This window comes from Myripristis murdjan, chromosome 20 (assembly GCF_902150065.1).
Source record: "Myripristis murdjan chromosome 20, fMyrMur1.1, whole genome shotgun sequence".
Taxonomy (NCBI): domain Eukaryota; kingdom Metazoa; phylum Chordata; class Actinopteri; order Holocentriformes; family Holocentridae; genus Myripristis; species Myripristis murdjan.
In genome coordinates, this window is record NC_043999.1 from 28,079,616 (window position 1) to 28,223,794 (window position 144,179).

At 41.1% G+C, this 144,179-nt stretch overlaps 1 protein-coding gene across 1 annotated transcript; it reads right to left on the minus strand.

Annotated features, from left to right (window-relative positions):
- Nucleotides 1-1,752: 1,752 nt before the first annotated feature.
- plppr5b (phospholipid phosphatase related 5b) lies at nt 1,753-104,211 on the minus strand. Its single transcript, XM_030078761.1, has 6 exons — nt 103,826-104,211; nt 66,030-66,162; nt 47,983-48,233; nt 32,970-33,146; nt 20,827-20,961; nt 1,753-2,753 (listed from the first exon to the last, which is right to left on the minus strand). Exons 1-6 carry the CDS (start codon nt 104,027-104,029, stop codon nt 2,724-2,726), a joined length of 930 nt encoding a protein of 309 aa, XP_029934621.1. The 5' UTR covers nt 104,030-104,211; the 3' UTR covers nt 1,753-2,723.
- Nucleotides 104,212-144,179: the final 39,968 nt, after the last annotated feature.

Below are 144,179 nucleotides of genomic sequence, written 5' to 3' on the forward strand. Positions count from 1 at the left end.
CTGGGACATGACAACTCTCAACAGAAAACTAAAGAGTAAAAACTAAAGTCAAAATGAGGTTAAGGGCTGATTGACTCTACTATAAACTTAGTTTTTTTGTTGTTTCTTTTAAGTGCCGCATCATGATAGAGGTACGACGCCCAGTTTTAAAGAGATGGTAAACTCAGTTATTATTGATGAGTCCTACCTTCATTACCCATCAAGATTTGAGAGTTCCTTGAAGTCAGACACTGTAATTGGTGCTGCATTGTCTACAGTAATTGATTCCAACAGGACTGGGTGGCATCGTGACTCTGGTGACACCAAGCAAATGGAGTGAAAATATCTTGCTATTGCAATGAGCACTACAACAACGTGATAGTATCTTTCGGAAGCATTTTAGAAGAGATGACGATGTCCACGACTGACACCATCACTCCCTAAAGCCTCCTATTTTGGTGGAAACATTGGTAACACTTTACAATAAGAGTACAACAATTAACGTTAGTTAACATTAGTTAATGCCGTAATGGTTAATTAACTGTTAGTTAATGATTATTATGGCATTTACTAATGTTAATAATATCTACAATAACTCTTAAATAACATATAAATGAATACCTTAGCATGAACAGCATTAGTACATGATTCTTAGACACATTAGTTAACTGTTAGTTACCTGTTACTTAATGTTTATTACGGCATTAACTAACGTTAATTGTTGTACTCTTATTGTAAAGTGTTACCGAAACCTTTACTAGCCCTCGTCTCTTCTTGCATTCTGATATAATTGTCTGCATGTGACAGTAACTAGCTGACACTTAGGTTATAGTTTTCTGAAATTAGTGCATACTAGCACAGGAGAGCAGGTACAGTTGAGGAGTCGATCAAATGAGGGTGGGAAGAATAAATACTGAAGTCATGTTCTGATTGGATTGCTCCAGTCTTACATGTGATATTAACTTTTTAATCTCCAACGAAAGCACTCATATGAGTCAGGGGAAAACAACCAACACATAGAAAGGCCTTCAGATTCTCTGTTTCTTGATGGTTTCTACTCCCAATGATGGCGATAAAAAACATTTTAATGAAAAACTGAACATTTCATAGTTTTCCATCCCTTTAAATGAAAATCCAAAACTGAATCTGTGACCCTTGTGGGAATAGTCAGCCTGTGCCACCAACCAGATTCTAGCTGTGTCATGTCATCCTGTGAGTATTTCGCAAACAGCTATGCATGTGAAACTTTCTGCAACAACAGAACTTGTAATCTTCCTGATGATCAAAAGCTTTCGTGTCCTGATTGGCCGAGGGATCGGGAGTACAGAAGCAGACTCCCCCAAGTGCCTCTGCAGCACAGCATGTCTTTGATTCTTCTGAACATGTCTTTGATACTGAAGACATAGATCATAAATGAATACTGTTTTCTCTGAGCAAGGAGGACATTTGGAGAAAAAAAAAAACCCCAAACCAAAACAAAAGACTTTCTATGCTCAATCCACTGCATTGATTTTCCTTAGAGAAACAGCACTGGAGCACAGTTTAACCTGATTTGACAAAGTGGAGGCAAACATCAGACGTGAGACAACAACAGAACTAGCTCTATCTGACCAAAAAATGCCTATGACAAGAATCTCAATTTTGGCCTGTGAGTCAGACTGACAGTTTTGACTATATATATATATATATATATATATATATATATATATATATATATATATATATATATATATATATATATGTAAGGGAAAAGAAAAGAAAGCAAGCAAGATTTTGTTTCTTTGACAATGGATTTCAAAGATTTGATGCCATTTTCTCCATATCCATTCTACATCTACAGTGTTAGAGTATAATGCTTGCTACTGCATCCCCTTTCATTTTAGCTCCAAGACCGAAAGAAAGAGAGAGAGAGAGAGAGAGAGAGAGAGAGAGAGAGAGAGAGAGAGAGAGAGAGAGAGAGAGAGAATGGTAGTGATTGTCTGGTGCAGCTTACAAAGCCTTTATGGTTTCATTAAACAGTAGGAGTGAATGGAGCTTGACTGAATCTACCCACACACACACCCACACTCACACATGCTCACCCTAAACCATCATAGTGATGTAGATGGGCACATAATCACACATGAATGGAAACGCATTAAATTATGTTAACAGGCATACCTAACATTTCAAACACAGAAATCAACCTCATCGACTTGATGAGTGTTTTCCCACTTTCTCTCTGTCCAATCTCATTGACCTCACTGAATCTGACTATTTTCCCATAGCCATCTTGCTGAAGACCTGAAGCCCAAAAAAAGCCAAAAAAGATGTTTCTCACACAAAATATTCAAACAACTCGAGAGAAAAAAAATCACCTAGTTAAAATGGCAACGTCTGGTTCTTCCCTTCTAGTCAAAATTGTCTCTCGACTGTGTGCAACAAGTCTGCTTCAGGCTTTGTCTTGAATTGAGCTTCATTTCGGAGGCGAAAGTCCAAAATCAATTCTGAATAAGTGCATAGATGGAGAAAGCAGAAGCAACCTGTCCCACCAAGTTATCGATTCTTCTCTTTTGTTTTGTATTTTTTTCTTTCGTGAACACAATAAGCTGCAAATGACACAGGGGCCTGAAAAGACAACATAGAACAACATACGGCAGACCAGACAGATACAGATGATGGGTTTAGCGCTGCACTCCAGCTAATTGGATTGGACAGTGAAGAGTGTGGACGTCCAGTGGGTCTGCCACACAGCCGACTCCACGTCATGTGACCTCAGCGAAGGCGATGTGATTCTGCAAGAAGACAGAAACAAGAGCAGTGTTACAACAGCAGCAGGAGACATTATGCCTGGACCAATCATAACATTTTTATTTGGATGAGCCCCTTTAAAGTAGCTTTAAACTACACTAGACATGATTGTATGTAATGATACACCTACTTTAATCAGCTTAAATCTGACAAAGTATATGGGCAGGCTTTTGTTTTGAAAAAATGTTATTTCACCCTCTGAACTTGACTGCATTTATGTATTCATTCATTTTGGGCAGGATTTTTTTTTTTTTTTTTTTTTTGTGATTTTCTTGTATTTTTTTGCTGCTCAGTGTTTTCCTCATGTTTGTTAAAGAAATTAAGTGAATTTCCTCAAATTTCATTAACACAGCTAGATCAACATTTTATTTATTTATTTATTTTGTTTGAATGTATAATCAAGGTAAAATCAAATTACAAGAAAGCTATTTCATTAGAATTATATATTTAAAATCAAATTATGAAAAAATTACCATAAAATTACCAATTACATAAAAAAAGATCAATTCACAAGAAACTTACTAAGTAAATAAATAAATGAAGTAAGTTTTGTCCAGAGGATGAAATAAACTTTGTGATGGATGCTCTCCATACAGGAAATGATGAATCACATGTTAAGGCTACGTCAACAGGGAGATGACTTTCTTGAAAATGCAACTTTTCTTTTCATTTCAACAGTGGGGAGAGGAGTACTACAATCTGCTTCTCAGTTACAAGTATGTGAACATTTTTTTTTTTTTTTTTTCACTGTATTTGCACTTGAATTTGTAGCTAGCTCTGGGATGCCAACAAACTGCTGCAGTCCCTCCTCAGCTTCTTTGTGGATGCTTATATTGCAAGATCCTATGTTTTTGCATTTTCCTGTGGTCAGATTGTGTTGTGTTTTCAAAAACTCCATCTCTGTGTGGACATGGCCTAAGAGTGAAATACACAACTTTTTCCTGGTCAGGGGTGGGCTCGCCTCACCCCTGAGAGAAAGTTCTATGGAAGAACATCTTCACTACTTCTGTGCAGTTTGGGAAGTGCTTCATTCAGCTGAGATAGTTTCAAGTATGGCCAACCCCTCAAATACAATTACGGACTATTGTTATGATCATGTGACCCTGACATATTGATTTCAGTCCAGCTATCTCCAGGGAGTCTCCAAATAAAAAGAACCAGTTGTTAAGGTTTTAGCAGCAGAGAAAAGCAGGAAATTGTAAGAAAGAGAGGTAGAGCCTGGGTTTGCATTTGCCTTATCCCTGTGTAAAACTGAAAAAGAGCATGTTTACCCATCATGCCTGTAAATGCATGATGCATAAACATGTCAGCTTAAGGCCGGCAAATACTCCATGGAATGCCAGTGCACTGCAGTACAGGCCTGGGTTGGCACATTTCTGAGGAATGAAAACATGCCAGTCAACAATGGATTTCCATAACTTCAAATACATCTATCACTCAATCCACACTGAGCAAACCCACAACATATTTCAAAGGATTTCAAATAGAATTAGACCCAGGCCTGACTAGCAACCTATGCAGCTTTTATAATATTACATAGTAAGAAGCAGGCAGCAGAACGTTGTTCATGGATCCTAGAAGCTGTGATTTTCTAATTTAATCTCAGCCATTCTTTAGCAGTGGAGCAAGAGAAAGACTTATGGTGATGGAGGAGTGTCTCAAATGGCTGTCCTATAGCAGAAAAAACTATCTCTTGATAACAAAACATTACCTTGTAAGCACTACATGATCCTGTTCATACTTTACATAAGAAATGCACTTGAAGTGCATAACAAACCAGATGTTAAAGGGAAAGTTCACCCATTTTGAAAAATTGTTATTATTTCATTTCCCACCAACTGTTATGGGAGACAGGTGGGGGAGTCCACCGCAATGGCAGGAGCCTAACAGTTAGCATTTGGAGCATCCAGCCAGTATCCAGCACTCAGTAACAATGAGAGGAAGATAGCACCACTGCTGTCCTACAGAACAGCTGGGGGGGGAAGTGAAATGATAGCAATAGATCTACTGCACCAAGCCCTTTAATGAGGTGTGGTGCTGGAAACTTCCAAGGCTGGCAGTATACTTAGTGCACTAACTAAATTTCAGTAAATAAAAAGACATGCATGTGGAGAAAACAAAGCACCACACTAATTTTGGCTGTGCAGTTATGGCAAGGCTTGCAAGTCAAATGTCACAGGCAGCCACTACTGTGTGACTGTCTACAACTGATCTAAAATATGAAGACTGGTTGTAATGCCTTGTGGGGATGTGTCTCTGTTTCCGTTTCTGGTTGATTGCTTTGGTTGACATTTCTGTGCTAACATTGCTTCAGCCCTTATACGGTCCCACTGGCATAAAGTGTCAGTAAATGACAAAAACAAAGCCTCAGTGAGTGTAACCATATCTGTATGCAGGGACATGATGGACTGTGTTTCCTTTTCAGGCAAATTTGCCTTTGTGGTAAGCAGACATACCTTAAGTGTGGACTCTATAACATCCCTCCAGTCTGCATAGTGATAACTAGCCTATTAGCTCTCAACGTCCTTGATCATAAACTAAATGGACAAAAGCATTGGGCCATCTCCACATTCTACCTATAAGAGCTTTACTGACATCCCACTCTAAATCCATAGGCATTGATATTGAGTTGGTCCCCCCTTTGCAGTTAGAACAGCTTCCACTCTTCTGGGAAGACTTTCTGCAAGATTTCAGAGTGTGATTGTGGGAATTTTTGCCCGTTCATCCAGAAGAGCTTTTTTGAGGTTAGACACTGATGTTGGAAGAGAGTGCCTGGCATCCAATCTCTGTAGTGGTTCATCCCAAAGGTGTTGGACGGGGTTGAGGTCAGGGTTCTGTGCAGGCCAGCCAAGTTCTTCCTCCAAACTCACCCAACCATGCCTTTAAGGAGCTGCTTTGTGCACTGGGGCTAGGTCATGGTGGGACAGAGAAGGGTCTTCCCCAAACTCGTCCTACAAAGTTGGAAGCAGAGAATTGTCCAAAATGTCTTGGTAAGCTGAAGCATCAAGATTTCCCTTCACTGGAACTAAGGCGCCGAGGCCAACCGCAGGAAACAAGCCCATAACGTTATCTCTCCTCCACCAAACTTTACAGTCGGCACAATGCAGTCAGGCAGGGAACGTTCTCCGAGCATTCACTAAACCCAGACTCATCCATCAGACCACCAGGTAGAGAAGCGTCACTCCAAAGACTGCAAATATCTAAGTGCAAAATTCAAGCTTATAAAAATCAGTAAAAAGCCATAAATAAATAAATAAATAGTAAAAATGGGACAGAACAAACACTGAAAAAAAACATACGCAGGGCATTCCACCTGTTTCACAGATCTCTTATATTGTACTTCAGACATATTGTAAAAGTCAAGCTATAGTGCCTGTTTTAGTGTACAGTGTAGTTATTGCTTTTGGATAAAAGTTTTTCACTGGTAGCTGGGAGACACTTTTCGTTCTTCCATGTTTTTTAACATGTTTGAATGCATTTTTTAATGTCATGACATTAAAAAAATATCTGAATTCTGAAAGTTTTTCAAACTGTTTGTTCGTGTTTTGATTGTCCTGTACCTGTGCAATTCAAAAAAATAGTGTCCTGGATGGGGTGGGTCCCTGAGAATGTTGCGGGCTTTTATGAGGCAGCAGGAAATGTATAGCTTTTCCAGGGAGGCGAGAGGGCAGCTGATAATTTTCTGGGCATTGTTGATGATCCCTGGAGCACTGTTCTGTCTGCTGCTGTGCAGCTGGCGTACCACACACATATACAGTATGTCAGCACACTCTCTATGGAGCAGTGGGAGAAGGACACAAGCAGTTTCTGGGTGATCTGGTTCCTCCTGAAGAGTCTCAGGAGGTAGAGTCTCTGCTGTGCCTTCTTAATTAACACTGTGGTGTTGGCGGCCCAGGTCAGATCCTCCTCAACCGTAAATCGGAGCCCCTCTCCACATAGTCCCTGCTGATGATCAGTGTCTGGATGTCCTTTTATTCCTCCTGTAGTAAATGATCAGCTCATTGGTCTTGGTGGTGTTAAGGACCAGGTTATTGTCTGCATCACCCAGTCAGCTGCTCCATCTCGTCCGTGTATAACAACTCATCACCTACAGAGATGAGACCCACCACTGTTGAGTCATTGGCAGACTTTATGATGGTGTTGCTGGATTGGGCGGTGGTGCAGTCTTGGCAGGCCTCCTGGCAGCCCTATGAGACCGGAGATTGGCTGCGTGAAGCAGTCTGCAAATCTGTAGAAGACAGCCTACGATACGTAAGTGATGACAGAGTGAGGAAATGGTCTTCTTGGGGTGTCGTCTTCTTGAGACACCCACTTCACGGCCTGTCTCTGACATCCCCCGCTATATGGAACTTGGCCTTCACTTTGAAGATGGCACTAGGGCTCACTCCAAATAATGCTGCAACTTGGTTTTTGCGGAAAACCAATTTGAAGTTGCCCTATGGCATGGACCCTATCAGATCAATCAAATATGGCATGCCAATTCTTGGATCAGACACCTACTGACCACTGTAGCAGGGCCCATGTTCACAGGTTAGGGTTAGGATTAGGTGCCTGATTGGCACCTGATTGGCAGCACCTGGGGGAACCAGAAGCTCAAAACAAGAGTCAATAGCAACAGCAAAATAACCTGTTGGGCATTGGCAGAGAAGATTTGGCAAATTTTTCATGGGCGCAACCCACATACTCAGCTCTGCTGCTCATCCCACAAATGCATATTCCTTACAAATGTGGCACCATTTAAAAGGGAAATAAACAGGCTTTCCAACGGTATAAGGTTTATTGCCAAGAAGCATTGTTACAACAAAGAAATAATCTACCAAACACAAATTTCCTTACTTTTTGTGCACTGTTTATTACAGTACCACACTCACAAATTTTTGTAAAGGAAGACTGCATGACTAGCTGCTTTTAAACACCTGTGTCAGTGGGACTGAATGAAACACCTGAATTCAGTGAATAAGGGGTGTGCCCCAATACCTTTGTCCATATAGTGTAGCTTCCTTGCAATGCAAGCTGTTATTCTTAGCACTTTGAAAACTGCGCAAATTTAACTGATTTTCTCTCAAAAACATGGGGAAAAGGCCAAATTAGAAAAAATTACCAAAGCATTGAAAAAATGAAATGAAATGAAAAATGAAAAGAAGCAAAAATATTTTATAAAAGTTAAGATAACTATATTTCTGATATTTAAAATGATAGATTTATACATCAGATCATCAATCATGCTGGATCGATGTCAGACTTCTTGTGTTTAAATGCTTGTGGAAGGCATCTAGCGCTTTTTTGTCTCCATCTCTTTAATCTTAGTATATCTCAAAGCCTGATTCAACTGAATAAGTCTATTCAACAAAAAAATCAGGAATTAATTATTTAAAATAATTAAAACAAATCCCTCAATACAGTCAAAGAAATTCAAGTCATTATATCAGTTGGGTGAAATCAAAATAAAATGTACACACCTCATAAGATGTAGGCACTTCTAAGGTTAGAGCATTTTTTTGTAAGCCAACATGGTGGACACTTGCTAGGTGCTTAATAAAATATGTAATTGTTTTAACAAAAAAATTAAATGATGGTATTAACAATTAAATTGTAGTATATGTTATGTGCCTTGAGTGCACACAGAAGCATTGTATGCCTTCAGTGTGGTACCAAACCCTGTCTCAAAATTACAAATCACAAATTACATTCCCATACAACGAAACTGCATTCTTAATCATAGGGGAAACATATTTTGTCGTGGATTATGTTTATTTCTGATAATGTACAAATACATTTCTAATTACCATATCAAGTGGCAGTTTAACCAGTTTTGTTACTTTTAGCTACTAAAACTACCTGCTTATGGTAAAGAAAAGGTTAGGTTTAGGCATAAAAAAAAAACACTTGTAACGTAACATATATATTGTATGCAACAGAAGAACACTACTGTTGCTTTGTGCTGGACTCAAACTTGGGTCATTGAGGTGAAAGTCAATTGTTTGACCCATTCACCACCCTGTCTTCATCCGAGTTTGGGCTTCAGACTAAGTGATTACAAACATTCAGTGATATGTTACCAGCAAACATAATCCAATCATAAAATACATTCCCTTCAAAATGTGATTGAGAATGCAGTTTAGTTGTACGAGAACATAGTTTTTAAAAGACAAGGCTCTGGTACATCTGTATGTTGAATTTCTGTCTTGCTGTGGTCACTCCTGGGTTCTGCACTAAGCATGGCACCTGAAGATGAATGACAGAGCAGTCCATTTCAGCATGGTCTTGTGCTGGTGGAGTGATCTGCTACCACTATGTGCTTCCCGGGAGCTGGAAGCAGCCATGCAGAGTTATTAGGTGAGGTGAGGAGCAGCTGGTAAGGGAGGCAGGGGAGTTCAACTGTAACTAGGTGACCTATGGTACCTTGGTAATCAGCCTCCACCTCCATATAGCCTTTGTTAGCTCCCCAAATCTGAAACCAAACCAGACAGCATCTAAACAGTTTAGATCAGGGAGGGGTTGGAAGGGGGTATCTATTGCTGTTTTTCCAGTGGCATTTGGCCGCACCAAGCACCTTGCTGCGCTTATTTGCATTTCCATCACCAGTTTAAGCATGCCAAGTTGTGCTGACCCATGCCTGAGATGGACCATCTCCAGAGTGGGTCAAAGCACGCCAGACCTGCCCTCAAACGCGCTGCCATGACATCAGAGGGCTTCTTGATCATTCATTGGTCAGAGAGAAATTGAACAGTTCTGAAACAGAGCTGTTTACAACCAGGAAATCACTATAGCAACATTTGTGAACACTGTACTGTAGTTGATAATCTAAAAAAAAAAACAAAAAAAAAAACAAAACATTTTTTTTAGCGAATCTCTAATATTGTTCACATAAAGCAGCCATTTTGAGTTGGTCTTGTTGATTTTCTGAAAACAAAACACATATGGAATGCAAGTAGAGAAGGGAGGAAAAACTAGTCAACGTGCCCACAGGCAACCAGCAGGGCTTCATCATTAGTTAAAGACACACCTTCAAGCAGTTAGCCCTGTTGTAATGGAAACACACATCCCAGCCGTGCTGGACTGACAGACCAAGTCAAACTAATGAGAGCCAAGCCTGCACACAAATATAAAAAACAGCATATGTTCCCTGGGTCCTCTATTCCCCAGTTCAATATTCTGTTAGCATACATTAACCCTAAACCCTAACCCTAAACCCTGGAATACAGAGCTGCCGATTATCTTTTTCAGGCTCCCATTGTGTGTTGTAAAGAGCTGGGGAACGTAGGACCCTGAGAACATTGGACATGCCATTATGTTCCCATTATGTGCTATATAAACCTGGGGAACATAGGATCCAGGGAACATATTAATGACTCCAATCAGGAGTTGCCAACCATTTTCATGCTAGGACCCACATATAGAGGTATTATTTGCCTCAAGGTCAACCAAATATTTTGTGAGGTAAAATGCTGCCAGAAGGTTTTGATGTGCTATGGTGAATTCTATATTTGCTCTGTATTTTGTTGTAAAATATTATCTTATATTCAATATGAGCAAATCCATAAAATTTGTTATTTGTTGGCCACAACATATCATTTAAATGGTCCTTGAAAGGCTAAAAAATCATCATCAGTGTATGATGCATACTGTACTTCTTTTTTGTGCTACAGTTTTGTTTTTGGAGTGTATTATTTTTAGGCAGCCCATTGGCTGTTCTTGGGCTTAATCAGTGTCACTTCTCCTTTGACAAGAGAAGTGACACTGGGCAACACATGCACACAGGTGTGTTCCTTAATTACCACTGTCAGTTAATTTTCCCACTCACATGACTGACAGACATTACAGTGCCAGTGCGGGGCAGCTCAAATAAATGACCTCCCTTACTAACATTAATGCTGTCTGGAGAGCACTTTCAAGTCACATTCAGCCGCTGCTGCTGTGCTGAGGTCGCCTTCAGCTCCCCCTGGAGCATCAACTGACTATTTCTGACAAGGTCTAGACCTGGACAGAATTCTAATTTGATAGCAAAATTAAACCACTCACATTTTAAATTATTTAATTCAAACTGAATTAGCACCACAGGCATCAGAAGAGAGATCATCCCATACAGACTAAAATACATAAGGGTAACCAAAAGGGGGCTACATTATTATGCCATGACCAAAATGTTATATGCCAGGAATGTTTAAAATGTTTTCCAGGTGTTCTTAACACAAAGAAAAATTTTAGAAAGAAAAGACATGGAGTAGCATGTGAGCAACTTGTGCTCACATGCTACTCCATGTCATATTGTACCTTAATTGTTGACAATGACCCCATCTGGTTTGTTCCTGACTAATGTAAGACAATGATGTACAACTAAATATAGAAAAAATATAGAATTCACCCTTATGATGAATATGCATGTATTGAGAGGTCTGACAACTTGGTGGGTCTAAGGACAAACAGCACTTCTACATGTGGGTCTTAACATGAGGAAGTGTGTGCTAGATCACCTGACAATCTTACGTCATTGTTTTCAAGTTCCATTTTCTCCATCCATTCCATCCATGTAGAAATGTCAAGCCAGTGTTTTGAGATTTATACACTTTGGAGAAAAGTGAAAAGCTCCATTTTCGTGGGTGGAAATTACTACAACGAAGAAAAAAAAATGATGCATTTTCAAGTTTCCCTGGCTTAAGTGTGAACATGGCATCATTTGTGAGCAGGATAGAATTCATATGGCTGTGTGAAATGACAAATCACAAGGTACCGTCCCCTAAAAACAGGGGGAGACCTCACTGAGCAGAAGGCAGCACTGATGGGTTTGTTCTGAGTTTACAGATGGATTCTCATAGAAGCCTCCCAAGACAGCACATCCGGTTATTTTTTTCTGCCTGGATAGAACAAGTGTTTTTTTCTGCAAAGAACCAACCAACGCATGGCTCTGTGTTGTTCATTATCAACAAGGACATCTTAATTGGTATTTAGTCCTTATGGTGCTCATGTATGTTAAGTCTCCATTTCTCTTGTGAACTGAAGTGACATATTACTCACAATCAAAGCCATTCCTACATACTAATGAGCACATGCTTCTGTTCTCAAGACTTGTGGGAAGTAGGAAAAAGAATATGGCACATATGGATCTCTTCATCCTTTTACGTTTTCATGCAATGAAGCTATTAGCATTTATATTGGAGGAAAGTTTTCTCACATATGACAATTTCCTCCCCTCTGGAAGCATGGTTTCCTCCTGGGTGCTTTATTTATTGAAGCCAGTAAGTCACCTTTTAAGTCTGCCATGAAGCAGATTTTGCACAACAATCTAAGGTTAAACCGTTTACTCATTTCATTCATTTATCTTTCAGTGGAATCATACTTAGCCAGTAATAGGTTTCTGACTACAGCTTCCTCCAGCTGAGTACAGCACGTGGTGGTGACACATGAGAATTAAATTAATATTGCTCTGCCAAAAAAAAAAAAAAGGCATAGGATTCATTTTTTCACAGCTAAAATGTTTCTTCCTGCCCTGGCATTTTGTGCACTGTGGCTTGTTCATCTTCCAGGCATCTTTAGGCTGCACTATTTTTAGAGCAGGCAATTTTCCACCACGCGCCTGTCGTAGCTGAGGTGAGATTTTCTGCTCTTTGCCAGACAATTGAACGCAGGAGCTCAATAGGAAGTTGTGGATTCAATCATCACAAAGAATCGCTGCACTGCTAAATGTGTGACTTGTTGAAGGAGGGGAAAATACACACAACAAATATTAACACACCAGGCACCGAGTTCTGAAGACAGGAGGAGCTGAAACTGAAGAGATGTTAAATGAAGAGTTCATTGAGGGGGAAAGAGAAAGGGAAGAAAATCACTTCAACCACGCATGCCATGTACTCTGGATGGCTGTAAGACTGGCTGAATTAACCTCATCCTCTCTGAGGGTTCATTTGGATACAAACAGTTTGGTAAGTGGGGGCTGACATGGCTACAAGCCCAACAGATGGTTGGTCAGCAGGCCACGTAGAAAGAGAGAGAGAAATGTAGAGTTCGACCAATATGGGATTTTCAAGGCAGATATTTTTAGATCAAAACTGCCAATGACATTTTGTGCCAATATTGGATCTTTAAATTTGAAAAGTATTCATTGTGGTGGTGAAATATCGAAGTTAATTACTCTGTGCTCCCCTGGGCTGCTACTCCACAATACTGTAGCTCTATCTCTCCATTCACTTCCATAGTGTGGCAAAACAGCTCCAAAAATAAGACTTAAATAAGCAGATTATGCCAAAATGCACAAAAATACACCAATAAATAACACACACACACACACACACACAAATGTTTACTGATGTTACTTTAGGGAACATCACATAGACTTACATTCATTTTCTGGAGACTTAGGGCCCTATCTTATGCCACCCGCTACCCGCTGCCACGACCTGCTACCCGCAAATTGTGGATTTAGGAACTTCCACTATCCCTAAACGGTATCTTGTGCCACCCGCTACCCGCTATCCGTTATGCCGACTGCATCATTTGCGCCTGGAGGTGCGTCCGTGGGCGTGTTTCATGCGCTTTCCCTAAAGTTGCTATCTTGCGCACACACTTTAGGGAAAGCGGATAGCGGGTGGTCAGGACCACCCGCTATCCGCTTTCCCTAAAGTTTGGGCTGTTAGGAGAGCGCGTCCAGGCGGCTTCAATGCGCGCCCCGACGGAGCCTCGCCACGCACACGGTCGGACTGATACCGGGACGCCGCCGGAATGGACTGACTATATTACTCATATAGACTGTTTAGAGGAAAGACTGTTTTAATTGGACACTGACGCCAGCACGTTTTATTGTTTTATCATAAGCCAGCAGCTGTGCTATATTTTTATTTTTAATATTTTATTTGCCCAGTCTACCTTGTCAATAAATTAATTTACACATAGTTCCACCTCTGCCTCTTGTGTGTGTGTGGTGTGGCCCAGGGATTTTACTCAATCAGTACAACCTTGTGACACGTCCACTTGGACACATGTGGCTCCACCTCCCGAATTAACTTGCCTATAATATAATATATAATATGTATATATATAAAGCCAACTTGCTTTAGCCTCAGTAGAAGCCCTGAGAAAATCTACCTCCCTCTCTCCATCGCGGGTTTAGGATTTAGGATTTAGGATAGCGCATCCTGCCCTTAAAGGCAATGGCACCTGGCACACTGATTGGTTTAACTGGCGTAACGCCCAAAACACACCTATGCATAATATAGCGGGTAGCGCAGGTGTTTTGCGGATAGCGGGAGGTGCACAAGATAGCAACTTTTACAGTGGAACGCCTCTTCCTAAATCCTAAATCCGCAAATAGCGGGTTTAGGGAGTCTGGCGCAAGATAGGGCCTTTAGCCTAACCTCAGCCATAGCGACTAGATTAGATTAGATTAGATTCAACTTTATTGTCATTGCACATGTCACAAGTACAGAGCAACGAAATGCAGTTAGCATCCAACCAGAAGTGCTTAGCAGTGTGTTAAATACAAATGTACAGTATATACACATTATATGATAAACATATTATATATATATATATATATATATATATATATATATATATATACATAGTGCAAATTAATAAATAACTGTTGCTGTAAAGTGCAGGTGTGAAATGAATAATATATAATGCTACAGGTATGTACAGAATAAACAGGTTGAAAAATATACAGTTGAGATTTATATTATTATCTTATTAGATTATGATTTACACAGATCTTGATGATTGCAGTATGTACATGAGTGCAGAGAGATATTGACAGTAGTGCAAGGAAGTAGTGGATAATAAGTCCGGGATAGTTACAGTATGTACAGTAGTGCAAGTAGTGGGTACTAGACCAGTTCAGCCAGGGCCGGACTGGGAGATTATTTCAGGCCAGGAGGTAGTCATCCACCCAGGCCAACCGGGGGGGGGGGGGGGGGGGGGGGGGGGGGGGGGGCGTTGGAGTGGACCCGGGGGGGGGGGGGGGGGGGGGGGGGTTGGAAGCCTACACATACAGGCACTAGCCACTCCAACACTCACTCTGATGTCACATAGCCACTCCATATTTATGTCAACTGCCTGGTTTTCATATGTCTGCAACTTGTTACAGGTTGGTGATTAATAATAAAGAATAACTACCATTTTTGTAATGTACCACCTATCACATGCCCTACTGTAGACATTGTTGTGTACCTTCTGCCAATGGTCGTGCACTGGCCTCTCTTTCTGCAGCACCAACAGGACTGCTATCAATACCACCACCACCTTTGAATAGCAAACATAGAATTATTGTGTTTTGCATTCACTATAAGAATAATGGAATGATTATATCCCATTTGTTGCACAAAAAAATTAATCTCAAAGGCAGTAAAAAAAATATGGCTTGTAAATCAGTGATTTTAAAACCTCAATCCTTATTTAATTTCAAAACTTTTGAATTTCAAGTCCAGGTCCTACATTTCTACACTGTACGTGTAAAATCTAATCCTCAGTGTTAATTCAACTCTAACTGAGAGTGTACATGGCCTAAAGAACCTCCTACTGAGAAGAACCAGTGTGTTTTAGAAAACTCACTTGCTGAAGCATCACTTTTTTTTGACGGTGCGACAGCGGGGGAGGGGCTGAATAACAAGGGCAACTTGAGGCACTTGGCAGCGTCTTCCTCGAGTGCCTTTCTTTTTTTCTCTCTCTCCCTTTCTGCCCCACCTTTCCTCTTTTTTTCCCCGGATTTGGATTGGGGTCCATGGAAAAAATTATTTATCAACTGCAATGTAATCACTAAACCTTTCCTTCCGCCTCCTCCGCTCTCCTCCACAGTCCAACACACTCGCGCGAGTCGCCACACCCCCTCCTATGTTTACAGCGTGCTCGGACTGTTGGGGCGGGTGTTAATCAAAACAAACCAATCACGTCTTGATCTTGTCACAGGCTGCTGGCCTCTGATTGGCCTGGCCTGGCCTGTCCCTCTGTAAGGGACAGGCCAACCGGAGAGCGGACCGGCATGACAGCTGATTGGCCTGGCCGGCGACCTGTCCAAAAAAAAAAAAAAAAAAAAAAAAAAAAAAAAGACAGGCAGGCCAGCAGGCCAGTGACAGGCCGGCGCTTCGGGAATTCTCCCGGTTCTCCCGATGTACAGTCCGGGCCTGAGTTCAGCTCACCTCCTGGAGGGGTGGAGGGATGGGGGAGTTGGTTTGTGGGAGCGAGAGGGGGCGGGGGGCCTGGGGGGACAGAGTTCAGCAAGGAGACAGCTGTGGGGAAGAAGCTGTTCCTGAACCTGGTGGTTCTTGTCCGGAGACTCCTGTAGCGCCTCCCAGAGGGCAGGAGGGCAAACAGACTGTGTGCTGGGTGGTAGGAGTCCTTAGTGATGTTAGCTGCTCTCCTGAGACAACGCTTCCTGTAGATGCTGTCAATGGCAGGAAGTGAAGCTCCGGCGATGCGCTGGGCGGTTTTCACCACCCTCTGCAACGCCTTCCGGTCAGAGACAGAGCAGTTCCCATACCAGACTGTGATACAGTTGGTAAGGATGCTCTCGATGGTACAACGGTAGAAGTTCACCAGGATGTCTGAAGAGAGGTGGTTTTTCTTCAGAGTCCTCAAGAAGAAGAGGCGCTGGTGAGCCTTCTTGACCAGGCTGGAGCAGTTAGTCGTCCAAGAGAGATCCTGTGAGATGTGGATCCCCAGGAATTTGAAGCTGGTCACAGGCTCCACTGTCACACCGTTGATGTGGATGGGTGGATGAGTGACAGCATTCTTCCTGAAATCCACTATGAGCTCCTTGGTTTTTGAGGTGTTGAGTGTCAGGTTGTTGTCCTCGCACCATGCAGCCAGGCGATCCACCTCCTCCCTGTAGGCCGACTCATCGTTGTCCTTGATGAGGCCAATCACGGTGGTGTCATCCGCAAACTTGAAGATGGCGTTGGAGCCATGTACAGGTTTGCAGTCGTGGGTGAAGAGGGAGTAGAGGAACGGACTCAACACGCAGCCTTGTGGTACGCCAGTGTTCATGATGAGAGTGGAGGAACAGTGGTGGTCTAACCTGACGTGTTGCGGCCTGTTGGTCAAAAAGTCCAGTAACCAGTTGCAGATGGGTGCTTTGATGCCCAGATCTGCCAGTTTGGTTATCAACTTTGACGGGATGACAGTGTTGAATGCTGAACTGAAGTCTATGAACAGCATTCTGGCATATGTGTTATTATTGTCCAGGTGTGAGAGGACAGAGTGCAGCGCTGTGGAGACTGCTTCCTCTGTACTCCTGTTCTTGCGGTAGACAAACTGGTGGGGATCCAGGGTGGGTGGCAGGCAGGATTTGAGATGTGCCAGAACCAGCTGCTCCAGGCACTTAGAGATGGTGGGGGTGAGTTCCACTGGGCGGTAGTCATTGAGACATGCTGGGGTGGAGTGTTTTGGTACCGGCACGATGGTGGTGGATTTGAAGCAGGTTGGAACAACAGCACGGGCTAGGGACAGGTTTAATAAGTCCGTCAGGACCCCCGCCAGCTCCCCAGCACATGCTCTGAGCACACGTCCAGGGATGCCATCAGGGCCTGCAGCTTTGTGTGCGTTGATCCGGCTCAGCACTGCTTCAATATCAGTGGGGGAGAATGACAGTGGTTGGTGGTCAGCAGTCAGCTCTGCTTTTATTGGAGGTGCATGGTTATCCTTCTCAAACCGAGCATAAAAGTTGTTAAGCTCGTTGAGGAAGGATGTGTCAGAGGAAGGGGGGGAGGGGTTGGTGGGCTTGTAGTCACTGATGACACGGATGCCCTGCCACATGCGTCAGGGGTTGGGGTCGGAGAAGTGCTCCTCAACCTTCAGCTTGTAGCAGTGCTTGGCCTTCTTGATGCCCCTTTTCAGGTCAGCCCTGGCTGTACTGTAGGCTTGTGCGTCTCCTGATCTGAAGGCGGTGTTGCGGGCCTTCAGCAGTAGACGAACATCCCTGTTCATCCAGGGCTTCTGATAGGGGTACATGGTGATCTTTTTCTGGGTGGTGACACTGTCTATGGTGGTGGAGATATAATCCATTACTGAGGAAGCGTAGCTTTCGATGTCAGTATGGGGGTGAGTGGATGCCTGAGTGGCAAACATACTCCTACATACATCCTACAGACTACATACCTAACCCTAACCCTAACACCTATGCTAACCCTAACCTTAATGTAATGCTAACCATAACCACTGACTTCAACAAGCAGCTTTTTCCAATAGGGATACTGCTTTGGTCCCGAGTTGAACAAGCTTAGTTACCAGGTTACCAAGTCCAGTGTGTGCCACACACAATGTTTAGTTAGATCATTTTCAGGGACATGACACGACTGATGAAATGGTCCTTGCTCAAAAGGTAATATATAAAATAGGAACAACTTAAAACCAAACAACCAAAACTAGCTTTTGCGGACTAAAAGATAAAAATATATATGCAGAGGTGATTTAAAAACCACCGTTGTTTGATTTTCACTGTCATATTTGTCAGTTAAGTTTTGCACAAGCTGCCATTTTGTCCTGAACCAGACCTAAACCAACCCAAACTCTAATCTTTATCTTCTCAGATTTAGACTCTGACCCAAACCTTAACCAAAGTCACACCTTTAATCTATCTTAAAATAGACTGAGACCAATTTAACCCCTTAGCCATTTTGGAATAAGATTAAAATAACACATTCTTAACATCACCTGACCCTAACCTTAACCTGATGCGGTTAGTATGAGGGAGAACAGCTCCTCTTTATTCATTTGCCTAAAAATAAATTAGTATGGATGTATGTCATGTGAAGACAGGAGGCAGGAGTTTGCTACAAGATTAGGACAACACGTTTTAACCGCTCCTTTATCCCAGCTGCTATTGGAATGTACAACAGGTTATTTTTGTGTCTTGTGTCTCTTAGACATTTTCTTTATCTGTTTTATCTATTCATATACCAACTGTTATCTAATATTATTTTTACTAAATGTTATTTTAATTTGTCTTATTGTATCTGATTTTATCTTAAGGTTTATTTTAGTTGTTAGTCTTTTATAAGCTCTGCACTCGTTTGGAAGCTACTACTCAACAAATTCCCCCTTTACCTTGACCTCACTATCATATTGTGTCTTCCTGCTGCAAGGCTACTATGTCAAAGTTACCTGCAGTCGCTACCTGCTGGATCTGATTTCCAATTCAATCAGGAAAATAGCAAGAAAAGAGCTGTTTAATTTCCTCAAAAATGGAAATGGCACTTGTTTTTTTTTTTATATTGTCATAATCCGCTTTGCAATTGCATTCATTTTTTTTTTTTTTTTTTTTTTTTTTTTGGCTCAAAGTGTTATTTTGGGACCTCGTTTGCTATACTATGGAAGTGAGTGGAGCAATAGAAATACAGTATTGTGAATAAGCAGCCCTAGAGAGCACAGAGCAACTAATGAGGATATTTCACCACCATGTGCAGTCACATCACACCCAGGTAATTACACAACCCATCACTACCAAAGTTCAGTTTTGCTTCAAGGGCTGCAAATAAACAACCAGTAAAATACTAATAAATGCGTAATCAATCAAACTTCATTATATCCAGCATGTCAGAGTTGGACCATACTGATATCTGATGTGAGAGAAAAGGTCAGATCAGATGGAGGGTTAAGACAGACATGGTTCCAGAGATTTGGCAGGACTGAGGCTTCACATCAGTTCATGTGTCTGTTGCCTTTTTCTCCTCAGGCCCTGGAACCAGCTGAGCCCCCGCCGCAGCCACTGCAAGAAGGCCAGGAGCCGCTCTTTAATGTAGCAAGACTCTTCATCCTCATCATCCGTCTCCTTCAGCAGCAGCATGTGTAAGTGTGCATGCGTGTGTTTGATGAACAGACGAGAACATTTACCAAAAGTGGAGGGCAGCAGCAGTGAAGTCCAACAGTGGATTCAAAACAACAATTTGCATCATATTCATATGAATGTCAGTTTTGCTACCTTATCACTGCCTGTTATAACACAACAGTGATTCAACCTACATGCAGTCCAAACCTTTCCATTTGCTCTTCTAACTGCAAGCTGACATAAAAAAAAAAAACAACAAAAGAAACAAAAAGTAATTGCATATTGAAGAATATATCAATTCATATCTTCTTTTCAATGAAAAACCTTAAACTCACATATCCTCATGTAACTACATCAGTTTGACATTAGTGCTCACAGCAGAGGGCATGGCCTATCACAACAAAATGCATAATGTCCCAGTGGATTCACACCTCAAGACTTTGTGGAAAGGTTGGTGATGAGCAACAGAAAGAGAGATTCACTTTTCCCACAGGCTTGACAGTGGGTGCAGCCTATCACGCTTATCTTACATATACCAGGGTTAGACCAATATATCGGTGTGTTGATATACAGGCCTCCGACGTCATGTTGTCATTTGTTTGTGATGTTTTTGCTAGCATTTCTCTGACTATGGAGTCAAAAAAAATTGATCATCTACAGGAGAAATGAAGTGGGGATTTCCTATTTCCTAATAATTCCTAAATCATTTCACATATAGACGTTTATACAAAAAAAATAAAACATTTTGCATATATTTTTTATTGCCTGAACACGACTGGCATCAAAAATAAATTGCTTATGGCTAAGTGTGATTAGCCACCCATGCTAAAACGTCAAACATGAGCAGAGTTATAGTGATTCTCCTCCTCTTAACACTTGTGTTGTTTGTGCTTTAACAAAGATAACAGATCAGCCAAAGAAATGGACATAGCAGCTGGCAAACCAGGTATTTCTTAAGGCTCAGAGGCCAGCTAAAATGATTCAAGTAAAGTTAGTGGGCAAACCACTTTTAGAGAGATGTAGAGAACTAGATAAAAGATGTCAAATGACTATGGAGTTCTAAAATACAACTGTTTGGGAAAAGATTTACACAAACTTATACATTTTGACATGATGCTAAACATACAAAATCACTGATATGGTCCTTTAATATTTGCACAAAGTATTGGTGTCTTCATTTCAAAAACATTATATTGATCTAGCCCCAATATATGCAAGGAACTGACCATGTAAAGGCATACCAGCCTAAAGAAAGAAAAGGTGTGTAACCTGAGCTGAGGTGGCTTTGGTTCTGTTGTACTGACCTGTGAGGCGATGTATTTCTCCAGAGGACTCTCCACTCGGCCCATGTTCATCACGGCAGTGTTGGGCAGCTGCTCTGCTGGCAACTCTTCGCTCAGCAGTAACTTGCCTTTGAAGTTATGTACCACACACACCACCTAGAAGACACACACACACACACACACACACACACACAGCAGGAGGCAGAGAGGGAGAAAAAATGATGTACAAATGAATGAAAATGTACCTGCAGCCGAGTGCATGCACACACACGTACACAAACACAAATAGACGAAAAGAGCAGATGGAGATATAGACAGAAACATATACTCACACATGCTAATGCAGACGTTAGTAGCTCAGTGTGAATCCAATACACACACACATACACACACACACACACACACACACACTCTAAAGTCTACTAATAGAACCCAGCAGGGGCTGCTTCTTACAGGCAGAGGTGTCTTTGTGTGTGTGTGTGTGTGTGTGTGTGTGTGTGTGTGTGTGTGTGTGTGTGTGTGTGTGTGTGTGTGTGTGTGTGTGTGTGCTGAAGAGAGAGTTCACTGAATTTCGAGGCCTGATGCATTAATGCATGGCTTGGGAAAGTTGCTGTAACGCAAGTATATAGGTCACATGTCTGCTTTTGTGTCTGTATGTATGTGTGTGTGACTGTGTGGGTGTATGAGCACAGGCCTGCATGTAGTATAAATGTGTATGAGAGAGAGAGAGAGAGACAGAGAGAGGGGGAGAGAGAGAGAGAGAGAGAGAGGGAGAGAGTGTATGTGTGTGTGTGTGTGTGTGTGTGTGTGTGTGTGTGTACTCATGTTGATTTTTTCCTGAGGGGATGAGCTATGATGGATGCTGGTGTTGCATGAGCTACTCTAATAAGGAGCAAAACTTGGCTTTGAGGTTCAGACTAGAATAATCAATTTCAGCTTACACTTAACAGAGCAGAGAGCAAGACAAACTGAGAGCCAGACAAATTGTGTCTCTTCCAAAGTGTGTGTGTGTGTGTGTGGACATATGTAATCATGCGTCCAGACTGCAAGCAACACAATCAACAAGTCACTGGAAGACTGGAAGTACTAAACTGTTAATAGAAATAAACTGCATGCCACAAAACCGATAGCATTATAGTCCAGTCATTTTAGGCCAATATTGGGGTCAACCTAAGAAAAATTATAAGAGAAGCAAACTCAGCTGATTTTGTATCCTCAGTTTGTCCTGAGTGAGGGGGGAAAAAGTCCCAAGGAATCCCATTGGTGGAAAGTTTTGAAAATCACCATTTATTCATTATTTATTTATTCATTTATGACCATATAATACCAAAAAACACTGTTTTTAACACACAGGGGAAAGGGGTTCCACATTTTACTTTCAGATATCACTATAAAAATTCACAAGTTGATTACACACACAAAGACAAGAAAAAAAGTCAACTACAAGTTCTTTGAATTATTCTGTTTACACATGCATATCACACATTATCTGATTTGATATGCGCTAATTGGAATAAATGCCAGAACAGATATTTAAATAGTGAATTAAAAGGTTACTATATATATAGTAACCTTGAATTAAACGGTTACTATATAACACTGAATTAAAAGGTTACTATATATATAGTAACTTTGAATTAAAAGGTTACTATATAACAGTGAATTAAAAGGCTACTATATAACAGTGAATTAAAAGGCTACTATATAACAGTGAATTAAAAGGTTACTATATATATAGTAACCTTGAATTAAAAGGTTACTATATAACAGTGAATTAAAAGGTTACTATATATATAGTAACCTTTAATTCCACTATTCTCTCCTATTGGACGCACTGAGGTGTTGTCACAGGGTGCTGCGCCCAAGTTAAAAATTTTCAACTCGGGTGCCGCTGCGCTCTGCTCGGCGCAGACCAGTGCGCCCTTGCGCCCCGCAATCACATAGACAATGAATGGCTGCGCCGGCCAAGGTCTGCACCGTGCGTGTGCTATGTGAAAGCCCCATGACTCCTCTGACTCCGAGATGTGCCCCCCCGCCCCCAACACGCCATGTGACTCGGCACCGCAAGTGACAAACATGTCTTTGCTTATTTCTTTCTTTATTTGGTTATTTTATTTGTTATTTTCAAGACAGAACACAAAGGGAAGGCATCAATGGGCATCGGAAATTATTATTATTATTATTTTATTATTTTTTTTTATTTTATTATTTTTTTTCCTGAGGATGACTGGTGCATGGCGCCCCTCCAGCCTATACTGCCTATGCCAAGAGCTGGCCCTGCTTCTAGCTAACAACAATGAAATTCTTAGGGCAAATGCTGATTGTTTCTAATAAATGATGGAATTTAAATAGTATCAGCGCAAGATATTGACTAATCAGGTTTACAAATTGCAGTATTTGTACTGGCATTGCAAAGCTCATTAATCTAATAGGGCTGGGCATAATTTTATAGTTGTATTGTGATATGAGACTAGATATCTTATTAGATAGATAGATATTTATTTTATAAATATAATAAAGTCTAAACCATCCTGTTATGCACTGCAATCTATCTTAAGATCACAGAGAGGCGAAGTTCCTCCCTTTCCACTGGAACATCAGAGGTGGAGTTCATAGCACAATTCAGCTGGAATCAAACATTATTTGTCTCTTGCAGTTGACTACCATACATGTTTTCTTTTTTTTTCTTTTCTTTTCTTTTTTTTTTTTTTTTTTCCAAAATAAGGTCCCATGAGGAACAATGGAAGGGGAGAGACTTCACCTCTGTATTTAAAAAGCTCTAATACTGCACTTTATTGCTTCAGATATATTTGCCGGCAGTTCTGGAATAATTGGTACACAGAAAAAAAGATCTGTACAAAGCCTGGAGTGGGCCAGTCTGTTCTTTCATACTATTTGCTCAGCGATAATGAGGGCTTTTTGTTGTGAGGCATCAGGGTTATGCTATGAGGTAGGGTGAGGTGGTGGCACACAGCAATAATTTAAAAATAACAGGAGAAAGGCATATCCTTCCGCTAGAGGCAAGAAAATAAAATACTGTTCAGTCAGTGTTATTTACTTCTGATATGATGAGTGACATTTTGAATCGAATCAATTAATATGGCACTGGTTGCCAACGGGGAGCAGTTTACCTGAATTAATTCTAATGGGACATTTTGATCAAACTCAAATTAGTTTCTTCAGAGACTTTCTCGTGAGTTTTTTCCTGAATTGAGCATTTTAAATTTTAAAATATAGAATTTCAACATGTTTTTGTGTGCCTAATACATCTACTACTGTCATGGTTTTGTGTTTCTTGTGTTTTGTTTGGTCTCATATCTGTTTCATGTGTGTTTATTTTGCCTAGTTCCTTTCAGTGATTTCACCTGTGTCTTGTTTGCTCCTCCCAGTGCCACACCTGTCCTGAGTCTGTCTATTATCCCTGGTTGTTCTGATCCCTCCCAGTGTTTCCCTCAGCCTATCCTGTGTTCTCCTGTCTTGTGCCCCAGCCCCTTCCCCAGGTGGGTCTTGTTTGCTCATTAGTTCTTGTGCTTTGAGTACTGTTCCTTGTGTTGTGTTTTGTTTTGTCATTCCTGCCTTGTGTTCCCTGTGTTTCCAGTGAGTTAATTAAATATATTTTTGTTGCTGAGCTCCGTGCCTCCTGGCTCCTGCATTTGGGTCCAAACCTACCACCAGCCATGACAGAATGAACCGACCACTATAGGACCCAGCGGAGCAATATTTTCTCCCTTTTGACAAACGAACTGGCCAGCCTGAACCCAGCCGACATAGAACTGCTGAAAGAATGAACAGACGAGAAATGGAACTGGCTGAAGTAATTGTTTTTTGGTCTGCGTTTGTGGTCTTGAGTTTGTGGTCTGCTGTTCTGTCCCAGAATCCATTTCTTGGAACCCGACTGGCCCTGCGAGGTCCTCGTAGCCACCGACTGGCTAGGCGCCAGCTTGCTAGCCAACAACATGCTAGCAACATGCATGCTAGCCACCAACACAGCTTGCCAGAGTTCGACTTGCTGACCCGGTCCCAGTCCCTGTCCCAGTTCCCCGAGCCAGACTGGCTGCCTAGGTCCCAGTCCCTGTCCAAGTTCCCCGAGTGGACGCTGCCGCTGCCCAACTTCCCAGAGTCTGCAGTGCAGGACTTTATAGTGGGCCTGCAGTGTGGTGCTGCCCACACTGCCGCCATCCAGGGAGGTTCCGCCTTGCCGCAAGCACTCTGGCCAGAGCACCGCCCCGTCCTTGGCTCCTGGCACCCCAGCCATGAAAACTACTATATAATTATTTTGTGCAGTTGATGTTAATTATAGGGCCTTTATGCTCCATAATGATTTCAAAACAATTGTTACATTGGCCTATGTAACTCTTGTTTGGTCAACATATCACAAAATAATAATAATAATAATTCTACAATAGCACCTTTTTTTTTTTGGACAAATTTTGCAACAGTGTGATAAATGGTATGTGAGGGATATATCAGTCATGCAGATTGACTTTACTTAAAATCTTGTTCAAAATAGCCTTAAACTTAGTGCAAGGTTAAAGACTTACTGGACTGAAGCATTACACACTTATTTTGGAAGTGATCAGTACTGCACACTGTCCATGGGAAGCACTAAACCTGAATTGATTTTAATGAGACATTCTGATCAGTCTGTGGGAATATGTTAATTTGCATTATTATTTTTGTGTTTCAGTAGCGAGTTATGGAATCCCCTGGTCTAAATGCTTTTTCATGGGCTTTTTTATTTATTACAAGATTTTAATAATTTATTATTTAATATTTAAAAAATACAGTTATAAACGGTAATTTGACTAAAACTATAGTCTGTGTGCACTCAGTAGTCTTTGGTGCATTTTAGTTTCAGAAAATGACACTTCTACATGATGTTAAACTTTCTTTGAGTGGACTAAGCTGGTTATTTTTCAGAATGTTAGCTGGGGAGAAGTCCACCTCAATGGCAGGAGGCTAACAGTTAGCATTTGGAGCATCCAGCCAGTATCCAGCACTCAGTAACAATGAGAGGAAGAGAACACCACTACTGTCCTACTGTCCTGGGGTAAAGTGAAAAAGCAAAATGTTCAAAATAGGTGAACTGTTCCTTTAAAGTTGGTAGGAAAAGCGTTTGGGATGATACAGACTAGGCACACAATTCCTCTAAAATAAGAGGAGTGTTTTCTTTAAGTCTTTCGAATCTTTCTCACTCCATCCCACTAATGGCCATGTAGTGTTTTTAACCAGGACAAACGATAATGGAGCTCTCTGTAAAGAGGCTGAACGAAGCCTTATCGCAGTTCCACTGTCTCCAAGCCCTGCAGCCACTGTGAAGAACATACTGGCCTCTCTGCATCAAAAGACAGGGGAAGAATGGGGGGGAGATTAGAAACGAGAGAGACCCTCTGACAGCTCAATCTTCTCACGCTCTTTTCTTTCAAGTGTTGCTGGAAAACATGTCGCATCTGAAGTCCAGTCATCTTTTTCACCATACAATGACTAGCAAGAGTACATGTGCATGTGTGTGCTTTAAATAATGCCATTCAGCACTGCTGTATGGAGAAATCAAGCCTGTGTATACAGTACACCATGAAAGCTCATGGCCTACATGAAAAGCATGTGCAATCATACAGGGAATACAGAATGACAGCAATTAGGTGTAAATCCAAACTCTGTGGTTCTGCAGTGTATTATTCAACTAAACTATACGAACCTGCTGTATGGTGTGCATCCAATTTTTGTAATTCTTCTTGATCTTTCTGCCTTCTCTATGTAGGAGATGAAAGAGTAATAATAACTGTCTCAAAGCTGATGGAGCTGCCTTTCATCTTGTCTTATTCCTTGTTACAGGCAAAAATACATTTTCAACTAACCATTATTCAAGGACTTAGAGGCCATACAGTAAGGTCCATAAGAATTTGGACAGTGACACAATATTCATAATTTAGCCCTAATGTTGTTGTTGAACAAAAATATTGCAATAACTGTTTAGGAATTATAGCAAGTTTTATACATTGTCACCCCATTTTCAGTGACTCAACCCCTTAAATTAAAGCTGAAAGTCTGCACTTCAATCACGTCTTGATTACTCCATTTAAAATCCACTGTTGCTGGTATGCAAGGGCTAAATTATGAATATTGTGTCACTGTCCAAACACTTATGGACCTAACTGTATACAGATCATGCATGGGATGAGTTGTTGATAAGCCGTGACTTGGCCTTCTTAGGCGTTCTACATGCCAGATGGCCATATTACATGCAGTGTAATTATTGGATATGTATTACTTTACATAATCCCCAAAGATATATTTGTACATCAGAGTCCTCCATGCATATGCATTTCACCAAAAGGGATGAGAGCACAGCTGGAGTATGCTGGCAGTTTTGTATCCAGCTCATGACACTTTGTTCCCAGGGTTTAACTTGTGACATAGCTCCATATTTGTTATAATATATTGGTGGCAAGTATTGCTTGTCACGCCATATGATCAATCTGTCACAACATGATATGAACTGTATTTTCCTACAGACAAGATAATTATTCAACAATTAACAACTAAGAACAAACAATTTATTCTTATATTTTATATCTGATACCTACATTTATGTATGTTTTGTCCATTTTTGTCCTTCCATGTGCTCAGTCAAACCACTGTAGCTCTCCCACTGGAAAGCCCCAAGTCTAGTCAGAGGATGTCACATCTCATGAACGCAATCTCGAGAAAGGTTCAGATGAAAAGGCAAAATTCATCGAGGGACAGTTTGGGGAGGAGGAGGAGCTGCAGGTGAACTGGTGTGGCCCATCATTCACTTCCGAAAGTGGGCCAGGTAAAAGGTTTGGTGTAAATTAGTTCAGCTTCTGAGTAAAATCTGGATTTTGGTCTGGCAGCCACATGTGGGCCACATAAGAGCCATGAGGCTTTACCAGAACTCAGCCATACAGGCATGCTGTATGAGGCCCAGCCATGAGCCATATGATCTTCTGTGCAGTTGGTACAGCTGCAGTAGAGGTCTGGCTGTGTTATGGTTCAAACAGCTTGCATATACTTGGGCCAGATATGGGCCGTCATTCACTTCCGTAAATGGGCCACATCTTTGCTGTTTATTTGGGCCACATCCAAGCCAAAGGAAATTTGCTATTGGGGTGGCAGTCACTTTTTGAATGTATGGCCAAACTGAAGTGGTTAGCATGTGGCCCTCATGTGTTTTGCCGTATCACATTTGCCAGTTACAAATCACATGAGGCCAAGTGCTTCAATTACAGAACTGTCCCAGAGGAGAAATTCCCTCCAATTTTGAAGGTACGGCCAAACCAACGTGGTTATGATGTGGCCCTCATGTGTTTTGCCATATCACATTTGCCAGTTACAAATGACATGTAGCCCAAAAGTAAAATTTATTATCTGCGCCAAGTGCTTCAATTACAGAACTGTCCCAGAGGAGAAATTCCCTCCAATTTTGAAGGTATGGCCAAACCAACGTGGTTATGATGTGGCCCTCATGTGTTTTGCCTTGCCACATCTCAGCCAGAGGTGCCAGCTAGACGCCACATGTGGCCCAAAAGTCAATGCTATCAGGGTAATGACCCAAAGAAGGGAAGAGTGGTCAGTGACAACTGTTAAAAGGCGTCCCTCCAAGTACACTCGCCACTTTTCCACAGTCCAAACCACAACAAGACATTCAAGTTCGGTTGCAGAGTAGTTTCACTTGGTTGGGTTGAGACTGTGGCTGCTGTAAGCTAGGATTTCCTAAGCGCCCAGTTCATTTTGCTGAAATAGCACCAAGGCCTGTCTCACTGGCATCAGTGTAGGCCAGAAACGGGAGATTAAAGATGGGATATCGGAGGATTTATCAGGTGTTCCTTAAGGGTGTCAAAGGCAGCCTGGCATTCAGGCGACCAGCAGAATTTAACTCCCTTTCTTTTCAGAGTGTTTAGGGGCTCCACTGTTTGTGAGAAATTCAGCACAAACCTGATACTAGCCAGCCATGCCAAGAAACCTCTCCAGAGACTTTCTGTTGGTGGGTACAGAGAAGTTCTTAACAGTTTGGGTCTTCTCCGGATCGTCGTCTCCACAAAAATCCATGTCAATTAATGAGTAATTTGTTTCTTGTGAATCAAAACTTTGTTGAGGTTCCCCCACTCCTCAAGTATTTGACAAAGAGCTTTGAGAATCAAGTATTGCCTTGTGTTAAGAGGGAGTATCCAAAAGTTCCACAAACTGTGAAGCCATCATTTGTTTTTGCGTGGAAGTCCTCCTTCCACGCAAAAACTAAAAATAAAAAGCCATTTAACAGGCAGATGACATTTAAATACAATTCAGCCTTTGGGACCTTTAGTAGACATGATGGCATCTGCCAGTGTCAGCCTGTGGAACTGCAATCCATAAAGTGTTTTGTTTATGTTTAAAGAGTTTAAAGTGTTATGTTTGCACAAAAGTATGAGCCTACATGGTAAAAATGCGTGGAATAATCATCTCCATGGGTGAAAATTTCAATAATGCAAGAGTCAACAGTCTACCTGCATCTAAAGGATTAGGAACACTCAATTGAGGACAACAAGGGGGACATGGGTGGCCAACTACGTCAAGGTAGAACAACTACCTCTGAACAGAATAAGGGGTTTGTGACACTACCTATAAGTAACTTACCATTCCATCCTGACAACACTTGCCATTAACATCCCTATTCATGTGGATTTGACAATGAACACTTTTGCTCAGTGTCTTTACAAAGAGCTCCAGAAATGTCATCATCACAAGTAGAAACATCATCACCACAGGTACAAATGTCATTACCACGAGAAGAGACTTCATCAACAAAGCAAAAATGTCATCATCACAGGTAGAAACATAGCTACACATACAAATGTCATTACTAAAGGTACAGATGTCATCACCACAAGATTGAAATATAATCGCCACAGGCACAAACATCTTTACCACAGGTGGAGACGTCACCAACAAAGCAGAAATGTCATCACTACAAGTAGAGACATCATCACCAGAAGCATAAACACAACTATGTATAGAAACAAAACCACCAGCAAACGTCAACATGCCCACAGGAAAGGACACGTAATTCCACACTTTGCCAAAGATTAAATCTAATCACAAAGATTGTTCACTATCCACATGCAGATCACATTTTAAAATCAGGTGCAAATGAGATTGTAGAGACAAGAATCTTGGCCTGTCTCTGTTCAGAAGACAAACAGCAATTAAAAGCAGGGGCACCACCAGGAATTTGGGGCCCCATGGAAAAAAAAAAATAAATAAATAAATAATATATATATATATATATATATATATATATATATATATATATATATATATATATATATATGTATATATATATATATATATACTCGATGATGATTTAATAATTTTATATTAGTTTTTACCTATTTTTGGGGGCCCCTGTCTGGCAAGGGCCCTTGGAATTGTTCTAACTTTTCCCCCATATACATCGGTTCGATTCTCTTTTAATTTAAAAGAGAATGGAATTGACTGAAATTGAAAACTTTGTACAACATGACAGATAGAAAGGATATCCACAACCAGTCTCTTCTCATTTGACACTGAACTAAGGGCGATGTGTCTGTGTATGGGTTTCTCGATGTGTATGCAACTCTATCTCTGCTTTATTTCCAAGTAGTTTAAGCTACTCTCTGATCAGTGACAGTCCTTCTATCTTTATCTGTCCTCTCCCAGTAATGAATGGCATTTGCCCAGCACCACATACTGACAGACAGACAGACTGACACTGATCTTGCCGGGATTCCCCGGGATCAGGCTGCAGTCTCTTCCACTCAGTGGGACGGACAGTCGGAAGGGATGGAGAATATGTGGATATGGAGGAGAAATGTTGGAACACAGCCTGGGGATGAGAATGAGATGAAGAGATGAGGAGCTGAACTGAACTGAGCTTAGGTAAGATGAAGAGTCAGTCACAGAGAATCTGCCTCTGATGAAATAGGATTTTGTATGTGTGTGTGTGTGTGTGTGTGTGTGTGTGTGTGTGTGTGTGTGTGTGTGTGTGTGTGTGTGTGTGTGTGTGTGTGTGTGCGTGGCACTTGGTGTCAAATTACTGGCAGTGTGGAGAAGTTGCTGCTTTCTCTACCCGTGAAGCACTGTCTGCATTTGCTGTTGACTATGTGTGTTATAAATAGAGTGTTCCTACGCATTTTTCCTTTCAAAATGCTACACTCTGGGGACATTTGGATTTCTTGCCTGTATTGTAGACAAGGTTTTTGCAGATTTCAGAAAAACAAATTTTAACTGCCTGAATTGAATTTAAAACCAATTTTAAAATACAAAATAAAGAAACAAAAAGCTTTTAAATTGACTTTATTTTATTCAATGTAGTTAATGAAAGAGTGTGTTTGATACATTATATTAGCCTTGCACTGTGTTAACCAAAGACCGGATTTGCAAAGTAAGACCAGCTGGAACTGAAGGTAATGTAATAAAATAGAAGAAAGGAAGACTTCCAGAGCAGATCCTATTTTACAGCACAAGCTTTTGTCTTTCACATTTTTTTCCCTAATGACAAAATGTAAATCTGTCAGTTCAGTATGTGATTTTATATTTGTACCATAATGAAAATTATCCCAGAGCAAATTCACTTGATTTCTTTCAAAAACATGGGGGGAAAAAGTGATAAACTAATTTACAAGAAAATGCCCCAAAAATAGCAAGAAATTAGTTTTGAAAATTACAAAAACATTTTAAAAATGACCAAAAAATTAGTAGAACATTGCAAGAAAATAAGCAAAAAAGAAAATTATTAAGAATCATAAATATATATTCAATGTAATTCTGCCACTGTAATAGAGCGTATCCAAGCTCTACTGAATACTGGTGTGAAGAAAGTTGGAAGTCTCTGAAAGTTAATTTTCATGTAGTGGAATGAATGAATCTAATGACTGGATAAAAGGGAGGAAAAACAATACAGGAGTTCAAAAAATACCACTACTTGCTTCGGGAAAAGATTAACAGAAAGTTGAAGCACATACACTTTGTAGATATTATGCTAAACCTGCAAATTCACTGGTATAGTCCTTTTAAAATTCCTTAACTTAAACTGTTTTTTTCCCCAACAGATATGGCTGGCAGACGTCCTGGTTTAGACTGTTGCATATGTGTTACATATGTGCACATGCAAGTGAAATATCATCACCCCAACATCTGCCAACTCCCACTGTGCCATGAGCTCTCTGCATGGCTGGTGTGAACAAAACAAGAAAGGTGTAAGAACTACGTGGAGATCAAGCACACCCTCCTCCCTCAGCACTCCATTCAATCAAACACAAGTGCGCTTCTCTCAGAACGTACCTATGTGCGTTGTGTCCATTTGTGCAGCTCAAGTGGAATTGCAGGTAATTATTGGAAGGAGTTGAGGGCATGTGGTTATTATGAGCCTCCTCCTGCTGCTTAATCTCTCCAGAGGTGAATCTGCTCGTTATGTGTTAATGAGGAGAGACTGAGTGAGATCCTATCATACTGTAGAGATATATTACATATGATGCCAACGGCCTCTAGTCCCCCTTTGGGATTAATAACAATTGCATGTAAGTTTCGATCTGAACAATTATCACAAGCTTGTTCATGTTCTGGACCCCCAAGTTGACTTGAAATGATTTTGAGCTCGAGGATCCGAATATCACAGAGAGTTTTTTTTTTTTTCACAAGCACTTAAAAACAACAAATCAGAGGTCGATCCAGCATCACTGATCTGGTATTTAAATGTATCATTTTGATTGTTATAATTACAGATACACACACACACACACACACACATATATATATACACACATATACATATATATGTATATATGTATGTACGTATATATCTATATCTATCAATCTATCTATCTATCTATCTATCTATATCTATATATATATATATATATACACACACACACATACACATATACATATATATATATATATATACACACATTTTTTTTTTTTTTTTTTTTTTTTTTAAGGTCAGATTAGTGATGCTGCATAACATTTCTTGTGTTTAAATGCTTGTGCTGCATTTAGAGATCTTTCTCAAGCATTTTAACTATTCCTCATTTTGCTTAGGATCCCTGGAAGACCCTCTAGTTTATCACATACACCCCACAGGCTCTCTTTGTCACACACTTGTATCCTTTTCTGGCTGTATATCTCACCAGGAAGGTGGCGATGGCAGTGCCGATGATGAAGCCAGCGATGACGTCCGACCAGTGGTTGCGGTATTCAGCCACACGGTTCAGACCGGTGAGGAAGGCCAGGCACATGAGCCCAAGAGACAGCACTGGCTTGGCCAGGCGGGTGCCCTTAGCCTGTACCGTGCATGTCACATACATCTGGAGGGGGGGGAGGAGGAACAGAATTAGCAAACAACCACAGTACAGTTAAAGTTTGTTGTAAGATGCTGTTCTCATCAGAGGTTCAAAGCTAGAGCAAAAGGCAAATATGTGGTTTGAAAATGATTGAGTACACTGGGGAGGTCACAAGTGCCATAATCCACCAGTTTCTGGTAGTATTCTGAGATTATGAAGTCACAAATTTACCAGAAAAAAAATGAAACCAAGGGCTCTCTCTTTCACACTGCGCTACCAGTTGCCACTACCCGCTACCCGTGAATTGCGCATTTAGCAGCTTCTGCTATCCCTAAACGGTATCTTGTGCCCACGCTACCCGCTATACATTATGACGACTCCTTTATTTGCGCCTGGAGGTGTGTCCGTGGGCGTGTTTTATGCGCTTTCCCTATAATCGCTACCTTGACCACACACTTTAGGGAAAGCGTATAGCGGGTCCTCAAAACCACCCGCTATCCCATTTGGGCTTTTACAAGAGCGCGCCCAGGCGGCTTCAATGCGAGTCCACTTGGACACATGTGGACATGCACATGCGGCTCCACCTTCCCAATTAACTCGCCTATAAAAAGTGACCTTGCTTTAGCCTCAGTTGAACCCCTGAGAAAATGGCAGAGATAGTACTAAATCGCGACCTCCCTCTCTCCATCACGGGTTTTGGTTTGCAGATTTAGGATAGCGCAGCCTGCTCTTAAAGGCAGTGGCACCTGGCACACTGATTGGTTTAACTGGCGTAACGCCCAAAACACACCTATGAGTAATATAGCGGGTAGCGCAGGTGTTTTAGGGATAACAGGAGGTGTGCAAGAGAGAAACTTTTGCAGGGGAACGCCTCTTACGCAATGCTAAATCCCCAAATAACGAGTTTAAGGACTCGGAGATAGGGCCCCAAGAACCAAAAACTGGATTCAGCACAGTGACCAAAACAAAAAAAAAAACAAAAAAGAAAGAAAGAAAACATTTTTTTTCCCTCATAAATTTACCACTTTGGAGAGAATATTCTTTTTTCCCCTTGTTACATAATTTTCTGTCACAGGTTTCTGCACTGCACTTTAGACCAAAGTAACAATTACGTTGAGTTGTACTGCAGTTTGGAGCAGCTTTTGTTCTCGTGACAGGGAAGAGAGCAGTTACTGGACCAGACTTGGTGGATGTGTTACACTCCACATTTTGGTATTTTGCCTGCATGAGCTCTGATCCTACATTTGTCCAGCCTGCGTTACTCTGCACAACTGTCCTGTGTTAGCCTTGTCAGTCCTGTTGCTGTATTAATTCCCTAGCTGTCATCTCTGGCCAATCCTCATGTCCCTTGGGGCCTCTGTTCCTGCCCAATTGATAGTCTCCTGTGTATTTCTACCTGTAGCGCCCTTTGTTGGATCATCTGGTCTGTTTCGTTTTTCAGTTTGTGCTCCAGCCTTGAAAACCTGCAGTCCAGTTTTTGTATTTTTGTTTGAATCTTCAATAAATGCAAGTTTTTCTTGATCCAGTCTGCATTTGGGTCCTGTTTTCCTCAAGTATGACAATAGCTTTAATTCAGAGTGGAGAAAGGATTTTCTTTTAACGAAGGAAACTTGAAAGTTGGGGCTCTAGTTTCGCACACCGGGCGAGGCGGGGGCGCAGCGCAGCTGCACTTCGCCAACTGGGTGTGGCCAGAAGGATTTTGCAAGTTTGGCACACTGTGCGCGGTGGCGCAAGTACTCCGCCCCTCCTACCCTCCTACCAGCAGAAGGGAGGAGAGAAGGAGTGGAGTGGGTTTGACACAGCTGATTCACTTTAAACCAATCAAATGAGTCCCTGTTCTCGCCTTTAAAACACGCTGCGTGAAGGCGTAATGAAAGTTTACACAACTGACATGGAGGTCTACTGCCTCAGGCGGAGTGGAGCTGGTGTAGTGGAAGTTTGGCTGACCGGTGCGCAGTGCGCACACGTCACCACAACCTCACAGGCAGGCTTCTGGAATGTGAGGCACATTGTGCACAGGCACAGCTCTGCACGGAGTTCGCCTCACTGCACCACCCTGCACTGCGTTGGGAACTAGAGCCCCTGATGTTTTCTTCATGGTGTCAGGCGACAGGTTATCTGGCAAGAACCAATATATGGAGGAGACTTTACCAAATGAGGGACAGTGAATCAAAGCATCACATTCTTTGGTAGAGATGTCAATTTAACAAGAACGCTGCCCTCCTCTCCATTCCTCAAACATGCAGCCATACATATCTGATGATGGCACGGGAGAGAAAAATGAAAAGGCTAAACTTTCAGAGGAAAGTTGATTGAAAAAATGCATAGTTAAAGTTGCTCAAGCAGTAGTTGAACCACTTTTTTGAAGTAACTGAGCTAATTGCTCATTGCCTGTCTGAATTTCACAAAAGAAACATTAAAATGAACCCTTTCATATCCTGTCTGTGTTTTGTCAAGTTTAAAATGATTGGTTGTACCATTTACAAGGATCAACAGGCTTTTTTTTTTTTTTTTTTTTTTTTTACAGTTATGGGCTTTTTGTTTCAGTGCTACAATATTACAATGTTACTCTTCTACCACTGGTGCTAGAAGCGTTCACAGAGTTAACATGCACCACTGAGTTTGATTGATTACATATTTGTTGTTGTAGTGATGCTTCACATTCAACACAGGTACACATGGATACTGTATGTTTTAGTAGTGTTAAAATATTGTTTTAGGATCTTATGGTCTACAAGTTTCTGGAATTTTGCTGGTGGGATGGAACAGCATTCTCCAAAATGATCATGTACATAGAGAGGGATTTATATAAATCAATAACTCAAACTTTATTTATGTAGCACTTTTTGCATAATCCAATGCAACACAAAGTGCTTCACAAGATAAGACATTGCTTTTTTTTTTTTTAAGATAATAAAAAGCAGACTTGGCAATGTTGATGTGGAGCTCAAAGGTAAGATAATAATGCAGTCCTTCTATATTCGAGTGGCCTGCAGTGCATAAAGCCCTAATTACAAAAACTAACGTACATGTGAGAGCTGAATGGCGCTGCTCTATAGAGATATGGAAAAAAAAGTGATATGGTCAGATGAGTCATCACCACACTGGACAAGTGGGCAAGTCCACCAAGACAAAGACACTGCTGAATGCTGGAGCCCTATGGTGAGGGTGGCCACTGCTCTGTTTCACTGTGGGGGCATTTTTCCACCTGTCCCCGTAACGGGAAGACTGTACTCTCATAGAAATAATGATTATTAAATGGTTCTTCAAAATACTCTCTTCAAAATGAGGTTAGCATGAAATTGGCACTGGAACTACAGATTATTTTCATTTCCCATTAATCTGCAGCCAATCCCAGCGCACATAGGGCGAAGGCAGTGAAACACCCTGGACAGGTCGCCAGTCCATCGCAGGGCAACTTGTTTTTCAACCTCCCCAAAATAATTTGATTTAAAATGCTCAAGGAAAAAAAAAAGAAAAATCTGAAAAAAACAACAATTTAAGAAAAGGTTCTGGTACGTAAGGGAACCATTCTTGCTGGTTCTTTAAGGGTTCTTTAAAGAATCATCTAGAGAAATGTTTCTTTGAAGTACCGCTTGCTAAAAGGTTCTTTGTCGAACCAAAAATGGTTCGTCTATGGCATCACTCCAATGAACCATTTTTGGTTCCGGTTAGGAAAACATCAGTTAGTTATTTTTTTGGAGCAGTTTTAAGGTAAATGTATGGTACTTGTCTTCTAATATTTTGGTAATTCTCTGGTAATTTTCATGTTATCATGTCCTGCTAAATTTCTTGTAATTTTTTTCAGGTATTTTTTTTCCAATGCACAGGTAATTTTTTTTTGCAAAGCACCTTCTCCCATGTTTTGGAAGGTGATCAAGGAAATTTCATGCAGATTTCAAGACGTTATCCTATGATGAAATCTTTCTATCCTGATGGGAGTGATGTACATCACTTGCTATGGCTTCTGCACTCAGATCTCAACCCAGCTGAACACCTAGGGAAGATTTTGGACTGTCCATCACCATCATCAAAACAGCAAAAGGGTAGAATGGAGCTCCATCCCTCCAGGAGAGTTCCAGAGACCTGGATAATCTACACCAAGGAGCACTGAGGCTGTTCTGGTGGCTACTGGAGGCACAACACCTTACTAAGACAATCTATTTTCACTTGGTCATCTCTCCATACCTACCCTCTCTGGACAGGTAGATAGACAGAAAAGCTAGCAGGTTTGGAGAATGGCATCTATGGCCTTTTGTTCCAAACCCATCAATATACTCAGTAACATTTACACCAGCTAACCACCTACCACATCAGTGAGTGAGAAGGAAAAGCTAGCATATGGGGCTGCTGAACAGGTTGTGAGGCTGCAGGACGTCTGTGAGGACACACAACCTCCTACACACAGCGCTCAGCTCTGCAGAGCACACACACACACACAGAATGGATGTACATATGGCATTACTGCAAATTTTCTCTACCCATATTTTTCCCCGTCCTCTATAAATGAATATATGAATAAATTAATTTATTAATTATGCTTGCTTTTCCCTCTGGTCTAAATAGATTAAAGAACATATTTGCTAATTGCTCATTTCCAGGGAATTATTTTGCTCTTAAAATAATTGTAACACAAAGTGTATCAAAGCTTAGAGATGTGTATTTTTGTGGGAGAAATGTTAAAAAAAAACAAAAAAAAAAAAAAAACAGCAAACAAAAAAAATCAATTTGTGAAACAAAATTTTGACATATGGGATAAATGCTGCCAAGTGTTGTCAGAAAACAACATTTTAAAAAGCTCAACATGAAGCTCGACAAAGCACTGAAAAACAGAGCAGTGCTTTGAAGACACGTTTATTTTTGCTTTCTTGACTTTTTTCATCAAGGATAGAAACAAAAAAAAATGAAAGTAAAAGTTAAAAAAATGCCGAAATGCTGCTACTGTATTATATTCTATTTTGAGTTTCAAATTCCTAAATTTCATTCCTGTGCTACTAATGTTTTATTAAAAATGTGGGGGGAAAATACCAGCAGAGCGCTGCGAGTGTGTGTAAATGTAAGGCCCTCTGCAAGGCATCTTTCTCTCCCCTGTATTTACAGAAGTGCTGGTGGATCCACAGGAGGAACAGAATGAATAAGTGCACAGAAAAAAAGCACATAAAGACAATGGAGGGAAAAAGAGGTAGATGGAGAATAATAGATGGGTAGAAGCAGGCAGAGGAGAGACAGTGTTGAGGAGAGGAGGAAGAAAGAAAGAAGGGGAAACACTTGGAAGAAGAGGAAAAGAGACGAAAGGAGGGGAGGACACAACTGGAGAAGCATGTCCACATCTGGCTTTGTCCAGCCACTAATGAAGAGTGAGTGGGAGCAGAGAGACGAGAAGGAGCCCAGAGCATTGTCCTCCCTCGTTCTTCCTCTTTCTCCCCTCTTCTGGCCATCTGGGGCTCAGATGAGCTGCCTTAACACATAACACATCTTGTCAAAAGGCCCAGTAACATTCCTCTTGAAAAAGTCACAATTTAAAATTTGGTTGAAACATTCATCTTATAATGCTCTGCTTCTGTGGCTAACAAAGATGTTGCCATTCATAAACCACAGAACTGACCATTGGCTGTGGAACGCAAATATATAATATGGAACGCAAAGGACTATCTTCCGGCAGAGAGTTAGGAAAGGGGGTTCCATCTAGGTTACAGCTTTCATATTTCATCATTTTCATTTCCCACTAATCTAGCTCTTCTTGGTAGCAAGGCAATTAAAGGGATATTTCACCAATTTTGAAAAATGTGATATTTCACATCCCCCGTAGCTGTTCTGTAGGACAGTAGTGGTGTTCTCTTCCTCTCACTGTTACTGAATGCTGGATACTGGCTGGATGCTCCACATGCTAACTGTTAGCCTCCTGCCATTGAGGTGGACTTCCCTCAACTAATGTTCTCAAAAATAACATAGGTTCAGGGTGGCTAATTGGCACCTAACACCCACCAATTGCGGGGTAAATATTTGCAGAGGCGAGTGGGTTTTTTTTTTTTTTTTTTTAGTCACAAGACACATCAGGGGTGTTAAATTATATATCCTGCACAATTAAGTGATGTGAAAAGGTAATGACCTTGACCTTTGACTTTTGACCTCTGAATTCCAATCAGTTCATCCTTAAGTCCAAGAAAACATTTGTGCCCAATCTGAAGAAATTTCCTCAAGGCATTCCTGAGGTATTGCATTCATGATAATGGGACGGACATGACTTTGACCTTGACCTTTGACCTCCAAAATCTATTCAGTTCCTCCGTGAGTCCAAGTGGATATGAAGAAATACACTCAAGGAGTTTGTGAGATATGGGACATTGGGACATACATATGGACAGAGAACCTGAAAACATGATGCCTCTGACTGTCACCAGCAAGGAGGCCAACTCCCATGTGGGTACATTAGGATCTTTGGTCTGCCTTTCTTCTGTTCTCTTTCATGTTTTCTCTGTTCAACAAGGTTGGGGGGGGGCATTTCTTTGAAAGGGAGAAATAAAAAATGAGTGACAGAATAAAAACAACTTTTATTGAAAGCCTGAAAGCCCATGTGATCTCATCTTTGTGCCATGATATCCACTGATTTCCCCTGGAGAGAGGTGGAGACAGAAAAAGAGAGAGAGAGAGAGACAAGACAGACAGACAGACAGGGGGGAGACTCATTTCTGTTTGGTCCTAATCACAAATCCGTTGCTTTGAGGCAGCAGACAGCCTCTGAGGGGCTAATTGTATTTTTCATTAGAATGAGCAATCTCCTCCAAGGGCAGATCACCATGTTTCCATTTCTCTCTCTAATTCATTTACTCTTTTTTCAGAATCTAAAAATATAACATTTACAAAATACAACGTAAAATGGCTCCTTAGATGAGTGGTTCCAGAGACCATCCCGTTACTGAAACCATACAACAAATGATAAGTATTTGGTGTTTTCTGAAGAGTTCTGTTCCAATCAGAAAGGACAGAAAGAGGAGAGAAAGAGGAACATTTACACCATGGGATGATATCTACATGAATATCTATATCTATCTATGCAATATGGACAAAAGTATCGGGACACCTACACATTCCACCAACAGGAGCTTTTATGACATCCCATTCTAAATTCATTAATATGGAGTTGGTCCCTCCTTTACAGCTGGAACAGCTTCCACTCTTCTAGGAAGGCTTTCTACAAGATTTCAGAGCGTGGCTGTCAGAAATTTTAACTGTTCATCCAGAAGAGCATCTGTGACATCAGACACTACTTGTTGGATGAGAGGGCTCGGCTCGCAATCTCCATCTAGCTCATGATGCATGGGGTTGAGGTCAGGGCTCTGTGCGGGCCAGTCAAGTTCTTCCACACCAAACTCAGCCAGCCATGCCTTTATGGAGCCCATAGCATTAGCCCTCCTCCACCAAACTTTACAGTTGGCACAATGCAGTCAGGCAGGGAACGTTCTCCTGGCATTGGCCACATCCAGACTCATCGATCAGACCACCAGATAGAGAAATGTGATTGGTCTCTCCACAGAACACATTTCCACCGCTCCAGTCCAGTGGTGGCGTGCTTTACACCGCTCCATCCAACGCTTGGCGTTGTGCTTGGTGATGTGAGGCTTGCATGCGGCTGCTCGGCCATGGAAACCCATGTCATGAAGCTCCTGGCGCACAGTTTCTGTGCTGATGTTGATGCCAGAGGAGGTTTGGAGCTCTGCAGTTACTGAGTCAGCAGATTGTCGGCCACTTTTACGCACTATGAGCCTCAGCACTCGGCGACCCCGCTCTGTAACTCTACGTGGTGCTGCCCCCTGGTGGCTGAGCTGCTGTAGTTCCTAAACACTTTGCAATAATCCCACTTCCAGCTGATGGTGGAATATCTAAGAGGGAAGAAACTTCACCAGCTGAGTTGTTGCAGCCATGACGTCCTATCACATTACTATAACAGCAGCACGCTGGAACTCAGTGAGCTCTTTAGAATGAGCCATTCTTTCACTAATATCTGTAAAGACAGACTGCATGGCTAGCTGCTGGTGTTTAGCTATACACCTGTGGCAACGGGACTGAATGAAATGCCTGAATTCAGTAAATAAGAGGTGTGGCCCAATACTTTTGTCCATATAGGGTATATCTATCCATCTATCTATCTATATCTATATCTATCTATCTATTTATCTATCTGTATGTGTTTGTATAACAGTTCGTTGTTAATTTGCTAATTGTCTTTTTCCTCAATGTTTTTGAGAGAAATCAAGAGAAAATGTGCAGGTTTCAAAAGCTTAAAATTTTAAGATGTCATACTAAATTGTTAAAATTTTTCCATGCAAATGATTTTTGCTGAAGACCTCCTGGAAGACTCTCAAGGATCCATTGGAGTCCCTGGATTCCACTATGAAAACCACTGGTCTGCTTGTGCCTGGTGTGTTGTGTGTGTGTGTGTGTGTGTGTTCCTGCCCCCAACCTGTTGGGTTGGTGATTTCTTTCTGTCTATCACTGGTTTATGTGAGCTGTCAAAAAATTAAAAGTTTGACACTCCGATACATGACACATGCTAGCAGCCTGCTACACGTAAAAGAATACACACACGGTTATGTGTCGGTATTTCTCTGCAGGGGCTTCATTCGACTGAAAACTCCTCAGGTCAACTTGATTCACAGTCGTCTCTATAGCCTCTGCAAGCATTTTACAGATGGGTGCATGCTCTAACCTATATTTTCTATTTAATGTCAGACATTAGCAGCCGGCGGCACCCTCACTATATCACAGGCCTGTCAGCTAAATGGGCAGTCCAACATGATAAATTCAAGATGGGGAGATGAGCCCGAGCGATACATCCTCCCCTCAACATGTTTCAACCATCAATCTTTGTGTATTGCAAAGTTCAAATGGTGTCCTCTAGTGTTACTGAAGGAGGATCTGTGCAGGGTACTGGACTGTGGAGGCAGGAGGAACTGTTCTATTAATATATGCAGCTTTTATGTTGACTTAAAGAGAGATTTCAAAGAGGCATTTAACATAGATAGGACATTCTCAGTTTTATAGCTCAAAGTTTTTTTGTTTTTTTGTTTTTAAATTCTAGCAGTTCATATGGGTCTGGTGTTGCCTAATGCAGCTGTGATTTTCAGTGCCGTTGTAAGGCAGCATGAACACTGATGTGATCAAGCTGTGCCAGGGTAAGTGAGACCGTAGCATATTAGCTACCACAGGTTTTAAATAAATGAAAAGTCACAGCACTCAAAGCAGAGCTACATTGTAGGCCGAAGGCATCTCTCGGAGAGGAAAGATGTTTTTGGTGTTCTTTCTGGGATTTTGGGCTCTGACAGGATATGGCGAAAGTTTAATTTATCAACTGACCCCGTTGGGAAGGACCCCTGATCTGTTTGTTAGAATTAGCCCAGTGCTGTTCCAGAGAATTATTGCTAATTTATGTTTTTTTTAGTGCTAATTTCATTTTCCTGCATTTCTTGCATATTTATTTATTTATTTTTACTTTTTGTTACATAAAATGTTTGATAATTTAGAAATCAAGTGAATTTGATGATGTTTGACAAGATTTGTATATATTCATAATAAAAAGGGACACAATCTTGTTAATTGTAATGTTTGAAAAAAAGGTCTTCCACCACAACATTCCACCCCGCTCACTTTTGAAATGTTGGCTACGCCCCTGTCTGTGAATTGCATCTCTTGGAAAACCCCTGAAATGGGAAATAAAATTACCCAGCTGCATAGAACAGATTCAGGCTACAGCATTAAAATAAATAATTTTCTGCCCTGACATTACCATTTGAATGGGGCAATTACAGCATCATTTCGCTAAATCCTCACGTACAGCAGATGCTGGAAGGGTGTGTTTGGTCCTGGCATGGCTGTAATGACCGAGACAATGAGAGGTTGAAAAGGGGTAATCATCATCTCCACAGCGCTTCAGGGCTGTGTGTGCATGTGTTTGGATCCAAGGGTGTTGCGCTTGTGCTTTATCGCTTGATCGGGGTTTGTGTCTGGATCTGCATGTATGTGTGTGCTCTTGCTTGATATGTGTAACTGTGTGTGTGTGTGTGTGTGTGTTCTAAGTGCCGAGCTGTACAGACACAATGGCCTTTGCTAAATGACCTAGATAACAAACCCAATCTGCTTTCCCTGTATGTGGGGGGAGTCATCAGCGGCCTGAAGCCATCCATCCATCCATCCATCCATCGCTAAGGGGCACTAAGGCATTCTGACACAGACATTCCTAAAATGTTTCATTTTTCTGTTATATAACAGTATGTTGGGGGATGTTCACACTATTTTCAAAAAGACGACACCACTGTGTTTTCTTGTATTTCTACACTTATGATGACCTAGCCCTCATACAGGACCCTTTTGTAGTCTTTGGTCATGTCAGCTGTTGACGTCGCCAAAGGCTGCTGTGCTGCTCCAAGCTCAACAAGGCTTGTAGCAATAAGAAAGGGAAAAAAAAGACAGTGAATTTCACTCACCAAACCACGTGTATAATCGTTCACTTATCTATTTTCATCCTGCTACATCCCTCATGACAAATAAAGACCCAGTGTGGGTTTTACTTGCATTTGGTTCCTCACTGGACAAAAGGGCTGTCAGTTTGGCTATACCTTGTTGTAGAAGTATGCTAATTGACTTGAGTCCCTGGTTCAAACATTACTTTCTATAACAGTGAGGTGCAGCGAAAGATTTTTTTTTTAATTAATTAAATTTAATTTTTAATTAATTTTAAATGAATAAGCCCTCTGGATCAAGACAAGACCAAGCTTTACTATGGATCATTGTTTTTCAAGCCATGAGACAGTATGGATCACACTGTAGAGCAAGCATATGAGGTATATTTATGTTAGCTCTTTGCAATGTTAGCTGTTGCTAGCTGGTAGCTACTGCTGTAAAATGGTTGGCATTGCTGGACAGATGGTAGTTGTAACTTTCCAACAATATCAAACATAGATTCTGTCATTCTGATATTGTGTATTTGGCAAATAAACACTATTTATCACATTTTATCACATTATTATGAGGAGGTTTTAATAAGGATGGAAGGCTAATATTTTTAGGCTAATATCAGTATCCAATGTATTCCCTCTCATAATGACCACTACCGAATGAAATTTTGAAAGGATGGTAATGCTAATTTGACAGTTGTACTAAAAAAAAATTTAAAAAAAGTAATCACAAATTTCATAGCCAGCCAAATATCAGCAGTTGGTTTTCAGACGAACACAGATATTTCTTTTTGAAAATTGAAAACGGATACTGATGTTTGCCAAAGTCTGTTGATGTATCAGTCCAACCGAAATAATTTAAGTTCAAATCAAAAAGATATTTTAGCAAGTGCTTTTCAAAACCAAGTTTTCCACATTTTTTAATTTATTTTTTTATGTTGGTGTGTGTGTAGGCATACATGTGTTACCAAGCTGCTGTGCTTTTGAGTCAAATCTGAGAATTGAGAAAGGAGTCAGCAACTCCCTGTAATTAATTCTGGGGAAAGCAGCCTCTGTAATCTGCAACTGTGCTCTGATTCCTTTTTGTTTATTAAGACACAGGAAAACAACAAAACAGCAACCGCACACTAAAACACTGTGCACAGTGTTTTAGTGCTGTTTTGTTGTTTTCCTTAGTCCTTAAGTTCAGCTCCAGCACCTTTTCTAAGTGTATAGCTTATGGATGAGCGGTGGCTTTTTCTCACTGTCTTGTTTATTAAGACATGAAAACAAGAAGAGAGAAGTTAATCTCGGGTAGTAAGTGTGCAAGTGTATCATATACAGATTGATTCATACTTTGATCTATTTTTACATTTCCTGATTCAGACTTGTTACAATGTGTTCATGACCTGTGTATGATGATTTATAATGTGCTTATTACAAGCAAGTACAGCAATGGAAATATGTATCAGAATTATCTTTGAAACAGCAAAATTAATTGATAAAGCCCTTATATTATTGATATGCTATATTTGTCTTTTGAACACCACACTAGCAGGCACACTAGCAAACATCAATACCACAGCTAGCACTACCTTCTATAAGCTTAACATCTAACCATTGGATCATTCAGTAGCCTGGCTTTAAGGGCTGAACTGTTTCACGAATCCCAGGGATAATCTTAAAATAAACTAACAGGCTTATTCAGCTTGGACAGAGAGGCTTATCACTGCAACAACATTAACCTACATAGTCCAATCCAGTCTGAGATTAAAGAGGCGTTAGCAGTATACCATGTGATACTACAGCCAAAGCAGAACTCATGAGCCAAAAGTGATGATTATTACAGAGAGACTGGTCATAAGCAGAAAATTCAATGGAATATACTGATTGTTTATGTGTGCTGGCCGCCCTGAGCCACACAGACCCTACGTATCCCTGCACCACACTGCCTGTTCCACACACCTTTGTTTTGGATCACCTCATTTCTGGTTTTCTAGTTTATGCACATTTTTGCAGTCACCATGCACATACATACAGTTAACAAATAAATGACAGGACACAGGATTTTTGTTCATATGTCACACTCATAGCTTTATTAGGGCCCGAGCGCTGAACAGCGCGAAGCCCTATTGTTATTGTAGTGTTTTGTTTTTTTTTTTCCTATTATTACGTGTCATTAGTCCTTAATTTGACCCCCTAAACATGCTCAAAAACTCACCAAATTTGGCACACAGGCCAGGTCTGGTTAATATTTGATATTGCAGTTTCTATTTTGTTGGCACGCACATTTTAGTCACTGGTTAATGTCAAAATGTTAAAGCATTTGTTCTGTTTAGTAATATTGTTGTGTTTTGAGTTACCTTTTAGTTCTTGGTGTGTGGTCCAGGCAGGGAAAGAGGAGTCTGTGGGTGCAGCTGCAATAAAGCCCCTGATTGCAGTGATTGGGAGGAACCACCGGTGTCTCCCTCCAGGGGAGGGGAATTCCTCATTTCTATTTTGATTTATTTTTTGTTTAGATATTAAGTTGATCTTTATTGTGTAGTATAAATTGTTACTAATTATTTTCTGTATATTCTTAATAACCTGAACATTTGTCTATTGTGTTTTGTTTAGTTAGTATATAAGTTCACCTTGTGTGTCTAGTTGTTAGGTCAGTTCAAATAAGTAAAAATAATCTGATTGTGATTCTGACATGATTAACAATTTCAGTAGGAATGATCAGTTTTCCGTTGTAATTTTCATTTTCACTTAAAACAGCTTGCTTAAAGTGATTATTTGGTCCATACCAAACAAATGTTTTCTTACATCTGCAAAATATAATTTATAGGACAGGGCATCTATGTGGCACTGTAATACTTGATTTAGGTTAAATTTGATCAGATTAGATTAACATTTACAGTCTATCTTGAGAGAAATTCATCTTGGGCATTCAAAAGAGCACAGCTAACATAAAACAGGCCACAAAATATACATGTACACTCAAAATATATGTAAAAATATTGCACATCCCCTTGATTATCAATTTATTACACAATCTCCCTACAAAATTGCATGTCCTCAACAAAACAATGTTTTGTCATACATTTTAACTTTATCAAAAAAAAAATGTAGCTCCTGTGTTTTGGATAGTACACTGGGCCATATTGCAATTTCACTAATACTTTGATTAATTGTACAGCCCTATTTTTCATTCTATATGCTGAAGCCTCATCTTACAGGAAGCACCCAGTTGCGACAATCCGTTTTTGGCCTGAGTGCAGACAGATAACTGGATCCCTCCACAAGACTCCCCCAGCTTTCCTTGTGTGAGTGTTTTGACAGTGACAACAATGCTGCATGAGGACTCCCTGTGGCGCTCCACCCATGATGCTCCCACTTCTCTAATCCTTCCCTCAACAGTTCCTGATATAGCATGTTCATTGCAGGTTCATGGCAGTTCTTGGCTACCGTGTCCGAGTGTTTGGCCGAATAAAACATTATGTGCTGCATGCAAATCCTGCACCTCCACTGTGGCTGCTGCTGATGGAGCTCGGTTTGCCTGCCTGCCTGCATATCTGCTCCTCACAGGCTTCCACCTCAGCGCCTAGCTAGCCAAATGAGGAGCCTGTCCAAAGTATATGCATGGAGTCTTGGACAGCTCTTTGTCCGTGTATTAAGTTTTCTGTCAGAGGCAAACAAAAGACTGATGAGGATGGCTCCATTTTACAGTGAATGATGAAACCAGTGGACATCATGTTGAAATATCTGATGAGTAGTTAAAGGACAGTGCCAGTGATTTTGAATATTTGGCCCATTTACTACAATTAACTCACATCTCACACTGCAACAAACCATTTTGCAAATCATGAGGGGGCAGTAAAGATTTCGCAACACATAATTAAAATCCCTTGATTTTCAAATACGAATTTTTGGTTGAATCAGCCACCTTACAATGGTCTGTCTCTCTTTCCACCTCCTAGACTTGAGGAAATGCTTTATTGCTTTGCTCATTTGATTTTAATTGTGAAGAAAATAACCATGTTGGCTGGGTTTTAGCTGCTTTCTGTGACTAAAGAACTGCCTCCCCATGTAGTGGGGGGGTTATTCTTTAAATGGATAGTTCATCCATTTTGGAAAAGCTGATATTATTTCATTTCTCTACCTACCTGTTATTGAGGACAGTGGTGGTGCTACCGGGTGCTGTATTTAATAGAGGATTTAGATATTGTTTATTAATTCATTCAGTCTTTATTATTAGTTTTTGATGGTAACTGAGGTTGAGGCCTCATTTACAAAGGGATTTAGACATCAAATCCATCCCATAAATACCCTTTGGAAACTACATTTATTTACAATCTAACTATCATGAAGAGCATTATTGTTATTCTGAGCCACTAGACATGTCAAAGCAAAGTCACAAAACCTGAAAGGCAGATAGACAGACTCACCGCCAGGTAGAGCGCGGCGTACACACTGAGTGCTGCCTCCTTGGATGGGAATGTTTTGCGGGCACGCAGGATGTCGTCCTGATTGCCGGTGCAGGCCTCCTGGTGGCTGATGTAGCGCAGGGCCTGTTGGCAGCCCAGTGCTGTGTAGTTTGGCTTACAGACTGTTAGGAAGTAGGGCGCCAGGTTCCCCGTCACCACCTGGCCTGCATTGACAAAGATGTCAACAGTGAAGAGGCCAAAGGTGTAGACTCCTGCAGAGAAAGAGAACATATTTAGCGAGAAGACAGACGGGAGTTGAGAGCTACCATTCGCAATTGATAAAAGTGTCGCAACTAGATAAGCATTTTCTCTTCCTTTTCATCATCAGGGCTAGGCAAGCTGATATACTGGGAACAGCATTGGGGAGTAATGGGCTACAGTGCTGTTAACACCATTATATAATTAAATCACAGTAGGGTTTAATCCTGGGATGCGGGATTCCCAGGAAATCTGATCAAAACCAAGGAAAAAAATGTTTTGCGCGTCTATTCTAATATTTATGGTAACGATGCACTTTTGGCGAGCAGCAGCTACGTCCATACTGTAGTTACGGTAATATAGGCTCACTGATACGATTCAAGCCTAGCACCTAGCCTGCCAGAGGATGTCGGTGCCAGCAGCTAGCTTTGTTTGGGAATATTTTCACAGAGTAGACAATGAAACTGCTGAGCACAGGTTGTGTGAGAGGGTGATGAGGTGTTCAGGGGATCAACCAGTGGTTTGAGGAGACATTTGGAGTCTCAGCGCGGGAAAGTGCCAGCGAAGAAAGGCCTGCGAAGATGTCCAAGCATCCAAGGACACTGGATCTCACAAAAAGTCAATCGCTGGGTGAGATTTTATCTGAGTTGGCAGTCCATTATGGGTTAACGTTCAATGGCATGGCAAAATGCGCCTATCTGAGATCATCCCTTAAGAGAGACGGACACACTCTACCAAAAAATCCATCGTTCATCTCCAAGATGGTGAGAGCATTCGCTAATGAAGAGAAAACTAAGTTGGCGAGTGTGTTTCAAGACTTAGTTAAACGAGGGGTGGGCTTCTCTTTAACTATTGATGAATACACCTCCTCTCAGCACAAACGATATATGAGCATTAACGTGCATGGTGCACAAAGTTACTGGAGCTTAGCTGTAGTCAAGAGCAACGGAAAAATGCTGGCTGAAAAAGTGAAAATGCTGATGAACAACCACCTTCAGAGATTTTTAGAAGTTAAGGTTGTACGGCAAATGATTAAATAATTAAATGATTAAATAAACTATTTATTTGATTTTGGCAGGGACCTTCTGGACCCTGGTGTTCTTCTAGCACAAACACCTAAGCCCACTGAAATCTTTGGCGTGCCATCAAAACAGCTGTTGATAAAGACTAGGGATGAGCGAGTACACCACTATCTGTATCTGTATCTGTTCAACCATCTGCATTATCCGTATCCGTATCTGTACTTAGAGTGGGCGGGGCCTAAACTGGAAGTGGGTGGGGTTTGACCGGAAATGGGTGGGGGCTTAAACCGGTATGTTATTTTAAGCCTGAAATTGATACAGGTTGATCAGAAGTTGCTATATTTGTTTATTAGCTTCAGATCAACGTTTTTGATCACAATAGTAAACAAACTATTTACAGAACAAGTTTTTTATAAACACAGAACATGAATATTCTTAAGTGCATCAATGAATACAACACATGCTGTAGGCAATTATGAAGTACTAAGTAAAATGCAATGAACAAGAGTTTTCATACTCAACATAACTTTCTTTTTTAATTTTCATTTTTTATATCAAAAACCAGCTGGTAAGAGCAAGCAGATGGTTAAAAACAACAAAAAAAAACCCCGAGCAGTGTGTCGGCAGTGAGAGACTTGATGCGAGTCGCATTCAGTCCTAACCCCTAACCCCTGACCCTAACTCTGCTCAAAAGCAGTGCGTCTGTTACCAGTCAAGTTTAGCAGAAACTCTACTGACTATCAGTGATTACAGACCGAGGGAAGAGCGAGCTGGAAAAACCTGAAGCTACTGAAGAGAGACGTGACGTGAGCTGTCACACCTGAGAGAGTGACAGAGAGGTTGGCACTGTGTGTGTGTGTGTGTGTGTGTGTGTGTGTGTGAGCGGCACCGCTGCAGTTAACCGTGTGTGTGCATAGGGGAGGGTTGCTGTGTGTGACTGGCCTATCACACAATGTGGACACACCTAATGACCTAATGAAAATTTTCATTCATCACGAGCACGGATATTGACTCATGTTACTCAGATCATACTCGCACTCCTCAAAAGTGCTTTATCCGTACCGATACTTGTTTCAGCCGAGTATCCGGCTCAATCCTAATAAATACGGCCAAGGGACTTTCAGAGTGTGTCTTGGCCAGCCGCTGCAGTGATGAGATTGAGGAGGGGAGCCGTGCGTCTTCAGAGGGGGCATCGTCGAGTGCGCACGGGGAAATTCCAAATCCGTCCGAGGAGGAGAACAGGAGTCTAAGTGAAGGTGACCTAGCATAAGATCTGCAGCAGGCCATCACGATGACCACCAAGCCGGCCACAGAGGCGATCAAAGACGACCTCATGAAAATTCTCAGCAAAGAGTTTTCTGTCTTCGAGGCCACCAACCACAGACCACCTCATCTCCAACAGCTGTTTGACGCTCTGAGTACCATTCAGGCCACATCTGTGGAAGCAGAGCGAGCCTTTTCTATCGGTCAGAGTTAAGTTAGGATTGTTCCATCAGTCAGTGTAATATAGGCTATATATTTTTTTCTTTTTCATGCAAGCCGATATTGCGGCAGTGTTTAATTCTAAGGGTTTGAATTTATTTATTTATTTATTTATTTATTTTTAAATTTAGCCTATGGCCCAGTCTAGGTTTTGCGCAGTTTTATGTTGAAGACCACTTTCAAAAGAAAATGACAAACGAGCAAAATGAGAAAGGAATTGTAAATGAAAGAAATGACGAGGCAAAAGTTCTGTGACTTTTTACGAGTTCAGTACACTATATCTATTTTTTTTTTCATGCAATTGAATGGTCTCTAGAAATGGTCTAATAACGAATTTCGCTAGTTTATTATATAATCAAGCTATATAAAATATTGGTTCTGTAAAAGTTGCTAATAGCTTCCATAGAAAAGTCACATAGCCTCAATAATTCACGTGCCACTTGTCTAGTGGTTCTGATAGCCTTCACAGCACGCAGATGCATGTAATGGCCAGTTTTAATGTCTGGAATGGATGTCATAATTATTTTATTCTAACGATCATAAAAACAATATAGCTTACTATATTTAGCCTATAAAAAGGTTAGGCTGGCAAATGAAAACAGATATTTGCCTAGATTAATGTCTGACAATGACCTGGGCTTAGCTTCATGGTCGGCTACAGGCATTATCAATAAAAGATATGGCAATTCAAAAACAAACAAAAAAAAAAAAACAAAACACTTATTTCCACTTATTTTTTTCTTCTTTTCCTGGGATTTAAAATAAGTCATTTTTGGGAAAAATGTTAAACCCTAAATCACAGAATAAATGACTGTAATCTGTTACGGTTATTGAGAAAAGTACTGATAGATAGATAGATAGATAGTTAGATAGATAGATAGATATCAAATCAAATCAAATCAAATCAAACTTTATTTATATAGCACCTTTCATACATAAAACAAATGCAACACAAAGTGCTTTACATTAAAATACATACAACCCTAATCCCCCATAGATAGATAGATAGATAGGTATACTTTATTGATCCCAAACTGGGAAATTCCCAGTATGTAATCCCAGTAATTGAGGCATAGTATCATTTCAAAAGTGAGTTATACTGTGCAGTTTTATTGTGTGTGTATTCAAACTCATTCAAACGCAAATTCACTTGATTTTGTTCAAATATGTTACATACATGACATGAAATTACAAGAAAAAAATCACCACAAAATCATATTTTTTTGAGAAGAAATATCAAGAAAACTACCAATGAAACAAAAAAAATGTAATTACACCCATATTTTTAGTCTTACAATATGAATTACAGGTTGAGTGGAACCCGTTCATACGTTTGACCTGTAACTGGTTGAAAAAGTAGACATTTCAACTTATCTGCAGGAACATTAAATGTCAACATTTTACTCTGGCGACTGGGTTGCAACAGAACCTGCTCATCCCACAGAGGAGATCCGCTGCTGCCTGCAATGTGTGACTCTGCATAAAACAAGCCGACTCTAACACAACGCGCTCTGCAGGGAGATTTCAGTACGAGGAACATATTCCCCTGTGGAGCCCACCGATACCGAACACACCCCACTCAGAGTCCCAGAAGCACCGCTGTCCATTCCTGTTGCTCTTAATCAACACAGTCAGGTTCTCTGTCTTGGTTAGTGAGGGGCTTTAACAGAAATGATTGTTTTCCTCCTACAAGAGTCCTGCCGTCTGTCACATTAAATCACCAAGCAAGCACTTAGACAACTCTCTACCACACACACACACACACACACACACTGGCAGAGGTGCTCAGACAGAAGCAAAGACATAGGCTACACACTCACAGACACAGTTACACACATCCCCTTCCAGGATACATTATTTGCTTTAGCAACAAATGCAGCTTTTACAATCACTGTCAAGCCTTTGTGTCGGTGCACACTAATCAACGCAGCCTTTAAAGTGCATTTAGCTGGAAGACATCAATGAAAACGGGCAGTAAGTCATCATGGCTGTTGAGCATCTTTCTTTCTTTCTTTCTTTCTTTCTTTCTTGAACTTCTTGTTGTTTTAAATGTCACAATCAAAGTCACTGCCTTTCTTGTTTACCGTCATCTGCATAGGGAGCGCTGCACAGCATGAGATGCTGATGGGCCTGTTTTGAACAGTCATCAAATAGATTTTGTCAAGTGTCAGTGTGACTCACTAGTTGAGTGTCCACCACGAGGACAGGAACTCATCATACCGACGCCTGTCCCACTTTCCACCACGGCGCAAATGTGGAAATGTGGACATGCTGCGTTTTACGGCCGAGTTACGGTTGCTAGCAAAACCCACATCCTGTGGCTGGCTGTGTGAACAAGGAGAGGGATGACGAAAATTGCTTATTAGGGCATGAATCAAATTCAGTTTGCCTGGTTCAAAAAATGCCATGATCTTTTGCAGCATCGCTGTGTGCCCATGCATGTGTATATCTGCTTGTTTAGAGGGAAAAATACAAAAGCATGCTTGCTGGGAACATGAGCGATCCCACTCTGTTTTGTCTGGTCTTTGTGTATCTATATGTGGGTGCATATGCGTGTGTGTCTGCGTGTTTGTGTGTGTGTGAGGCAATGCACCTATTCCTTGATCCAGTGCCAGAGTCCAACCAATGCTGCAGTCTGATGCACAACCCAGTCACTCTCAAAGTTATCACAGTTTCTCAGACTACCTCACACACACACACACACACATCAATACACACATTACACACAGACACATGTACATACACACATTCACAGTCACACAAATATGAAGTCTGAACAAGTGGGCAGGGAGCTTGGTGTTGAACATGAGGATATGAATAAGAAGAGCTACACTGCTGTTGTGCTGTTTGATCAAATGAGAGTATAATCCAGCTGCCTGCAGGGAAACAGGCCCATAATACAGAAGGTACAAGGACAGGGATGTTGACATGTGAGATTCAGCAGTTCATTATACTTGGAAAGCCTTGCATAACGAGGCTGGACCGATGCTCACACTCAGCTGTTTCTTCATGCATTCTTAACTGGTTTGAGTTGCAAACTAATTTGAGAATATCTGACCAGGCAGGATGGGCAGGGAGTGCATTTAAGGATTTAGTTAAAGGGATAGCTCAGACAAAAAAAGATATTACCTCAACCCCCCCAGCTGTTCTGTAGGACAGTAGTGCTGCTATCTTCTTCTCATTGTGATTGTTACTGAGTGCTGGACAGGGTTGCCAGGTCTGTGAGACAAAAGCAGCCAAACAGCAACTCAAAACCAGCCCAAAACCCGCCCAACCGGGTATAAAAAGGGCCCAAAAATCAGCCCAATACCAGAACTCAAAATATGCCCATAAAAATCCATATATGTTGCTTTTAAAATCCAACAGCATTGCTATAATTGCAAAATGCACTATAATATCTATAAAATAACACCATAAACATTAAAGGCAATTTCCCGAAACAGTTCTTTCACCTATTTAATCTACAGTATATCAGAACTTAAAATATAATATGGGATACCTCACTTCAGCTGAGTGGTGCTGATGATGTGATTGGTCGTGTGCTGAGTGGCCTCACACAGCATTGGCATGTTATGTGTCTGTGGAGCAGGTGACATATGTGGATAGTTTATATGCTGATCTGGCCCAGAGTCAGTTTGACAGGATTTGGGTATAAACATTGGTCATTCAAAATATGAATCTTTATTCATGTCTGCCCAAGCCCAACCCGCGGACAAAATTTGTTACCCGCGGCAACACTTAAAAAGTAGCCCAATTTGGCGGAAAAAACGCGGACTTGGCAACCCTGGTGCTGGATGCTCCACATGCTAACTGTTAGCCTCCTGCCACTGAGGCGGACGTCCTCCAAGCTAACATTCTCAAAATAACCGCCTTAATCCATTCAAATTGTTAAACAAAGTTTGAGTTTGACAACGTGAAGTCGAATTTTTAGAGCGAACCACTGTTATGACTGTGGCTGGCAGGAGCCGGACAGGTACACGACGTGTGTGTGACAGAGCGCAGCCAGGGAAAAAACAAGCTAGCCACAACATTACTTAGCAGCTATATCTCCAGAGAAACTTGTTATTTTCATCCTCCAACACGCGTGCATGTGTTCAACGAGCAAAACAAAAGACAGGCAACTGAAACAAGCTGCTGCTGTTTCTGTGGTGCTACTGCTCATACTCACTCACACACACACACACACACACACACACACACACACACACACACTGCTACTGGCAGTTTAGAGTCTTCGGGCCCTATCTTGCGCCAGACTCCCTAAACCCGCTATTTGCGGATTTAGGATTTAGGAAGAGGCGTTCCCCCGTAAAAGTTGCTATCTTGTGCACCTCCCGCTATCCGCAAAACACCTGCGCTACCCGCTACATTATGCATAGGCGTGTTTTGGGCGTTACGCCAGTTAAACCAATCAGTGTGCCAGGTGCCATTGCCTTTAAGGGCAGGATGCGCTATCCTAAATCCTAAATCCTAAACCCGCGATGGAGAGAGGGAGGTAGATTTTCTCAGGGTTCAACTGAGGCTAAAGCAAGTTGGCTTTATATATATAAATATTATATATTATATTATAGGCGAGTTAATTCGGGAGGTGGAGCCACATGTGTCCAAGTGGACGTGTCACAAGGTTGTACTGATTGAGTAAAATCCCCGGGTCACACCACACACACACAAGAGGCAGAGGTGGAACTATGTGTAAACTAATTTATTGACAAGGTAGATTGGGCAAATAAAATATTAAAAATAAAAATATAGCACAGCTGCTGGCTTATGATAAAACAATAAAACGTGCTGGCGTAAGTGTCCAATTAAAACAGTCTTTCCTCTAAACAGTCTATATGAGTAATATACTCAGTCCATTCCGGCGGCGTCCCGGTATCAGTCCGACCGTGTGCGTGGCGAGGCTCCGTCGGGGCGTGCACTGAAGCCGCCTGGACGCGCTCTCCTAACAGCCCAAACTTTAGGGAAAGCGGATAGCGGGTGGTCCTGACCACCCGCTATCCGCTATCCCTAAAGTGTGTGCGCAAGATAGCAACTTTAGGGATAGCGCATAAAACACGCCCACGGACACACCTCCAGGTGCAAATGATGCAGTCGGCATAACGGATAGCGGGTAGCGGGTGGCACAAGATACTGTTTAGGGATAGTGGAAGCTCCTAAATCCGCAATTTGCGGGTAGCGGGTAGTGGCAGCGGGTAGCGGGTGGCACAAGATAGGGCCCTTCATGTCAACCGACCTGCATTTGTCTGGACTCACTCAGCAGGCATTTTGAATGTTTGGAGAGCGTTCAAATCTGAGAGGACGCAGTGACTTACTATCCACCCCATGTTTTCGCTGATGATGCGAACACAGTGCCTTCATTCTCCTTTACAGAACGAGATTTGTTGATTTAGTGAAGGAGGCTGATTCCAAACAGAGTGCCTGAGCCACCAAGGCCGTGGCTGCCATTGAACTAAAGAGCTCATTATCCCCACAGCACAGCAGAGCCTTGTGGAGCACAGCAGGCACACCCAAGCATCCAGTCCAGTTTTGTCTTCAGTCCAGTTCAGAGGAACATGCATGACTTGAGCTGGCAAGTAAAGAGTGTGTTTTTTTTTTTGTTTCTTTTACAAATGAATCTGCACACAAGACTACACAATTCACAAAGTGGGTTATCTATGCATAACTTCCAAGTCTGTGTGAGTGGGCGGCAGCAGTTTTTCTGGGCATGAATTTAAAGGTGAGCAGCTGAGTGGCTCTGTTTTGAATCAGCCTCCTTCACTGACTCAGTCCTGTTTGTGGGGATGAGACAAACACAGGGCTCTCTCTCTTCACTGTCACGTGGTGAGGTGCAGCCAATCAAACACTTGGTTTACCTTACTTGGTTTAGGTATAAAAAGGACACCAACACCGAAACTGGACAGTCTGCAAAAGCAAGACATCACTGGAAAGAATCAAAATCACGTCCCTGCTTCAGGGTCCTGAGGCTTACATGCCCACCCTCCACCCGGCCGCCCCCCTTCCTGAGATCTTTCTAAGGGTAAGCTTATTTCATTTCCATTGCTGCTCCTTTCTGCAGCGTGACAATTTGTGTTTTTACAGTTTGTAAGAACACCCTCCTCCCCCCTCTTAATTCAAACTGCTGATGAACGTCGCCAGTGGGCATCATTATGGCAATTAGTCTTCCAGTATTGATATGAATTAATCACGCTGGAATTCTTTTCCATTTGTAAGTGTGCACAAGCCAGCAGAGAGAAACAGCAGCCCCTGCACATAAAGACAGGCGTCTGACTCATCATTCAGCTGCACAGTGAAACAAACTGAGAGAGCAGCTCAGCATCTAGCAAACTCAAGAAGAGATGTCTATGTCCTCAGCACTCTACAGCAAATCACCTCTGTTAATGTATCTCTGCCAACACTTCTATGAGTCCACACCTATTCTCTGACCACAGGCCCAGATTGTGCATTGTCTGGTCATTTGTAGAAAGCAGTTTTACACTGCAAAAACTCAAAATCTTACCAAGATTATTTGTCTTATTTCAAGTCAAAAATGTGTTATTACTAGTCAAAATATCTCATTACACTTAAAATAAGACATGATCACCTCAGAAGTAAATTGTTTTTAGACAATTTTCACTTGTTTCAAGTGAAAATTTGCTTGAAACAAGTGAAAATTAGCTAGAAACAAGAAATAAATTTTGCCAATGAAACAAGCACATTTTCACTTGTTTCAAGCAAATTTTCACTTGAAACAAGAGACAATTGTCTAAAAACAATTTACTTCTGAGCTGATCATGTCTTATTTTAAGTGTAATGAGATATTTTGACTAGAAATAAGCCATTTTTGACTTGAAATAAGACAAATAATCTTGGTAAGATTTTGCGTTTTTGCAGTGTAAAGGGATATTTCACGCATTTTGAAAGCTCTGATATGATTTCACTTCCCCCTTAGCTGTTATGTAGGTGCTCTCTTCCTCTCATTGGCTGGATGCTCCAATTGCTACCTGTTAGCCTCCTGACACTGAGGTGCACTTGTTCTCAGCTGTGCAGACACAGACGTCCCTTTTTAGCACTTTTAACATTTTCAGTGACTTTGAAATGTTTATGTGTTTAAAGGTCCGTTGTGTGTATACTTGTTTTTCTATGGCATAAATTACTGGAGCAGCAAGACAAATTTCCGTCTGGTTCAGTTCATGTGGTGAAGGGGTCCCACATGCAGTTTGTGCACGGCCCCATGGCCCTGTCTATCAGAGTTAATTAAACTCTTTTGGAGATGGAGTCCACATGAAAGATGGTGTTTTACAGCATCCTGACACAGCGCAGCACAGCCCTGACTAAAACCTGAAAAGGGTGAAATATGGTTTGCCATCTATCCAAACTTACTTCAGTAGGGAAAAAAAATTAAACAGGTAAAAAAAAAAAAAAGTCATGTATTACCAATAGGTAATTAGGTAAATGGAAAGCAGCAATTCATGATTATTCCCTATTATAGATATATTTCTTCTGTATATCTTTACCATAAAAAGTTTTAGTTATCAATTCAAAATGGAATACTTTTTTATCAGTTGTTCAATAAGGGGGGTGGGGGTCGGGTTCAGTCCAGTTTTATCTCCAGAGAGAGATAAAAAGTTATGTGGAAATATATTTCATAATTAATAGGCAAATATTAAAGACCCCATGACTGTGACTCTTACTTTCTTGGTTTTACATGTTTTGTGTTGAAACAGGATGCCTGGGCGGGTCATGGTGCAGGAAAGACCACTCACCAGTGCAAACCAACAGGATATCAGTTTGGGAGAGAGAGTTTGATCTGAAGGGACAGGTGGATGAGAGGATGGTTAAAGGTTTATGAAGGTTTTATTGGCTAAAACTTTTATTTACAGCCACTAGCACAGGATGATGTCACTATTTAAGATACTCTGTTTCACAGGAAGTAGAAGTCATGTGAGGTCATTTCATGGAGACTTTAAATCAATTTAATGCTTTGAATGCACAACAGTTGCATGGCCAGTGGATATCAGGAAAGAAAACATAACACTTGCCATGTCCACTTCCAGTATTCTGTCCGAACACACATACAGATAATTCTGTTCATTGAACAGATACACATACAGATAATGACATCTCTGCACACGTTGACTAATGACTCCACTACCACACTGGGTTGAGCATCACTTTACAACATCCCTTCCCACATTGGCACATTTGTTATTAATAATCTAATTCTCTGGCTCTCTGAAAACCTCAGAGTGACTGTTTTTCTTTGTGAGGATGTGTTTTTCCTCTGGAGAGCATGTCCTGGAGAAAGGTTTCTGGCGAGTGATGGCATGCTTTAAACTTAAAATGACTGTTTTTCTCATAGGGGTATGGGCCTTTGATCCTTGTAAGCATTTACATTACATGGACTTGTCTGTCGCTGATAGAGGGGGCTGCCAAATCACTTGGCAGCTTCCCAAATCAAATTTTAACAATGGAGTGGATGAGAGAGTGAGAGAGGCAAAGTCTTAAAACGCAGGAATGCAGGAGGGTTACCAAAAAAAAAAAAAAAAAAAAAAAAAAAGAGTGCGCGCGAGTGCAGCAACCCTCGGCGGTGTTCTAAATTTAATCTCTCCCAAACAGTGCGGCCCTGTGAGTCATGCAAAGCAATGCTAAGCCGAAGTGAAAGGGCTGGGCTGTGCTGCGAGACGCCTGGGCTCACGTGACATCACGCTGCTCTCCAGCAGATGCAGACGTTGTCAACACACATACATACTGATGCACATGAGTACACACACTCAGACGCACACACACACACACACATATCCACGCACATGTGAACACATACCTTGGCATACTTTGACATTATCAAAGCGAGCCACAGAAGCCTGAAAAACACAAAGGAGGATTTGGGCGCAACTTTGCTTGCAGAAACCTAAAGGCAAAGTATTATGAGTGAGAAACAAACATCAGAGCTAAACTGTTTTCATCTGAAACCACAAACTTGTCTGCTTATGATATACATGACAAGCTCGCTACTGTAAGAATGGGAATTAACAGGAAGTTGCTGTAGCCTGCAGCGATGCACGGTGTCTCTGCAATGTGATTGGTCAGTGAGGACATGCAGCTCAGGGCACAGGTCAAAGGGCCATTACATGATGTATGGCTAAATGTCAGGATATCAGTGCTCGAGTGGAGAGAGTACTTCCCTCACAACCTGAATGGAGCAGAACACTCTTCCCCATTCAAATCAACAGGATGCTCAGAGCAGCAGCCATTTCAATGTGGACCACTGCCATGGAGTATGAGCCATTTAAAGTGAACAAACGCTGCTCTTCTCTGCTAAACGTGGGCTGAACTACGGCAGTTTGTAGCATTTCAGAGCTCATAAATAAAGGTGTGCCTGATGATGCTGACCAGTCTTCTTCTTTTTCTTCTGTCGCTAGTTCTATGTTTTCTCCCATCGATATCCTCCATGATATTTAAGTCTTTCATTAGCTGAAGGCAGACTGCAGTCTCCTGGCTCTTGCTGCTGTTCACCATGCCGTTTTCCCCGCTTGCAGGTAACCATAGCAACAAAGACGCCACAGAATTCCTTGCAGGTCGAGCATGCGCACTGCGCAGTCATGACTGAATATTCCGGTTCAGGGCATTTTCCGACTAAGGTGTTTACATGCCCCAATATTCCGGTTGGAACAGGCATATGCCAGGGGTCTGATTCGGAATTCTCTCCAACCGGAATATGACCTTAATCGGGTTCGGTGCGTGTTTACATGACACGTGCACAACCGGAATATTGAGAATATTCCGGTTAATACAGGAATAAGGTGTGCATGTAAACGTGCTCATTGCTGTTTTCAGCTCAGGTAACTGACTCTTTGCTGCTTCGCTCATTTGGTTCAGTTTGGCTTCAGAAGATTAAAACCAACCAAAATGGAACAACAAAGCCTCGTGGGCTCAGTTACCTGTTCAGGAGACAGAGACAGGAAATGATTTCTTCTGGGATTTGTTTTCCTCTCTCCCTTCATTATACAAACCCATCTGGCCAGTAAAGTATCCGACATGGTCATGGAGCGCGTTGGCAAGCCATTTCATTGTTACGCTTCTTGTTTGAGCCAAGAAGAGAGAGTTGAGATACCAAGACAATGGATTTCCTTATTGCTCCATGTCAAACCTGCATTCATTTTGTTCCTGTGTTGCTAACTGTTAGCTGCTAACACTGCCAACATGCTTCTTCCACATCTTTATTTACAGCCCATAATCCTCAGCAGATCTGCAGGAGCTGCTTCAGCCCAAAACACACAATGCTTCCTGGAGCTGTGTGGATCTCGGTTGGTTCAAACAAAACGCAAGTGCAGTTGCTGTTTTTCACCGCTGAAAAAAAGGAACCAAGGGTGGAAACACACCAGGGCTCAGTTGAGCCGGCCTGAACAAGGCAGGTGTGACATTTCTGCTTTCACAAACTTCCCAAACCCCCCAAAACCAATGTACACCAGGCAATTAAAAAAAAAAAAAAAAAAAAATCAGCATGGGAATCTGTCTGCAGTGTTTCAGTAACCAAGGTCTTCATCAGGCCTGGATGATGACTTTTTGGTGGAAGACAGGTGGGAAGTTTGTGTGAATTTCCCAGTTTGGGATCAATAAAGTATACTTATCTATCTATCTATCTATCTATCTATCTATCTATCTAAGTTTTCTTTATAGTCCAGAAAATGAATTTTGAGAGCCACACATGAATCTCTGAATCATCCAGTCATTGAACTGCCAGTAAAGTGATGCATTTATATTATTTATGTTTTGGGCATTCCAATGAAAACTTCATGGAATACCTTCATTTTATTTTCATTTTTTGTGAACTTCTGCCTGTCACACAAAAATGTATTAACATAAAATGACAAATTAGTTTTTAAGTCCACAAAGAATGTGTGGCAAGATAATGTTTGGCAGCAGGAGCAGGGGGAGCAGGCTGGACAGAGCAGCTCCAGTATCCTGTACCATCCTCCAGCTCTAAAACCTTTAGACTAATGCCCTCTGATCCCAGCACACAAATCCCTCCACATAGAACTCAAATGAAGCCAGGAGCCGTGTGGCCTGAGGGCTCACAGAGCAGCAGGCCGGCTGCACAGCTCAGCAGCAGGCCACCTGATCGCCCGGCCACACACAGCAGCGCCTCCATTCCGTGTAGCTGTGCCCGCTGTGCCCGCCACACTGGCATCACGGACGGGCACTGTAATGCACACAGGCAAATAGACTGCTATGTGTTTCCACGTTGCATGTGATGATATTAGTTTTACGATAACTGCTGCTTGTTAAACTGCTGTAAAGAGACACAGACAGACCCCGCAGAGCCATTCACGCTAACGCTGAGAAAGAGGTGCAAAAGCTGCACCTCTGCACAAAGAAAGAAAGAAAAAACTACAAGAAAATGACCAGAAAATTAGCAAAACAAATTACCCGAAAAAATATTTTTAAAAAAGATATGCAGATTTGGAAAACTCTATTTATAATTATTCAAATGATATATTTACATGTTGGATTGGTGGTGCTGGATCAGTGTTGAAATTCTTGTGTAACCCTTTGAAACCTGAGGCAGTTCACTTGTTTTCGTTCAAAGACATGGGGAACAAAAAGGAGCAAAGGAGCAAATTGGCAAAAATTTACTGGAACATTAGTAAAACAAACAAACAAACAAACAAATAAATAAAAGAAAATTACCAGAAAAATTGAAGCAACAACAAAACAACAAGAAAACTATATTTGTAATCATTAAAAACTTATAGGCATTTAAATCTTTTTAACAATTGTACTGTCCCATCTATCTATCTATCTGTCTGTCTGTCTGTCTGTCTGTCTGTCTGAGTGTCAAAATGTTAAATAAAGTGAACATGTGGGATTGAAGTGAATGAGTGAGGTCTAATGAGATTATGCAGGCTATGTTAGAACATGTCTGGCTTTCTGCCAAGAAACAGCTGAGGCAAAATGAAGAGAACAAGACCATTTTATGAGAAAAGATGATAATGCTCCCTGAAAACTGTAAGATAGAGCACTAAAATACACCAGCAACATGTTGCAATCCATAAAAATCCTGGCCTCATTTTTGCGGAGCAGCACAGAGATGTGAGTCACTCTGCTCAGAGGAAGTCGTAACATGACTGAGCAGACATGCTGCCAGTTAGCTCTGTTGCAGGCTCCTGGCTTCTGTCAGCTCATCAGGCGCCTCAAACCAGAGGACAGCATGCCAGCAAGAAGGACTGCAACTGCCCCAACTGGAGAGCACTGCAAGGCCCGCTCACAGGCACTGAGAAAAGAGCTTGCAGGTTACCATCGGCAACATCACCTGTTGTGTAGAATCAGAGATGTCAGATGGGCAGAGTGCACTTGTTACAGAGGCTCTGTCCCAATTCAAAGGCTGTACTCTACCTAGGTCGTATTTGTAGGCTGCTTACGTCACGGCGGCGCGACAAGTGCTGTCCCAATTCAATTTTACCGCGTGGGGTCCTGCAAATGCAGCCCACAGATGCAGCCTATTTTTGACTAATTTGCAGGATACACCTCCACGATGCTTCGCAGCCGACATTACAGCCTACTTCCCATGGTACCTTTCGGTCCAGTTGAATTTCTGGATCAGCCACCATTGCTGAAATTATGAGGCATGTTTTAAACCGTCTTAATGTTTATATTGTGACGGCCCCTCCCTCTATATTGGGTGTGGTGGTTGCTGACTGGCTGTTGGTTGCCGGCTGCGCTTTCCGTTTTCTCTTTTGTTTTACACATTCACTCACACACCTGCATCCATACACGCCTACATCACTGATTACTGACACTGATCTTTTGTCTTTACTTTTGAATGTAGCAATAAATATGTTTGTTCGTGCGAACCTTGTCTTCCCTCCTGTTCTTGGTTGCAGTCCCCGAGCCGGGCTGTAACAATATCATGACGTTTTGATAAGTTTTCATGCCTATAATTACCACCATAGATTTGGTTTAGCTGTTAATTGTATCCGAACAACGCCTGTAAATGCAAGTTTAGTTAGATGAGTTAGATAGGCATGATGTATCCATAGCAACCATCAGCGCATCAGGTACGTTACAATGTAGCCATGTGTACAATTACTTTAATTGGGATAGTCTGTTGCAATTTGTGAGGTGTAACAATTATCTTAATTTTCTGCATCTTCACGAAGACAAAATAAAATAAAATACATACAGAATCAATGTTGTCCATCTTGAGAGCGTTGAAGCTGCTTATCATTTTGTTTCATGCACAGGTGTTCACTGATACACCTCCCAAACCTACTTCAGCATTTTACACTGCATCACTCGAATGCGCTTCGGGAAGCCTCGATAATAATGATGTAGGAATCCTCTGCAGGCTACACCGTCCCAATTCACTAAACTTTTAGTTCCGGTAAACTTGATATCAGCACCTACGTCGGACGCCTCCTACGTGGGCACCGTGGGCTGAGACCTAGTAGTCATCTAGCCCTTTGATTGAGACAGACCCAGAAACTCAAAGCAAAAGCACTGGACGGGATGTCTGCACTTCAAATGAAGTTTTTTTTTTTTTTTTTTTTTTTTTTTCACCACTTTTCTGACATTGTGAACCCACACACCACTGACAACTGACAGTCACCCTGCGGTCCAGACCACTGCACTAAAATATCCACCAGGTCATTTATTCAGGAAAAAATAATTGTGCATGATGAACCCACACCTTTTTGTGTCTCAGGGTGGAACTGGACGCAACATGCATCTAAAGTTATTGAATTGCTTCCTCGAGCAGTGATGGTGATATTTCTTGCTGTGGTGATCAGTGGCTCCTCAGCGTCACACAGCAGCTGAAGCCCTGTGTGTGTGTCCATCCAGCTCTTTGGACAGAAAACACAGGTTATCATGAGACATCTTTGCACAGTGCACTAATATCATCAATTAACAGCGAGAGCTCCACAATCCAGATGCCCCACTGTACTACAGGATAATAACCAATTCAAATGAGGTTTTTTAGGGATGACAGGAGCTTTGGCTTGGAGTGAGAGGCCTGTTAACATTAAGGAGCAGTGTGAATGGCATGCTGCAGTGTAAATGCAAGGGGAAAGCTGGGCCACTGAGTGGATTCCCCCTCAGGGATCAAGGTAATAATCCTCTTCTGCAGTCTTATCTCCTCCTCTCACTTAAGCATGAGAGAGGAGGAGAGAGGAGAGGTGGAAATTTTACTGCATTGTGTGTGTGTGTGTGTGTGAGTGTGTGTCTGTGTATGAGGTTGTGAGTGTGTGTTTTATTCAGTGTGTGAGAGTTAATAGGCATCTATTGGCATTTATGTGTGTCTATGTTGTTGTCTACACACACACATTCCTATACATTTGCAGCAATGTGTGTGTGGGAGTGTGTGCATATGTGTACAGGGGCATAGCATCATTTCCAATAATGGTCAGGAGTACGACTACCAGTGAAAGTGTCAAAAACAAAACAAAACAAAAAACAACAACCGAAAATGTGTGAAAACAGAAAACTATAGTTATGATTATTACAATTATATATTTAACATTAAAGGCCCCATGGTGTACACTTTTCCAGGGTTTTATTTTAACTGCTGATATCCCTAGCATGATGTATCTGTGGTTTTGAGTACCTGTGGTCTGCTAAATATAGTTTTTCAGCTCCTCTCTCTGGCCTTTCTCCCGGAGCTCTGGCAGCACGGCTCGTTTAGCCAATCAGAAGAGAGAATCAGCTCCTCTCCACTGATTGGCTGACTGTTTTCTGAGTGACAAATGGTTGGGCCAGTCAACTGACATCACTGTGTGATGCATTCTGGGATGTAAACAGTAGCGCACTGCCATATTGAGCGAGAGAAAAACAGAGCCAACGAGATACAGTAACTATTTGAAAACTTGTTGAAAGCGAGTTATCATCTTATGTAAGATTGTCATGGCTACCGCCGAGTGTGACGTTACACAACCGTACGACCCCGAACCACCTCAGATCCATTTATTACAAGATGTTTCAGAATGGTAAGTTATTTTTGTTACATATGTTGTAAATGTGTTGTGAACTTGTTGCCCTGGGAGCGGAGGGGTACTGGCTAAGTTCACTAGCTTGGTAGCTTGTTGCCTGGAGACGCAGGCACTGTGGGCGAACCCTAACAAAACAAAAAAAAAACTCAAGAATATACAGGTATGAAATTTGGAGACAAATAAAAAGTTATAAAATGAGGTCTTGCAAGGCGAGTAAAAACACAGTATCTGTGTTTTGGGTTGCTGATAACTGGGGGTGACAGTTGATCCATCTCCGGAAAGGGAGAGGGACATTTGCTCCTGGCTCCCCATCAATCCAGCCCTCCCGCCCGCTGGGACTTACCTAAGAAGCGAAAGGTCCTGCGAACCAGAGGGTTGAGGTAACAGCAGTCCCCGGTTGCCACTGTCTTCTCTGAGCGGTCAAACTCTTTGGAGGTGTACTGGACCAGGAACAGCACCGTCTCCGTCACCGTGATCTGGACAAGAGAGGCGGGGACACGGGGACACAGGAGAGAGAGTGTGATGAGCACAGCGGCTGGTGATGTGTGAGTGTGAGATAGCTGCACGGGCCAAGTCTCTCTCTGTACTGTCAGTCTGTCACCAGCCCACAGCTTGTCTAATTGTTTTCTCTGTGGCTGCCATCTGCACCGCCACAGCTGTGGAACACACAGGAACAGATTGGAGACAGGAAGTCACTTCAAATACTGGGAGACAAGAAACCATGTGTGTGCAGCTCTGTGTGTGTTGGCGAGTGTGTGTGAGTGTGTGTGTGTGACAGAGATAATCAGCCCCTCCTCTGATACAATACATGTGAATTGATTATGTAATTACTTCAAAATTGATCAGTGCTACACTGGTTGTGTATGGGAAGCTGTTGGCTTGAACTGATGATGATGATGATGATGATGATGATGACGATGACGTTAACTATAGTAATAATAATAATAATGATAGCTTTATTTCTACAGCATTAAAAGAAACTCACAGTTCCAAAGTTGCAATAAACTAAAAAGAACATGCCATGCTAATCTGCTCATCAACTTTCACCATGTTTTCAAAACCAGATTTTCTGAAGTTTCAGACGGTTTCAAAGGCTGGTCCACGTTCTTTCTGTGTGCAGTCTGCATGTTCTCGCAGTGTCAGTGGTTACCCCTGACACTGTCCGTACATGAAGTGACTAACAGTTTCTCGATGGGATGACATGTGGAGGACAGAGGGGCCAGCCTCGTGTCCGCTGTGTCCTTGTTCACGCCAAAGAAACCCAGAGGAGCAAGAGGACAGAGATCCAGCAGAGGTGAGTCCAGCTCTCTGTGGACATAATGCTCACTCCCAGTTGGAACTCTAGTTTGCATCTGTCTGAATTTGTGTGTGTGTGTGTGTGTGTGTGTGTGTGTGTGTGTGTGTGTGTGTGTGTGTTTTACCAATATTGGTACACTGTTGCTAAGTGACAGATGCCATACTTCCCTGCCAGCAGCCCCACAGCTTGCCAAACACACGACACCAGTTTGTGTTCTCCATCAGACTGCAGCCACTAGCAACCCCACATCCATTCATATCAGTACAGATACAGCGTGTGCCACAATGCCAGTGGCTCACAGATCAAAACTACCAGGTCTTATCAGTGCCAAGGGCCTGGGGGCGGTCCAGCCATGGTCCGGCAACTGTCTGGACCCTGAGGGCTGCCAGTTTGTGCCTTGATGCCAACTACTGGCACCTCATGCCCACTGCCAGCACCCCGCATTCCCGCCTTCATCAAGATCATTACTGTTTACAATATTTAGATATACACTTCTCACAAAAAGTTAGGGATATTTGGCTTTTGGGTGAAATTTATGGAAAATATAAAAAGTTCACGCTACAGTGATATTATATCATGAAAGTAGGGCATTTAAGTAGAAGCATACACTGGTGATTTCCTCATCTCAAACAATTTCTTGAAACAAAAGCCAACAACAGTGGTGGGTATAACACAACAAAAAATGTCAGTGTCAATAACTTGTCATGTGCCCTTGAGCATCAATTACAGCTTGACAACGACGTCTCATGCTGTTCACAAGTCGACTTATTGTCTGCTGAGGCATGGCATCCCACTCTTCTTGAAGGGCGGCCCTCAGGACATTGAGGTTCTGGGGTACAGAGCTCCAGTCTCTACACGGTGACTCAGCTGATCCCATAGGTTTTCTATGGGATTCAGGTCTGAGAAAGTGCAGGCCACTCCATCTGAGGTACCCCAGTCTCCAGCAGCCGTTCCCTAATGATACGACCTCGATGAGCTGGAGCATCAAACACTTGATGTGAATTTTGCCGTTAAACTCCTTGTTAGAGAACAGCAACTTGTGCAAAAAGTACTGAAACATGGAACAGTTGGACATGTGCATTCAAAAGTTTACAGAAGGTCACATTAAGTTCACCTGTAAAGGTTATAATGCATTTTAGGTTCATCCTGAAATTTCACCCGAAAGCCGAATATCCCTAACTTTTTGTGAGTAGTGTAAGTGATGATCCATCTGTCATTACATGAATGAAAAGGTGTCTACAAATTGATAAAGTGGGACTAACTAACCCTAACTCTTACCAAATGAGAAAGTATGACTTTGGGACTTCAAATGAACTCTTAAGGACCAAAAGAGAACTTGAAGTGTTGGTTTTCAAGTGGCAACAGATCTTTTACAGATGTATAAGGCTGCAATATAGAGCTTCAGTTGACATTCATTTTTTGGAAATTAATTCCTGTTAGAAATAAACTCTTCAAATACACATGAAGTTAAGATGAATATATGCAAGAAAAAAATAGATTGAGGAGTTTGCCATGTATCTACTCAGTATGTATTGAATAATTGATCAAGGTACTGAATACATTATTTATATTTCATTTATTTTGCCTGTTCAGTTATTTATTCCCTTATTTATTTCTGTATTATTTTTCCATGCTTTTCTTAATGTAAGATAATACAGAAAGTTCAGTGGTGTGGAAAATGCAGCTGCAATTAAACTGGCCCTCTTCCGCCCATGAAAAACGAGAAGGATTAGTCAGTGGCTTTGGTTGGGTCCACCTTACAATCTGCTTTGAAACACAAGGAAATATTTAAGCATGCAAACAAATGGCTTCAGTCAGTCACTGTAGAGTAACTGACAGTGGACAAATGGCCTGGAGACACTAAAGTCATGGTAGACAGACCAGGTAGCTTGTCAGGAGACATTACAGCCAACACAAAGATAAAGTACCCAGTGTAGCTTTGCTTATAAATGGAAAGAGTTAAAAAGATTCACAAAACAGTCACATTTTCTTTTCCTTATAGATGTTAAACAGAACTGATGACTACTGCGTTATCATGAAACCCACCAGAGTTCTGGGCAAGATCTGCCCACAATGTTGAGGTTAAGGTTCTGGTGGGGTGAGGTTTTGGGGAATGGGCAGAAGGCCCACACATGTTAGGAGCAGTCACAGTGCTGGTGAGCATAAAGCAGAGATACAGGGCTACACGGTTTAATTGGGCTATGAGGAGTGGAATTCCAGATCAAATGTGCGCTGAAGCGCCTTGATATCTGCACTAACTATTGTCCTCAGTGATTGTAATGTTATGTAAATGTGTGCAAATTTTGGTTTCTTGTCCTAATTTCTTTTTTGTTATGCGCTGTTACAAATGGTGCTGTTGTTGATGCACAAAAAATTCAGCCCTGGCTGACAATAAAGTATAACTCAATCAATCAGTCTTGCTCAGAGCTCTGCTATGATCTGTTATAATACACCCTTGCAAAGCAGCAAGGCCTAGAAACTGGTATGTCAGTTTTTTAATATTTACAGACATGTTGAAATGTAATTTACAGCTTATTGACATTCTACTGAACTCTGATATGTAACTTCTACTGAACTGTGATATGTAACTCCTATGTAACTCAGTTGGCATTCTGTTGAATATCTATAGGGGCTTATTCAAATAAAGTGTTGCCAAAAAAAAAAAAAAAAAAAAAAAAAGTGATTCTGTCTTTATTCTAGTGGTGCAGAGGAGCAAAGCAAGACAAAACAACTTTGAATCAATGGCTGAAAAAAGTATAAGTTCTCTTAACACCTTCCCCAGGCTATCATCATGGTGGACAGTCTGCTGAGCATTGGCTGCTCTACGCTTCCCTTGCTGTGATAAAACAAAACAACATAATAATAACATCTTCATTTATGTAACATTGTGCTTTGCCAGAGGTGAATAAGAACAAGGTTATATAAGAGGAGAGCAAAACAAAGACAAATGTGCAATCATTAAATCCAATTGTGTAAAAGCCAAATTGTTCAAGTGCATTGGCAGTAAATTTTCTAATGTTTTCTGCTCATCATGTATTACAGCTGTAAATGAATGCTTTTTTCTCCATGCTCTCATTTGTGATATATTTAAATATTGCGATGTTGCAGTTCTTTTACACCTCTTTATAATGGTGCGATTCAACAATTTCAATTCACTTCCCATTTAACCTTTCCTTGAAACATCAGAATTACTGGTGTCCCGTTACGATTATGAGCCAGTCCCCATGGGGATCATTAAAGTTTCATCATAGCTTGTCTTCAAGAAGCGATTCAGAAGTTAACAGGGCTTTTGCCAGCCTTCCATAGCTCAGGGGCCATGATGACAAAGGGCCCCATCATCATTGGTGCGATGTTTTCTAACATGTCTAAAATGTCACAGAAAAATGTGATTGGCTACAATACTGTCTACCTTTCCAATCCTGTCACTCAAGGGAGACCCCACGTGAACCTTACATGTCACGTCAGGAGGTTTGGTTGGACCCAAATGCAGGAGCAAGCACACACGAAGCTCAGAAGATAACAAAATATTTAATGAACAAGAAACAGAACTGAACACAGGACCTAATAGTCTGGTAGGGAGGTGGGGGTCGCATGCACCCGAAAGATATATTTTTCTAACCTAGCTTTTTGTAATCCTTAAGGTGTCTAGTAAATGATTTTTGATGGTAACAGCGCAAATTTTTGTCCCATGTATGATTTTTTGGGCCATCTTTTATGGCCATCCTGAATTTTCGACTTCGAAAAATGAAAACTTTAAACCTACATAGCTCCTGAACCATACATCACACAGAGACAACTCACCCCATTTTCTTTTTGTCTTGACATGAGGAATTGAGAAAGCTCGGGATTGCCATGATTGGGTCATGTATTGTACATAAAAACTCAAATAAACAACAAAACAAAAAAAAACAACGTTAAAATTCAGCAAAATTGGATCACAGAAACTCCTCCCCCATGTACCCCATTGATATTTTTTTTATTAACTTTGGTATATTTACAATCCCCAAGATGTCTAGTAAACAAATATTGAAGAGCCCATTAGAATTTTGTTTTTCATTTTTAGGAAATCCAGTGTGGCAACCAATATAGCCAGAATGAACAGACATTGGACAATATTTCAAGTTGGGCTCTTTCAAGTTTTCATTTTTCGCAGTTGAAAATCCAGGATGGCCATAAAACATGGCCCAAAAAATCATACATGGGACAAAAATTTGCACTGTTAACATCAAAAATCATTTACTAGACACCTTAAGGATTACAAAAAGCTAGGTTAGAAAAATATATCTTTCGGGTGCATGGGACCCCCACCTCCCTACCAGACTATAAATACACCGGAACTAATCAGATTACAAGACACACCTGGGGAAGGGGCTGGAGCACAAGTCAGGAGAACACAGAGGATAGGCTGAGGGAACAGTGGGAGGGATCAGAACAATCAGGGCTGAAACACAACTCAGGACAGGTGTGGGAAGTGGGAGGGGCAAACCAGACACAGGTGAAATCACTGAGGCGACCAGGGCAAAGGAAACACACAGGAGAACAGAAACAAAAGTCCAACCAAAACACAAGAAACACGAAATTGTGACAATTTAACCTTGAATTAATCGTATCATAACATATTTGACCTTGAATTAATTAGTTGACCCTCCAAGTAAAAACAAGACCAGGCATGCCTATGGATTACTGCTCGTGCAATGAGACAGTAATCCATGTATAGTTCCCAAAGATACAAATATGATCCAATGTGGATGAAGTATCCCTTTAAAGGCAAAATGTGTAGAATTTTACTTAAAAAAAATGAGCCACTAGGAGTGTTTGTTGGTGTGTGTCTGCAGAGAGCCTGCCCTCTGCCTGGATTTTCTTATTCTGCTGAGCTCGGGACTCTTCTGGGCTTTGGCGTTTGGACAGTGGTGTAGCCCCCAGCCAATCACAGTGCAGAGTGCCAGATCAATAGTACAACATCCAATATGAAGCTCTGACAATCGCAGACACTGACTGCAGAAAAAAAAAAAAAAAAAAGGTGAAATGCCAAGTGGACACTGCTCGTTCCACAACGGGTTGGCTTTCACCTGCTGGGGTGCGCTGAGGGAGAGGATGAAGAGCGGCGTGGTGTTGGCCTCAGCATCAGCCCTGCCTTCCCATGGCCTAATTGATCATTTTCTTTCTATTTTAAGGCACTTTCTTCTAAGGCTTTCTGTCCACCTATCAGCTCGCCTGGCTGTCAGGTCATCATTCAGAGGCCCAGTCAGAATCTCTGCCTCCCACTCACTTAGATGTCTCTGTTGATAGACTTCATTCATTCATGGCTGTGCTGTCATTTCAGATCCGACTCCGTACACCGCTCCGCCTGCCCACCACCACCGAAGTAAAGACTCCTGGGAAGAATATGGCCACTCTCAGGGGATCATCCTCTTCCCTTCTGAATGGCTCTGCCATCCACGGCAGCCCATCCCCAAATCTTAACTCAATATACAGGCCTATGTACTTTTGTTCAGCAAGTAAGTTTAGCTCCGTTTAGTTCAACTGAACTCTGAAGAGATTATGAAAAGCTCCGAGACAGATTGCAAAAAAAACCAAAAAAAAAAACAAACAAACTGAGATGACAAACAGATGACAGCAAGACTCGTGTGTTGAGTTTTTGCAGGGGAAAAGAAATAAACCCTGAACCAGACTTTTCAGAGAGGTTCAAGTCTTGATTTAAAGCATCAGCACTGCAACAGACTGGGTTTTTTTTTTTTTTTTTGTATTTTTCATTAGCTTTGTTTTTATTTCATTTTTTAATTTTTGTTTTCAATTCATTTTAGCTGCAGTTAGTTTCCCCAGTGGGAGTACTCATGTGCACTCAACTAAACACTTGAAAATGTTTAGTTGTAGTTCAGATTTTTTGTTTTGCTTTGTTTTGTTTTTTTATTATGAAATGGAGGGGTGTTTGTCAGGGTCTAGATTTAAGAAGTTCAGAATAGGTATTACAATATAAGCACAACATTTTGTGCTTATTATGTTAACACATTTGACCAAACTGATACTACAACTAAGGACATTTTCTGTATAATTTTATTTTATTTTAGTTGGTTTTGTAAGAACACAATATCGTTGTTGTTGGTTTTTTTTCTAAAGTCTAGTTTTTATTTTGTGTCAGTTAACTAAAACTGTTTTCATACCTAGTTTTAGTTTCAGTTTTGTTTTAGTTAACTGTAATAATCTTGCACTACAAAGGGAGGTATGCAAAAAGAAAAGGTGCACCATGTTCTGTTCACAACAGAGGCAAATAAATCATAATTACTCTTATGGGTTTCTGAACACCGATGCCAGTATTTTTGAACTGAAGCTGTGACTGCCACTATTTTGTGCTGATCGTCAGTGTAATTTTTTTGATGCCAGAAAAACTGCAAGATAACTGGAAGGATGAAAAAGCATTTAGAGCATCATGGGACACAAAAACTCTTCCAGGAAAAATTCCAGGATGAAAATTCTAACATAATAATCATGCACACTGTTGATTGTTGATTGTTGACTGTTGATCAAAATGCCTCATGGTACAAAAAAAAAAATGTTACAGCCTTCCCTTGGAGAAACGTGAAGACCCCAACAAAGTGTACTGATCAGTACTATACTAAATATCCATCACATACCAAACACTGATTGAACTGGTTTTTAATAAAAAGCCAGTGTCTGCAAACTGATTTGTCTGAGCATATTGATTTCTGAGTGAAACAACTGCTTCACTGTGTAGTAACCAGGCCCGGACTGTACATCGGGACAACCGGGAGATTTCCCGAAGCGCCTGCATGTCACTGGCCCGGTGGCCTGCCTGTTTTTTGTTTTTTTTTTTAAACAGGTTGCCGGCCAGGCCAATCAGCTGTCAGTCCGATCCGGCAGGCCTCACAAGTCTGATCTTTTTTTTTTTTTTTTTTTTTTTTTTAAGTCAGAGAGACAGGCCAGGCCAATCAGAGGCCAGCAGCCTGTGAAGAGCTCAAGACGTGATTGGTTTGTTTTGATTAACACCCGCCCCAACAGTCCGAGTCCGTTGTATACAGGCAGCATGTTGAGGAGGGGGTGTCGCGACTCGTGTGTGTGTGTGTCTGACTGTGGAGGAGAGGAGAGGAGAGGAGGTGGAAGAAAAGGTTGCGTGATTGAAGTTAATACATTAATTAACTGCCCGAATTGCGGCCCCGTAGTGCACCCATCACATGACTGATTCCTGGCCTGAAAAAGTCTCCCAGTCCGGCCCTGGTAGTAACCCTTTAAAACAGATTGAAGCAGAGTCGGATATTGGCACATAAAATAAGCAGAGCCATGTGAGACCAATATGAGAAGGAAATCACCTCCATTCCCCGGAGCAGAACTTGAAGTGTAAAGTGGTTGTGTCTTAAAAGAGAAGTGCTCCCATCCCCACCTGAAACTGTAAACATTTACTCAGGTGTAAAGCCAGAATTAGAAGGTAATTTGCTGTTGCCAGTGGAAACCAGAGCAAAGTTGAAGCTTATACAGCTGTGTGGAGAGGCAACAACTTCATTTTTAAACAGAGAACAGCAGGTAGAGTAGAATTACCAAAGCTTGGAAAATGAAGAGGTTCTGCAGTATATTTGCAGTGTATGAAAAGGGTCAGCAGCCCCACGGTGGCTGTTGTGTCAGCAGGCCCTTTTCTATCAGCTCTCTGCAGGGCAGGAGCCACATGAGGTGACTTCAGAGTTGACTGGAGGGTTGGACTGCTGGCCAAAGCTCCGTGAGCACAAGCATCATGAAAACTCCCCTTCAGTAATCCCTGTTGGGGTTATACTTACAACCTATTTATGTGATGTAACTCTTAAAATTATAGAATTATTACTGCTACCATCTACAAAACAAATTATTATGAAAATCAGTCTTTGCAGTGAAACGGTGTATTCTTTATCAAAAATAAACATCTGACATTTGTAACAAAGCAAAAAGCTTGAAAATGGATCAAGAATTGAGTCGAGCTGGCTTTTGAACTGAGGACAGACGTCCTGCTTTGGTAAACAGACAGGCATTAGGGAGGCGGAGCTACAGCGGCAGGCGGGGAGCAGGTTTCACCACAACTGGCAAATAACGAAGCGCTCCCGATCGGGAATGGGGTTTTGGGAGCAATTCGTGCAATTTGGTTCTGGAGGCGGTGGGCGGGGGCCCCCAGAGGACAGCCAATAGAAACCCGTTTCCATTCGATGGGGATTTTGGAGTAATTCCTGTAATCTGGGTAAACTGGGTTGCAAAAATTGCACAGTGCCGCCCCATTGAATGAGGGGATTTTTGAGTAATTTCTTCCCATCGAATGGAGTGATTCATTGTAGATCGGATGCGAAGTGACAAAATGCAGTCAGTAAATGTGTTTTATTGTACAGAGGGGAGGCATAAGGAAACATCTGTCACCTCATTTTCTAAGTTCTCTCTTTGCAGAGTGACGACTTACTAGAGATGGACAAGCCACCACAAACTCTGGTCGAGTAGAGTTCGCTCCACACACATACTCACACCAGAGTCTGAATCAAAACAGGAACTGCGGTGGACCAAACCACTATGTAGCACTATAGGGGGTGCATCAATCTTTCTAAACTTAAAAAACACATTGTTTTCCCTCTATAATTAATGCAAATGCTTCCAAAATGTATTGCAAGATTTAGAATTATATACTTTTTTTTCCAATTATTTTTGGGGGAGACTATTCCTTTTCCCAGGATTAGGGAGGACATGTCCCCCACCCCTCCACCACCAAGTCCCTGAAAGGTCACTGAAAATGTCCATGAAAAATCCTGGAAAATGATTACCTTCATAGAGTGGGAACCATGAAATAGTTCAAAATAAACAAAAGTGAACTGAAGCCCGCTGTGTTTTGTGTTTCTGCCGTGAGTGGAGGCCCAGGACAGAGTGTGATAAACGCTATTGTGGCTACTCCTTTCCCAGAACATGCCCCATGCCCCGTGTGTCTTCTGATCCTTAACTTGCTGCAGCGCTTGGCTGATTTCAGAGCCAGAGTGTATTGAAGGATTAATCTTTAACTTGCAGGTCCCCCCGCCGGGATTCGCACTGACAACCTTCTGACCTTTTGCCCACTCTACAGTCTAGTGTTTCCGCCTGGCTGGACACCCAGACACACCAGGTTCTGTCAGCAAGCGCAGCACGGCTCATCCAAGTGTGTGTGCATCACAGCACTGCAGGGGCACATGCATTTGTGTGTGTGTGTGTGTGTGTGTGTGCTTGTGGTGGTGCTGAGGCCTGAGGACGCAGCCTACAGTGCTGCCCTGCATTCAGGTGCTGCCATGGTGATTTATTCAAGACGACTGCCACAGGTAGAGGAGCAGAGGAGGGAATGAGACAAAGACAAAGAGATTAAAGAGTGACTGAGATGGGTTTTGAAGGCCTAAAGCAATATTTTTTTTAACTAAACCTGCAAATAGCTAATATTTTACGCAACTTTTTTTCATCTTTAGATAGGCAGAATTACAACAACAAAACCACACAAATGAATACACATCATGAAAAGGTCAGTCTTGAGGTCATAAGTTCACCCATTTAGCTGAGGTACATCTGATTAGTACTGAACCATTTTCTTAAAAATACACATTGCTTTTAGCTCATACTGACTCTCATATTTGCAAACAGACTATTATTTGGTAGTAATTATTGTTTAGCTTTATACAGTATTTGTGTGATATTATAATCAACAAGGTCTTTAAGTATGTCAAAATTTCATGTCAAGAAGATCCATATGTTTCACCCATAACTGTCAAGGTGGAAAACCCTCAGAAACAGCATTTAGACCATCAGAGGATATCAAAACTTCACTGAAACCTAAAATCCCATGAGGGATGAGGGAGAGAAAGAGGAAAAAAAACAAGCCAGAGAGAGAGAGAGAGAGAGAGAGAACAAGAACACGGAAAGAAAGGATTGAGGCCATCCAAGTGCATGGAAGCCTCAAGCCCCCAGCCCACTGCTTGCTGTCCTCCTCCATCCTTTTCTCCTTCAAGCTTGACATCGATCTTATCCTCTTCCCGTTTTCAAGGAGGAGCTGGGTAAGAGCCCCCGGGCGTGGCAGGAGCCCACAGGCCTCTGAATCTAGGTTACAGAGCTGGTAGATGGTCCAGCAAAGCCACCCCACTCACTCATCCTCTCTGGCCCATACCTCTCCTCACAGCACAGAGCCTCTTGGCTGGCCAGGGGAAGTGTGGCTGAGGGGGTTGCGGAACAGATGAAAAAAATCAGGCAGAAAAGGGTGGATATTGGTGAAAAGTCTTAAAGAGATAGTTCACCCAATTTGAAAAAGACTGCTACTATTTCCTCCGCTGTTACAGCTGGACTTCCCCCAGCTAACATTCAAGAAATGAACTGCCTTAATCCACTCAGATTGTTCAGTAAGCAAAGTTTGAGTATGATGATATGTAACAAATTTTTTACAGCCTGAAACGCCATAAAAATGTTATGGAATTTGAGCTACTTCTTTTTCTGTGGTGGCTACTGCTCCTCTGGTGCGGAGTGAAACAGGAAGAGCAGAAGTTACCGGATCTTCCTGGATTCTGTAACTTCAAGATTCAGGAAAGTTCAGGAAAGGAAGTTCAGGAAAAATACAGTTTTAAACAGTAATTTGAGCAAAACTGTCATCTGTGGGTACTCCGTAGTCGTATGGGTATTTTAGCTATGAAAAGTGACACTTGGGAAGTGATGTTAAGCCTTCCTTGAGTGGCTATTTTTAAGAATTTTAGCTGGGGGGAAGTCCACCTCAATGGCAGGAGGCTAACAGTTAGCATGTGGAGCATCCAGCCAGTATCCAGCACTCAGTAATAATGAGAGGAAGAGAGCACCACCACTGTCCTACACAGCAGCTAGGGTTGGATGCACTGAGGTATAGACAGCCATGGATAGCCATGATCTATCATACTTTGGGATCATTGCTGCATTTGCTGCTTGTTTGATATCAAATACATGGATTTTTAGCTGTAATACAATGAGATACTGTCAGGTGAAAACCTCCACAAGTCAACTCTTCAGGAACTCAGAAAAAAAACAGTCTTCCTTTTAACATGACAACCATGTGCTTTCCAGCTGATTTAAGTGGATCTGAAAAGGTTTCCTAAACCCAACCGATTGTAGCATTGAAGAAGGCCTTGAAAACAGTATCAGTTGTGTGGCAACTGATGATGTAATAATTTGTCTCAATATAATAAGCTGTTCTCCTAAATTAATCAAAAGGTAATATAACCTGATATAGTACTGATTATATACGACAGCATACCATGGTCCATGATAATATTTACCAGCCAGTATTGCAGCAAAACCTTTTTAGTAATTACAATTACAGTATTAGTCTGAAGATGCTAATACATTATCTGGCAATTCATTACATTTTCAGGTTCATTCAACTTTTGACCTCTTGAGAAACACTTTATTATAATTTGACACGTTTTTACATTATCCTGAAGTTATTAAGTTATCAACTGCTATAAAAGCAGTGTAGGAATAACAAGCAGTAATGTGTTACTTTAATTCCACTGCATTTGGTGGTAACTAAAAATGTAACCAATTACTTTTTCAAATTAAATGACACAATTGCAGTTACTGAAATTGAAACGGACCCGTAATTTGTTACATTTGTCTTGATAGTAGACAAATGCAGCCCGCTCTCCAGATTTTTTTGGTTTCTGATCTAACATCGCCTGACCTTGAATGAATGAATGAGCGACTCAATCCATCAGCATTAGACTGCACACAAAGGGCGACAGCTCAGGCAATGTGAGCTTTCTGTCCTGGAAATACAGACATTATTTTTCCCTCTTCAAGATCAAGGACAAATTTATAGTGGTGAGTTGTAGTCTGTGTGGAGGTGTGAGAACTTTATCTACATCAAAGAATTCATTTGCACTGTCTGTAAGCCAGGCTGAGCAAACAGACTGATTGCCAGGTATGTTGCTGAAGACATGTTGTAAAATGATACAGCTATGTGTGCATTAATAAGACAACTGAAGCAGGTATAAAAGTAACCAAAGCCATTTTCACTTGTACCTAATTACTTTTTATATGTAGTAATTTATAAAGTGATTCAGTTAGTTTACTGCTAATTTTCAGTAACTTGCACAACACTGTATACAAGCCACTAAAATAGTTTTAGCTTTAAAAATGATTTCAAATCTGAATCCCAAATGTGTAAGGCATTTATAGGACCGTGCATTTTTGCCTGTGACCTTTGTTACATGCACATCCTCCTTTGTCTCTCTTTCTCCCCACTGTTTCCTACCTCACAAGGAGAATACCATGAAAAAAAAAGAATTCATTGTACTTTATGAGATCGTTATGCACTCTATCCAATTATCATGGCCTGTGGCATTAGCAGCTGCAGATTAAATGCCATGGTCTGTGTTTTACTGCATTAAAACAACAGTGGCCAGGGTCTGGATTAGCCTTATGTGACCTGCCTGTGTAATCCCGTAACCACTGGCTGACTGCTGGCTGTTAAAGTTTCTCTGGGTCATGTAAACAGAGAGGGATAATGACAGGATTTGGACAGCTTTGAACAGGAAAGGCATTTTTGAAGCAAAATACGTGGATTATCATCGGGGTACACCAGTATTGGCACAAAAGCAAGCAGGGAATGAATGCACACCCGCTGCAGTATATGAGACAATCTCAGTAGATGTTGCATTGGAAAATGGGAAAAGGAAATACAATTTTTTGAAAACGGAGGTGAACAAAGTCTGATTGAAAAATTCATACACTTTGCAACTGTTTTATGAGGTGAGTGGTTTGCGGTTTAAGCAACAGCACACAATAACATATTTCTGGATCAATATTAAAACACAATTTCTGCACTTTCTTTGGAAAACTCCATGGCAAAATTTTACATTATAAACTCAAGTGTTTGAAACCCAGTCTTTTTTTAAAGCTGTATTTCACCCTTTTAACAAAAAACAAAACAAAAACAAAAACGTAATGGTTAGCCCCACTCCCGATACTTTGGCCACGCCCCTATCAAAATGTATGAATCTGTGCGTTTCAAAGAGTTACCTGAAATAAACTTACACTGAGTAAATTATTATGTTAAAAGATGATTATGTCTTCACAGCAACAATAACTAGAGGGGGTCTACAGTGCTATGTGAAAGGGGGATTCAGCAGATTATTGTTATTGTCACTTCAGTCAGTCAAACTCCAGCACATAATTTACACAGTCTATCATATGGGCACTGATAGCCTCTATTACTCTGCTAATTACATTTTCATGGGGCTCAATAGACAGATCACCTTCTTCCACAAATAGAGACTTTTCGCTCGGTTTTAAAGAGGCTTGCAGAGAAGCATGACTAGGTTTGGTGGATTTTATGTAGAAATGGAGGTTGGAGACCATTTAAGACTGCCTTTAGGTACAAACATTACACTGCTGGATACAATTCAGAAGCCAAAAGCAAAGAAGAGATTTAGAGACTTAGATTTTATTCACTGGCTGTGTTCAGGTAAAAGATGAGCCACCAAGCAGTTAATAAGAAGGGGAAAGCCAGAGGTGGAGATCAAACTGAGGTAATGCTAGGCACCCAATCCACTGAGTTACCATGACCAGTCTTCTCTCCCTTTATAGTATCATTGTTTTATGAGCTACCTCATATAACTGTGGCTCAAGGATGAGTGAGGAATCTCCAGAGGCTGCAGCATTAGTGTTGATAATGTTTGTGGCTGCTGAATGCAGCACAGTGGTACAGAACTCCCTGCTCCACTGGTTGAATTCAGCCTCCTTTCCAGGGCTGTGGACTAACAGATGAAGTGCACTTGATTACAGTAATCTAACAGCAGTGCAGCAGCCCATTGCTTAAAATAGTAATGAATGTGGGTTTGAAGAGAAAAATGCACAAATATTTGAAACTAATGTTTGCACTGGTTGTATAAAGTAACACACCTCACTCTGTAAATAAGGCTCAGTAATATTACAGTATAGGACTTTTAATCAGAGATGAAAGAAACTAATCACTTTTACTCATGTTACTATAACTGAGCAGCTTTTTGTGTACTCGTACTTTTGAGAAGTGATTAAAGTCAGTAATTTCACTTTTACTTGAGTACATTTTTGAATATTGTACTTCACCACATTTTAAATCATATGCACTAGAGATCAAACGATCAATGGCAGGTTGTGGAACCTTTCACAATGAACACTCAACAAATGATGAGAAAACTAACATGCTTGTACTTTGTTGGTGCACTTTTCCAAATCCCAAGGGGTAGTAAAGATTTCACAACATACAATCCAAATCGCTCAATTTTCAAATTTGAATTTTTGGTTGAACCACCATATTCTCTGCCAGGAGCTAACAAAGTCATCACCATTCATAAACCACATAATTAATAACCGAGTATGTGAAGCAAATGTTTCCCTAGGGACTATTTTCCAGCAGAGGGACTGTGTCACTCCACCTAATTTCAACTCATCAAAACATAACAGTGCTGCTGTTGGAATCCAGTGGCTGCATAAAAGGTACAAAGAGCTCTAATAGAAAACTGCTTGCTTCAGGAGAAGATAAGCAGAAAGAGAAGTGAAACATGAAGATAATACACTAAACAGGCAACATCAGTGGCATGGTACTTTAACGTATTGTCCAGTTGCCACAGAAGAACTGCAAATTAATGGCATTAATATTTTCATGACTGCAAGGAACAAGTAGGCTGCTGTCACAAAAACACATTAGCAACATTTCATTAAAAAAATACAAGTTAAATGAATAATGAAATGCAGCAAAAAAAAAAAAAAAAATCAAGCAACTTAAGGTGTGTATCCGTAACATCTGTTTAAGCAAAAAAGGCATTGCGTCCTGTGTGTGGGAATGACATAATGAGAGTGTTTACTAGCTACATTGCTGTGCCTAGTTTAACAACGATGCATTTCTGCATTTGTATTTCCAAACCTTTATTAAATTGCTGCATTGTGCTGCTCTTTCCTGTCAAATATCATTGTTCCATTCTTTGTAGATCCAAGACAAAGGAATGGCCTAATTGTTTCATCTGTCCACCCGTACCTTTTGATGTTATTGCTGTCTGCTGCAACAGCCAATAGTAGGGATGCATATTGGTGCTTTCACAAAATATTTACACAATAAAAATTTGGATAAATACTCATTAATAATGTGGATATGATGATCAAGCAGGTAGTGGTAAATTAACACAATAGAGAGAACACTCCTTTATCTTCTAAAAAACTGCATCCCTTTCCTGTCATACAGGCTACAAAACCAGGAAAACACAACACTTCACCATATCATGATATTACAGTCGGCAAATTCCAGACAATGGAAGGTCTTATATCATAATATTAATCTTATATCAATATATTGCCCATAGTTCCACGTAAACGGTTAAAACTTGTCATCAGCACAATTAACCCAAAACTTGTAGGAGTCATAAACAGCTTCCTGAAAACTGGCAATGTTCAGCCTCTCCTTAAAAAACAAACTTAGACCCAAAAGTTCTTCACAATTACAGACCCATCTCCAAACTTCCATTTATTTCAAAAATCCTTGAAAAAGTTGTCCTCTCCCAAATGCTTTCTTTTCTGGGTCAAAACATCTTTGAAAGATTCCAGTCTGGTTTCAGAGCACATCATAGCACAGAATCAGCCCACATAAAAGTGTCAAATGATCTCGTCCTCGCAGTTGACTCAGGTAGCTGTGCGATGCCTTTACTCTTAGATCTCAGTGCAGCTTTTGATACCGTAACCACACCATCCTCATACTAACACTGAAACACTGGGATGGTTTCTCTGGCTCAGCCTTAGAGTGCTTCTTCTCTTACTTATTCAATAGAAGTTATGCAATGCGCATCAGCCTGAGCCCCCATGTCATGTGGCATTAAATTTTAGCTCCAGTTGTGTTCTCGATTTATTTGCTCATTCGAGGCCAAATCATTCAAAAGCACAGCACCTCTTTGCACTGTTATGCTGATGGCACTCAGCTTTACCACCCTCTTAAGCCAAAAAACAAGAATAAATTGACAGCCTGGATGATATCAAATGGACATCAGATATCATCTGTTTGGAGTTTTTTACTTATTTATTCATTTGTTTGTTTATTTGTTTGTTTATTCTCTGCTTTTCATATCTAACTAAATTTATTACTACTTTTATTTTGCTATTTGTCTTATCTATTTCTTGTCGGTCTGAATCCTGCCTCTGGTGTTTCCGCATTGCAAACTGATTAGATTTATTACAGTGCTTCCTCAGATCCTCTTTTTATTGGCTTTGTCTTTGTCTTTTTTTTTCTCTTTGTGTGAGGTGGGATGTGGTGGGTATTCTTTTATTGTTTTACCATCTGAAGCACTTTGTGTTTCATATATTTGTATGAAAAGTGCTATATAAATAAAGTCTGATTGATTGATTGAAATGTTTTGAGTGGCTTATAACTTCATCCAGTTAAATGAGAATAAATTTGCAATTATTGTAAGCTACCTGCGATACCAAGCCACTCATATCACTGAAGGCCTGGACACTCCCCAAAAAACTCCCCAAACATTAAGCAATATGCAAAAAAATCTTGGAATCCTAGTCCACCTGGTCCTAAAGTTTGAGAAACAAGTAAATTCAAATGTCAAATCCAGTTTCAATTAACTAAGACTCATCACAAAAATCAAACATTTCCTTTCAGTCTCTGATCTGGAGAAAGTTTTCTCTGCCCTCATTTCCAGCCCTCTTGATTACTGTGTGTCTTTATGTTTGAACCACTAAGTCATATTTATCTTGCCTTCCTTCATCTTGCTCTGAATGCTGCAGCAGAACTTCTGACTAGATCCATAAAGACAGGCCATATAACTCCTACTCTTGCCTCCCTCCAATGGCTCCCTGTCACCTACACATCTGATTTTAAAATGTTACTTTATTAAGAGATCCATGATCTTGCATGATCATGTAAAACAACTGACGACTTAAAGGGAAAATTTAAGACTCTCTTCTTCACATTGTGTGTGTCCAATCTCCTGTTAAGTGCTTGTGTGCCGTGTGTGTTTGTGAGTGTGGATGGTCTCTGTCCTCCATTTTCTCTGTAAGCACTTTGGATCAACTGTGTTGTGTTTAAAGGGCTACATAAATAAATTTGACTTGACTTGACTTGAGCTGTCTGCAGCTGAAGGCAGAGCTAAAAGAGCAACTGGTCATGATTCAGTTGACTCAGTTTTTATTTGGCAAATGCATTCCCAACACAAGTATCGCATTTCCTTATATCCATTATAAATTTAATCCACCTCAACTGAGAATAAAAACTTTTAGTTGCATTTTTCAGGTTCTATTAGACCTTTAACGCTTCCATCAAGCGTTTTTCATTCAGCGCTCTAAAGAAAGTAACATCAGTGAAAAAAACAATTATCTATCCAAGATTTCAATTTGCCCTTGTGATTATATGTGGATTATATTGCTACATTTTTTTTAGTGCCATTGTCAATGCAATAGAGTTGAGGTACATACCTTGTTCCTCTATCTTGCAGTAGGAGACAGCCTACTGCAAGGAAAAGGAACGCGTCAAATACCATTTTTCTAATAACCTCTCAGACAGGGCTTTCCCTCTCTCTGCTGTTGCCAGTCACATAGAAAGAAAGAAAGAAAGAAAGAAAGAAAGAAAGAAAGAAAGAAATAGCATTGAAGTAAGGACTGAAGGAAGAACAAGTAGACCGAAGAAAAGGATCATTCCACTGGGGTTGCAGTCTAAATGGTGATGGGGCTTGTATCTAACTACTTCCAGTGACATTATTACACTCTATTTATGGCTTTCTGCTCCTCCGACTCCACCGTTCTGTCCTCCGCTAATGGTAAATGAATGGATTTATGTTCTGCTCAGTAGCCTGGCAACACATCCATTGAAGGCAGACTGTGAGAAAGCAAACAGGCAACTAGTAGACAGACACGGCCCACCAGCAGCCCATGCACAACAACACAGTGTCATCAGATTGTGGGAAACAAGCTCAAACTGTGATTATAGTAGGGACACAAATTATGTGAACATTCTATGTTTTCCTTCTTTCCTCCTTTGTCCCTTTGGATCAGCTTTCTGAAAGGCATGAGGAGTATGCCTATACATTTTGTACATATTACACTAAAACATGCAAAATCAGTTGTCCTGTAAGCTATATTGTTCTGCATTTCCTAATTTCACCCCATACCGTTCTTGTTATTATATCAAAACATAACAGTGCTGCTGTTGGAATCCAGTGGTTGCATAAAAGGTACAAAGAGCTCTAATATAAAACTGCTTGCTTCAGGAGAAGATAAGCAGAAAGAGAAGTGAAACATGAAGATAATACACTAAACAGGCAACATCAGTGGCATGGTACTTTAACGTATTGTCGAGTTGCCACAGAAGAACTGCAAATTAATGGCATTAATATTTTCATGACTGCAAGGAACAAGTAGGCTGCTGTCACAAAAACACATTAGCCACATTTCATTAAAAAAAAAAAACAAGTTAAATGAATAATGAAAAAAAAATCAAGCAAATTAAGGTGTGTATCCATAACATCTGTTAAAGGGAAAAAGGCATTGCTTTCTGAAAGGCGTGAGGAGTATGCCTATACATTTTGTACATATTACACTAAAACATGCAAAATCAAATGTCCTGTAAGCTATATTGTTCTGCATTTCCTAATTTCACCGCATACTGTTCTTGTTATTATACCTTTTTCGTAAGCACTTTGCAAACTCAGATAAGTGCTATATAAATAAAGTTTATTAATACTATTGTTGGTGTTCAAGGTTTTGCATACTACTGCTGGTCGCACACCCTCATTGTGCAGTTTATTGCCTGCGATATCACAGAGAACAGAAACTAGCTGAAGGGCAGGCTGCCTGTTTTCCCAAAAGCCTTAGCAACACTGTGACAGCCACAGGCCATTTGTCCCACTTTCTCATCGGCAATAACACAAGCCGACAGGGCCACAGTGACAATGTGCTGCTTGTTTAGTCCCTTAACTACCTTCCTGCCCTCTCTTTCTCTCTGTCTCCCTCAGTGCAAAGCAATTCCCGGCTAGCTAAGTCAAGATGACAGTGCCGGATGACCGGTGCTGCTTATTTACTCCACTAATCTTCTGGTAAGAGCCAGACTCTTTAACCCCTCTCTCTTTACATCTCTCTCCCATTCTCTCTTTCTCTTCCCCACTCTTTTGCTCATTTAACTTCATAGCTGTTGATGTCAATGCACTCATTTGTCTTCATTAGTGTGGCGAGGCGGAGTGAAGCCAACAGGAACACTGACATTGAACCAATATTTGGGCAAGACTTTCCTCGGTCAGTGTGCGTGCCTCTACATGGTCTGTTCCACATGCTTTTGACAGGAAAAGACTCTGTCTCAATATGTCTCCATCTGCAAGGCCTTTCAGCAGCGGTGTCGCCGACATGGTGGATGGTGGGTGGAGGGGAGCGGGGGACATGTCCTCACCTCACACCTAAGACTTTTCTATCCACTGCATTCTGCACTGCAACTGCATTCTTAGTTACATTTTGTGAAGGGAATGTATTTATTATTTTTTTTTTACAGATTATATTTGTTTAGGGAAAGGTTAGGCTTAGGCAGAAAAATCACCTGGTTAAGTTTAGGGAAAGGTTAGGTTGACAACAAATCCACCTGGTTAAGGTAAGGGAAAGGGTAGATTAAGGCATAATATAAACATAAATACCTCTGTATATACACATAAAAAAGAGCAAAAAGAATTTAACTGATGCAGTTACCAATCTGATTATAATATGATCAGACCTTGGATAGTATATCAGTGTAGATGTACATGAACCATTGCGCAGGGCTAAAGGTTGTTCCATGAATAAAATATCAATTAAGTCTAATAGGCATTTTTTACTACTTGGAGAATAGGATATTTTCCATCTCCTTACCAACAGCTTTTTGCCCATGGCCATGCCTGCAAGCCAGATTCCTCTCTGAGGGTTTGTGAGCTTTAAGGATGAGGTTTGCTTGCTCTTGCAGAAGAGAAGAGTAGAGAATGGGTGCATGACATTAGTCGGCATGTTGAGCTTGTGAACCCACGCGAATTGATAGTAATGTGAGTTCACAGAAAAAATCTATGTGGCACTTAGTATGTTGGTACATTCCGATATGACAAGCATGTGTCTTATTTTTTGCATCAAATAACTGCCATTGTTGTTACTTTCACATTGCATGCATTTGCAAACACACGCACACTCTCCTTGTTCTCCCCCGCCCTCTCCTTTCATTCCACTTCACCTTGTTTTCTCAAAGATGTTGACCGAAAGGGAAGAAATATACGTCATACCAACAGGTGTTCATAAACCGCAAGTGTGGACTAAGTTTGGGTTTTACAAGAAGGCCGGCAAACTTGCTGTAAAAATGCATTCTTAAACAGTGGACTGTTTTAAAGTATCGTTGACAGATGCATTATTTACATGCTTTACAACCAACAAATAAGATGTTAACACCACTGTAATGTCCCCTTCTCTCTTTCTCCTGTCACTGGATTTAGTAAATCAATCAGGATTTGTTCTTGTAACTAATGGCAGAACATTAGTAGAATCAAAAATTAAAGATTTAAACTGTTGCATTGCATTGCACCACATTGTGACAGGGCTGAACTGAATCATATTGATCTGCTGGCTACTTAAAATGTATCTAGATGCATCGTATTGTTGATCATGTACTGAGGTCTCAGTGGGTGAGATGCACACCCTTCAGTGGCTGGATATTGTTTGTGGTCTTCAGTTCCTCTGTTGTTATCCACATTCTTCTTTCAAAAGTAGCACTACCGACCCTGCTGCAGCACTGGCTGCTGCTGCTGCCTCAACAAGTCTATGTATGATGAACCAAAGCGCCATCACCTGTCATGCGAGACCAAGCGAATTACCATTTTCCACTATCTCCTACTCCACACTGAGATCAATGCCAGCATTCTTTGAAGAGGTGCAGTGAACTATTACAAATGAGTATGATAATCTTATACAGAGTTATTATCCTGCAGAGGTTAGAGTGTTGTCCATCTCTCTTGGCTCTCGGCTAAGCCTCCAGCTCTCTTACTCTCTCTTACAGCTCTCTTCTCTCTCGTTCTCTCTCTCCGTCCAACTCCTTCCTCTCATGACTTTTTAAGTGCAGCACCATGCTGTAATATTTCAGAAACCCCTAAAGCCAATGTGTGGACTGGAATGCTAATTACAGCAGCAATCAGAGACAGTGGAGATTTGCATACATGAGGTCATACATTAATAATGTTGACTGAAATTGAGGGTCAGGGGACTGACCAGAATGCACACCTTCGGGCAGATGCGAGGTTATTATGAGAATGTCCAATAGGACTGATACATTTTTTTCATTTTGCATGTGCCATGTCAAATCAGCCACAGAGTTTGGGTTCAAGCACTACGATTGGTGGCCTATGCCATGATGCTAGAAGGTATTGAATGACCTCTGTAAAAAATACTGAAATCCAAATTAAACTCACTCACAAATAACTGATTCTTCTTGAAAATGCATGAGTTGTACCCTTATATCAAGAGATATTTTGGTTAGTGTTCAGGATGCTTGTGAAAGGTGACTGAATGCAGCATTCAAATACAAGAAATCTAACATCAATGCACCATCACTGATCTACATAAAGTATGACTACATTTTCCTTGTAATTTTTTAAAGATATTTATTTGAAAATTTTCAAGTTTTTCTGGACATGAATGCAAATTGTTTAATTTTTTTTCTTTGCTAATTTGCTGATCACTCTTTCTCTGTTTCTGAACAAACTCAAGTGAATTTGCACCGTGTTCAAAGGGTTAAATTGTTTAGATGTCATACTTGTATGCTAATAAATCACCGTGATATTAAGCCACAAAGAAGAAAATGTTAAAATGATACCCCATACATTTTCTGCATTCAATTTATAAAAAGCTTGGTGAAAATAAATTACTCTTCATTTTGATGAGGTCCCCCAGGAAGAAGCTGGAGGACCCCCACTTTGAAAACCACCACACTAAATTATCAAAGATATCTGTTGTGCTCTATAATCCACCATGCTGGAAAAACACTAATTACTGACAAAAGTCTACTGCAATATATTCTATAATCTACAAACACACTTGGGGAATTTTCTACATTTTTGCTCTTTTTCTACATTTTCCACTTTGCAGTATTCATGTAATCATTCTGTCATGTTTTGACAGACATCCTCAACTCCAAGTCTCTAAAATTCATCAAAATATTTGACACAATTGTGCCAGCTGCCAGGCATAGCAGATAAGAATAACGATCTCTAGCTGAGCCACGAAACACAGATCTCATCTTTGTCACATTGTGTTTCTTTCAGTCCCTCACAAGGCCAGTGCCTTGCCTCCTTAGGTATTATATTCATTCCTCCAACTGGGTTTCTACTAGCTCAAGTTTATGCACCGAAGTGTGACTAGAAATCCCATTAAGTACACATAATTCACTGGCAGTAAATAAAACGGAGATATTTCATGCCGCCTTCCATGTAATCAAGTGACTGATATCATTAACACCGATAACTTCTTTTTCAGCACAAGCTATATTACATGCTCTTAATTCAGTAAACACTCTATAATCAATTCAGCAAACTAAACCTCATTATGCAGTAATGCAAACTGTGCCAGTTCAGTTAGTTCAGTCTTTAATGGCATTGTAGCGCAATTACAAGCAGGCACTACTGTTTGCTTTGTGCTTTGCAACAGAAACTCAATGTGGGTATGTTCAGAGTGTTTCGATTTTTTGAAGGCAGACTGACAGCTACACTCTCATACACTCCTAAAATACTTCTACACTACATATCAGTACTCTGTGATGTTCGGTGCATTGCAGGAGTTACTTTTGATGCAACTGCTTTACCGCAACCTGTCTTGTGCACTGCAGTTGGTAATTTTGTCTTTCACCCCCTACTCTGCACACAATAGAGCATACAGCTGCATTGTCTTCTGTTCTATTGAGAAGACTGTGGATGGAGAAGTGACCATTGAGCCCTCTAGGCAGATCAGTGACAGCGCCTAGACCCCAGCCTTCAATATAGGGTCCCCACAACCAATCAGATCTCTTTTGAAAGCTGAACTAACCCTTTGAAATGGGGAAATGTATGGGGAATGTATGTATGTGTGTGTGTGTGTGTGTGTAAATATATATATATATATATATATATATATATATATATATATATATATATATATATATATATAAAATAAGCACCCCCCCGCCCACCCTATTTAAAATATATTAAATTATTTTTTTTTATGTAAATTACTTATCAAACAGACCTAACAATTCAGCTACCAATGAATGAGCAGTAGTATGCCTGTTACAATAAAGATTGAAAAATAAGCCAAAGTGATACCTCTTCTCTGAATAGACAAGCTAAGCCAGTGTGCTGCTGTTAGCCAGTGAGTGGCGAGCCGAGTGGCACCTCTTCGCTTTGTTACACAATCTATGAGTGCGCAGCTGTAGCCTGGAAAGTTTCTCTGCCTTTTGGACTTATACGGTGCCGGTGAAGTTGTAATGTTTTTTCGTGATCGCGGAAATTATAGTCCCTACAGTGTTAACATTAACGATAACATTAGGGTCGTTTTCACAGGCTTGAACAAAAAACTGGATTAAATTTAATCTTGCCTAGGTACCTTTCTCTTGCCCTTTTCCCTCCCCCTGCGAGCGCGCTGCAGACAGTAATCAAACAGGCGGGTGATGACTCCGGTGTTCATTTTTCAAAATAAAGTTAATTGCAGTGTTATGTACCATTTCATGATATTTAAATTATCATTTCAAACTGATTATAATAAATATATTTGCGCAAAAAAAAAGGCTAGATAGCCTATATATATGTATATATATCCTTTTAAAATTGTTTTAACATCTGGAAGAAAAAAAAATCATTCCGAAGGTGTGGCGGCATTTATTTTGCCGTGGCGGTGCGCCACGATGAATTACATGTAGCGGAAACCCTGATGGTTTTCTGTGGTCGTCCAGGTCTTCTGCCGTTGCTGAGCTCACCACTGCATTCTTTCTTTGGAAGAATGTACCAAACAGTTGATTTGGCCACACCTAATGTTTTTGCTATCTCTCTGATGGGTTTGTTTAGATTTTTCAGACTAATGTTGGCTTGCTTCACTGATAGTGACAGCTCTTTGGACTTCATATTGAGAGTTGACCGCACCAGATTCCAAATGCAAATACCAAACTTGAAATGAACTCTAGACCTTTTATCTGCTCTTTGTTAATGAAATAATGAGGGAACAGCACACACCTGGCCATTGTTAAGGCATCAGTGAATGAACTGATTATTTCTGGTCTAATTTGGTTCTTTCTGGCATTCTCATCAGTTCTAGTAGGAGGTAGTGTATGTGGGAGCAGCAGTGAGCAGAGTAGTGAATGTGGCTGCTCAGTATGGCAGGTAGAAGAAGAGTGATTAAGCGATTTGAGGCAAGTGTGAGTTTTGTGGTGAGCATTCAGATTGGAGTGAGACAAGCTGCAGAGAAGTTTGGTTTGATCAGTGCAGAGAAGACTTCAGAGATGCCAATGGTATGTGTGTGATTTATTTCCTGTGACATGGTTGATTTGGACTAGTTTGGTTGACTTTATGTAAAGTTTAAATGTTATTCAATACTTGTTTGCTCTATTGATTAATACCTTAAGTATTATCTGAAGGTAATTCATTTAAATAATGAGAAATTAAATTAAAGATGAATAAAAAAAAAAAAAAAAACTGAATTAAGTTTAGTCAAAAATAACCTTGTTAATGAATACATTTGTTTGGCAATTACATGATTAATTTTAACATGATTAATTGATATGATTTTCAGTTCCAGTTTATTTGCATTAAGTGAACTAACATGATTTGTGTTCCATGTTTGTCTTTCTTTTAAGGTTATCAACCTAAACTCAATTTATGATCAATTCATTAACTGGAAAAAGACTCGACAGCCATGGAACAGCTGAGCAGCTAATTGTCCAATTACTTTTGGTCCCTTAAAAAGGTGGAGGGCACATATAAAATGTGTTGTAATTCCTACACAATTCACCTGATTTGGATGTAAATACGATTTAAGCTATAAGTATGCACTTAAAGCACATCTTGATTGGTTCATTCTTAATCCATTCTGGTGGTGTAGAGAGCCGAAATGCTTAAAAATGTGTCAGCGTCCAAATATTTATGGACTTCACTGTAGTTGTTGTTAATTTGCTTAATTAGTTAGCTATTCAAGTAGTTGACTGGAAGTTCTAAGATTACGTTTTAAGAAACAAACTCTTGAAAGTGGTAGTGGCAGAATAAGGTGATGAGAACCATTTGCGATTCCACAAAGTACCTTTAAGACCACTGTTCTTTAAAGAACCATTTATTTGTAATCAAAATTCTTTTCCTTTAAATGGCCCTTCAAGGAATTCCCATAAAGAATCTTTGTCAAAATAGTTCTTGGTGGAGCCAACTGGTTGAAAGAAGAATCCTTTCTTTTTTCTTTTCTTTTTTCAAATGAGAAACCATCTACTGCAGTGGTTCCACAGTAGGCCTCATTGATGGTTCTTCATGGAACAACAGTTTCTAAAAACCAGTCTTAACACCATTATTTTCATGTGTGTGGCAGCCTCAACATGATATCACGTCTACATATCACCTCTACATTTGGTGTCAGAAATAAAAAAAAGTGCAGTGTTACCATGTTTATGGTGGATTTTTCCTTTACATAGCTAGACTGAGGCCTGCTACATGACCAGGGCTGAACTGTCTGCTGTATGGATGAGCATCCATCTTTAAGACAGTTTTACTCTGGGAAAGAAAATAGTTTACTGAAAACAGCAGTGGCAAATCTGCTGTGACGGAGTTCAATATTTGTCATTTTTCTCCTCCTAACAGTGGAGCTAATATACTCTACAAGGGCAACATGTCCCCTTCAACACCTCACAGAAGCAAATCCCTATAGCAATACATTTTAAACTTTGACAGGATGTATCTCCTGCTGTGCCTTCTTTATCACTGTGTAGTTTTTAGCTTATGTAAACCTATCAGATCCCAATTTCAAGAAATTAAAAGGACCACACCAGTGATTTTGAATGTTGGCCCATTTACTGTAATTTACCACTTTGCAAATCATGCAGGCATACAAAAGATTTCACAACATATAATCAAAATTCGTCAACCCCTCAAATTGTTGGTTGAACCACCCACATGATAACGTCCTCTCCATTCATGAACCTGATCTTTGCCTGTATTAAGCAATCATTTCCCCAGGGACTATTTTCCAGTGGAGAGGCCATTTCACTCATGAATGTCAGTCATCAAGTCATCAAGACACTGCAGTGCTGCTGCTCTTAGGAAAACTAATGTGGGCGACTTTATTATGGTGATGGAATACAGTTGTCCCTCGCTATAACGCGGTTCACCTTTTGCGGCCTCGCAGTTTCACAGATTTTTTTTAGTGCAATTTTGCATGCTTTTTTTTTTTACAGTGCATTGTGTTCTGCATCCTGATTGGCTGAGGGAAAGCCCGCGCATTGTGTTCTGCGTCCTGGTTGGCTAAGGGACTGTAGACCATTGTCAACCAATCTCCTCCGTGCCGTGTCTCCTGTACAGTACAGAATGCGTTCATTCTATAATACTGGACTTATTTTTCTACGAAGGTTTGAACTTTGAGAGAAAAGTGAGAAAATGTTAATGCCTGTCTGAGAAAAGTGTATAAAGTGTGTAGTGAGGGGTTTTACAGCCTTAAAACATCTAGAATAATTGTAAAAAATAAAGCTGACTACTTCACGGATTTCGCCTATTGCGGGTTATTTTTAGAAAGTAACTCCCGCGATTAACGAGGGACAACTGTACTGGTGTGAAGAAAGTCTGAAGTCTCTGAAAGTTGATTTTCATATCGTAGGGGAACAGGGCCAGAGTGGCCCTTATTTTCAGCCCTGGAGTCATGACTCAGACCAGCCCACTTCAGTTCAAGACCAATTATATTAAAATAAGTTTCTCACGCTCAGGTGGCATTGCATCACACTCAGGGGTTAAAATGGATTTTGTTGGGAGGGAGAGCCCTTGTCTACATATTACTGTCAATGGTCAACATTTTTCAAATCATCTTTATTTACATATCATGACAACTGATGCCAAATTTACATCTCACACCATCAGTTCACATTAGTGATGGGTCGTTCACGAACGAGTCGATTCTTTTGAACGGCTCTTTGAAGTGAACAAGCCAGTTCCCAATTTCTTTTTTTGCTTTAATTCACTCTGTATCCATTAATTTCAGTGTGTTTGGTCATTCTTGCATGTTGTGAACAAAAAGAAAGAAGAAGGAGTCATGTGTGTGACTGTTTGTTGATTTCAGCTGAGCTTTCAACACAATCTCCCCGATGAAGCTGATTGGAAAACTGAACACTCTGGGCATCAGTACCACTCTCTGCAACTGGATACTGGACTTCCTCACAAACAGACCCCAGTCAGTTCGGATTGGCAGTCTCTCCTCCTCCACTCTAGTGCTCAACACCGGAGCCCCCCAGGGCCGTGTGCTCAGCCCCCTCCTGTTCACGCTGTACACCCACGACTGCAACCCCCGACAAGGAGAGAACTCTACTGTGAAGTTTGCAGATGACACCACCATCATTGGCCGGATTTCCAACAATGATGAGTTTTTATATTGGGAGGAAATCAACCATCTTGCAGAATGGTGCACAGACAACAACCTACTGCTCAACGTCAGCCATGAGGTCAGCCATGATCAAGTTCAACTCAGTGCCCTGACTGACCGCCGGCCCTCACAGCCGAAAAAACAGACCGGCCCACCAGAAGTTCTCCAGATCCTCCCGTTTAGCCAATCTGGGCTTGTGGTGGAATAAATGGAGAGCAGTTGCTGGATAAAAAGGGAGGAAAAGTGACAGCAGAGTTCTAAAATGCGACTGCTTGATTCAAGAAAAGATGATCAGAAATGTGAAGTATAAACATGTTGCAGATAGAAATCAGAGGTAAGTTCCTTGCAGACTCCAGTCGGCAATATAATTCATCTTGCCACCAGTCAATCCATGGTTGGTTTGTTCTTGGCTTATTTTCAAATTTGAATCTTAACGATGTTCATTTGGTTATGTCTAGTGTCATCAGCTACCATGATGCACTACATCTAAACCATACCACAATGGCCTAGAGACAATCTGACACTACATGACTTGTTATCGAGTCATGCATACATTATCTTCCAGCAACCTTGATGGCAGTGCACATTGATTGCTGCGGCAGTCAGAGGCGCATGTTTCCACAAACAGCAGGGGACCACCATGCATTTCACTCTCTGCACCCCAGCATGTGTGCATCCATTGACTCATTCAGAAGCCTGCTCTCACCTGTGGATTTCACTGTATGATGTGCTTATCCCTTTGTTCAGCTGTTTTTGCACTCAGATCCATGTTTAGAAATGTTTTATTGCACAGCTTGCTGAATTTTGAATTATACAACTTTGACACAGCCATACTCTTACATTACTCACAAAAAGTTAGGGATATTCGGCTTTCGGGTGAAATTTCAGGATGAACCTAAAATGCATTATAACCTTTACAGGTGAACTTAATGTGACCTTCTGTAAACTTTTGAATGCACATGTCCAACTGTTCAATGTTTCAGTACTTTTTGCACAAGTTGCTGTTCTCTAACAAGGAGTTTAACGGCAAAATTCACATCAGGTGTTTAATGCTCCAGCTCATTGAGGTCGTATCATTAGGGAACGGCTGCTGGAGACTGGGGTACCTCAAATGGAGTGGCCTGCACTTTCTCCAGACCTGAATCCCATAGAAAACCTATGGGATCAGCTGAGTCGCCGTGTAGAGGCTCGGAGCTCTGTACCTCAGAACCTCAATGTCCTGAGGGCCGCCCTTCAAAAAGAGTGGGATGCCATGCCTCAGCAGACAATAAGTCGACTTGTGAACAGCATGAGACGTCGTTGTCAAGCTGTAATTGATGCTCAAGGGCACATGACAAGTTATTGACACTGACATTTTTTGTTGTGGTATATCCACCACTGTTGTTGGCTTTTGTTTCAAGAAATTGTTTGAGATGAGGAAATCACCAGTGTATGCTTCTACTTAAATGCCCTACTTTCATGACATAATATCACTGTAGCGTGAACTTTTTATATTTTCCATAAATTTCACCCAAAAGCCAAATATCCCTAACTTTTTGTGAGTAGTGTATTTTGTTATAGTATTTCTTTAAATTCTACTTTAAATTCTTTTAGCAGCAATGAGTATTTACAAAAGTTAATGCTAGGTTATTGGATCAGCCATCTGTCAGTCAGTAACTAGCTGTCCAATCAAACATATTGCATACATCACAACAACAGAGCTGAACAAACAGCAGCAGCTGTGAGAGTGAGCAAGCATATTGGTAAGCATATCCCTAACTTGTTAGCATGATGTTTTTGTAAGGAAAATCTATGCTTTTCTTTTTTTTTTTCTAATATATCCTTTTATTCCTGTTTTCCAATTCAGACCACTTTAGCTTCTTGTGTTGTCATCAGTTTAAGGCACTTTCACACCTGCCTTGTTTCATCCGACTGAATTCAACTATGGTGCACTTCCCCCTTTGGGGCTGTTCATTTTGTCAAGTGTGAAAGAGAATCAGAGGCAGAATCAGAAATTGGGTAACCAGCAATCACATTCAGTTGGGGACCAAAACAACCAGACCAAGACCCTCTGGAGCAGTTTGAGTCTAGAATGTGACCCAACTACAGGAAGTATGCTGCGTTTGGGGCTGAAGCAGCTCCTGTAGCTCAGGGGCGCATTATATACTTGTAAATAATATCAGAAAGAAGCAACTCAGCAACACAATGAAGTCAGGGTTGACATGGAGCAACAAGGAGATATATTGGCCAAATAAGCAAAGCTACTGATGGGGCTCTTAAAGAAATTTAAAGAAAACATTTCTTTTCTCCGCTTTTCAAAGTAGCAATATTTGTCTGACCCTGACCAATGAGCAGGCTGACAGCTCCCACATGGCTTTGCTGATACATTTTGGTTCCTTTGAATTTGGGACCTTGTGAAATGAACGGATTGCCTTTAAACTGTTGCATTTTATGTAACACATCTACACTTTAAACTTTAAATTTATCACCCCTGATTTACCAAATCAAAACTTGAACTTTCCTGAAAATCAAAACCTTCCTCTACAGATTGCCACCACTGCCACCATTTTTCATGATGGGGAAGAAACTGAGCCCCTAGGAAAGGAGAACAGAAAACGTGCAATAAAAAAAAAAAAAAAAAACCTTATATTGCTGAGTTTGATTCAGTCAGGGACAGTATAATCAGGGGCTGTACGCCTTCGCCAAAATACGGTGAGTAATTTGTGCTGGCAGCTACACTTGAAATTTAAATCACCAACAGTTTCCATTGTATTTTCAAAGCACTGGATGTACTGTATTAGTAAGGCCATAGAAACATGTTCTCTTCTGAGTCCCTCAGGAGAAAAAAAAACCCAATTCTTAAACTGAGGACTGAGCAAAATCATACACAACTCTGTGATAAACATCAAAGTGTCTTGGAAAACCCTCCTTTCAGCTGAGTCTGTCTACTCACAGACTGATCGGCATGATTTTTAACCACAGACATTAACTCCACCGCTCTCTGCTGGGACTCCTGACAAGTGACTTCTAAGAAGTCAACTGAATTTCCTTCCCAAACTAAAGAATATGTCAGTTCCTTTCATGTGTTTGAAGCACTGCTAACCTCTTCCTCCGACCCCAGCTGGGAATGCTACTGGCTAGAGAGAATATTCTATTATTTTGGAGCTGCCAATCATGTTCATCGCTCTTTTACATGTGGAATTTCAAGGCAAACACTTTAAACTGTCTCTGAACTGAAGAGAGTCATGCAAAAATAAGGACACATAGTGTCAAAAAAGTTTGAAATGACACTGGTAAAAAAAAAAAAAAAAAAAAAAAACAGCAATGCATGAGCCATGTTCAAAGTTGGTAAGAAAGTTGGCAAAATCTGTATGTTGCATAGCAACTTAGCTTTGCTGGGTGGCTGAATTCAATTCTGCATAAGCGGATGTGAGATCTTGTGAGACTGACAGGCCCGCTGCACTCCATTTTGAAACAGTGTGCAAAGTTACAGTCTGAAAAGCTGCAGAGCAAAATTAATCTGTGTTGTAGCTTAGCTTCCCATCCGTAACTGACTTCTTTATCCTTTATATCAGGTACTACATTGCGACAGCTCTGCTGAAGGTAGATGCTATTGTATGTGTGTGTGCATACAGGCATGTCTTGCTGTCTAATTGGAGAGAGGCAAATACACACAGAGACTTAGCTGATTTTGTTGTTTTTGCATTGCCTGTCCCCTTCCAAATTTATTTTATCTCTAATTCAATACTTTGTGAGGTACTGTAAGGTTGGTATTTCAAATCCACATGACACACTGTGTAAATAAGACAACTTTGCAGTTGCTGTAAGTTTAATTTTTTCACTTTGATGGAGCTAGGCTAACGACTCCCATAGACTTCAAGTCTTTATGCTAAGCTAACAGGAATGCCACCCATAGGAACCGAATCACTGGACATAAAGAGCAGCACTGAGCCCCCTGTTCTGCTTATTTATTATTTAAGTAGGTATTGCTACATACTATACTATAATTCAATTTAAATTAAATAAGAACAGCTTCTGGTTATTAGACCAGAAACACAGTTGTTTTTCTCATTAACTAGTCATCTCAGAAAAAAAAAAAAAATAAATAAAATTTAGCCATGAATGGAGTTTTTTGATCTGTGATTTTGCCAGCAATGAGCGCTCAGCACCAAAGACAAAGTAAAAAACAAAAATGACCTAAAAAGCTGTTTTTTCTAACGCTGAGCCAGCTGGGGGCACTACAGGGCGCTCATGGAGTTGACAAGCATCATCATTTAGTCAACATGAATGGTACAACCAAATTTCATGGTGATGCAAAAAGACCAAGAAGGTTTTGAGATATTAGTATGTAAGATTTTAAAAAATCACTTGCTGGTGGCAGCAGAGGAAAGGTCATAGGCTCACCAAAATTTACAAATTTCATCATCTAGGCTACTTGAAGCAAATTTGATGATGATGATGATGATGATGATGATGATGATCTAACAAATAGATTTTGAGAAATGGCCCTCAAGACCTAACAGATGAACTGACTGAAAACCTCTGCATATCATTTTGTCTCATATTCATTTTTCTCTTTGTTGTTTTTTCAAATAGTGGGATGAAATGATCCCATTTGTTTCCAAAGCAGTTTCACTTGTTTCAGGACTTTATCTGGGAACCAGTACAATATTGACACAAGGACAAATAAGGCAGATCGAGAAAATGACCCTGATTCAAGAATATTCTGGAAATAAGTTAACTAGCACTGGAAACAAGTGGGATTATCTCATCCCGTTGGCACTATTTGAAGAAAAACAATATTTTAAGACTAAATGACTTGTTAAGATGGAGATTTTTTTCAGAGTGTACAGGCCTCCAATTCCTAGTGGGGCAAAACCAGGATCTCAGAGATAAGCACCTCAATGTAGCTGGCCACTACTGCTGATAGTGCAACAGCCAGCTGTGTTTATTGGTTGGTCTGCGAGCAGAAAACTCATTTCATTTACATTGAAAATGAAAATAAAACACCATATTATATTTTTCTGTACTTCTGTGTCTTGATTGCTGAATAAGTGGACAAAGGTGGACATGCTGTCTCTCCTATCATGTTCTAATTCAGGAGTATTCAATTCAAATTTTAGGAGGTCCAGTTACTTAAAGTTCCTTCCCAGCAAAGGTCCAAGTCTTCATATGTAACTATTCTTGTGATCTGTAGGCCTATATGGACGTAGTGTTGAGGGTCTATATTTGTATAGGTGTGTGTATAAAACTATAAAATGTAATAAAGTACAAGTCAAAAATAAATGCCTTTCCCTGCCATTCTCACATTAGACACATTGAAAAAGTCAGACAAAATAAATAAGCGGGCACTCACAAAGAAAATAGTGCTCACTTTAGTCCTCATCTGAAGTAAACCGGCTCTTTATTCTGAGCATTTATCAGTCAACCAGTAACATAAAGCACCTACGGGAAAACTGAGTAACATTAGGCATTACAAAAACACAAAGTGATTATTTTGAACAAATACAAATTTATCTGTACCACATCTTTGGCATTTTCTTTTTATTTTTCCCTTACATGTGCTACTCTCCCTCACTGAATACAAGGATTGCTTCTGTACAAACGCTGGCCAAAACTGTCGTGTGATTTAAATCAGACACAGGATTAAACACGACATTTCAATACAGTAGCCACAACAAACAACGCTATAGAAAGATTGTGAACTGTTTTGCGGTGCAGATGGAACCATTACTGGATCCAGAGCTGGACCACCTCTAATTGGTGATGCCTGCTCTACTTGCAGCTCTGTTCGGTCCAAATCCATGCCTGCGTCACACTGAAGCACTGCTGGACTGCATGCAGGAAATGTTGTCAGATTGAATATGAATGTCCCAGATGTTGTTGAAGATGTAAGGTCACCACAAGTTCCTATCGGAGGGATGGAGCTCAATTCCTCTGAAAGAAATGGTGTTCTGATGATGGAGGTGGACAGTCCAAAATATCCTAGAGGTCTTCAACTTGGTTGCGATACGGTGACTTTGATGGCCTTAGCAAATGATTTACCTCATGTTCATCCTCATTAAGCCATTCCGTGAGCCCTCATGTCTTGTGGAGGGGGTATGGTCATCCTGGAAGCGACCACTCCCATCAGGATAGAAAGGTTTCATCATAAATAAAGGTGATCACTCAGAAACACTACCCTGACGTTTCACTGTAGCTACACTATAGTGGCCTGCTGTATTAGAAGCTTATGGTGTAGCGATGGTGTCATTTTGATGCAGAAGTATAAAATGACCTTTAGGGGCCAAGCGGGGCCAAACCATGCAAGGAAAACACTCTCCACAGCATAACATTGCCAGCAGACCCCCTTACTATACGGTTCCAACATAAAGGCATACAGCAGCTTTCACACATGTGCTCGCCCACCAGAATATGGAGAAGGACAACTCATCTGATCACATCCCTTTTCTCCATATGTCTGTAGAGCAGCTTTTGCACCACTCCTCATGCTGTTCTGGCTGCTCATTGTGGTCAAACACCTCACTAAAATACTTTAACTTGTTTATTTCCTTTAATTTGTCAGCCATCTGTATATGCATAGTGAGACAGACATACAGACAGAGCGCAGATCATGCCCATCTGGCATCCGTTGCTATGCAACCAAAATTGGAGGGAGAAAGCAGGTCAGAAAGTAGTCTTTCCCAGTATAAGTTATGACTGTACAGCTTTATCCTTGCGGTGTGCAGAAAAGTGTTTAGCTCGTGTAAATCATGGGAGACTTGATAATACTATGTGATTATAATTCCCCTGTACATTTCAAAACACACACACAATGCCTTCCTATAGGGATCTGTAGCTGTCTTCCTCTGTTTACAAAAAGTGTCGTCCATCACATGGTCTTCTCATAACCATTTCTTATTTCAATGACCAACTGATCCTTATATGAGGCAAGTACAGGGAAAGCTAACGTTATAATCAATCATCACACATTTCTACCGCATTTTAAACATATCTTCTGAGCCCAAAGTGTTGGAAATATCCTTCCACACAGACTTTCCTCCTGATGTTGTTACTTTCACATCTCTCTCTTTACGAGTGTGAAGGGTCACATCAGGTCAGATGACCCTCACTCCTCTCACTCAAAGCAAATAAGCGCTACCCCCACCCTCCTCTCATCTTCATCTTGTTTCATCAAAGCTGTCAACTGACAGTGATGAAATTTAAGATGCATCACCAAATGTTCATAAATTCAAATAAATTGTTTAAAATGTACTGATCTGTTGGCTACTTAAAATGTATCTAGATGCATTGTGTCGTTAATCATGTATTGAGATGTATTGAAACGGTCTCAGTTGATGAGGTGTATGCCACTATTAAACACTCTTTAATAACACACAGAAGCGCCACAGATGAAATACAAACTGCCAAATGTCTCCAACTAGTGGCCTGTTCTACTCTACACTTGTAAAAAAATAAAAATAAATAAATAAATAAATGGCAAGATGCAATCAACAAAACAGGCAAAATGCATGCGGGAAAATACAACAGAGGGCGGGAAAAAGAGGAAAGACTTAAAAGTTTCATACAGTTTCATACAAAATTAAATAAACATGTTTGTATGTGTCCTGTGTAAAACACTGTCGAGGAGGATAAGCCTACATTTGAATGCTTTGCCGTTGTACCGGCACAGAACAGGGAAATTATTTAATAGCTTTTTTGTTTTACTGCTGTTCAATAGAAAAATGATGGATCTGAAGATACATGCGTTAGGCAGCCAGAGCAGGCTAAGTGAGTGGAACCACTTGGCTTGCAGTGTCAGCTTAAGACCAGCAACTGCAGCAACAATCTCTGCAATTAACATTCACAGCGCACTGTCTCCACATTGGTTTCATTTTATAAGCTCACTCCCTAATCAGTCTGTAACTGGCACTGACAGAACAGACAAACCTAGAAATAAAGCCCAAGCTTCCTTCACTCCATGGGCGCCAACTGGGTATGGCAAGTCCTATGGCACTTACTTTACCAGAGCCCCCGTTTAGTCACATTTTTAGTATCATAATAGAAAGCAAAGATCATGCAAAAGTCAGCAGGAATCTGTTTTAAGTCATACGGATTTAAAAAAAAAAAAAAAAAAAAAAAAAAAAAATCACATCACAGCAACATTTGAGATCCATGATCTTTCAAAGGTGATAGTTTAGTGAGCGACATCTAATAATTGTTCACCTTCACAAGATAATCATATTATGTCAGTAGCTGATTTTATTAAGTTATATTTTGCAAATGGTGCAGTGGCACATTTGCCAGAGATTCCAGATTTGACCCTGTGATCTTTATCATTCTCGTATCATTCATTATTACAGCATTATAACACATGGCTGAAGAAATAATCTGTTTGAGAGCATGTGTAAGGGTCAAATTTACACCAGGTGAGCACAGGGCCAGTGTTCCCTTGGATAACACAGACCAGACTGCAACATTTTGTTGGTCATATTGAGATTAAAGAAGTGTTTAAAATACAGTGTAGTGCCAGGGGGCCCACTAAGGAGATTGGGCACAGTATCTAGGGCCCAGTTTTTTTTTGGATGAGCAAATGAGTGAATGTGTGAACACTTCTGAAAGCATTTCACATGCATTTAACCCTATGGAACCTGAAATTCACTTGATCTATTTCAACAGGGAAAAGATAATGCACAAATAAGCAAAACAATACCTGAAAGTGAGAAAAAATGATGAACAGCAACAATGAAAATCAGCAACAAAATTATTTTTAAAAAAAAAGGTCAAATAAAATATCCTTTAACATTCGCTAAACATAGTGAGACAAACAATTACAAGAACACTACCTGGAAAATTGCAAAACCAAAAAGAAGAAAAAAATTAAAATGTGAATAAAAGAACTAAGGTGAATATTAAGACGGTGACATAAAACCTGTCAGATTGTTCATCTATGTGACCTACACTGATGTATGCATAGTGAAAGACAAGGGCCTCACAAGGATTTTTTTTTAGAGCCCCCAAATATCTAAGTGTCACTGGTACAGTGTCACTTTCTTGTGTTATCTTTGGTCCTCAGATACATGCCATTTCTCCCTGACATATTTACAGGTTTTTCAATTTCCCCACACAATTTCAGCAAACTGGCCAAATCAAAATATAATAAGTGGTTTGGTGACCTGGTTACGATAATAAATGAAAATCACACGCTGTCAGTCCCCACAATATTCTCCCCTCCTCGGTGTGTGCACCCAGGCAGGTTTTAGTGAAGTTAAAGCGGACAAATGCAGGGCCGAGGCACTCACCAGCAGCGTGGGCAGCCCGGCCACCACGGCGTACAGCAGGACGGGCGGGACGGCGCTGCTGTCCTCCGGTCCCAGGTAGGGCTTGGTGTAGGCGGTGTCGTAGCAGAAGAAGCCTTGGACGTGCACCGTGAACGTGTCGGTATACTCGAAGTAATAGGCCAGCATGACGGTCCCGGCCATGATCACCAGCTGGAAGTACAGCATGATGGGAGAGCGAGAGACATTTAATGGAAACACACAAAAGCTTTCCCTTTCCCTCCCCCTCTCTCTCTCCTGTCTCTAGCCAGCCTCCTCCTCCTCGCCGGCGGTGCTGACTCCCGGTACCCAGCTCATGACGGCTCGGCGGTGCGCGGGGAGCCGCTCTGTGCTGTGGAGGCTGCTCGCCTTGGCTGTCTCTATCGCTGCTGCCGCGACTCTACGGTGTGTGTGTGTGTGTGTGTGTGTGTGTGTGTGTGTGTGTGAGAGAGAGAGAGAGAGAGAGAGAGAGAGAGAGAGAGACGGATTAGCTGGGTATGTGAGGGTGTATAAGCGCATAGGAGATAAGGAGGCTTGACTGCTCCCTCTCTCTACGCGCGTGCGTGTGTGTGTGCGCGCAGGAGACAGACACTACTGAAGCGCAGATAATAATGGACACAGAAGCGAGAGACATGAGTTGCCATGCCTCATCCATTCAGGAATGGAGAGAAGACAGAGAAAGAAATTGTGTGTGTGTGCGCGCGCGCGTGTGTGAAAGAGAAAAAGAGAGATGGCAGGGTAGCTCAGTGTGAAAGCAGATGTGAGAAAAAGAGACTAAGTTAAGAGTTTGTTGGCTATTTGTGTGTGTGTGTGTGTGTGTGTGTGTGTGTGTGTGTGTGTGTGTGTGTGTGTGTGTGTGTGTGTGTGTGTGGGTGGGTGGGTGGGTATGTGGGTAGGCGGGTGTGTGGGTGTGTGTGAGTGTGTTATTGGAGGGCGGCACATAATGGACACAGTGCCCAGGCACATGCACTGCCATGCCTCATCCATCCTGGACCCGAGAGAAAATCGAGAGGAGGCTGCGGTGGCATCTGCTCTGCCCGTCACGCTGTTCTCCAGTCCTCACTGATCATACGTCACACGTTTCCATGCGTCACTTGGAGACGCCGGCACGCCCAGCCAATTGACTTCATATTTCATCAGGCGGATGACGTCAGTGTAGGGAAGTGAATGAGTAGAGGCTGAATGGCATCACGTTTATCGGTTTGGTTTAGTATTTGTTTGAAACTCAGAGGCCATTGGGATTTTGAGAAGTTTTATTCAAACTTCTTAACCAACTTGTTATTCTGTATATTTGTTTTGATTTTTGATAATTTTCTTGTAATTAAATTAAATTTTTATAATAATAATTATGTGGAATTTTGTGGAATAATTAATCTTCATGTATGCATAATAAGTACATGCTTGTTTGTTTATTTGTTTATTTCCACAAGTTTTATGCAAAATTTCCAGTAATATTCACTTTCTCACTTTCTCACATTTATTCTTATACAGTTTTTTTGTTTGTTTGTTTGTTTGTTTGTTTTTTCATTTTTGGTAATTGCTTTGCTAATTTTCTGGTCCATTTCTGTTAATTTAATTTTCATATTTGTTTTTGTTTTGATGCTTGTGAAATTCTGGCTCGCAACGCCTTTCACAAGAAATCTGACATCAATCCACCATCACTGATCTAATGGTTCAAAACTATGCAATTTTGATAATTAGAAATATAATTTTCTTATAATTAAACATAATTTCTTTGCTATTTTTCAGTAATCATTGTGTTAACATTTTCTTATAGTATTTTTTTTATTTTTAATTTTTTTAATTTTTAAATTTGTTTTCTCCTCCATTTTTCTGAAATTTTGTGCTAATCTTTTTTCCCTCTGTGCTTTTGAAAGAAATCAGGTGAATTTGCTCAGGTTTCAAAGGGTTAAATTCATTTTCTTATTAAAAAGCTCTGGCTGATTTAAACAAGTCTTTCTCACTAGTTTCTCTGTGTTGGCATGGATGCTAAGAACAACAGACAATAGTGCACATAAAGCACTCTACATTTGTCACATCTCCATACATGTCTCTTCCACCTGGAATTTGTGATCAGGTGAAACAGTTGCTAATAAACCTATGCAGAACTGCATGTTCAGTGTACATCTAACAGCTGAACATGCTGTGTGGTTTGTTCACCTAAACAAACTCTATAAATATGTCCTATTGTGGTGAATTTGACAGGATGCACTACCACCAGTTTTAACAGTGTGAGGTGCAAATGCCTGAGGCAAGGCTTTTCCAGTACACTGACTGTATGTGTGCCGCCTACATGACCTGAAGATAAGCAGGTGGATGCCTCTGTCTTTACCGTAACCTACTATTTGTCACCAGATAGCTTTGATTGCTACACTTATCTCATGCTGGAGTGGCCATACACTGTATGGCTTTAACAGTTTTTTCATTTCCCCCTAGCTGTTGTGCAGGACAGTAGTGCTGCTGTCTTCCTCTCATTGTTACTGAGTGCTGGATACTGGCTGGATGCTCCACATGCTAACCAGTGGCGGTTCGGCCAATGTTGCTGCCCTAGATGAAATTACTGCCTTGCGCCTTTCCATGTTACTACTAACCCCGACGTTAACAACTGCTACCGGCACCCCCCCCCCGGCCGCAAGAGGCACCCCTCCCAGAGTCGGCCATGCTGTGCACGGCACCTTTTCAGCAAGCAGGGTCACCGGCACCTGCATAGATAATAGAAAACTACGCTGCGCTGCTGACTTTTTTTTTTTTTTTTGCGCTCGTGCCGCCCCCCACGTGACATGAAAAAAAGCCACCCCGGGCTTCACTTCACACCAGAGGAGCAGTAGCCACCACGGAGACAGAGGTAGACTGATTGACTTTCTATCTATCTATCTATCTATCTATCTATCTATGGTAACACTACAATAAGAGTACAACAATTAACATTAGTTAATGCCATAATAAACATTAAGTAACAGGTAATAAACATTAAGTAACAGGTAATAAACATTAAGTAACAGTTAACTAACCGTTAACTAATGTGTCTAAGAATCATGTACTAATGCTGTTCATGCTAAGGTATTAATTTATATGTTATTTAAGGGTTATTGTAGATATTATTAACATTAGTAAATGCCATAATAATCATTAATAATTAACCATTATGGCATTAACTAACGATAATTGTTGTACTCTTATTGTAAAGTGTTACTCTATCGATCTATCTATTCTTCATTGAACACATACTTATATTGGCTGACAAAAATAACCTTTTCTGGAGTACTAAAAGATCATAGCTTCTTCCTTTCCTCTGCTCCCTTCCATCAGAGACAGTTTACATAATACATCTGCAATAATTGAATAATAATTTATTCCTACATATAACCGTTAGCTGCCTCTTGTGGCTGGCTTGCATGACAAAATCCTACTGCCGTCTGTTTTGTTAAGCAGTGGAGGATGCCTGTGTACAAGCATTGGAAAGTGGGAAAATAAATAAATGAATACAGAAAGAAAAAAGAAAGAATAAATAAAAATAAAAATAGATCCCCCTGATTAAAATCTAAGTGATATGAGTAAATGTGGAAAAAAAGAATTAGGTTAAAAATTTAGGTTATTCTGGAGCCAGCAGACAGCATATGGTAGTAAACTGAATACCATTAACCAGAGCCCTAAGGTAAGCATTAAGCCACCGCTAGGACCACAAGATTGCAAATGCCATAAGCTTGTCAGATGATGGTGATGTGGATGAAAAAGAGTGCAGAAAAAGGTTCGATTTCAATGAAACATCTCCCAACTGTCTCAAGGAACCTAGTGATATAGGCAGACACGGTTCTGATTAGTCTAGATATGGGTTTTTACTGCACCTAGTTTATTCTTTGGTACTAAAACGTCATACAATTACATTGTGTTCCTTTAAAGACACCAACTCATTATTACTGACTAAACCTGCATGTTGGTCAGTTTTCTTGCAGGCAGATATTACATGTCATTTGGCATAAACAACAAACTCGTGTTTGTGTGCATACTGGATGTGAGCTGATCTAATGAGAAACACTACTGTTCCTCAACACTGGTCAGAGAGGAAAGCCAGGATTTGTCTTGGTCTCAATCTTAAGACTGCTGGCAGCAGCATCACGTTCAAGTTTTACCATAATGATAAAAACTCAGTGATTAAATGTCCCATATGATGCCATGTTACTGTGTTCTTGCGTTTATACTTTAATGCTTCATCAAAGCATACCAAGTGGCAAAGATAAGGTTGAGCTTCAAGATCACTTCATGTTCATCACTGTTTTCAGAAAAAAAAAAGTAATGCTAAACTGATATCATTTTAAACTGACTTGCTTCAATAATATTTAAATTAGTATATGAGTATAAATATTTAAAAGTGCAAGAATATGTGTAAACTCTTCTGAACATGCAAACATAGCTTGTGTGTGTGTACATCCAACTTTGTATCTCCAAAATGTCAACTTTTTAAGACTGAGAAAAACATCCTTGCTTTGAGAGATGCGAGAGATGCATCTTGAGCTGACCTAAATGGTTTCAAAAGGATTTCATCAGAGGTTGGAGAATTTCTCAACCACAGAGGATCATGTGATCAATATCTATAAATATACACTCTAGATACATGAGTCAATGTGAGCTATTAGCTTGCACTGGGTAGCTGCATCAGCCTGCACCCATACTGAACTATCAGCTGACCAATCAAATGATGGGAGCACCGCATTAAACTCGTCCCCCCAGGGCTGTGTCTGAGAATAGCTTTGCTCCTGTCGCCTTACAGTATAAGCACTCGCTCATGACAGGCAACTCACTCACTTTGCTGAAGTAAAGACCAGCAGGAGAGCCACTTTCAAGGATAAAACCTTTAGTGATAAGCTCTCTATGAGCGATAAGCGCTCTGGTTGTTCAAAAGGGTGATGACACAGAGCATTCAGACCACAGGCAGCTCCCATGTTTGGGGCAGGATTTCTCACGTTTTTTTTTTTTTTTTTTTTACATCTCACTCCGCAAAGAAATCATTTTAACAGTGGATAGATGAAAACTTACATCTCCCCAAATCATTCATGACAGGAGAAGATGGCACATTCATACTTGCCTATGTGCATGTGGGCGTGTGTGCAGCCCTTTTCAAGTAACTAATGCAGGAAAACTAGAATAGAGTCAATCAAGCAGGATATCAGTTATTTGTCAGTTTTTATCCTGACACCACCCCCTGAAAATTTGCCATCTGACATCATGTTCTTTTGAGATGGAGGCTGCCACTGAACACCGTTGCAGTCTTTGTCAGTCAGGGGCCAAGATCACAGATGTTTGTTTAACATTAGAAACTCCAGGAGCACCCTGAGCCTGCTAAATCACCCCTGGCAGAGGAAGAATCAGGCACTGTGAGGGAAAGGCACAGAAAAGGCGATTTGGCCAGCGACATACAAATGCGTCCACGCCTAGGGGAGTTATCACTGGGTATATGTTGTTTTATCTGAATTTCTCTACTTGTTTTTACTTGTGAGAGCTGCTAAATTGTTTTTCGTTGTTTCTGTCTAAGTCTAAGTCTAAGGAGTCCTTAGGCTCAACATCTTTCAGGAGCCTATAGGCTCTCTCGTGCAATCTGTCTTGCTTCCTTTTTCTTTGCATATCATCAGTCTTGCTTCATTTTCAGAGTGGAGTCAGCTGAATTGCAGGTGTCAGAGGCAGACCTCTTCTTCTTCTTGAGCTGCTTCGTGCAGGAGTGATGGGCTTGCGGTCCTCCTCAGTCTACTCAGCTTTGGCCAACCTATCAGACATTGGCTTACAGTTATCTCCGCAGAGGGAGGGATGGGAGAAGGGACCATAGAGCAGGCCTCTCACAGCCTTGGGTTTAAGGCTCTGCTGCCCAAGGAAGAGGAGTCGATGTGGAAGATGGTGTTTTCGGACCAACCCAGAGTTCAACTCTGAATCACAGCCATACACCTGGATGCTCCTTGAGTGCAATGTAGGCCTCGACCCCACTGGACCAATTGGCAAAGGTGGACAGCTAGGTCAGGTAGCGGTAACCCATGTTATTCCCCTTCCCTACCTTTTCAAAGGGGGAGCTTGGTCAGGGCTTGACAGCTGGTCCACTGCATTCAGCATGCAAGACAGCTCCTCATCCAGTTGGGCAGCCACATAGAGCCTGCTCCATGTACTTGTCCACATGGGTGAATTTTAACTATGTTTGGACTAGGACAGACCAGCAGGAGGACCTGTGGTGCTCCAGATTGTGTGGGGTGTTGATCAGCTCCACCACGAATAGGCAGGCACAGAGAACGGTTCATTACTAGACAAGCCAGACTTCTGCAGAAGGCAGTTAACCTTCAGTGTGGACTGGGTGCTGGAATTTCAATCCCTTTTAGCCACCTTGATAATAACTGTGTTGAAAGCTGTGCTCCAAGCTGCTATACCAGATGCAGGTGGATCACCAGCCCCAACTGGGTAGGTAGGCAGAAGGGAATCATCTGCGCACTCTGCTACAGATGCAGAGCTACCAGCTGTCGAATCATTCACTCCAAGCTGGAGGAAAAAGCTCCCTTGGGGTTGGGCTAAAAAGCATGGTTGTCCTCTACTTCTGCATCTTGCTTATGGGTAGAGAACAACCCTAACCCAACCCAACCCAACTTGGCATCAGAGGAGGAATCCTCATCGGTAATGGCAGAGTTAATGTTGCCAACATCCCAAAAGATATCCTCCCATACAACCGACTGCGACTCATTCAGCATGAGGAGTATGGTATAAGATGACATCTTCTCATTGGAGCACGATATCTTCATTGACAATTCGTATCAGTACAGGTGAACGAGGAGGAGTTTAAGGTGGCACTCCTATCAGTTGATTGGTTGGCCAGTAGTTTGGCATCACCTCATTTTGTCATCACCTTTTCCCCATGTTTTCCTACGATATGAAGTAAATTTGCTCAGGATTCAGATGGTTCAGTGCTTGCATTCAGATGTCTCTCATCAGCTTTTAAAAATATGAAATCTGATGTCAATCTGCCAGAATCAAGTTTAAATTTACAACTGGGTCATTTCCTTTCTTTTTTGTGTATGTGATTTCCCCAAATAGTTCTTGGTGGAACCAATGAAGATGATTCAGTGCAGACCCTTTCTCAAATGTTTATTTATTTATTTCTAAAATGATGAACCATCCATAACAAAATGCAATTATTTTGTAGTTGGTGGGTGAAGGAATCACAGTCTTTTTTAAATAACCTTTTTACAGTTATATTTTTCTGTGTGTAGTTTCAGCTTTAACGGTGACAGCTGTTGCAGTATACTGTTCACAAACTCTTCACAAAGAATCTTTCAGACCACAGTTTTTTAGAGAATTTCTTCAAATGGTTCTTCCAAGAATCCCCAAAGACTCATCAAAAGAAGTTATTTTAGGAAGTAGAAATGATTCCTCGAGGAACTTTACCCCCCTCCAACCCTCCAAAAAAAGTTCTTGGTGGAGCCAACTGGTTCAATCATTTGAATTTTTTTTCCTGTGTGTGGGCTTGTTTATAATTCTTCACTTATTCTACACTACATATATTACATTTTCATTTTCATTTATTGGCATTTTTCAAATCATCATTATGTCATACACATTTAAACTGCTTTCCCCCCAGGATGTTCTACTCTGCTTTTATTTTACACATCTGCATAATGCTTTATCTCTTTATATAAATTGTTCATGACATTTGGGGTTTGCGTTGCGCTTAATACCCCCCACTTGCTCTTTCATATTTATATCCTATTTCCTAATTCTAATTATTTTTTTCATGCTGCAACGACCCCATTCCCTACACAGATCATTAATGATTCATCTTATTTTCAGCAGCATACTCTCCCTCCTGAACAGCAGAAATGCATTTATTTCATTTACAGACATGTTGAAATCCATAAGTGAAGGCTGTCAGGAGAGAGAAAGGGAGACAGATGGAGAGAGATACACGGACAGAGATGGAAATGGAGAGGATGTATTGAGTGAAGAGGGCTACATTTTGACAGCTTTGAGTAATGGCTGCCATTAGTGTGTCACTCTCTCACTTCTCACTGGGTTTGTCTATTGTGGAACAAACTCGCTCTCCATTTTAATAAAAACTAGGTCAAGTCTATATGCTGCTTCATATGCAGAGCAACATAAACACACTGTAATGACACCAACATGGTATGCACTTCTGTTACATCATAATAGATCAGAATATGATAAATTATGGCATGCATGTATTGTTAGCCATTAAGCCCTAGAGTTAATTTATAAATATCAAAAATGTTACAATAATTATAATGTCCTCATATGGTATATGATTACAATGCTTTCTGTCTTACCAGTTACAGTAAACTGATGTTTTCCACAAAATTAAATAATAATAGTAATAAGCTTAATTATTGTTGGCTTATTATAGAATAAGTATTAGAAGTATACTATGCAAATATTACTGTATGATTTGATTATAAAAAAAAGAGAGATAGACAAGCACATGCATGCATATGCATAGATATACTGTAAGTTAACACACGTAACCTCACACATAGTGTTTATATACAAATTGAAGAAGGCATATGAATTGACAGTGCCATTTGTGTTGCGTGCACGCACGCACACACACACACACACACACACACACACACACACACACACACACACATACCCAATCATGCATGTAGAATGGGAGCTTTAAAGCCAACCAATTAGAGAGTAGTACATGTGAGCAGCAGTGACTGTGTTAACACAGTTGAGCCCTCTGCAGACCTATAGTTCCATCTGTCACTGGCCTGCTCAGCCTATAAGGACTGACATGTTCATGTTTCAGCTAAATGCGCACACACTACATCAAGACAGGGTCACATCAAAGTTAACGTTAGACAGAGGATACATTTCTGCATGCTTTGAAGATTCTTACTCCATGCATGTTAATGAAGGAATCTTTACTTTGAAGGTAATTCCAGCAAAGGGACTTATTATAAAAGCCAGTGACATTCCACTATCTTGTTGTCTCCCACTCTCTCATCTCCGTGCAACTGTTTGAATTATAGCTGAGCAACAATCAGAGAACAGCAGCAATATGGACAATAGTGACTGCCAACTACAGTTTGAGCAAAATGGCTTTTTAAATACTGATTAGATGTGAAGACAAGATGATATTGAAAATGATACTCTAAGATATGACTGTGTACTTTAGGAAAAGATTAGCAGATAGATGAAGTATGTACATTTTGTAGATATTACGCTAAACACGGAAATCACGGGGATGCGTCGAGAGGCATTTTGGTCTGTGGCCATTCATAAAGCCCATTGACTGTCTGTGATAACGCCCACTGGAAGCAAAAATGGTTCACAAATGCACATTGTTCTGGTAATGTCAGCCTAGGAGGAAATCCACACAGACACAGTGAGAACATACAAACTCCACATGGCAAGGTTCCTGGCCAGCCGGCTGGGAATCCGACCCAGGACTTTCTTGCTGTGAGGCGACAGCACTAACAAGTGTGCTACTACAGGGTTTATACAGGAATCCTCAAGTTGAATTTACTACCTTTTACTACCTTTTTTACTACCTTTCAAATATCTTTTACTACAAACACGGCATTGAGCAGCGGCTTTTTTTTTTTTTTTTTTTGGCATTTTTGTTATGGGGGGGACAACAAACAGCAAAATTTCTGAGAATAATTGTTGGGGGGGACATGAAAAAATTGCTGTCTGGCACAACTGTACCACCCTCTTTCTCTGTTACGCTCCTTTGAAACTTTCCGTACAGTGTTGAGCTCTCAGCATGTTGCTTACTGTTCTATTTCCACTACAGTCTGTCAAAGTAGCTTTACAAGAACTAGAAACTCAAAATAAGCTCTAAAACTAGAGGAAATACCTGAATAAGCCAACTACATCAAACTATTCTTCAAAAAACAGATTTATTGTAGTGTCAACAAAAAACAAAGCAAGATATGGCATCAAATAGTGACATACAGTATATGTTTGAGCTGTACACTGTCCCTTTTAGATCAAATAAGAAAATGAAATGAAACTATGCCACAAAATAATGCAACTTAAAATGCAAAAAAATAGATATCTGTCTAGAGACAAACTCAAAATATCAGTAAAATATGAACTATTTCTGACATTAATATCCTGACAGACTTTTTGAAAGAATAAAAAGCTCAGTATTTGCTCCTCCTGTGGTCTGTCCTCTCTCTCCCTCACTGTCCTGCACTCGCTTCAGCCTGTAAACAATCATTAGCTATTAGCTTAAACAGAGAGCTGAAAGAGGCAGGTTTTGGACCAAGCAGGGAAAATATCGCTTTTCATATTCCAGCCTTGTGCTTGGTGGACAAGTGGTGTGATAAATGACTCACTGGCTTTCACTTGAGGAGGTTTTCTTGCTAGTTCTCATCAGGCTGCTGCCTCTCAGGCTGACGGACTGAAAGTTACCGAGCTGCCGCTCTGCCGGCAGCAGGATGCGACCAAACCACTTTGAGGCATGGGGGAGGTCATAACATTTTAACACTTAAAAACACACTGTTTTACATTTATAATTAGCACCGCTTGCATTGTGCTTTCATTGAATATTATTATATTATTGAAAATTATTTATTGTGTTAACAATGTTTTTTTGGGGGGGACAACTTTATGGATGGAGGGGTCTTGTCCCCCCTGACCCCCCCGGGATTTCCGCCTATGTGCCACAGCATCACAGCTTTGCTCGGATCAAACTCATTGATGTGTGGGGAGCAGAGCTGGACCAGCAGGAGATCTGACAGTGTGTCTCAGGTCGTTGCGTGTCGTCCTTCTGAGCTGGCTAGGCTAACCCTGGGCTAACCTCACAACATGTCACACGACGTCGGGGGAGCTATTTAAGTGTGACACACAACAAACAGACCACTAGCGCTAGCCGACAGGCTACGGGGAGCTACTGAAGTGCGACACACAAACATCACCGGTCAAGCGCTAACGTTAGCTACCGTATGAATTTAAAGCCACCTCTTGCATAATTTATTGCATGACTTGGTGCAAATATTTACCCGCCCCTTGGCAGGTAGACCTCCAAAATTAACTGGCCAAGGGAATATTTTAGGCGCATTTGGCGAGTGGCGACCGCTAGTTTACAGCACTGCTCAGCGCTGTGAAAACTTAGATTTTCCCATCTCGGCAAGTGGCTTGCTCACACTGACGTTTTGAGACCCGTATGAGCGCAACATGCGGCAGCTGAACCAATCGCGTACACGCTACAGGGTGGCAAATGCAGTCAGGATCACTGATTGGCTATCAACGCCGACACAGGTCCTGGTGTCCTGCTCGCACATATTTTCGTTTTAATATTTCTTTAATTAAATGAACTGTAAAGGAAAAAATCAGCATCAATGGAAAAGTCATAATATACTGAAGGGATGATGAAAAAAATTACTACCAATTAAAATTGTGTTAGTTACCTTTTACTACGTTTTAAGGGCCTTAATTTGGGCTCCTTTTATTTACTACCTTTTACAACCCCGCGGATACCCTGTACTATGCCACCCATCCCCATACCTGTGATTTCCGTGTTGTGAAACTTAACTCATAACCTGGTCCCGACCAGGTTATGAGTTAAGTTTAACCCCGTCCGGCTATAAAAGCGGCGCTATCTCACCATTTAACTCTTTTGGAGATGGCGTCACCGTTCACTGATGATCCGGTGGAGCTGGGAGCCAGGACTGTCCGTGGCTCATTACGGAGACAAAGAGGATTTAGGGATCGCGTGGATCCGCTGGCATTTCCTGATGATATTCTCCATGAGTGGTATAGATGTTCATCTGAGGGAATACGCTACATTTGCTCACTTGTTGAGCCAAGTGTCAGGAATGCCACGGATAGAAGGTGTGCGCTCACAGTAGGGCAAACGGTGTGCGTGGCGCTAATAGTATAGTACTATTAGTGGTGCACAAACTTCACGTTTGTTATAAATATTCCGTTGTATCAGACTTATAGTAGCCTACTTTTTTTAAAGGAAACCCCTTATATTATAACGGTGACTGTCACGGCATGATGATTGGACGGGAGCAGCCCGTGGTGATTCAAACGCACTCCAAACGCCACTTATTCCGATTTAGAAAAAAAGATTTAACAAAAAAGGAACAAACAAATATCTGAACACTTATCTGAACAATTATCTGAAACTACTGACAAGTAGCTCTCAGCAGCGTAGTGGTCAAAATTGTCATGTAACCATGGTAACCACCGCCTTAACCTCAGGCTTTACCTCCAATTCCGAGGCAACACTCCCATAAAGCTACTGAAGTTACATATTTCTAAACAAAAATTCATAATACTGAATGAATATATAGAATATAATGAGAGTCAGTGTTGACCTACGCATTCACTCGGTAAGCAATTTTCTGCCAGCACTCCTCTCTCGCCTTATTTGTGGCCACAGTGTTGCTCTTAGTGTTAATTTTATTTTTAAAATGTTGATAGCTTTCCATGAAATCTGCAGCCCGTGAACGGTCCATTTTTCGCGGAAGTAGAATCATATGACGTCAAAACACCCCCTTTTATGTGAATGCGCACCGAGCGCATTAGACCATGGACATTAGACCAGTGGAAATCTGTGCTTTGGTCTGATGAGTCCAAATTTGAGATCTTTGGTTCCAACCGCCGTGTCTTTGTGAGACGCAGAAAAGGTGAACGGATGGATTCCACATGCCTGGTTCCCACTGTGAAGCATGGAGGAGGAGGTGTGATGGTGTGGGGGTGTTTTGCTGGTTGGGGATTTATTCAAAATTGAAGGCACACTGAACCAGCATGGCTACCACAGCATCCTGCAGCGACATGCCATCCCATCCGGTTTGTGTTTAGTTGGACGATCATTTATTTTTCAACAGGACAATGACCCCAAACACACCTCCAGGCTGTGTAAGGGCTATTTGACCAAGAAGGAGAGTGATGGAGTGCTGCGGCAGATGACCTGGCCTCCACAGTCACCGGACCTGAACCCAATCCAGATGCTTTGGGGTGAGCTGGACCGCAGAGTGAAGGCAAAGGGGCCAACAAGTGCTAAACACCTCTGGGAACTCCTTCAAGACTGTTGGAAAACCATTTCAGGTGACTACCTCTTGAAGCTCATCGAGAGAATACCAAGAGTGTGCAAAGCAGTAATCAGAGCAAAGGGTGGCTATTTTGAAGAAACTAGAATATAAAACATGTTTTCAGTTATTTCACCTTTTTTTGTTAAGTACATAACTCCACATGTGTTCATTCATAGTTTTGATGCCTTCATTTAGAATCTACAATGTAAATAGTCATGAAAATAAAGAAAACACATTGAATGAGAAGGTGTGTCCAAACTTTTGGCCTGTACTGTATGTATGTATGTATGTGTGTATATACATATATATATATATATATATATATATAGATATAGATATAATCATAACAAAATAGAACAAAATGACAGGTATCTCTTTTAAACCAAGTTTGCTATTAACCAAATGCAACAGCAATAGAAACAAACTCTACTGCTGTTTTCTAACCAGCACGATGAAACAAATCTCAAATCTAAGGAAATTTGTTGTTTGACTTCTTGTAAAAAGTACACCATCATACTTTTTAAAACTGCATTGACCTGACAAACAATGATAAATATGTCATTTCATAAAGGAAGATTAAAAGAAAAAGGAATAAGGCCTAAATTAAATGAACTAAGTGAAATATAACTGACATACCATTTCAGCAAGGTATTTTTGTTAACTTTCTTGAACATGGGTCCTTAAGCAATTTGAGAACATTTTGCATTTTCGTGCTTTGACAGCTATATTTTGACTCTTTTCAAGCAATTAAGCCTTTTTTTTTTGTTTATATCTTGAAATAAGATGTCAATCTTGATTTGTCAGGTGAATATGGCTTCTAATGAGTGTAAAGAGATTAATACACCTTCATCTGAAATAAGATACACTTTCTTTTAGTTTTTGCATGGGTCTTATAAAAGACACATTTAGATTTCTAAAGTGAGCACTGCTGTGTGAGCACACTCACACAGCGGTTTCTGTGAGTTGTGCACCGCAGAATTTGCACACTGCAGAGTGTTTTCGCATGCATGTTGTTTTGCAGATAAAGTCGTTATGATTTTGGAAACTAAACTTAATGATACGTGAGTTTGCCAACATTTTTCACGGCGATTTCCTGGGGACACCAAACATAACCACCGCTTCTCCAGCCATCTTTATCCACTCTGCGTGTTCAGGGGGCGTGTCACTCAAGGTGTCGCAAAGGCTGTGTGACACCGGGAAGGCAGCAGCTGCACTTTTCTTTTTTCTTATCACACAGCTCTCATCACAGTAGTGAGAGGATCATCTCGACCGGTCTTGATCAAAAATCCCGAGTCCACCCAGTCCGAGACTGAGACAAGACCGAGTGAAAATGCCTTCGATTCCTGAAACTTTGTGAAAATACTCTGTTTGACTCCCTGATGAAGGGAGTAGCCGAAACGCGTCGGAGTGCTTTTTAGTATGTCACTTTGACAATGCCAGTCAAATAAAGGCATTTTACTGTTTATTAGAGAGTGCCTCGGAATTTTTCTCTGTTTTTAGCTGTTTTTATTTCTTTCAGTCGGTTTTGTATTTTTGTGAACTCTCTTATGCACTTTATACAGCTGTTTCTTTATATTCCTTAAATCGGGTTTGTATTTTTATCTCCCCACTGGTCATTTATCACCTCCTCTGTTACTGTGTGTAGGAAGAATGTTGTTGTTTGCTTGTTTTGTTCATGTAAAGTTGGGACTGTAGAAACTGAATTGCCCTTCGGGGATAAGTAAAGCTTTCTGATTCTGATTAATTCATTGATGTGTAGCAGATTTTTTACAGACCAAAGTTGAGACACTTGTAAAGTGATGTTAAACCTTCTTTGAGTGGATTAAAGTTATTTTTAAGAATGTTGCCCAGGCTGAAGTCCACCTCAGTGACAGGACAGTTAGCATTTGGAGCATCCAGCCAGTATCCAGCACTCAGTAACAATGAGAGGAAGATAGCACCACTACTGTCCTACAGAACACCTGGGAGGAAGTGAAGTGAAATAATATCACTTTTTTTTTTTTTTTTTTTTTTCAAATTTGGTGAATTAATACTTGTGCCAAGTTTTAAGGCAGGCAGGTGCCATTTCATTAACCGTCATGCTTGGTTCAGTAGTGCAGTATTCATCTTTAAAATACTGCACATGAATCCTGCTTCATTTTTCATGTAAATTTGCACCTCCATATTTGGATTTTGTTTCTGACTGTGTGAAGTTTAATGTCATGGTGACGGTTGCCTCAGAGAGGATGAGGTCACATCTGTTTAGGACGGGGCAGCCCAGCGGATTGACGGACCATCTCGAAACTACAAGGTCATCTATTAAATCACAGCGGTGCCCGTCCCTGTCAAAATTTCTTTGCACAAGATGCTGGACTCAGCTTCCTGCTCCGGGACAGGCCTGACTACTCCAGACAAAATTAGAATTAATGGTTTTTTCTCAAGGACTTATGCAAAATAACATGGTAATATAGTAAATCTGGGGGATCAGCTGCCCTAACTTCCTAATTAATGAGGCTTGTCCTCATTATCATTTTTTAACAAAATGAACCTTGAATTTTGATTCACAAATGTGTGAAGGGAACTGTGGTCAAGTCAAATTCTAACCTCATATTATACTGCAAATTAATAACATAAATTCTAAAACTCATCTCATAATAACCCAGCCACAGAAAAGTTTATTAACATTTTCATAATGCCTAACCATATCTTTTTTGGGAAAAAAAAATGTCAACACTTAATTTGGAGTGTTGCTAAAAAAAAAAAAAAAAGTGCATCACGACAATGAGCATTGTCATGATGCATGATGGTGTGTTATCATATAGATAGATAACTTAGATAACTTTATTGTCATTTCAAGGACATGTGTAAAAAACATATTGTTATAACACATCTATAAAGGATTCATGTATGTATTTTATTCATGTATGTATTTTATTCTTTTATTCTTTATTTTTAATTTACTTATTCTTTATTTTTGATTTACTTAATCTTGTACTCTGTGGATACTGCTGAAAACTGTGAATTTCCTTCGGGATGAATAAAGTATCTATCTATCTATCTATCTATCTATCGATCTATTTCCATAATGATAATGCATATTATTTTCTGATATTATTGTGATGAAGAAAGAACACAGCCTTCTGACAGTGTCCTTTTATTGCCCCTCAATGCTTTCCAGGTGAAGTGTAGCAGAATCTCCAGAGTTCAGGATGGAAGCTGGAAGCACTAAATAGGAGATTTGATATGTTTGACTTGTCAGGTTAAGTATTTCTTAAAAAGTCAATCATTTTCAAAATCAAACAGAAACTAAACTTCAGGAGGAAAAACGGAAGAAAGGAAACAATTCTTGACAGGGTTCTGACATTCTGCTGGCATTTCATGAATCCTGCATGAAAAGCAGCAGGGAGGAAAGTTCCTGAGCTTCATCTCAGGATAGCAGGTATAGCAGCTTCCTCTGACTTCCCGATCAGAAAACCAAACAAACTATGGGCTGATGTACGAAAAAGTGCCAGAGTAAATTAGATATCAAAGGCATGTATTGTAGAGCCTCAGGTGTATTTTCTTTGTCATATCCTTCCCATGAGGACCAGTTCATTCATCTCCCCAAGGAACAGCGAGTGAGCTTTGTAGTCTGGTAAATCCAGGTGTCCCATTGCACCATGAAAACATTACAAGATAAAAAGCCTGAGAAACTCATGGACAGATCAAAAGGGAAAATGAGAGCAGAATCACATGCCTTTTACTCTGTAAGCCATAACCAGTTGGAGTCAGACTAAAAAGAGAATTTGATCACTAATTGGATGATTACTACTAATCTGTCAAATGGGCCTATCATAGTCTTTTCCTGTACACTCAGGCTGGAACTAAATACAGAAAAAAAAGGTTCAAAAATGGTTCTCTAAAAGATTATGAGGTTCCACAACAAACCATCAACTACTGAAGAGCCACTATTTTATGTGGATGCTTCCTCATTTGAAAAGAATGAATGAATAAATAAATATTTGAATGAATCAATTGGCTCCACCAAGAACTATTTTGAAAATGGATCTTTAGAATACTAGTTTCAGTTCCAGTTGTTGCTGTTATTAAATAAAACTACAAAACATGAATAAATATGATTAAATAATTGGTATGATGACCTAAATCCAATCAAACAGTTCGTTTCATGATGCGTTGCAGAATTTTTACAGCCTCAAACTGACTGATGATGTTAAACTTGAAGTGATGTTAAACCTTCTTTGAGTGGATTAAGGTGGTGGTTATATTGGGCTGATGGTTATTTTTCAGAATGTTAGCTGGGGGGAAGTCCAGCTCAATGGCAGGAGGCTAACAGTTAGCATTTGGAGCATCCAGCCAGTATCCAGCACTCAGTAACAATGAGAGGAAGACGAGAGTAAGCAATGCTACTGTTTTAAACTGCTAGGGGGGAAGTGAAACAATATCAGTTTTTTTCCCCAAAATGGATGAATTATCCCTTTAAGGATCTACAGGTACCATGTGGTGGCAACAACTATGAATAATAAATAGTACAATAACCAGAATTATCTTCCAAGCATGATGAGGTAAGTGTTATCACTGGTTTTAATTTAGTATTAAGTTGCTAGCTAATAGCAAAAGAAACAAAATAGTGTCATTTTTGAATAATAGGCAATTTTGTGTTGCTTTATCATCACAGACTGAATAATGACATGAATCTCAATCTTAAAGTGATCAAAGTCTGTTAGAACTGGAAATATCACATATTAAATTATTGTGATAATTACTGTGGAAATGTGGTAACATAGAAAGTAAACTGATACTGCTGCCAAGACATCATCACACCATGTTGACTGAGAATCTATAAATAGTCCTGTTGTGGCTGAGATATGAGAAATGCTTACATTGTGTTTTATTACACCATTATGCCAAAGGCAGCACTGCGACCCAGATACAGTAAATACATCACAGAACTAGGCATGCAAAAATACCTTAGCTACCAGGCCCATCACTTTGAAATGCATATCAATCTCTCATTCGGTCCACACAAATAAACACGGAGAAGTTTTTACAAAAAGAATCAAGCAACCACAGCAAGAGGAGCATGACTGGGATTAGCAAAATAAATGATGATTATCATAAATACGGGCCAAAATATACGGCTTTCTGATTTCCACAGGCGAGTTGAGTGTAACGCATGAGATTTGATTTCATCATCGCGTGTGAATAAACAGCTCTTATTAAAAGGCAGAGCAGTGGAGAAGAAAACTTCAAAGTAGCATGCTTCAAGCAGCTGAGGCTTATCTGGCATGTCACACTTCATAAGAAATTCATGCAATGTCTTTCTCGTGACCCGCCTGATGTGAAGGCAGCTCCTGCAGGCCTCTGTTCTTGAAAGAAAATAATTGTGGCAGGCATGGGGGAAGCAGAGATGGAAGCCTGGGACAGTTTGGGAGAGAGGCAACCAGGAGTGCATTTGCAGCACAGCTCGGCTCTTTTTACACTCAGGAATCCTGAAGGCATCGCTGTCACTTACATCGATGCCATTAACAACAAGCTGGAATCTTCTCATTGTTTGTTCTTACTTGCCTTTAATTCAGCATCAGCACAGCATCATAGAGCAAATGGAATATGATGCAGCTTTTGGCTGCTTGTTGATATTATGAGTATTAATTTAACCCTTTGAAATCCATAAGCCAACAAAAAGTAAAAAAAAAAAAAATTACAGCATTATTTAAGTAAAAAAAAATCAAATAAAAAAATATTAGATGGATAGAAAACTCTTAAGTTTTAACATATAAAAACATGTTACAAATGATGTATCCAAGGAATAATAATAATAATAAAATCAAATCATAACTGTGAGGGCTTCTTCACCAAAAAAAAGAGAACCATTTTCAACTTCAGAATTTTTAAAACATATTTTTGAAAATAATAATGAAAAAAACAATAGGTTTAATTCAAAGTGTTAAAGTCAAGTCTTGTAACAACTTGTGACATGAACTGTATAACACATTCATAATGCCTGAGTAAGAGCCTCATAACAGCTACATGGCACAAGCTGAATACTGAGTCAGTTTACATCAAATGTTCATGCAACACTTGTGTCATGTGTTGAGTGCAATGTCTAAAAAACAACTTCACAGTACACACCGTCAAGACCAAATGCAAGACATGTTTTTAAGTTAAAGGTATTTCTATAAAACTGGGTTATCTATGCGGTAGAAAGGCGCAAATATTTTTGAAATTGGTACCACATGACCAGAGAAAATAGAGAAAAGGAGGTGTGGTATTCCATCCATCCATCCATCTTCTGCCGCTTATCCGGGGCCGGGTCGCGGGGGCAGCAGTCTAAGCAGAGATGCCCAGACTTCCCTCTCCCCAGACACTTCCGCCAGCTCCTCGGGAGGAACCCCAAGGCGTTCCCAGGCCAGCCGAGTGACATAGTCCCTCCAGCGTGTCCTGGGTCTTCCCCAGGGCCTCCTCCCGGTTAGGCATGCCCGGAACACCTCCCCAGGGAGGCGTCCAGGGGGCATCCGAAACAGATGCCCGAGCCACCTCAACTGGTTCCTCTCGATGCGGAGGAGCAGTGGCTCTACTCCGAGCTCCTCCCGAGTGACCGAGCTCCTCACCCTATCTCTAAGGGAGCGCCCAGCCACCCTGCGGAGGAAATTCATTTCAGCCGCTTGTATCCGCGATCTTGTCCTTTCGGTCATTACCCAAAGCTCATGACCATAGGTGAGGGTAGGAACGTAGATTGACTGGTAAATCGAGAGCTTCGCCTTTCGGCTCAGCTCCTTCTTCACCACGACGGACCGGTACACCGACCGCATCACTGCGGAAGCTGCCCCAGTCCGCCCGTCAATCTCACGCTCCATCCTTCCCTCACTCGTGAACAAGACCCCGAGATACTTGAACTCCTCCACTTGAGGCAGGACTTCTCCAACCCGGAGAGGGCATGCCACCTTTTTCCGGTCGAGAACCATGGCATCGGACTTGGAGGTGCTGATTCTCATCCCCGCCGCTTCACACTCGGCTGCAAACTGCCCCAGTGCCTGCTGAAGGTCCTGCATCGATGGGGCCAACAGGACAACATCATCTGCAAAAAGCAGCAATGAAATCCTGTGGCTCCCAAACAGGACTCCCTCCGGCCCCCGGCTGTGCCTAGAAATTCTGTCCATAAAGATCATGAACAGAACAGGTGACAAAGGGCAGCCCTGCCGGAGTCCAACATGCACCGGGAACAGGTCTGACTTATTGCCGGCAATGAGAACCAAGCTCCTGCTCCAGTCATACAGGGACCGAACAGCCCTTAGCAAAGGGCCTTGGACCCCATACTCCCGGAGCACCCCCCACAGGGCACCACAAGGGACACGGTCGAATGCCTTCTCCAGATCCACAAAACACATGTGGACTGGTTGGGCAAACTCCCACGAACCCTCGAGCACCCTCCGGAGGGTATAGAGCTGGTCCAGTGTTCCACGGCCAGGACGAAAACCACATTGTTCCTCCTGAATCTGAGGTTCGACTATCGGCCGAATCCTCCTCTCCAGCACCCTGGCGTAGACCTTCCCGGGTAGGCTGAGAAGTGTGATCCCCCTGTAGTTGGAACACACCCTCCGGTCCCCCTTCTTATAAAGAGGGACCACCACCCTGGTCTGCCACTCCAGAGGCACTGTCCCCGACCGCCACGCGATGTTGCAGAGGCGTGTCAGCCAAGACAGCCCCACAACATCCAGAGACTTGAGATACTCAGGGCAGATCTCATCCACCCCCGCTGCCCTGCCACTGAGGAGCTTACAAACCACCTCAGTGACCTCAGCTTGGGTGATGGACGAGTCCACCTCTGGGTCCTCAGCCTCTGCTTCCTCGTGACGACGGGATTGAGGAGACCCTCAAAGTATTCCTTCCACCGCCCGACAATATCCCCAGTCGACGTCAGCAGCTCCCCACCTGCACTGTAAACAGTGCCGGCAGAGTACTGCTTCCCCCTCCTGAGGCGCCGGACAGTTTGCCAGAATTTCTTCAAGGCCGACCGATAATCCTCCTCCATGGTCTCCCCGAACTCCTCCCAGCTCCGAGTTTTTTAAAGGACAAAATAGTAACTACATATGTGTTACGAATATGGTGTCACTGTTCAAATACTTATGGACCTAACAGTGTGTGTGTGTGTGTGTGTGTTTCTATATATAGATAGATAGATAGATAGATAGATTTATTTATTTTTGCATATGCATACGAGCAGCTGGAAAGAAGAGGATGACACCGTTGGGTGAGGTCCAACCTTTATTATGTCTCCATTATAGAGGTTGGAGTCACACCTTCAGAAACAGAGCGACAACATACTGCAATCTAATTGGCCAGTGTAATGAATTAGCTCGTTGAACCCTTGCACAATATGAAAGCAACAACAACAATTTCTGACATGTTGGAAAATGATCAGCATGTCCCAGACGGTCCCAGACTGCATCAGAAGATCAGGACATGAAGACCTGATCCTGTCACACTACGCAACCAAAGACTGTGCCATTTTTAGACAGTTTGTCTGGGGCGCCTAGGCTGTCTACATTAGCTGTGATATCATATGGTGTGAGCCCCTCCTTTGCTATAGGCTACTGGGCTGATGATATTTCATGTTTAAATTTTCTCAATCTACAACTAATATCTAATAAAAATCACAAACAATGTGAAGCTTGTGTAAGCTTATGGCTGCTATCTCTAAACAAGGTGTCTGCTGAAGTGTTAGTGTGAAGCATCGGGCTCAGTTACCTACACTGGACACCTTTCAACAAAAGAGCTCAAACAAAAGTCTAAACAAAAGAGCAAACACTACAGCCAACAACAACCAATAAACTCTGACTGGATTTTTATTTGAAAACACTCTCAACTTAAATCTGGCATTCTGTGTAGTCTAGCTATTTATATTATAATGATATAGATTTATAGCAGTGTATGTTTGAATTTTGTGAACAGAACTAACACTAGCAGTCAATATGACTAGCTGTGGGATAGCCTAGCTAATGTTGCTATCATTCACTGTGGAGTCATTTGCTGTCAGTGGACAGATGGCTATCTTCCTGTGGGCTTCCATATCGGTTTCAGTGGAACACATTCAGTATGGAGGTAGGAGGAGGTGGAACACCGACAGTCAGTGGAAAGCTCCATATGTTTGCATCACTTTAAGTTGGCCAAAGGTGGAGAGTCTCCCCAAATCTTTGGATTGGATACCTTTAACATGACCACAGCACTTATCCCGTACATGAATGCCAACTTCCTCCAGCCTTACAGTGAGCTACTCCAGCTGAACTAGCAAATCTCAAAGGGAAATCAGATCAAATGGTGTTGGTTTGTTTGAATCCATGCTTGTTCATGCATGTACATTAGTGTTAATGTAGGGCACCAGGGTTCTCTCTCGCTCTCCCTCTCTCTCTCTTCCTCAGATGCTCTTTCCTGGTGACTGATGAGCAGATAATTACAAAGTAGATCAAGACTTTCCCCAGGGTTGTTAGTGTTTCAATTAATGATACATCCAAATAAAGCCTTCAGACTCCTCCTCTGTCCTTCTGTTTATCTCCCCACAATGTCTCCTCTCAGACCCAGTCACTGCTTTCTGCACCACATAAGTATTACTCCCAGTGAGATTAAATGGTTCAGGTAGGGGACATTTTCCTGCAATGTACCGAAAGACAGTCAAAAAACTGTCTTACAAGTTCAGCAACACGCCAGTCTGTGCCATAATTACCTCTGCTACAGAAGTTGCCTCGGGTGGACGCATATCAGCTTCAGTTGTCAGATTGAAAACTACACACGTCAAAAAAGGTCAACTTTTCAGAAACTGATTTACAGAGTGACCACAGTGTGAGATCGCACATTGAGGCCTGCAGGAGTTTCATAACTCCTAAAAGACTTTCACAAGGCATTTGCTCAGCATGCAGTGGACCACATATGTATGTTGTAAATGCAGCTAAAAACAGAGAAGGTCAAAATTAGTGTTACAAGGTGTTCATTTTACAATGTAGACATGGGAAAATGGCACATCTAACTTCTAAAAGAAAATGAAAGATGGCTACTCTATGCCTTGTCCCACGAGTCCTTCTGAAACAGACACAAACAAAAAGCTCAGGCTTAAATGCCCCCAGTTCTTACTTCGAACATGACTGCAGGTCAGACGTTTCTGATTGAGATCACAGCACTTTGTCTGTCTGGCAGATTAGTCAATCAATACCAATAACCATGTTTCCAAAACACAAACTGATCTGCTCAGGTAGGAATTAGAAGGATGGTTTTCATCCTGACTCCTAGTGGAAATTTTTTGTTACCTAAAGTAATTGTGTTCCTTTAAAATTGATAGCTGCCTTTATTGAGCAAATGCAATTTCATGACCTCTGCCAATGGAGGTGGAAAGGGCTTATGTTTTCACCCCATTCTGTCTGGTTATCTGCAAGCAAGATGACACAACAAGTTTGAATGTATTTGCACAAAAGGAAAGGTTAGTAATGGGCCAAAACAGAACTGATTAACTTTTCATGCTGACTGCCAAAATGGGGCGTGACAGTGAGTGTGACCTGTCATGTAAAGGTGTGAAACTTCCAAAGGGTTTCACATAAAATGACACAACCTTGTGGAAAACTTGGTCATGGGGCAAGGACAACTTGGCCAAAAGGGATTGCAGTGGTGGCTCCCTATCACAAAAAGGCACCAATAACAGAATTTAGCCACACACACATAACTGTTCAATGTTTGAATTTATTCAAGAGAAAATATGTTGTGAATAACTATTATATGACACAAAAATGGCATTTCTTGACAATTGCATAGCATTGACAGAGGTATTTATTCTACTGAATGCCGTCTGTGTAGTCATACAATGAAGTAACAGTTGTAATTTTCCCATCCAGCCCCTACATTGTGTACATAAAAAGTCACTTGTCCCCATCTAAGCGCCCATGAGTGTGTCTTTTGACTTTCGACTGCCTCAAGATTGCAGTCAATAGTGATTGTGCAATTGACCAACAAAAAGCAGCTCTGAAGTCAGTGCTGCAGTTTTCTCTGTGATCTGAAGCTCATTATCAAGATACCATATTTCCCCAATTAATCGCCCGGCCTCAAATAGCCGCCTGGTTCTTATAAACGCCTGGGGTCTGCACCCATTTTGCATATTAAATGCCCACCCGAATAACCGCCGGGGCGATTATTTGCATTATATTGAGGTAAACCCAAAATAAGGCTATTCACCTTATTTTTGCAGAAGTAAACAGTTAGCCGCACAATAACTGTGTGGCACTTCCGTTTTCTGTCAAAATAAGAGCGCTAGCTAACGTTAGAAAAAAAGGGTGTACCGTAATCTTAAATCAACCGACTATAAATATGTTGGACAGTAACTGTCATCACAATAATGTCCTGGTGCAGGTCTGTGCAAAAATAAATAAAGGCCTGCAGCGAATATCCGCCTGGTTCTTTTAAACGCCTGGGGTCCAAGTTGATTTTGCGTATTAAACGGCCGGGCTATTAATTGGGGAAATACGGTAGTAATGCACACCTACATAGGCAGATGCAATGAGCGTCCACTCTGCTTGTTCCACACACAGGGACGCCTGCTTCACCTCAGGGAACTTTGAGGGAATCCTGCTGTTGCCATAGATGATCTAGTCATGCACTATATGAGCAGGTCTGTTTCCTCTGCAGAGAAGACTTTCTTCTTACCTGCAAAATCCACCATTATAATAGCAATACACCAAGATGCAAGCACACTTGGCTTTTGAAGAGAATGGGAGATGGTACTCTGATTGGTTTATTGCATGTTACACCATTGGCGGATCTACCAGGGTGGCATGGGGTGGCAAGTGCTACCCCTAAAAAATGCCTTGCCACCCCAGCTGCCACCCCAGTTTCAGACAGTTTTTTTTTTTTTTTTAAACTGTGGCTGTTCGGAAATTTACAATCACAAAACTCAAATGTCCAAGTGCAAGTAAATGCAGCAAGAGACAATCTAGCCCTCCCCCAACAGCGGCCATTGCTGTTTGCGACTTGGCATGCATTCAGAGGGACTACACCTCACCTGTGGCACAACATTAACGGCAAAGAAAACGGCAACAGCGACCGTGCACATTGATCATCACTGAAGTTGGCAAAGTTGAAAAATGGCAAGCAAACCGGTGCCGTTGTCAAATGAAGAGCTGGGGACTTTTCTGTGCTTAGTGGCGAGGCCGCCTTGCTATGACAACCCCACAGACGGCGACTTGGTACGCAATTGTAATGGAAAACCACCGAAACCGAGGCGAGCCGAGTAGAGTCGAGTAGAGCCGAGTAGGTACTAGTGGAAAAGCGGCAAGAGAGATAAAAGAAGATAACAGCTGAAGGCTGGCTAGTGTTGAATACAAGTTTGTCCTGCATGCTCATCTTATATACAGTCAGTGAGCATGCTGTACATGACCTAATAAAAGCTCAACAAACCGATGCAAATACTGTGAAGCTAAGCTAAGGTATATTTGTGTTCACTTAGGGGAGTCTAGGCAATAAGTTGTGACGATTGGAGTGAGATGTGGGTTAGCAGTAAGATAGAAGGTCAAAAACTGATTTCATCGACATAAAATAAGAAATAAGCAAACAGCCTTGCCACAGCGTGGTGCCAGGAGCTGCGAGTGGACACAGGGTTGGTAACAGACCAATTTCACCCCAGCTGCCGCTAGCCGTACCTGCAGCAGACAGCCACTACGTTTCCTCCTCCTGGAGGTTGAAACAGACAGTAAGTAAAAAAAATACAAACAAACAAACAAAAAAAAAAAACATCCACTCAAACTTCCCACAGCATTCAGCGTTGCACTGTACACTATAATTAATAATAATGACTGTTAAAGGAAATATGTAGCAGTTAAGTCACTCTGGACCTTGTAGGAGACACTTAAAAATGAAGAGGAAAGGTGACATTACCAGTTTTTTTCTACCAAAGAGGAAACCAACTAATGAACAGAGAGGGACATCAGGAGAACCAGTGACAGAAAGATAGATAGATAGATAGATAGATAGATAGATAGATAGATAGATAGATATACTTTATTGATCCCAACAAGGGAAATTCTGGAGAGAGCAACAGGGGAGTGAAAAGGTGGGAGGCAAAGATGATCAGGGAGATTATGAGGTGGAAGACAGAGAACACCACAGAGACGATGAGGTGGAAGAGGGGGAGTTAAGGGAGAGCAAGAGAAATGAAGACATGCAGAGCTCAGACAGTGAAAGGGAAATGAGAGTGCCTGAGTTGTCACAAGTTACCTCCAATCCAGCTGGTCCACATGGTATGAACATTGTTACTATATAATATGCTACATCCAAATAATAAGTACAAATCACACAAATGGATATTTTCAAAACAGTGCATTTAAGAGACTTGGCTTAGCCTCAATAAATACAGTTTATTAAATATGTTTGCTTTAAACAAATATCTAGTAAATGACTCTCCAGTGTATATAATTAGGAGTTATAATCAGGAGTATAATCAGGATAGCTTTAGTTCAGTTTGAATCTTTTCCCCTCTCTCTAGACATATCCAAGTCAAGATGTGATGGCCCAGCTCAGCCGAAACTGGAGAGTTTCCCCAAGACCCTACAGGGAGGAGCCAGAAGAAGCTTTCAAACAGACTGGTACAAAGCCCATTCATGGCTGGAGTATTCACAGTCCAAAGACAAGGTTTATTGTTTCTCCTGTAGACATTTCTCTCTGCCTGATGCCCCTAAGAGTGTGTTAACTTTCACTGGGGGGTATCGTAACTGGAAAAAGGCCACATTTAAAGACAGTGGTTTCTGTTCTCATGCCAGATCTGAAAGCCATATTAATTCAATGTTTGCATGGGCAGAGAACAAAAAAATGAGTGACAAAAATACCTCAATGTTGGGAATAATGGATGAGGAAAATAAGAAACAGGTGACTGAAAATCAAAACTACATTAAAGCACTAGCTGAGATTCTAATTTTAACTGCCACAGAAAACACAGCCCAACGGGGTCACAGGGAGTCCCCTGACTCAGAGGAAAGGGGTGTTTTTCTAGCTATGTTAGATGCGCTGGGCAACCATAATCCTATGATTAAAAAAAGACTGCAACAGCAAGCTAAAAATGCAACATACACCAGTAAAACTATTCAAAATGGTGTAGTTCATCAGAGTTTTCTGGAGTTTGCAGAAGCAGAACACCTGGATGCTGCTGCGTTGACTGATAAGATTATACGCTTTTTGGAGAAGCACGGGTTGGACTATAAGAAAAACCTTGTAGGCCAGGGCTACGATGGTGCTGCTATGATGAGCGGGGCACATTCAGGTGTCCAAGCTAGAATAAGAGAAGTAGCCAAACATGCTTTCTATGTTCATTGCAGTGCACACTGTTTGAACTTAGTCATAGTAGACTCTGTCAAAGGTGTAACTGATGCTGGAAATTTCTTTGTTTCACAATTTCATTGTTAGAGCAACTATACGTGTTCATATCGGGATCTTATGTACACAACAAATGGTTGGAAGTGCAGCGGGGGATGTTTGATGGTGCACCAAGGGAGCTCCAACGACTTAGTGATACACGTTGGGCTTGCAGGCACATAGCATGTCGTAATGTTATGGATAGGTTGCCTGCAATTGTGCGGGTGCTTGAAGAGATTTCATCTGAGAACCATCCACAAAAAACTGTTGAAGCCAGAGGGATATTGGTTCAGATTGATCTGAATTCTGTTGGATGCCTTGTACTGTTCCGAAAGGCTAACTGAAGCACTTCAAGAGACACTGGTACATTACCGTAGTGAGGCCTTTTTTCAGTGAACTGTGGACTGAAACACTTGACACATGTAAAAGAAGTGACATTCCTACAACCCAGCACAACCCAAGGAGGTCAAGACAGACAACAAGAACACTTCAAGATTGTCTCATTGATTCCACACTTGGACAGCAGGTAGTACCAGATAGTGAACACAGTTTTCGCAGCCAAGTGTACTACCCAGTTATTGACAGCATGATTGGAGAAGTAGAAAGACGATTTTCAAATACCAACTGCAATATCATGAAAGGTGTCCAGGCACTAAATCCTTCAAGCAGTAGTTTTTTGAGAGAGGAGTCTGTTCTCCTGTTGGCCAGTGCTTATGAGTCAAACATTGAAGATCTTAAACATGAACTTCATCAGACAAGGAGAGTATTAGATAGACTACAAAAGGATGAGAGAGTCCTGCCACTCTGATGGAATTTGCACAGTTTTTGGACCCATACCAGGATGTGTTTTATGAGCTGTTCAGGCCGCATTCAGCTCTTGTAGGTTCATGTCAACTTTATGCTGCACTGGCTCTGCTCACTAATGTAAGCCTTTATTTCTGGAGAGAATACTACACCAAAGTCAGTGATATGTAAAATACCGTATTTCCCCAATTAATAGCCCGGGCGTTTAATATGCAAAATCACCTAGGACCCCAGGCATTTAAAAGAACCAGGCGGCTATTCGCTGCAGGCCTTTATTTATTTTTGCACAGACCTGCACCAGGCCATTATTGTGATGACAGTTACTGTCCAACATATTTATAGTCGGTCGATTTAAGATTACAGGACACCCTTTTTTTCTAAGGTTAGCTAGCTCTCTTATTTTGACAGAAAACGGAAGTGCCGCACAGTTATTGTGCGGCTAACTGTTTACTTCTGCAAAAATAAGGTGAATAGCCTTATTTTGGGTTACCTCAATATAATGTAAATAATCGCCCCGGCGGTTATTCGGGTGGGCGTTTAATACGCAAAATGGGTGCAGACCCCAGGCGTTTAAAAGAACCAGGCGGCTATTTGCGGCCTGGCAATTAATTGGTGAAATACGGTAAGCATCATTGTGTCCTTTCTATTTGGAGGAGATGTTGTTAAAAAATAATCTTATTGATATGTTTGACAGAAATTGTAAATGTATGGAAGAGAATATGGAAATGATAGGCCTGATTTTTGCATCATAATTTTTATACTTCAAAAAACTGTTAAAAGGATGATGATGTGATATTTTTTTGTTTTGTTTTGTTTTGGGTTTTTTTTGCTAGGATCTGCCCCAAATAAACAAGTAGGCCAAGGCATCTCTGTACTCAATAAATAAAATAAAATAAATAAAAAATATATGTTTCTAATGGTTTTCTTTTCAATGCTTTATTCATGTACCACAATAATGGAATGTTTTTTTTAGTTAAAATATCCTCATTTGGGGGTTTTCCAAGCAAATATTGATATATGTGATTGTTTGGTATTAAATCAGCATATATATTTCTGCCACCCCTTAACGTCTCCATGCTACCCTCTTGCCACGCCATGAATATTTGTCTAGATCCGCCCCCGTGTTACACCCAAAATACACCCATGATTAATGAAGAGACTAAGTACCCTTTTTCTTTTGAGCCATGTGCCTGATGCAATGGCCCTGTCCTCCGCCGTTACAACAGTGGTCTTGGACACACCCGATATGTACTTGCAACATACTCTTCAGACTGTGCACTTAGATCATTAAAATAGATGCCTTTATGTTCAATGTAGCCAAGGCATAACAGAGCCATTCCAGTGAACCAGCCCACACAGCACCAGGGCCTAGTTCTGTTACACCTAAATGGAAATTAACCTTCATTAATGCCATAAGTAACACCTGTTTACCCTAATAGTTTATGGCTGGTATGAGATAAGTCTATACACCTTCAAAAAGGCACCCTCTCCCCCCTCCCTTCACACAGTGGTTCATTCTGCACTACACATTAGTTCGCCCTCTGCTGGAGAGCTGTTGTCAGTAGGAACAAGCCTAAGTCAGTCAACTGTACTCCATAGCAGCATGTGAGGTGTGCCTGAAATTGAATTAAGACTTGGACAAATCTCTAGTGACTTTTAGAAAACTTGCATGTGTGTGGTACTTTTTTCGTTACAATCACATTAACATGAAAGTCTCATTTCATGCATAGACATGAAAATGAACAGCATTTAATTTTTCAAGAGCATTTATATTTTATGAAGTGTATTGTAAGTTTATTTTTGGCATTTCTGCTTTATTTTATAGTGACAGTAGAGAGATAGAGGAGGGCAGGGGTAAGAGGCCAGATTACATGCAGCAAATGGCGGACAGGACTCAGCCTTGATAAGCCTTGATAAGTGGTATGTGTCCTACCAGGTGTGCTACCAGGGCACCCCTGGAGTATATTATAATTCTATAATAATAATAATAATAAGAAGAAGAAGAAGAAGAAGAAGAAGAGGAAGAAGAAGCAAAAGAAGAAGAAGAAGAAGAAGAAGTAGAAGAAGAGGAAGAATGACAATGCCTGTACCCACTGGATTAAAATACAACCAGGTGTACTTTCTTAAGTTAATACCTATGATTTACTTACATTAGGTACACCTTCTGTCCTAGACTTCATTCAATTATGGCTTGTTGCTCCATTACTAAAGTTTAGTAGACTGAATATTCTCCACATAGAGCTTGTAGCACGAGACTGTAATGTAATTAGTGCATTTATAAAAGCATATTGCAAGCAAGTAAACAATCTGTGCAGCCTAGTTACTTTCTATTTATTATTTGCACACTTAATTGTATATTGTATATAGGATTGTGTTGTATATAGGAGTGTGTATACATATATATACATATATATATATATACAGTACAGGCCAAAAGTTTGGACACACCTTCTCATTCAATGCGTTTTCTTTATTTTCATGACTATTACATTGTAGATTCTCACTGAAGGAATCAAAACTATGAATGAACACATGTGGAGTTATGTACTTAACAAAAAAAGGTGAAATAACTGAAAACATGTTTTATATTCTAGTTTCTTCAAAATAGCCACCCTTTGCTCTGATTACTGCTTTGCACACTCTTGGCATTCTCTTGATGAGCTTCAAGAGGTAGTCACCTGAAATGGTTTTCACTTCACAGGTGTGCCTTATCAGGGTTAATTAGTGGAATTTCTTGCTTTATCAATGGGGTTGGGACCATCAGTTGTGTTGTGCAGAAGTCAGGTTACTACACAGCCGACAGCCCTATTGGACAACTGTTAAAATTCATATTATGGCAAGAACCAATCAGCTAACTAAAGAAAAACGAGTGGCCATCATTACTTTAAGAAATGAAGGTCAGTCAGTCCGGAAAATTGCAAAAACTTTAAATGTGTCCCCAAGTGGAGTCGCAAAAACCATCAAGCACTACAACGAAACTGGCACACATGAGGACCGACCCAGGAAAGGAAGACCAAGAGTCACCTCTGTTTCTGAGGACAAGTTCATCTGAGTCACCAGCCTCAGAAATCGCAAGTTAACAGCAGCTCAGATCAGAGACCAGATAAATGCCACACAGAGTTCTAGCAGCAGACCCATCTCTAGAACAACTGTTAAGAGGAGACTGCGTGAATCAGGCCTTCATGGTCAAATAGCTGCTAGGAAACCACTGCTAAGGAGAGGCAACAAGCAGAAGAGATTTGTTTGGGCCAAGAAACACAAGGAATGGACATTAGACCAGTGGAAATCTGTGCTTTGGTCTGATGAGTCCAAATTTGAGATCTCTGGTTCCAACCGCCGTGTCTTTGTGAGACGCAGAAAAGGTGAACGGATGGATTCCACATGCCTGGTTCCCACTGTGAAGCATGGAGGAGGAGGTGTGATGGTGTGGGGGTGTTTTGCTGGTGACACTGTTGGGGATTTATTCAAAATTGAAGGCACACTGAACCAGCATGGCTACCACAGCATCCTGCAGCGACATGCCATCCCATCCGGTTTGCGTTTAGTTGGACCATCATTTATTTTTCAACAGGACAATGAGCCCAAACACACCTCCAGGCTGTGTAAGGGCTATTTGACCAAGAAGGAGAGTGATGGAGTGCTGCGGCAGATGACCTGGCCTCCACAGTCACCGGACCTGAACCCAATCCAGATGCTTTGGGGTGAGCTGGACCGCAGAGTGAAGGCAAAGGGGCCAACGAGTGCTAAACACCTCTGGGAACTCCTTCAAGACTGTTGGAAAACCATTTCAGGTGACTACCTCTTGAAGCTCATGGAGAGAATGCCAAGAGTGTGCAAAGCAGTAATCAGACCAAAGGGTGGCTATTTTGAAGAATCTAAAATATAAAACATGTTTTCAGTTATTTCACCTTTTTTTGTTAAGTACATAACTCCACATGTGTTCATTCATAGTTTTGATTCCTTCAGTGAGAATCTACAATGTAAATAGTCCTGAAAATAAAGAAAACGCATTGAATGAGAAGGGGTGTCCAAACTTTTGGCCTGTACTGTATATATATATATATGTATATGTGTGTGTGTGTGTGTGTGTGTGTATGTATGTATGTATATATATATATATATGTGTGTGTGTGTGTGTGTGTGTGTATGTATATATATATATATATATATACTTTCTATTTTATTTTTATTTTTAGCTATTTTACTTGCACAGTGCTGGAGTTGTTGCCATTGCATTTCACTGCTGCTGTACTTGTACATTCATGCATGTGTCAAATAAAAAACTTGAATCTTGAATCTTGAAAAAAAGACAACAGTGAGCTGATCAGACTACACACATCCACAGTTGTCCCAATCCAGAGGCAGCAGAAGGCCAACATATGTTCTAGCTTCTAGTCTGTGATCCAACATTGGCTTTATAATCCAAACTAATTGATTCGGCCCCCTTGAGGAAAAAACAGAGCCATTTGTTAATAACCAAGTCAATCTGTACAGATCCAACGACTCACCAGATCCAACAACTCCAAAGGAAACAAGTGAATATGTTGTCCACCACCAACAGTTCTTCCACTGCCACAAACACAGTTTGATAAGTACCATGTGATGCAACTAAAACACATTGTTGGAGTGGGTATACTCTCTGATAATATGATGGATGGAGATTTAAAATATTAAGTAGGAATTGTGCTTTTAATAGCAAAAATTGACAACAGCTTCCTGGTTGAAGCTACAACCTCCCAGCATAATGCAATGGAGAGACGGGCTAACACTGCAGTTACTGTACTGGATATATGCTGCTCATGTTTAGGTAGGTCTGTCATGAAAATTATTACAATCCAGGAACTGTATTTGTAATTACTTATGTATACATTGTTTCTATATACAGGATTTATGTTCTTTATATTATGTGTGTTTAATAAAAACTCAGTTTAAAAAAAATAAAAGCATTATTGGCAGAGATCTTCTTTCACATAACATGGTACAGAATGAACAAGATGATGAAACAAATGAATGAAACTCGAGAGAGCCAATAGTCCTCCTCCAGAATTAGTAATACAGAGCACAATGAGAAATGGGCGTGGCCATCTGTCAACCAACTTGGATGCAGCTACATGCCAAGTCAGAACACCCCACAAGGCCTCCTTTGGAGAAATTGCTACAAATAGAAGTGGAGGGGCTCGATCACTGTGAGAAGTTAACATGTGGTTCCTTGGCCCAGAACAAACCTTGTGTCAAAATTTTGTGCCATTATGGAAAATCTATTGGGAAACTCTGAAACTTTTTGTGGTATGCCACACCCACTTTGCACTGAACAGCCTGAAGTTCATCAGGTCTCCTGTGGCCCATGACAGACCTACGCCGGTGCATGAATGCCATTGTAAGGAGAGAAAAAAAAAAATACAGCCCCGGGGGAATGGGGAGTTACATAAAAAAAAAAAAAAAAAAATCTGAAAATTGCCACTTGCCATGATACACAGCATTACAATGGTGGTATCTCAATACACATACTGTTGTAAAGAGTTTATGGAAATCACTTGTGTATCAAGCCGCGGCAGTGTTTGCAGTGTGTGATTGATGAAGCCTTGCAAAGTAAAGCCATGTGGCTCCTTCACCAAAAAGTTAAAGAAAAATATTTTTCTAAGTGTTTTTCTCATAAATCATAATCATAAATTTACCACTTTAATCTCAAAGAATATCCCTATTTTTCACCGAATGTTAACCCCCCCTCCCCTGTCTTCCTATTTAATTTGTCTCCCTACAATGGCCCTAAAATGCTGGTGTATGCCCTGATCAAAGTTTAGTGATGACATGTAAATGCGTTCAGAGGTTGTGAGCATTACTGTGATATACCATGACCATGTCCATGCCCCCTTTTGGACAAAGGTTGCAAAAAGTCAGTTACTTTTTCCTTGGCCAGTGACCAACTTCCCCACCAAATTTGGTGGAAATCTGAGCACCCGTTTAGCCATCATTCCCCTGTGTGACGAATGACACACGGACAAATGAATACCAATGTATACTCCCCCCCTCATATTTCATTAGGTGGGAGACAATGAATATGGTGTAAGAAAACCAAAGGGTACCTCGCATTTAAGTCCTATGAACTGACATCTTCACTTGTGTGAAGAGTTTGGTTCATATTTTGGGATATATTTCCTTTGTGAGAAATCTGTTGAATGTTAAATTGCATGAGAGTTGTATCCAAATGAAGACAGACAGCTGCTGAAGGTGTGACATGGAAAATACAAAAACTCTGAGATCCTTTTGGGGAGAACTGGCTGTGCATACATGATTTAGGGAGCAATGAAGATTAATCACCTCATCACCCCCGTCCAGAGAACTCCATAAACTCTTTATAACAGTATGTGTATTGAGATTAGAGTTCTCATATTCTGCCCGAACCCGACCCGACCCGACCCGACCCGACATTTTCGGGTCGGGTCGGGCCTAAAATTTACGTGAATTGGGCGGGTCGGGTCGGGCTTCGGGTTCTGTGGGGATTTTTTTTTTTGGTAATAAAAAAATAGAATTATGTGTTGTGTTATTGATTATGACGTTTCATTTTTATGTGACTGGTGGAGAGAGTGAGAGACTGGATTGGATTTGGAGGCTAAACTTTCAGTGACAGAGAGACAACCAGCTGTGCGAGCGCAGCGCAAACAAGTGAGAGAGAGTTGCTGGCAGACTCGGCAGCAGGGACGGTTTCTGCTATGGGCAGTGCAACTGCCCAGGGCGCAATCTACTTGGGGGCGCACGAGAAAAAAAAAAAATCTCCAGTTTTCTAGACTACCGTATTGACCCGCACATGCCGCGGCACCATCTGTCGGCATCAGGCGGGCCTGCCGCGGCACCATCCGATACCACGCCCACCCGTCAGGTCTGCCGGATCTGACAGGTGAGTTGCCTGCTGCTGATGGTGCCGCCTGATGCCAACTGATGGTGCCCCGGTGCCGCGGCGCTGCTAAATACTGGCGAATTTGGCGATTTTTTTTTTTTTTCGGGCTTTATCGGGCTGTCGGGCCTAAAGTTCGGCTAATTAGTCGGGTCGGGTCGGGCCTCGGGCTGGCCCAGTTGGTCCCGGGTCGGGTCGGGTCTTAATTTTCAGGCCCGATGAGAACTCTAATTGAGATACCACCATTGTAACAAAATTAACTTTATTTCTTTTTCGAATTTTTATAGATAACATTACATACATTTTTATACTTTTATATATACATATATGTATGTAAGTATGTGTGTGTGTGTGTGTGTGTGTGTGCGCGCACACATATGTATACATCTTTGTGTGTGTGTGTGTGTGTGTGTGTGTGTGTGTGTGTGTGACTAAAACTGTAGTCATACAGCATGTAGGCTATGATATACTTGTTTTATTAATCAGTAGTTGAGTTGTAAAAAAAAATTCAGGGGGATGGTCAATTTTTTTTTTTTTTTAACTTTAAAAAAAAAAAAAAAAAATAGGGGTGGGGGCAGGGGTGTAATTTGAAATAAACATATTAGCCTAATGATGTACTGTCTAAATGATATATTATGCATCCCCTACACTATTTAACACTCCAGTAGCCTATGCAGAAATAGATCAAAACAACAGGTGAAAAAACACATTTTCCAGCATGATAAAAAAAAAAAAAAAAATGCATTATTTTTTGCCCAAAGCTGCATGGGTATAGAAAAAATGGACATGTATGCACAGGTGAGACTTGTGGCTCCACCTCCAGTCAGTTCAATTAATAATTTCATCATTAATACTGGTAAAATATTTGAGAATCCCCCCCACCCCACCCCCGCGCCATGCCTGATAGTCCCTAAGATCTCGTTGTCCAGCCGCTCGTTTGGCCCATGCTGACACTGGAGCGCAGTTCATCCTCAAGATGTCGCTCTGCGCTGCAGCTCGCGCCATGGATGTATATTGGCGCCGCTCCCTCTGGCATCAGCCAATTACAAATAACAATCATGTTGCATCATTGCATGTTTGCGTGCCCCTGTCCCCTCAGATTGTATTATTTCTTTAACTCAACATGCGTACTACTCTCAAATGATGAAATAGCAGTAATATTTCCACATGGGGGTTGGAAAGGGAGGATGGCAGTTTTACAGGGTGGATGATTTTGACTGTTTTTATTTCGGCGGGGATGCCATCCGCCCTCATTCCCCCTCAACTCAAGTACTGATTGTACTGCACAATGTTACAGTGTCCTCATAGCGTATATTATCTATCTATCCATCTATCTATATCTATTTTTTTAAAGGAAACGCCATTGTAATCTGTACACAAACAAAGAGGTGTTTGGTGTTTCTCTCCTCCACTCCTTCCCTGCCCTGAGGTATAAAGGTTGCGCCCTCCAGTGGCCAGTCCCTGAACAGCAACATACCCACTGCTCCTCCGTCACCAATAAATTGGGAAGACATCTAAACAACATACCAATATCCTCACGTCATAAACAAAATAGATATAGAAATTAGACAGCAATTTTCAAGAAAAATAAATTTGATGCTTTATTCCAGCTGGAACTCTGACTGGAATTCAGATTTCATTCCAAATGCCCTTTTGTCAGAGTAACGACAAGGCCAAGACTGTGATTATAAATGACAGCCAGCGACCAACAAAATTATTTGCCCTCTGTTGGCCTTATATAATCCCAGCAGAAGCATCAAATTAGTTTACAAATGACATGCACTGAATGATGATGTCCGCCAGTGGATGGGCTGGGCAGTGTGTGTGTGTGTGTGTGTGTGTGTGTGTGTGTGTGTGTGTGTGTGTGTGTGTGTGTGAAAGACAGATAGGTCAGCCAACTTGCTAATATTTAAAAATAATGCCCTTCCTCCTTGATGCTGCAGTTTTCTGAACAGCTGCGTCATTCTAGTTAAACCCAGCTCAGATCTCAGTTAGATGGGAAAAAAGAGAGAAAGAGTGGGACAGAGAGAGAGAGAGAGAGAGAGAGAGAGAGAGAGAGAGAGAGAGAGAGAGAGAGAGAGAGAGAGAGATCAAAAGGAAGCCAGAGTTAGTGAGAGTAGAGGAGGAATGTGAAGATGTGTCTGGAGGGACAGATTGTTATGTACTTCCTTGTTAGGACCAGAGTTTTGGGGCAACGAATTACAGTAATGCATCACAAAGTAATGCGTTATTGTAATCACATTACATTTGTCTACAACGCAGTAATGCAATGCAGATGTCTAAGAATGTTTAAAGGACCATACAAGTGATTTTGCCGTTGAAAACAACACTATGTAGCATTTTTGCCTTAACCCTATAAAGCCATTTGTATCATATATGATACACATTTTCAATTCCGTTTTTTGTTTTCAGTTTAATCAATACTTGACCAAAATACTGTTGTATACCTTTGGACACTTCCCCTGTTCACCCTGGACCATACCATTGGCACTTCAAGTACGTATCATATATCATACACCAGAAAGGCCGTGTAATAACATATTTTTTGATTTTTCTTTTTTTTAGATATATATATTTTGTTATAGGACTAAATAAAGGGTTCAATTTTTTTTTTAAATGCTATTTTCTGCCAATTCTTTCATAGTTCAGGCTTTATAGGGTTAAAATAACAGCCTCAACATCATATTAATGTTACACTGACATATATGGAGAAGCATGGTGTCTCTGTCACGGCTGCTCTGCACCCTGAAAGCCTGGTCCTGCTCTGTGGATGTTTGGGGGACTGGGACGGAGACAGGCATCACGCTTTATGGCACCACGTCACCAGCAGCCCCTGCATCGAGCGAGCTCGCTAGCTGTCCTCAGTACACACATCATGGCAGAGCCCAAGAAACCCAACAAAAACGTTGACGGAGGAAACAAGAAAGAGAAAAAAAGAGAGTAACCGAGCAAGAGACAAGACTGGAGGAAATGTTGGACGAGAGCTTCACACGTCAAAGACTGCGAGCCAGGCACCGAGCTGCAGCCCTGCTGCTGGACTGGTAGGTGATGTTAGCTGCCTTCTTGTGTCTGCTGCTGTTGCAGCTGCTTTATGTTTGGCTGCTTTAGCAAAGTGGTCCACTTGTTTTGGATCAGGAAGAAGATCTTCAGAAGATCATCAAGAAGCACGCCATGCTGAGCCTAGCATGCTGCTGTTCTGAGCCGCTGGATGTGTGGCTGTGTTGGCAGAGGTGTCAGCTCGCTGCTTTTTGTTCAGAAATCAAGTGGGTCCATTTCAACAGAGGACTTTAGCTGGCTAGCTGGCCTCTGTCTGTTAGCATTCTGCACCAGGTGTTAGCAGCATGCTGTCTCTAGTTCAGGTTAGCTAAGCTAAGCATGCTAACGTTACTGTTCTGAGTTGTGTGTGTGATGCTTATGCAAACTTTGACTGCCACAGAGAAAAAATCATGTCTGAGCATGTATTTTCACTTAAAAACATAAGTTTTCCAGAAAAAAACCTTGGTATAACGCCGCCAGTGGTTGGTTTTTCTCATGTTTTTTCCAGATTCTAGGTTCTTCCAGGTTCTTCACATCTGGAGTTTGTCTCCACCTCCATTCAATTTTACTGCTGCATCAAAATGTAACTTCTAGACCTCTTAAAACTGTATTTAAAGGACAATGCCAGTGACTCTACATGTATTAGCATACCTACAAAATATTAATGCTTCATTTTCTGCTATCATTTTCCCAAAGCAAGCAGTCATATTTTAGAACTCTGATATCATTTTTCCTCCCTTTTATCCAGCTATTGGTTTCCATTCATTATACAACATGTAGATCTGACCGAGCGATCTGATTGGTCAATCAGACGTTTAGAATGAGCAATTGAGCACGGCTAGCTCAAATGAAAAAACCTCATCACTGAAAATATTACTCCGCCCGACAATGTTATTGCCCGTGTCTGTGTGGTTTCCATGGCAACACGAAATGTTTCACTGAAACCCGCATCAAAAGCCACTGTCAACTTTGTTCGCTTGCATAATGGACCGTTTTGTCAATTTTGATTTATTTGGCGAGCTAGGTTTGGATAAATGGCTGAACGAGGAAGACAGGACAGAGCAGAAAAAGCCGAGATACGCAAGAGTGACGAGTGACGAGCTGGATCAGCTGGAAAGTTGACAGCTTGACGCGCGCATGCGCTCTGTGATACCGAGTATTTACAGTAGTTTTGTAGCCGGTGTTTCCTGTACGTGGCGTTTTGAATGGAAAATAAGCTGTCTGCCAATCAGCTTTTCAGAAGACGCATGCACAACAACATGATTGAGCTAGCAGAGCAGTTTTGTGTTGCTATGTGAGGTATTTATTCAGTTTTGGGAAATCACAATGTCTAGAAAACATGATAAGCCCAAGTTGGCTGGCTGACAAGGACTAGTTAACGTCAGATCTCATGTTTTCTGCTGAAACGGAGAGAATACTGGCAACAAACGTTTTATATTTTGAAAGTGAAATGCCCACAGTATGAATACATTATGATTATACATTTTAATTTGTTGGTAATAGTTGTATAATCACATTATTACACTTGAGGGTGTGCTTGACCGTCATTATTGTCACTTCAGTGATGCAGCCAGGAACGAGGCGCTTGCGCCGAGTTCCGTTAGCATCATAATAACGGCCAAGCACACCCTCTTGTGTATTAATGCTTAATTCCACTCTGATATGAAAATGAACTTCACACTTTCACAGCAGTATTTCATCACTATAAGAAAGTCATCCACATTAGCTTTCCTAAAAGCAGCAGCACTGTTGTGTTTTGATGACTTGAAATTAGGTTGAGTGAAATGGGAGCTTTACACAGTGAGTTATTAGTTTCATGATTCATGAATGCTGGTGACTTTGTTAGCTACAGAAGTTAGCTACATAATAAGGAGGGTTTTTCCAGCCAAAAAGTCATATTTAAAAATGAAAGGATTTTGATTACATGCTGTGAAATCTTTAGCAGCCCCACATGATTTTCAAAAATGGTTTGTTGCAATCTAAAATGTGGCTAAATTGTAGTAAATGGGCCAAACATTGAGTTCAATACAATTCAATTTTATTTGTATAGCCTCAAATCATAACAGAAATTATTTCAAGGCGCTTTACAGAGACCCAACATATTTTGGCTCATCCCATGAACCAGACTCTCGCCCATGAGCAAGCATGTCAAAACATACTGGTATGGTCACACCACACACAGATACCCTGCTCACATTATACCATGTATAATGTG

Excerpts from the sequence above, each read along its gene's own strand:
- plppr5b (XM_030078761.1), bottom strand. The coding sequence starts at position 104,029 with ATGCTGTACTTCCAGCTGGTGATCATGGCCGGGACCGTCATGCTGGCC. Across the intron at positions 66,163-103,825 it reads CCGGGCTGCCCACGCTGCTG|ATCACGGTGACGGAGACGGT; the intron begins GTGAGTGCCTCG and ends TCTCTTGTCCAG. Across the intron at positions 20,962-32,969 it reads CTGCCATCGCCACCTTCCTG|GTGGTGTGTGTGGTACATAA; the intron begins GTGAGATATACA and ends TGTGTCTTCTAG.